At 44.7% G+C, this 108,892-nt stretch overlaps 11 protein-coding genes across 34 annotated transcripts; 6 read left to right on the top strand and 5 right to left on the bottom strand.

Annotated features, from left to right (window-relative positions):
• The first annotated feature begins 1,506 nt into the window (after nucleotides 1-1,506).
• Nucleotides 1,507-10,827, top strand: LOC117902443 (putative metabolite transport protein HI_1104). Its single transcript, XM_034813839.1, has 3 exons — nucleotides 1,507-1,987; nucleotides 8,680-10,040; nucleotides 10,125-10,827. The coding sequence occupies exons 2-3, from the start codon at nucleotides 8,705-8,707 to the stop codon at nucleotides 10,415-10,417; spliced, it is 1,629 nt and encodes a 542-aa protein (XP_034669730.1). The 5' UTR covers nucleotides 1,507-1,987; nucleotides 8,680-8,704; the 3' UTR covers nucleotides 10,418-10,827.
• Nucleotides 10,828-12,795: 1,968 nt separating this feature from the next.
• LOC117902543 lies at nucleotides 12,796-30,139 on the top strand. The gene is made up of 6 exons (XM_034813981.1): nucleotides 12,796-12,944; nucleotides 18,945-19,272; nucleotides 19,337-19,406; nucleotides 19,477-26,569; nucleotides 26,635-27,837; nucleotides 27,914-30,139. The coding sequence occupies exons 2-6, from the start codon at nucleotides 18,968-18,970 to the stop codon at nucleotides 29,998-30,000; spliced, it is 10,758 nt and encodes a 3,585-aa protein (XP_034669872.1). The 5' UTR covers nucleotides 12,796-12,944; nucleotides 18,945-18,967; the 3' UTR covers nucleotides 30,001-30,139.
• A 285-nt stretch (nucleotides 30,140-30,424) lies between these two features.
• On the bottom strand, nucleotides 30,425-31,061 carry LOC117902536. The gene has a single exon (XM_034813968.1). The coding sequence runs from the start codon at nucleotides 30,899-30,901 to the stop codon at nucleotides 30,488-30,490; it is 414 nt and encodes a 137-aa protein (XP_034669859.1). The 5' UTR covers nucleotides 30,902-31,061; the 3' UTR covers nucleotides 30,425-30,487.
• A 128-nt stretch (nucleotides 31,062-31,189) lies between these two features.
• On the bottom strand, nucleotides 31,190-33,132 carry LOC117902452. 3 transcript variants are annotated; one of them, XM_034813860.1, is made up of 4 exons: nucleotides 32,901-33,132; nucleotides 32,408-32,811; nucleotides 31,619-32,351; nucleotides 31,190-31,555 (listed from the first exon to the last, which is right to left on the bottom strand). In XM_034813860.1, exons 2-4 carry the CDS (start codon nucleotides 32,796-32,798, stop codon nucleotides 31,309-31,311), a joined length of 1,371 nt encoding a protein of 456 aa, XP_034669751.1. In that variant the 5' UTR covers nucleotides 32,799-32,811; nucleotides 32,901-33,132; the 3' UTR covers nucleotides 31,190-31,308. The 3 variants fall into 3 exon arrangements, with proteins under 3 accessions (XP_034669751.1, XP_034669759.1, XP_034669742.1); XM_034813868.1 differs by having other exon boundaries at nucleotides 32,907-33,132; XM_034813851.1 differs by having other exon boundaries at nucleotides 32,408-32,808; nucleotides 32,901-33,131.
• Nucleotides 33,133-33,340: 208 nt separating this feature from the next.
• Nucleotides 33,341-35,188, top strand: LOC117902507 (5-demethoxyubiquinone hydroxylase, mitochondrial). Its single transcript, XM_034813934.1, has 3 exons — nucleotides 33,341-33,455; nucleotides 34,316-34,818; nucleotides 34,881-35,188. The coding sequence occupies exons 1-3, from the start codon at nucleotides 33,452-33,454 to the stop codon at nucleotides 35,037-35,039; spliced, it is 666 nt and encodes a 221-aa protein (XP_034669825.1). The 5' UTR covers nucleotides 33,341-33,451; the 3' UTR covers nucleotides 35,040-35,188.
• LOC117902470 (protein shifted) lies at nucleotides 33,633-41,964 on the bottom strand. Of its 5 annotated transcripts, none has more exons than XM_034813889.1 (8): nucleotides 41,771-41,964; nucleotides 36,724-37,117; nucleotides 36,393-36,650; nucleotides 36,107-36,301; nucleotides 35,212-35,412; nucleotides 34,151-34,246; nucleotides 33,876-34,073; nucleotides 33,633-33,788 (listed from the first exon to the last, which is right to left on the bottom strand). In XM_034813889.1, the coding sequence occupies exons 2-8, from the start codon at nucleotides 37,103-37,105 to the stop codon at nucleotides 33,766-33,768; spliced, it is 1,353 nt and encodes a 450-aa protein (XP_034669780.1). In that variant the 5' UTR covers nucleotides 37,106-37,117; nucleotides 41,771-41,964; the 3' UTR covers nucleotides 33,633-33,765. The 5 variants fall into 5 exon arrangements, with proteins under 5 accessions (XP_034669780.1, XP_034669771.1, XP_034669787.1 ...); XM_034813880.1 differs by having other exon boundaries at nucleotides 36,724-37,114; XM_034813896.1 differs by having other exon boundaries at nucleotides 35,212-35,400; nucleotides 36,724-37,114.
• On the bottom strand, nucleotides 36,949-67,246 carry LOC117902322 (guanine nucleotide-releasing factor 2). Of its 10 annotated transcripts, none has more exons than XM_034813648.1 (16): nucleotides 66,692-67,246; nucleotides 53,251-53,820; nucleotides 52,976-53,169; nucleotides 52,201-52,781; nucleotides 51,971-52,137; nucleotides 51,649-51,828; nucleotides 50,278-50,949; nucleotides 49,333-49,356; nucleotides 48,021-48,132; nucleotides 47,286-47,947; nucleotides 46,997-47,165; nucleotides 46,320-46,928; nucleotides 46,134-46,259; nucleotides 45,935-46,066; nucleotides 45,709-45,856; nucleotides 36,949-36,976 (listed from the first exon to the last, which is right to left on the bottom strand). In XM_034813648.1, the coding sequence occupies exons 1-15, from the start codon at nucleotides 66,711-66,713 to the stop codon at nucleotides 45,724-45,726; spliced, it is 4,353 nt and encodes a 1,450-aa protein (XP_034669539.1). In that variant the 5' UTR covers nucleotides 66,714-67,246; the 3' UTR covers nucleotides 36,949-36,976; nucleotides 45,709-45,723. The 10 variants fall into 10 exon arrangements, with proteins under 10 accessions (XP_034669539.1, XP_034669524.1, XP_034669557.1 ...); XM_034813633.1 differs by lacking the exon at nucleotides 66,692-67,246 and adding an exon at nucleotides 64,127-64,755; XM_034813666.1 differs by lacking the exon at nucleotides 66,692-67,246 and adding an exon at nucleotides 59,531-59,547.
• A 1,000-nt stretch (nucleotides 67,247-68,246) lies between these two features.
• On the top strand, nucleotides 68,247-78,926 carry LOC117902378 (coronin-7). 6 transcript variants are annotated; one of them, XM_034813710.1, is made up of 15 exons: nucleotides 68,247-68,357; nucleotides 70,445-70,898; nucleotides 70,967-71,153; nucleotides 71,225-71,781; nucleotides 71,870-72,022; nucleotides 72,161-72,775; nucleotides 73,428-73,650; nucleotides 73,711-73,787; nucleotides 74,108-74,140; nucleotides 74,241-74,413; nucleotides 74,475-75,425; nucleotides 75,487-75,832; nucleotides 75,897-76,035; nucleotides 76,113-76,216; nucleotides 76,274-77,569. In XM_034813710.1, exons 2-15 carry the CDS (start codon nucleotides 70,590-70,592, stop codon nucleotides 76,364-76,366), a joined length of 3,960 nt encoding a protein of 1,319 aa, XP_034669601.1. In that variant the 5' UTR covers nucleotides 68,247-68,357; nucleotides 70,445-70,589; the 3' UTR covers nucleotides 76,367-77,569. The 6 variants fall into 6 exon arrangements, with proteins under 6 accessions (XP_034669601.1, XP_034669635.1, XP_034669593.1 ...); XM_034813702.1 differs by lacking the exon at nucleotides 68,247-68,357 and having other exon boundaries at nucleotides 70,365-70,898; XM_034813717.1 differs by lacking the exons at nucleotides 68,247-68,357; nucleotides 74,108-74,140 and having other exon boundaries at nucleotides 70,366-70,898.
• Nucleotides 78,927-79,374: 448 nt separating this feature from the next.
• On the top strand, nucleotides 79,375-83,342 carry LOC117902428. Its single transcript, XM_034813797.1, has 9 exons — nucleotides 79,375-79,513; nucleotides 79,569-80,486; nucleotides 80,543-80,949; nucleotides 81,008-81,159; nucleotides 81,222-81,438; nucleotides 81,517-81,867; nucleotides 81,936-82,802; nucleotides 82,864-83,084; nucleotides 83,147-83,342. Exons 1-9 carry the CDS (start codon nucleotides 79,375-79,377, stop codon nucleotides 83,301-83,303), a joined length of 3,429 nt encoding a protein of 1,142 aa, XP_034669688.1. The 3' UTR covers nucleotides 83,304-83,342.
• Nucleotide 83,343: 1 nt separating this feature from the next.
• LOC117902438 (nuclear transcription factor Y subunit beta) lies at nucleotides 83,344-86,622 on the bottom strand. The gene is made up of 3 exons (XM_034813824.1): nucleotides 86,441-86,622; nucleotides 84,881-86,312; nucleotides 83,344-84,824 (listed from the first exon to the last, which is right to left on the bottom strand). The coding sequence occupies exons 1-3, from the start codon at nucleotides 86,482-86,484 to the stop codon at nucleotides 84,327-84,329; spliced, it is 1,974 nt and encodes a 657-aa protein (XP_034669715.1). The 5' UTR covers nucleotides 86,485-86,622; the 3' UTR covers nucleotides 83,344-84,326.
• A 1,582-nt stretch (nucleotides 86,623-88,204) lies between these two features.
• Nucleotides 88,205-97,615, top strand: LOC117902410 (B-box type zinc finger protein ncl-1). 4 transcript variants are annotated; one of them, XM_034813766.1, is made up of 8 exons: nucleotides 88,205-88,275; nucleotides 90,906-91,196; nucleotides 91,415-92,554; nucleotides 92,622-94,858; nucleotides 95,386-95,902; nucleotides 95,975-96,138; nucleotides 96,203-96,542; nucleotides 96,959-97,615. In XM_034813766.1, exons 3-7 carry the CDS (start codon nucleotides 92,091-92,093, stop codon nucleotides 96,508-96,510), a joined length of 3,690 nt encoding a protein of 1,229 aa, XP_034669657.1. In that variant the 5' UTR covers nucleotides 88,205-88,275; nucleotides 90,906-91,196; nucleotides 91,415-92,090; the 3' UTR covers nucleotides 96,511-96,542; nucleotides 96,959-97,615. The 4 variants fall into 4 exon arrangements, with proteins under 4 accessions (XP_034669657.1, XP_034669674.1, XP_034669666.1 ...); XM_034813783.1 differs by having other exon boundaries at nucleotides 88,206-88,275; nucleotides 95,449-95,902; nucleotides 96,203-96,435; XM_034813775.1 differs by having other exon boundaries at nucleotides 88,206-88,275; nucleotides 95,434-95,902; nucleotides 96,203-96,435.
• The last annotated feature ends 11,277 nt before the right edge of the window (nucleotides 97,616-108,892 follow it).

The following is a 108,892-nucleotide window of genomic DNA, read 5'->3' as shown; positions in this document are numbered from 1 at the left end:
CTCCACCCTCCCCATCAGAGTGCACAGATTTACGACACGCACATGACTGGCTGCATGACTTTCTTTGATAATAATAGTGTAGCAACTGCAGAAATCAGACTGACAAAAACAAAAAAAATCCCCGTCCAATTGCAGGCTCAGAACCTCCAGACCTGGGCTTGAAACTTGATTTTGCATCTGGTTATACCCTCACAAAAGGTGGTTCATGGTCTACCATACCATACATTTCAGAGACCATTCAAGCTTGATTCGAAAACATAATAATAGGCCAATACTGGCTAACACCGAGAATAAATAAGCTACAAATTATGCTCGGTCCAAATACACTTTAAAAATATAAAATTTGTTGTGAATGTCGTGTTCTTTTAAATATGAAATATGCCTAATTGTTACAGCTACTAGCCCAAATATTTATTTTTGATTATTTTGCATGTCCATCGCTAGATCTCTTCCAATGCACCAGTTAATGTTAATCTTAATGTGAGGCACATGTGTTTCGACTGCACTCGACTTCAGTTTTCATTCAATGTCTTATCGGCCAAGATCTTAAACGCAAAGAAATTAAAATATTATGCAAGTGTATTAAATGCTTCGGTCCCTCGAACTCCCTCAAGCTTCTTGTTTTTTATGAATTCTACGAAAGCATCCGTCCGAGAAGTTGGAGTTCGTTTCGGCTCGCCTGGGATCAAGCAGAACAAGGCACAGACAAACACCGCTCATCATCCACATACCCATCCCCATCCGCATCACCGTCGCCGTCCCCATCATCATCGTCATCATGCCCAACATGATGAGATCTTGGGAGAGCGAAAAAGAGCTGCTAGAGGTGGAGGGGAAAGCCCCACTAGTCTCGAGTCGAGATTATGCGTGGATTTTCCATCGCTGCCAACAGGTTTTCTCTCTCTCGGATGAGTCGCTTGTTTACCACAATTTAAAGAGCCAATAGGCAAAACGAAAATCGATGATTTTTGTTAGTTTTGTGGATGGATGATGGAAGGCGCTCATTCTGCGCACCACAGCACCACGAATCCACCGATGACAAGCAGTGTCAGCTGCATCTGGCACCTGCATGATGCAGACAAAGCAAGCAGTTCAAATGCGCCGCGCCGCCATGAGCAAGCGCACACGTGAAAAAGGAGGCACGGCCCTAACAAATTTCACTCGATTTGTGGCGGATTAATCAGTCCTTTGTTCGATCTGGCCGATCGGAATCCTATTTTTGGCCAGGCCACAAAGCGCGGATGGAGAAAGGTTACAGCAGCATCGATATTCGGATTCTCTAAGCAGAAATAACAAAGAGAGAGCGGGAGAGCGGCGCCCACACGAGACGCGAGGCTGGTGGCTTGCTCTCTCGGCTGCTGCTGCTGCGGCTGCTGCTGCGACTGCGTCTCTGACGGCTCTGCTGCTTGATCACAAAGCGATCGTTTGGTTTCTTCGGGCCTGGCTTTTGTGTTCGTCGTTCGGGCGTTGGGTTTTCCTTTTTAAACCACGCCAATCGGAGCCGTGTTTTAGTTGTGTTTGCAAAACGCAGCCCATTGGACGTGCCCAAAAATAATTTATACCAAACCGAATACGATTCCACTCCGAGTGATCTGCAGAAGCACAACTGTTCTCCTCTCGCCCGGGATCACGACCACACGGAATAGTGTACAATATTTACATATATTTTTTTTCTTTACTGTGGGTGGCTGTGCTTGAGCACATCGCCTCGCCTCGCATCGCATCGGGTGTGTGTGGTTTTTTTTTCCTGTCGCGTTATCTTACATTTGGCTAATTGAAAGAACTGTGAAATCGAAAGATATTGGAATATTACACGCCCCGCTGTCTGTTGCCGTTCAATTGCTAGCCGTCGCGCATGTTTGTTCGCAATTAATTTAAATCCATCGAGTGGTGCACGAGTTCCACAGAATAGTACTCGTGTTTTTTGTGTGTCAGTGTCAAATTGATCGCAGAACAAGAGGGCGAGCAGCCACATCTTTATCCAAGTGTAAGTGTAATTGTATTCTACAAACAGACGTTTGGGTTATTCCTGTGGCATTGGGGAAACCAAGAAAGAGCTGGAAAATATCAGAACATGAACGGTCTTCTGGAGATCAAAGAGTTTAGAGGATTGTGTGCAAGGATTCGAGCTCAAAGTTAAGCTAATTATTGTGCTTACACTGCTTACTTGACTTCCTGATGGCAATATTAGAACTAAACGAAGTAAAAATTGCTCGAAAGGCTCAAGTAAGCAGTCTACAATAGGATCGCCTTAGCTTGCTGCATTTTTCATCGCATAAGCAACCAACGGTAGACTCGATCGACGCACGCCGATTGCTAAATACAAACAATGATGCAGTGATTAGGCATCTGTCCAGATTCCACCCCTCGTTAATAATGGAAAGCTAATAAGCTTCGTTAAATAGTTGGACTTCTGGTTATGCGAGACGTGTTTACACGCTATGTAAATACACACAAACTCACGAGTACATACATATATCCACATATATATGTATGTACATATGTATGTGAAAGGCTTGAAACTCCCCTCTGTGTCCACCCAGTGCAACCTCAAGTCACTTCAACTACAACTTAAACCATTAAAAGTTTGTATTTATATTTGAGTTTTGTGTTCAATATTGACGCAACTCTGTCGCTCCGACAACAAAACACTAATGAGTAATGGCAACGGGAAGAGATGCCTTTGTCGAGTGGCACGTCCACGCCCACGCCCATTGCCCCCAAAGACCTAATGAGTTCTGAAGTCTGGGCAATCTTATCAGAGCGATGCGGTGCAGAGCAAAGAAGCAGGAAGGAAAGCTCCCCCCAAATAGCAAACCGCAGTGAAGCAAATAAAACAAAACAAAACAAAAACAAAAAATATCGAAACAGAAACAGAAATCGATCAGACATCAGGCATCCCAGAAGAGGGTGTGAATTAGAATGAGGGAAGAGAGGTGGAACCTGCCGCGAAGATGTTCGTCGCTAATGAATCTTCTTCGATCGTTTCGAGTTGTAGCAATTTGTTCCTCAAACGTGTTGTATAAATTTGGCATTATCTCAAAATGTTGAAGGCACAATTTAAATAGGAATTTATTAAACAAAGAATCTGGCAGGCATTTAATTTGAGTTTCAATTTCAATTTAGTCGAACGACAACGAATCTGAATCGTGTTCCCACATCCCATCGAGAAACCCAAAGTTCCTCATAATTTGCAGGTGGGCGTCTTTGGGTGCCCCCCCCGCCAAGCAGGGGGTGTGGACGGGACATATTGTTGTGGGGGCAGTCACGAAGATCACAATTCGCGTGGAATTCGAAAATATAGCAATACAATATACATATGTATATTTGTATATATTATGGACAAGTTCAATTTGCTAATGAACGATGAACTGGCAATTGCATAAGTTTGCCTGTGTCTGGATTTGATTAACATTCCCTTTTCTATAATTTATCCGCGAGTGCTTTTTAATTTCAATAATCGAACCGAAGGCCATGCAACGATCACTCCCTCCCTCCCTCTCTACCTCCACCACCCGATGAGGAAATCAACCCAAAACCCGTCTAATAAGAATTTCAACCCGACAATTGTAAGCTAAGTACCCATGCTATGTATCTGTCTCCCACCGGTTCAAATTAAAGCCGAGGATCAGCTGCAGCTGCAAGTCCACAATTTCCATTTTGATCCATGGAATGTCATCTCATCTCAATGATGTTCGATCGGACCCCATTAAGAAGCCCAAGCCAAGCCATAGTTGAGCAATTAGAAAGGTTGGCCAGGTGTCGCAGACTGTTAGAATTACTTTTAATTGATAATCCAGCAAGTTTGAGAGACGTCTAATTGCCAGACCACTCTAATTATGCCGCAAACTAATGGCCAAGATATACATACATAAGGCGGATATATGCACTGACCGATTCGGACAGTACTACATATGAGTATGTACATACATATGTATATTCATGAGTAATTTTGTGCCCAATCTATGAGTAGGTCTTCTGTGATCTGTGCCAAGCACTTAAGCTCTGAACTCTAGACAACAATTAAATATAAATAATTATTTACTCACTCACTTCATGCTCGAATCCCGACTCACCGATACCCAAGTATGAGATGTGTAATAATGAGATCTCATCCTTGCATCGGTTATCTTCATGGTCGAAATTAAAGATACAATCTCCCCCATTCGTCTCGTCTGCTCCGCTCAATTTGCGTTTGTCGAACAAGCGGGAGCGACAGCGACGACGTAATTACCCGTAATTCGGGTTATACAGTCCGACGCTGTCCGGCACCCGGTCGTTTTTCAGAACCCACTCGAATGCTGTGCCGAACAAAAAAACAAAGCAGAATGGCTGAGACACAATAATATATTTGCCAAGATGATGATTAGCGATCATTGTTGTTGCCACTGCACTCAGAGTCGCGTTTATTTCTATGGTCAGCTGGTCTAGCCTGGCCCGTCCACCCGGTTCTATGGCCAATGCGAGTGTATCGATTTATGCAAATGCCGGAATAGTAGTTTCAATAACCAGCAATACCCTTAGTGGGGCAACTGTTGCCACCGGGCACCACGTGGGCACCAGCATCTGATCCGCAATCTTATATTTGCATACGGGACACCCCCCTGACGCCGCTTCTCAACTGTTTGCGGATGACAGGTGCGAAAGCTGCAGCAGCATTTTGTAATTCATTAAAATCTGGTTGGGCGAGACACCTGGACGAGCTGAATCGAAGCACTGATATATTTGAATGTCATTGTTTGCTTAAACTTTGATCATCAATAATCATGAGGGGGCGTGTGTGATCTGCTCTTGTTCAAAGAATCGTACGAAACTATTTTGTTTTATTTTGTGATAGTTAAGATACAATATTCTCATAATCTCATCACTGTTGAGGAAAGATTGTTACCGTTTGGGCTTCTTTTGCTAAACAGCAGAGTCGCTTCACCTTTAAGTACTCTTCATTCAGCCTCAGATGGATGATGGTCCCTTATGTTGCGTTTGCAATTGCCAAAACTTCGATAAAGGGTGTTGGGAGAGGTATTGCATTTATTTTTCGCAGAGATTACTTTCCCCCAATGATGCGCATGATTGATCTCTGGGGTTTCGTTTTTGTTGACCATCTCCCATTCAACAACTCAACTTTAAGTGTGTCTCGATCTCTCTCTCTCTCTTGTCTCGTCTTGTGCAAGCTTGATCTACATATATGTATGTATGTACATAAACAAACATCCGGCACATGTTGGAGCGGCGGCGTTAGCCGTGGTTAACACATGGGCCATAATGGTTGGCCGGGTGGCAGGCACACCATGTGACATGGCCGGCACTTAGCGATGATGGCTTCATCTTCATCCATCTGGAGGTCCAATTAGCCGCTTAACTTTGCTGTGCATTAATCAAAATCCGTTAACAATTCGGAATACAAGTCGAGTGCGTTTCAGCTGAAGAGTGGTGCCACAAGTGCCAGGGTCAGCGACGAGGGGCAGCTGCACCGGCACGCAAGCCTAATTGGCCCTAAAGATATTTGCCACCAGTGCTGGCTAAGTGGCTGCTAATTGCACATGGGAGGAGAATGAGTATCATGAATATTCTGAGACACCTGCCGCCTGGCTTAGACCCGGTCTGGTCTGGGCATTTAATTAAGATTATTTATTCACAGTTTATTAAGAACAGTGTCAAAGAATCTAGCGGCATGCAAAACCACCATCTGGCCAGTGCCAGTGCCAGTGCCAGTGTCAGCGCCAGTGTCTGTCCTCGCCCCTCCCTCTATCTATAAGCCAATCATAAAAGCCAAGTTAACCTTGACTGCGGTTACAGCCGACACAACACCGTGGGCTGGGGGGTGGTGGATGGTGCGAGTGCTGGTGCGGGTGCAAGTGCAAGTGCAAGCGCTGTTAAACCGCATTTTTAGACAAGTTAATAGAATTGTACCGAGCCGTATAATGTGGAAGTAATGGAATGGGCATGCTTGAGTGCCAGCCATTTGTCTTGTCATCTGTTCAAAGTGCCAGTGCCAGTGCCAGTGCCAGAGCTATTCATAGACGATTTAAGCGGCCCATTACAAACTAGACCTTAAGCTGATACCAGGCTGGAAAGACTGCATGGTAGCAAATGATAATTAGGTACTCGTAGGTACTTACATATTTACCGCTTAGTGCAGACCATTTAATGACCATCCAAAAGATTTCTCTTGTATACCGAATGGTGGGGCACCATACCATGGCACGCCCACATCCACATAGATATGCATTTTATTTATGAGCGTTTGACTATCAGATATTCACACATTAGTCACGTCCGTGCCCAGTTTTCGACTTGAGTTGGGCGTCGACTGCAAGCAGCCAAGCCTGACCGCAGTCGCGGCCTGTTCTTGGTCTAATCTTGTCACGAATATAAGCAAACAGGGGTCGATGCTGTAATATCAGCGTTGCAACATTCTCCCAACCAGAGAGGTTCATTTGGCATTGCGTGTGGCATGAGGTGGGGCGTGAGGTCAATGGGAGAGACTTGAGCGCGCGCGCGCTCGCGCTCGCTGCTTTCCATTCGCGGCGGTGCCCTCCAAAGTACAGTAAAACCATTTGAAAATGCATCAATAGCTGGCAAACTGGCACTGAGCACGCGGCGGTTGTGGCACTAATTAAATGCACTTTAGTTTCAGTTTTATGCCTACAACAACTTCAATTCAATTACCAATCGAATGCATTTGTCGATTTCCAACGCCCACACGCAGAGCTGCATTCGATTCGCGAAACGCAACGCTGCTGACCTTGCAGAAGAAAGCGAAAGACACGAAGCGAGGCAACCCGAAGACACGTCTGTGTCTGTGGTCCGATGTCCGGTTTTGATCTGGTTTGGTGTGGTCTCCTCGGTGCGTATGCCGCCTTGACTCTGAACTAGAAATATTTACTCGTAGAAAACGAGATTTACACGCACGCACTGACAGCATGGATGCAATCCAGGGCCAAGGCTTTTCCACAAAATGGCTTGGACGTGCGTTGAACGTGGAGTGTGTGTGTGGTGTGTCCCAACCCCATCCTAAAAATCATGTGTTGACACATTCACATACTCGTAGCGTCTGCTCACGCTCAAATCGTCAAGCGATGTTGACAAAGGTCCAATGCCAAGGCCAGGTCTCGGAATTTGGCTAAGCCGACAACAATCAGTGTGTTTCCTTCCCACATCGCCATCAAAAATCAAATCTGCATGAGAACTGTCGATAGCAGATCAGCGTTGTTTATGGCTCAATAAATGACACTTTGGATCGCTCCAAGCCAAACAAGGTCAGGGTAGCTTTACAATGGCCCAAAGCCCATTGAGGCATATTCCGCCTAATGTATATTATTATGAAAATTTCACTCTAGCCGAAGCAGTTCTAGCCAAAAAAGAAACCAGAACAGCTCGAACGCCGAGTGGGAACTCGGAAATGAAGGCACAAAGGCACATCATTGTAAGCATTTTGAGCATGAATCGATCCCCGCATCACCCCTTGAAATAACCAAACAATGAGCAGACCAGTCAGTCAATGCTTAAATGGTGAATAGAGCAAGCCATGAGCTGTGCATTAACCTGGCCCAGAGCACAGGCCTGGCCAAAGCATCCGCATTCTTGGAACTTTTGTTTGGTCGCATATCCGTTGGACACTATTACCATGGGCACTGGAGTTTGTTCGTTCGCTGGAGCTCCCACTAATGTTCTGAGCGATACAAGAGGGACAGGGGACTGGGGACTGACCCTGGCTCTGGCTCTGACGGTTCTCTGTCTGGCAATTGTAAGACACAAAGAGGAAAGACAGAAACAGCGAAAATAAATTAACTTGATTGATTAAAGGAATTTGTATACGCATGTTGCCATGGCTGGTGGTTGGGTGTTGGTGGCTGGTGGCTGGTGGCTGGTGTCTGGGGGCTGAGGGCGGTCAGTGGCTGTCAAAAGTCAAGATACAGCTCCAAACTCTCAAAGCTTTAGATCGGCACCATACCAATGATTGTTGTGGAGGTTGCTTAATGGCGGTTTGCCAAAAAAAAATTAATTTGCTAGCTGCCCGAATGAGAATAACAAAAACAAGAAAAAAAGAAGGCAAATTGTTAAAGGCACTTTGCTTGCTGACTGGATGGTTGGTTACCCAATACAGAATCGATAGATCGGAAAAGATTAGCAGTTTCCGACAGTGCTTACATCATAACCCCCCACACCCTGAGCGTTCCTCGAGAGGTACACGAATTACCAGTACTTTTCCAATGCAGCAACTGGACACAATGCCCTATTGGATACCTTTGATAATGGGTTTTCGGACTCAACTTTGATCTTCAATGAGTAAAACGAATGTCTGTGTCACCAGAGTCCGGATAAAGTTAGTTAGATATGGCTTATGCCATCACGTACGCGCACTTGCCTTCACTTTCGTTCCAGGGCGATAGATGGCTATATGAATTGTCCAGCAAAACTCCTTTCGAAATTCCAGTCACGACGCTGCGTGCATTAGAGGCAGTGGTGAGGTGACCTGTCGCCATTAATTGAGATCTTTCAAAATGTTTTGTCATTAGGCAGAGACACTTGATGATCATATACCGCCTCGGTACACCAATCTTCATTGTTTGCATACTGTATGCTTTCGAAGCACATCGATTTTGTAATGTGATACTCGATGCACGATTAGAACTGCGACTGATTCGACATTTTCCTTCTGTCTATTTGCTTTTGCAGGTGTATTCTATACAAGGGCCTAAAGATGATACCCATTCTGGAGAAAATGAGCGGCTTCTACAACTCGTATGTACTCGGCATACTCACCGTTGGCTATATCCTGGGCGAGTTGGGACACTATCTCATCGGAGTGACCTCCAAGCAGACGGCCATTGAGCTGGACTACGGCGATCATGCCTGCCAGCAGAACAGTTCCCTATTCAACCGCCACGAGCTGCCGACGCAGTGTTCGGCGGTGGGCAACGAGAGCACCTGCCACGCCCTGGACTTCAACGGCACTGGGTACTGCGAGTGGAACTACAATGGGCTGGGCATCGACTACCAGATCCTTGCCGGACCCACCTTCATTCTGATCTTCACCATAGCAGGTGTCTTCATGGGCTTCGCGGCCGACAAGTACAATCGCGTCAAAATGCTGACCGCGTGCACGGTGGTCTTCGGCATCGCGATCATCCTGCAGGGCACCGTTAAGGAGTACTGGCAGCTGGTGCTGCTGCGCATGGTGATGGCCGCCGGAGAGTCTGGCTGCAATCCACTGGCCACCGGCATCATGTCGGACATCTTTCCCGAGGACAAGCGTGCCCTGGTCATGGCCATATTCAATTGGGGCATTTACGGGGGCTACGGCATTGCCTTCCCCGTCGGCCGCTACATCACCAAGGCGAACTTCTGGAATCTGGGCTGGCGTGTGTGCTACCTGGGCGCAGGAGTGCTGGCTGTCATCGTAGCCGCACTCACTGGCACCACTCTGCGGGAGCCGGAGCGCAAGTCTATTGGCGAAGTCGATCGACAGACGGCCAGCGGCAAGCCGATCAGCCTGTGGCAGGTGATCAAGAATCCCGCTATGATCATGCTGATGATAGCCGCCTCCATTCGTCACTGTGGGGGGATGACATTCGCCTACAACGCCGATCTGTACTACAACACGTACTTCCCCGATGTGGATCTAGGCTGGTGGCTTTTTGGGGTCACCATTGGCATTGGCAGCGTGGGTGTGGTCGTTGGTGGCATTGTTTCCGACAAGATTGTCGCCAAGATGGGAATCCGATCACGCGCCTTTGTGCTGGCTGTTAGCCAGCTGATTGCCACACTGCCGGCCTTCGGATCGGTCTACTTCGATCCGTTGTGGGCCATGATCACCCTCGGCCTGAGCTACTTCTTCGCCGAAATGTGGTTCGGCATTGTGTTTGCCATTGTCGTAGAAATTGTCCCGCTCCGAGTCCGCTCCTCGACCATTGGCGTCTTCCTGTTTGTGATGAACAATATTGGCGGTAATCTGCCCATTCTGGTGGATCCCGTTGCCAAGGTGCTCGGCTATCGGGGCTCGATCATGATTTTCTACGCTGGCTTCTATGGCATCAGTAAGTTGATTTGTTGACTTCTTATCTTACCCGTTAGGGTACCGGTGACTCATCTTTTTTAACACCTACTTCTCTTTTTTGCAGGCTCCATTCTCTTCTTCATCACATGTTTCCTGCTCGAGGGCAAGCCCGAGCCGGCAAGACAAGAGTCCTCGGTCGAGTCGCCATCGAAGATCCATCCAGAGGCTGTCCTCAACGCCCGTCACATGCACGGACACGACAACTCCGTGTTCTCCGTCGATGAATCGACCCTGCCCGCCGCCAACGGACGTCCCACACAGCTGCCGCAGCACTTACAGATGTCCAGCGGCAACGGATACAACAAGTCACAAACGACTCCGGCGCGCCAGAACGGTGCGGAGAGCAGTAGACTGTAGAATAAATACTTACATACATATGTATGAATGTGTGTACTTATAGACGTACGTGCAGATGTAATTCCGGTAGATTCTGGGTTAATGAAAGATCGATAGCGCGTGATTTTTTTTGTATATCTATTACTATTATTATTGATTTTTTATTTCGTTAAAAAAGTATTAGTCTTAAGCCAAAGGTCGAGAGAGAGCGACGACGAGAAAAGCGCAGTGGCATCTGTTTCTGTCATTTTTTCTGCATCGATCTCTCTCACTGCAACACTCAAAAACAAACTCTCTCCCCAGCGCCACTATGTAATAGAGAGCGGCACAAGTGTATTTACTTATGTAGTAATTATGTATGCATGTATGTAACTTGATGGCCACAATGAAGTGTACATGATCAATAAAAATCTGTTTTGTTAAATATGGTAGACTTCTTTGCACTTTCAATGCCACTTGACGGCAAGTACGTTCATTTAAATTATTTGTAACAAGAACGTCTACTAAATTGTTATTACACCGGTACTCGAAGAGTAAATAGATGTATGTATGTATATATAGATGTATGTAACGCACCGAAGGAAACGTTTCCGACCCCATAAAGTATATATATTATAGATCAGCATCAATAGCCGAGTCTATAGAGCCATGTCTGTCTGTCTATCTGTCCGTCCGTCTTAGAGACTATAAAAGCTAGAGCCACCAAATTTTGCATCCAGACTTCTGTATGCTCACACTGTTTCAAGTGTACATATATAAAAAATTAGCTCAGTCCCCTTCCGCCCCCGCAAAAGGGCGAAACCCTCCCAAAGCTACAATTTTGAAGATAAAAGAATATTAAAAACGCCATTCCGTAGGGAATAACCATATCAGATCACCGAATCTGGGATCAGATAGGATCATTAATATAGCCAAAATGAAGAAATTAATTTGCAGGGGCTAAACCCACCCCGTCCCGCAGCTTTTATTTGTTTTTTGCACATTCTCTCATTCACACTCTGCTTCTGCAGTGTGCGGCCTCTGCCTCTGCCGCGTGTGACTCTAGGGAAGGGGGGCGAGCTAAAGGAGCGTGTTGGCATGAGAAGTGTTGTAGATGTACATATATGACAGATGAAGAAAACATGTAAAATTAAAAAAAAAACCGCTAATGTACAGATGTAGTACTGAGTACCGGGTATAAAAGTTGTGACGTCCCTTCTCGATTTTGTTGGGAAGATTATATTAATATCTAACGGTTCAAATATTTCCTTCAAACTTTGTGGTGGTCCGTTATATTGATTATATATATGTACATAAGTGCCTTTGTATGTACATATTCAAGTAACAGTAATTTTTTTTGACTTATTGTAGACTTCGCATAAGCCATATTAAGTTGTCTAAGTTGACTTTGGCATGCAATTATCAAAATTTTGAAATCTTGCCATGGAAATCGAACTCTAGGACCTAGTACCTCGTACATATTTATATATGTATGTACATATGAAAATACATATGTATGTGATATTTTTCACATTGCACGATAAATTCTTGATTTGATTGACATCATTGTCCTCAGTCAACTTGAGGGTTTGCCACGCAACATTATACCGTCAGATATGTACATACATATGTAAATATGTATGTACATACATACATACATATGAAGAAATCAAATCGATTGTTGAAGCTATTTCGCAGAAAACTAGCATTATATTGACCGCGATAATATGCAAGTATCTACAGATGTACAAATGTCCATATGTTAACTTACCTCAGTACCGCGAACTTACTTTCCCAACTACTTACCAATGTATTTTCCTCCTTACATGCATATGTGGGTACATATGAAAATACATACACACATTTATACATACATATGTACATATGTAAATTAAGGTTACTTTTAATGCGCAACATCTCGGAGTTTTGAAATATTCTGGTTTTCGGCGATTTCTTACCGAAGATTATTTCATCCATATTTATGTGCATACATAGATACATATGTACATATGTATGTGTATCTGAATACTTACATTCTCCTTCTCGGCCTCAACGCGGTCTGAGAGTTGTTCTGTTATTTTCACCGTTGCGGCTATATACACGTATTTGCACCCATGGGTATGTGCATGCACACAGACATATACTTACAGTCTCTCGGTGGCGTGAGAGTGTGGCCAGTTTGCACAAAGATCAAAATGCTTTTTTCTTGATGACTAACATATAAATGAGAATACAAAGCAACAAAAATTATCACGTGTCACTCTGCATTGCAGCCGGAGGTCATGAAGGGGGATTGCTTCTCAGCATTAGTAAAAGTATCGGCTACTTTGCCGATATTTGCGGCGAATTCACTTCGCCGTACAGTGTTTGTGTGAATATCACACGGCTCACATATGTGTCTATGTGCAAATGTATGTTGGATGGTAACAACCGGTTGAACGGCGACGAATTTATTTTCGCAGTCTAGTCCATTTGAACGCGTACTTTTGCAGTGTGAGCATCAGCGCGTTTTGTTTTAATTTGTTAGAATAAAATACCCAGGAACGCCCAAATAACGCGGAAAAGTCTGGTAAGTCTTTTTTACTAAACTAACTGAACTCGTACTAAATGCGAACGGTTAGGTAATGTACTTAAAATTGCGCCACATACTTTATGTACGCCATCAAGCAGTTTTATTTTTTCTGTCCACTTTGTTCTCATGTGTACGCGTTCTGCCGAACCACCCTCGTGTGTCGATAGAACCTTCCTTCTGGGCAAGACAATTTCAAGCATTGGTTCAGTTTCTGTGTGCCGCGCATGAAACGAACAATGATCACAGTGGCTCAAGGCCAAAAGTTGCAAATTTTTTTCTGTTCAATTGCCTCATCATACAAAATTGAGAGTGAATAAAGAATATCTGCTTTTCATTCTTCAGATCCTAGCCAGGATATATTTATGTATGTATACATGTTGCGTATCTCTACTCTGTTCGTTTGACTAAACCTTATCAAGAATTGATTGATAATATTTGTCTCACTTTGGAATGGGAAATTAAAGGTCTAATACCATTCAAACACTTCGGTTTTCCCGAGTTCGGCATTCACTCGAGTCGTCACGTTTTAGTTGCGATTGCGACTTCGACGAGAGCGGACGTTCTGCCTATTTTCAGTGCTCGTTTGCTTGTCGACCCGGAAGGTTGGTTGCGGACAAAATTGTTTTTCAAATTTTTTCAAAATGTTTTTTTTTTTCAAAACAAAGACTACTATTATGTAGCAAACTATTAAAAATAAATTATGAAACAATTATTATGTTTAGTATGTTTTTTTTCACATTGCCTTCAAAAGGTTAATCAGTACACTCCATTGTCGTTGCCCTCACCCTTACAGCGAGAGCCCTTTCACTCGCACGTTCTGCTTATTTTTGCCGACGAGACCTCCTTTTATAGTTTCTTTATGGTACCTACGAGACGTTTTGGTGAGAGCGACAGATGGATCTCATTTGTCTCGCCCAAGGCATGAAGAAATTATATAAGGAGGGCCCGTCGTCGGCTGCGTTCGTCGTGTCATTTCCCCATAGAGTTCAGTACTTGGTTTGCTTGTCGACGCGGAAGGTTGGGCGCGGACAAATTTTGTTTCGCATATATTAACCCTTTTCTACGCACAGTATGATATTTTATTTTTTGCAGCAATAAATTTGCAATTTATTTTAGAATTAAGAGCCTAAGAAAACAGGTCTATATATTTAAAAACAATACTAACGACTACTTTCATGTAGTAAATTATTAAAATTCAAAATATAAAAGAAAACTTCAACTCCTTTTCTTGCAATGGGTTAATCATCACACTCCAATGTCGTTTCACTCACACTTTCCCTTATATAGCAAATTCCTGTCTAGAATTTTTCACGGTGCTAAGGCCTTATAATTGAAAACTATATTGTTCTGGCCTGTCCTACCAGCTGTTCTCTCAGTCCAAACACGCACTTCGGATCGATATAACGATAAGAATCTGTGGATTTCGTTAACGTTGCCGGATACTCAACAAACGAAAAGTCAAACGAAAAGTTTCTGGCTCATTTTTTTTTATATGAAGTTTGGCAGGAATTTTTTTTGCGGTGCTGGGTTCCCGCCTTTAAACTAAAATTATTTTGAAAATTCTATATTTTAAAGCTCTGTAAATTGCTCTTTTATATGCGTTGAATTATTATATCCTATAGCTTTTCGACTTTTGCCACTTCTTTTCGGCAGAATCCCCACTGTGCCGCGCCAAAGACATAAGCGCTGGGCGAGGTATTGTCGAAGCGGAGTAGTATTTCAGAGAAGAAGGATAGCCTAAAAGAGTATTGAGCTACTATCCCCGCGTGCCCGCACCAAGAAGCAACAAACGAAAATTATAATAATATTTGCTCCTCATGCAATAACTTGGTATTGTATACTTTTGTTCTATGCACCGTGCGTGCATAGGAAATGGGTTCGGACAGCGAGGTCATCACACCTACACTATAGGAAGTTCATGTGGTTTCAGACTGTGCTCAATCGGCTTCCTTTAGCACTTTTTACCAGCAAAGAAAAGTGTATCAGTTCCAAGCTAAAAGAAATTGCTACAAAATTTGTGTGCGTTTGTTCGGCTCAAGAAATGTTGCTATATCTGAAATGAAAGAACCGCTTTATGTGGAGGAACAGTTGAAGATACATTGTTCCACTCAAAGTTTGGTAAGAAGCAGCAGTCCGTGTAAGTCAAATTATCCAAATCGCGGGATGCGAGCTTCAGTCAATTTTAAATTCCAATGAAAATGAACACTATTTTTTGAATTAAGACACCAAAGACTTCAAATGAAACTGTTGGCATATAACTAACTGTCCTTTGAATTCCTTGACACAGGATTGAAAAATGATCCAACAGAGATAAATATCAGTACAATAAAGCCATGCAGATAAGAAAAACTTATCAGCAAACAAAAATTGTATTCTGAACTTCAATTACCTGCGAAAAAATGATTGGAAGGCATGGCAGAGAACCGCCAGATGTGACACTTAGAAAGCAACCTCACCCAGGAGGAACCCAACAAACCACCTAATCCGAATCCCAGCTTTCGTCGTATTTATGAATGAAATGAGACCCTTAAGTGACTTTGACGAAAAGGACTTTTACAATTTGAGCTTTGACTGTGGAAAATTTGTGATACCGAGCAAATGTTTTTGGCTGCATATTTTTGGGAAAACAAATCGCGAAAACAAATATTCTGAATTCCTGGAAAAATCTTATTGTAATTCAACAAGTCTGAACCGTAAAACGAATATCGTACTGATGGCAACGTGAAACAATACAATGTTTCAGGTACAAAGATTTGAAAAAAAAGTTATAAAAACAGCTCTTTAAAGTGAAGTATTATACCACTAAGCAAACAACACATAGAGGCGTCAAACTGACTTAAAACTGGCTGCATAAAGAGTATAGGGGATTGGCTCCCAGTGCTTTCGGATCTTGGTGCCAATGCCTTCGGCTGAGAGAGTTTGACGTTTGACTTGGCGTCGCAAATATTTTCCATTAGAGTATTTAGCGGACACTGCGTGAATAAACAAAGAGAGACACACACGAGACTACGAAACCGACTTGAAAAGAAAAAACAAATAAATTCTTTTCCGGCACAGCTGCCATGTCTTATAACTATGTTTATTCACACAGTGTACGCTGAATACACTAATGGAAAATATTTGCAATGCCAAGTCAATTTTAAGCCATTCCGTAGGGAATGACCATATCTATCAGATCACAAAATTGGGATCCGATTGGAGCATTCTTATAGTCACAATGAAGAAGTTAATTTTCAGTGTCTAAGCTCACCCTGTCCAGCAGTTTCTGTTGTTTTTTTTTTCACATTCTCTCATCCACACTCTGCTTCTGCAGTGTGCGGCCTCTGCCTCTGCAGTGCCTATAGGGGAGGGGGGCGAGCTAAAAGAGCGTGTTGGCGTTAGAAGTGTTGTAGATGTATATGACAGGTGTAGAAAAAATGTAAAATGTCAATGTAAAATTCGAAAAAAAACCATATGGTACAGGTACACTGACTGAGTAGTACCGGGTATAAAAGATGTGACGCGTAAGATGCGTCTCACACGTCCCTTCTCGTTTTTTAATACCTTTCTCTCACTAATATAAACTAATACCAAAATAGTAAATCAACAAATTTTCTTCGGTTTGGGAGTTATTCATTTATCCCCATGCTGCACTGTGTCTACTGCGGTCATTATAGAGAACAGCGAACACCGCTCTTCTGAGAGAGAAACATCCGGCTATGTGTACATACATGTATGTAAGTATCATAGGAACTCTTATCTTGAGACAATTTAATTCAAATTAGTGAAATGATCGTAAAGGTTATAGAAGATCAAGAGGTCGCAGATAAGTTTGTTCTCCTTTGCTAATCCCTAAACGATACAGCAGAAGTCTCCTTTTGTGTACATATGTATAAAAGCTGCTACATATTTACTGACAGTTTTGATTATTTATAATGAAATATACATACATACGTATTTACCTATATGTATTTATGTATATACGTACATCTACACATTTACTTGTACTACAGTATGTACAGATTTTTTAAGCTGTTGCATCTCTGTGTTATCTTCTTTTTCATAATTGTGTTTAAAATTTGTCGCTTTTATTGCTTACCATTGGAGTCAACTCTCAGAGCTGGATCAGCAATTTTTCGTTTCCTCTTTGTGGTGTCATCAGTTTCAAAAATGTATACATATGTACATTGTATGTACGTACACATGTATAAAAGCGGCAGCTTTGAATATGAATACATAAATATGTACATATGTATGTATGCGCATGAATACACACATGCAGATGTACATATGTAGGTATTTATGTATGCATTTTGTGTAACTGTCCTATCGCTATTTCGATTATATAGCCCACCACCTGGGTTGAATAGTATTCTATTCAGGTAACATTTTCGCATAAGGTTCGAAGAAATGGGCGAAGATGTTGTTGGTTTTTTTTCTTTCATCGTATACACACTCGACCTGGGGGATCGTTCATACTTCTACCCTGTCTACGTACCCAACGCACACATGGAAAGAGAAGTGCGGTTGAGTACACACATACCACCAAGCAGGCATAATGTCGCCAGAGGTTTGCGGCGAATTCAGTTGTACTGAAACGAATCGATATTTGTGTAACCCACCCAGGAGTTGGAATTGTTTAATATAAAGCCTAGTGCTCAGATCGAGATAAAGGGCCGCTAGTATGGAACCGATAAGAAATGTTTTCGCGCATAAACTACTTTCTAGTGGCTGTACGCCGGGCAGTACTCATATCGAAAAAAAAACTGGCCGATTAAATCTAGAAAATTAGCCGATGGTATTTTGTGGGATTCTATGGTATTTTTCTAGTAGCACGAAAAAGATACATTTGTTTTATGTTCTACCTAGCAAACAGAGAGTAAAGCCAAAAATGCCGCTGAAGTGGAAAGATAAAGGAACTCCGTGCCATCAAACGGCAAAAAGAAAAGGAAACAATTGTTATAGATCAATGAGATTGTATTGAATTTATTTGCATTTTTAATTTGTTTAACTTATTTGAGAACCAGTAGCTTCATGTGGCCACGACACAGATCCGAAAGAGCTGTTAACCAAGTGTTTTAAGGTGTTTTCCTTTTGGGATCAAAGACAAGGCGACGATTTGGACTCGAAACTATCCAATTTTTATTATGAAGGGTGCTTGGGGGCGCCGTTTTAAATCTTCGCCACGGTCGCAAATATTCCTTGGCACAGCCTTGCTACTTCACTAATCCAAGAACGCTGCAGATTACTTAGTTGAGTCATTTAAATATATTGCACTGTTCGCTTGCAAACGTGTTTTCGGATCTGACTACTGGTACAGTATGTATATACGTATGTACATATGTATGTATGTACAAGTACAGTACTCAGAACAGCTAAATTTGTTGACGAACGAATATTCGGTTTTTTTTTCGACAAAAAGTTAGCAGCCAGATTTTAGCAAAAGAGTACTCAGATCTGAAAAGAAATATTCACATACATACATATGTATGTATGTATATACTGAAAAGCCACCGATGGTATGAAACCATCTCCAGCGAAAAACTGTACTTTGTATTCAATATTTTGTCGGAAAGAACACATACACCCACTCACACAAAAATATTCAAAAATTGAGGGAAACAAGCGCAAGACGTCTAGGAAAGTGCAAAAATAAAGAAAAGTGTAATCTAATTAAGACGGTCCCATGAGTACCGATTATATGGATACCACAATATGAAATGAAAATCCCGTTCCGATAAATGGTGATGGGAGACAAACATCGTATGACATGCCGATAGGTGGTGCGGTGCCATTCGTTCTTTGTCCGCATTCAACAAAACAACACATTCTAATTCTAGTGTTCGTTCGGCAAACAACTCTTTTTTGAGTTCAAAATTTTCAGTAACTTTTTATAATATTTAACACAAAACTGAAGTACCTGGTCAATGCGGACTCATCTCTGCGACCAGCCAATTTCGCTAATTCTTAGCTGTTTTGTGGCTGTTATGTAGCGGTATAATTGTGTTATTACCACAGGAGAAAAATACTCAAACTGGAACATGGAGCATGCAACCGTCATCGATGTGGCGGTCATCAGTGAGTCTGAGGATGAGGATGCGGTGGAGAAAGTGACTAAATCTTCCAACAAAGCCGGCGATGCTACCCGAAAAGAAAGTGTCTCCCCCAAAGAAATTTCTGACGACGATGTGGTTGCAGTGCCCTTGGACCAAGCGATAGTCGCAAAGCAAAAGGAAATTCTTCGCCTGCTGCCGTTCATCGAAGAAGTGAAGAAAGCGTTTGCGTCCAGCCTATCCACGGGACAAGCCTCACGCCTAGACGCCCTCGTCCGCCTTGTGCAGCGAGAGTAAGTGCCTTAAATCGGAGGTTTTACAATTCAAATTTCTAAACTTTTTTTTCTTTACGTAAAGCAATGTGACCATGTCGACCCTGCAGAAAATCGAGTCTATTATAATGAAGCTTGAAACGAAATTCGGTGAAGTAAGTGGATGCCCGCAGTTTTTCCAGTTTTTTCCAACTAAATAACTAAAAACTAAAAAATGGATTGCAGGTGGTCCGGAGTAAACAGGCCAGTGGTTCCGCATCAGGCAACCTTCAAACATCCCTCGCCCAAAGACGCTTAAACCAGAAGAGTGAAGTGACGGATCGGAAACAGGCCTCAGACAGAGAAAGCACTGCCGCAGCCACGAATCCGATCAACAACCACAAAAAAAAGGATTCTAGACAAAACACAAATAAAGGACCGACAAAGCGCAAACAGAAGCCCAGCAGGGCTGCCCGTGGTGATACAATATCGATAAGCTCGACCGGCAGTGAGAGTGAGGATCCCAAGGAATCGACAAACCGAAAAAGTGATCCTCAGAGCAGGCCTGCAACATCGACCGGGCCTTCGACTGCAGGACGTAAATCTGTCCCACTTGTCCACTCATCGCCATCGAGTAATGTCGCAGAAGAGGCAGCGCGCAGGTCTTTCGCCAGTAGTTCCCCCAGCTTGTCCTCGAACAAGCCAAGCCATAAGAACATAGCAAATGAAGAAAAGACTCAAGGCACAACTTCAGATCACAAGAGACCAGATTCTTGCAAGTCGAATACCAGTCAAAAGACCAAAGAGGACGATAGACCTCCCCTACAAGGAGAAGGTGTACTGGCTGCCATAAGAGCAGCTAGAGAACTGGACAGAGAACAGAAGCAGGCCCGAGAGTTGGCCAATAAAGAGAGGGCCAAAACTAGGAGTTTACAACTCAATGCCGGCGAAAATTTGGGATTCTCGCGCAGATCGAATACTGGTCCAGCAACAGCAAAGGCGGCAATTACCCAGAAATCAGCGCCTCTGTTTACACGTGGCTCATCTGTTCCATGTGATCAGGATTCCACCTCAGTGGTGGCAATGTGTCAGTCAACACCAAACCAGCGGCTTCAACAGCAGCAGCCGTCCACAGAGCCATCAAATGGTAGTCTTTCACTATGTGATAAAGATGCTAACAGAAGTGATACTCCAGCCAGTCCGCTCTCGGAGGCACGCAAGAAGCTGGCAGCCATGCTGCTGGATAAGCTGGATCCCCCCGCGGGTGTGGGAGCGGGTCTAGGCGTACCGTGCACATTGCCGCTAGCATCGAACAGCATGGATCCGCGTGGAAGGAATCTCAATTACAACAGTAATACCTTGTGCACAGCCGGTTCGAATGTTCTTGGCTCCCCGCCACCTCCTCCCCCCAGTGTCACACGCGATACATCGCCAGTGCCGCCAGCGCCGCCAATGAAGGCGGGCTCCGTATGGACACCCATTCCAGTGCCAGGAGCAGGACCAGGAAGAGGAAGCATGGGCTTTGCAAGCCGAGGATCACGTGGAGCGCATGCACGGCCTCCTCACATTCATCATGAGAACCAGCGGCCAGTATTCTCTGGCGGCGAGACACAGTCCTCTGGCCCTGCTCCCCATGTTCCCAATGGCTTTCATGCTGTCGATCCAAGATTGAATCCACATGAAACCACCCGGGATCCACGTGAATCAAGGGATCCTCGGGGTCCACGCTTTCAGAATATGCCACGCCCTAACCATCAGCAGCAGCATCAAAATCAGCAACAACAGCAGCATCATCAGCAACAGCAGGGCTATACTCTGGGTAACCCTACGAACTGGCAATCATCCTCCTGGAATAACAATGAACAAATTGTCTTTAATGGTTTACCTGGATGTGGTCTAGGTCCTGGATCTGTACCTGGACCTAGACCCCATTTAGTGGGAGGCAGCTTTCGGGGCGGACATGAGAGCCGTGGTCGTGGTGGTGGCGTCGGCGTCGGCGGCATTAGCCATCGATACATTCCACCAGCCAGAGGACGAGGCGGAAGTCAATATGATGCACCGCGTACATATCGAGAGCACCGTGAGGCGAAGGCCAGAGAAAAGGCAGCAGCCGCTGCCAAGGTGGCCGAAATGCAGCGTCTGGCGGATATCGAGAAGAAACGCCTGCTGGAGGCGACCGAGAAGCAGCGACAGCAGGAGGAGAGAGATTCTGCGGCCATAACGGTGCCGGTTACGTCATTGCCAGACCTCCAGCTGGACACCTCCTATCGCAACGTCATCGTGAATAATCCGGCCAAGAAGATCGACTTTCGAATACCCAAGAAGACGACGACAGCGGCCGCTACAGCCTCGACCACAGTCCAATCAATGGCCATTGGTACAGGAGGGGAGATCGCCAGCTCAACTACGAGTCCACCAGCAAGCAAATCCTCTAATGATAACGACAAAGATAAGAGTACTGATAATGACAAAGATGCTCCTGCCACAGATAACAATTCACACAATATGGAGAAGGAGAATGAAAAGCAACGGAATAGTCCAAAAGATCTAGAGAAACCTGAAAGAGCGGAGAAAAAGAGCAAATCCAAAGATGCGGAGAGGAACAAAAATATATCCAAGGATGAGGATAAATCAAAAAAGGAAGTGGCTCGAGCCGAAAAGAAGGCAAACAAGAAAAAGAAAAAAAAGTTCCAGAAATTGCAGAAGGAAAATGACAACAATCGAACGGAAAAGAATGAACAAAAAAAAGAAAGCGACAAGAAAGCGACCTCATCGTCCACTCCCGCTTCCACGTCCACCGCTTCATCTGCCTCTACTGCGGAGATTATCGAGCAACAGAAAATCTCAATTAATGAGCCCAATGTCGATGATGTTTCCTCTCATACCTTCTCGGATAATGTGGAGAACGAGCCACCGATGGTGTGCACTTCCCTGGGCAAAGCACCCGAGGGCAAGCCAAAAACGCCAGAGGTACAGTCGGAGGACGCAGCAGCGGAGTCTGACTTAAAGGAAACAAAAACAGAGGTGGGATCGGAAGCAAAGCCGGATGATGCGCCTGCGGCTGCAACTTCGACTGCCAACGACTCTGAGTCGGATGAAAAGGTACGAAAACTTTCCAAAATGAAGATTGTCCTGGGTCCGAATGGCCACAGTACATTCCTGGTGAACGACGACGACTCCATGCTGCTCGACAACTTTGGCCAGAAGTTTAAAGTAAAAAAAAATGGAGATGAAAATGAAAACGGTAGTGGGAAGAAGGAGGGGCCCCCAGTTAATTCACAAATCCATAAGATTATGCGACGCCGCTGTTCAATGGCACCAACGGCCAGCCGTCCGCTGGTGGATAAGGCCTCGATCTTTAATGGCAGCAGCCTCATGTACGAGGACCTCACCGAACAGAAGCGCAAGGAGGAGAAGCAGTCGCTGAGGGCACGCCATCTGGCGAATATATTCGAAAAGACCAGCGATAACTGCCGCGTCTCCACTCAGAATATTATCAGTGGAAAGCGTCGAACACGTTGCATACCCGACTGCTCCTTCAACGAAACGATGTTAAGTCGGAATCGCTTCGGCTTGGGTCAGATAGTCAGAACGGCGAAGGCCACACCCGAAGAAAAGAAGCGTCGAACCACGCCAGTGCCTCCGCCAGTGAAACGCAAACGAGGTAGACCTCCCGCCTCTGTCAAGAAAGATATTGTGCAAGACGCAAAGAGGCCACGTCTGGAAATCGAAGAGGTCAGTACTCCGGTTAAGGCGAAGGACTCCGAAGAGCAGTCTGTTGCCCCAACAATACCCCCGCCCTCACCTCCTCCGACTGCGCCTGCGCCATCGATCAAGACTCGGGCACGCAAGAGGAACGAGCTGGAGAAGCTCACCGAATACATTTCATCGATGTACAACGGTGAGGATGTGACACGGGCCAGTGGCAGAAGAGCATGCACGGTGCCACAGGCGCAACGGCGTTCAGTGACGCCAGCAGAATGCGTAGAGACGACAACCACATCGCCATCGTCATCGAGATCTCCTTCCCGTATTCGTAGGCCCATCCCGAGGGAGATTCGAAATATGGCACGTCGCGGTCGATCCTATGGAACATCTTCCATGGACAGCGGCGGCATTAATCGAGCATCAACAGTCTTGCGAAGAAATCAAATGCGAGTGAGGAAGTGTTGTGTGCGTCTGCGGCGTTTCCCAATGCCACAGAAAAATGCCCCGAATGTCCCGAAACAGCCAACGCCGCAGCGAAAGGAGCAGCAGAGGAAGCGAACCCAAAGATCAGAGCCAAATGTAAATCCCGAATGGCATGCCAACTCCATTGGGGCCGTCGATTGTGTTGTTTGCCACAAGAATATCGGTAAGAATCCCTCTGGCCACTATCTGCAGTGCCACAAGGAGAACTACATCTCCCGGCTGGCACCCGGAATGCTCGACGAACTTCGCGCTGAGCGGTGCAATCAGTTGCGGCCAGCGGCGGGTGACCCTACCAAGAAAAAGTACGATTACAGGTGCCCCTTCTGCTTAAAGGAGCTGCATAACTTCACCTTTAACAACATTGCGTCGCATCTGATTGAGCATACGGGCGAGAGCAAGGCTCAGTGCTCGTCGTGCCGGCAACCGATACGGCGAAAGTGTCTCATAAATCGGCATCGCAGGTACTGTACCCCCGACGCCCAAATAGTTACCGACAAGAGAACCTGCCAGCTGCCCCTCACTCTGCATGTGTGTCCTTTGTGCGATTACGTGCAGACGGGGCAGGAGAGACGAGACGCCCATCTGGTGAAGCAACATCGGCTGAGCGATGAACTGATCGCAGCCATGGAACTTGAGAGGGTCACCCTCTGCTGGCGTTCCACCGATAAAAAGCCTCCTGCAAACGAAACCGAATCTGAAGCGGCCCCGAACATCTCCGTTCCTAAGATGATATCGCGACGCAGCTCGGTGATGTGTCCGAAGACCCACAAGAAAAAGATTCGTTTCAAGAAACAACTACGAAAGCCCGAAAAATCGCCCAAACGGGAGCAGGAGTCCCAAGAGGAGGAGGGGCAGGATGGCATGCCAGCGTCACAGGAGATGGAGGAGATCAAGGTGCCTCCACCTGGAGGCCAGGAGGATGTGGCCGCCGAGTCCATATTGGTCGTCAACGAGTGCCTTATGGACATTGATGCCGATTTGGAATTGGACATAAAGCTTCTGGGTTCCCAGATGGAGGAGGATATTGAGCAGGCGGAGTCCCGGCTACATGAGAAGCTGATGGAGGAAAAGCCAGTTTTGACGGAGATAATTCCAATGGAAACGGAAGAAGACACCGCCACGCAGAAATCGCCAGCCAAACCGTCAGAGGAGGAGGGGGCCTGCTGCTCAAATGAAATCCGAGAGACAGTTGTGCCCGCAGTCCCTGTGGAGGTGGAGATTCGCGGCCTGTCCGTGGATCCCCTCATGGGCATTGGCAGCGATGATTCCGACAGCGGCATGGATGTCGATGTGGATGGGAATGGTTTGAAAACCGCATCTGCATCCACATCCCAAACAGTCACAGGCCCTGGCCTTAAGGATGTCGATGATGATAGAAACAAGAGGGTCCCCGGGGACTGGGAAGATCTCGTGGAAACTGGCTCTCAGGATGAGTCTCGCTCCAAGTCGATATTCCGGAAGTTCAACCGTTTCTATTCTCGCCTCACCAACGGAACGGCTGTTGGCGTCGGAGGAGGAACAGGATCAGGAGGAGTAGGAGGCTCACCACGTCGCTCATTATCCCATTCGACACAATCGACTGCAAGCAACAGCAGCGAATGCGATCCAAGTGAATTGATGCCTGAAATGCGAGCCCTGGAACCAGTACCAACAGCAAAAGCAGCACGAAAGACACCGATAATGGCGTTACCGCCTTTGGTTCCAATTTCCTACCCAAATGCAGCTTTAAAAGCGGCGCCAACTGGTCCCGTAGTAAAAGCAGTACCAGCGAAGATAGCAGATGCAACAGTACCAACCCCAGCAGAAACCACAGCAATGTCGGCGCCCACGCGCGTGGAGAACGTGGCCTATCGCATGAGGAACGTCAAGGTGCCGCAGAGTGCCGTTTACTGCTGCCAGTATCCTGGCTGCTCGTTCCTCTTCTCGAATGAACGCGAGGGCCTAGAGCGACACTTTGCCGTCGAGCATCCGCAGGTGTCCTGGAGCGGCAGCTGTTTCGCCTGCATCACGCAGGACCCGACAAAGGCGCTACTGATGCCACCGAGCTGCATTGGAGATGAGCTGCGTCACCTGGCTGAGGAGCATATGCCGACAGATGCAGCGAATCCACCCGAGAAGCCTCCAAAGCTTCGAGTGCGTCGCTTCAGTGGCGATCTACTCACGAATGATGCAAGGCAACAGCAACGTCAACAGACAAATGTCTCCATCATCCCTGCGGATATGGATGGGGATACATCAACCAATGTGATGCTCAGGGATCTGCTGAAAGCCACGCCACGACCAATCAACCAGCAGGCGGACTTAAATGCCTCCGGACTGGGGGAGTTTCTGTGCGCCAAGTCTGTCACTCCATCATCTGGCGGGGAAACGGAAACTCAAGCTCCAACTGCTACAAGTGGAAATGGGAATGCAAATGAAAATGGTGCAGCTCTGTATAATAATAAGGAAAATACGGGCTTACAAATCGTGACTGTGTGCCATTTGGATGCGTTGCCCAGTTTGCAGCCACTGAATGAATCAGCAGAGCCCGCGCTGGCAACTGTCAGCAATGGGGATTTTGTGTTCACCCAAAGCATCTCTGAGAATCACATTAACATTTGCCTGGAGCCATCAGCAGCGGAAATGGTAGCAACAGAGGCAACAGGATCAACAACCCGCAGCATCATCCAACCGATTGATAGTGACAGTGGCCGCAATTGTATTCATTTAGCGCAGGATCGTTTCCGTTGTATGGCCGTTTCATGTGGTTATTGTGCCCACACAGTGTTGTGCATAAGAGAGCACATGAATTTCCATCGTTTTAGCTTTGGGAGCACCGACTATCTAAAGTGCGGCTACTGCACCCATGTGGCCAGCGATGTGGATGACTATGTGCGACATGGCGTCTATGTGCATGGCCTGGCGCCGCGCCATGAGCTGCATGCAGATAGCACAAGGCCGGCCGGCGAGATGTCTGTTAGCCAGCAGATACGCGAGGCGCTCAGTCAGAGAAGGAATGCATTGCCGACGACGGTACCGACGGTAGGGACAGCGCCAGTGGAACCGTCAAGCAGTTCGGGACAGGCGCAGGGAAATGAAACGACTCCAAGGGGTGGAGTAACCATTTCCAAAGTACTGTACGATTATCTACAGCCCACAGGATACACGGGTGAGTACTGTGGATCCCACATCCTTTAATTTTTAATCTTGAATCTTCTCCATTAATATCCACAGACGACAATCTGTTCGAATGTCCGGAGAAAACCTGTGGGGCCCGACTGACAAGCGAATCGTTTGTCAAACACATCCTCTACCACATACGTAGCTCCAGCTCCCGCAGGGAAACGGAGCTGGTCAAGTGTCGGTTTTGTCGCGCGTTAGAAATGCCGCCAATGCTGAGGCAGCACTTGCTGACGCAGCACGCCCGGCACAGGTACATTTGCAGCCAATGCCTGGAGACGGCCGCCAGCATGGAAATGTTAATGTTCCATGTGAAACAGGTCCATCCGCAGGTGCTTGGCCAACCCAATCACTCTTTCAAGACGATTCAAGTCTTCCTGCAAGAGGGCAACGGCAAGAGGGCCGGCCACAGACCCACGGTCTGTCATGTGCTAGGGCTGCTGATGCCCTTCGAGCACGCACAGTTGCAGACCGTTAAGCACAGAGTCATTCGCGAGCTGAAGCTGCGAGAGGCTCGCACAAAGAATGTGTTTCGCTCGTCGGAGGCGAAGCTGCTGCCCAGCTGCGACACTGTGCTGACTGTAGCGCTGCATTGCGCCGAGTGTCTGTTTGTCAGCAAGGAGGTCGTGGACATGCAGCGACACCTGGCCATGCACAAACTGCAGACGATCAATGCGTTTACAGAATCACAACGCCTTCTGGAGGCACAGCCTAGCTCTGCCGAGAAGCAGCCAACCTCCGAGACTACCCAACCAGCTCCGGTGATAAGAGATGTGGCCGCTGCAGCCACAACCACAAACACTACGACTACCACTACCACAGACACAGCCATTGCCACTGCCACTGCCGCCGCTAAGGGGGGGCTCCATAAGGTGGTCAATCCGTATGTGCTGTACGTACCCTCACAGAGTCGCTTTGTGTGCGGTGCATTGGGCTGCAGCAGACACCTGCCATCGCTAGAGGCCCTCTGTAAGCACATGACGAAGGAGCACATGTACACGGATGTGCTGTGGTGCAGCTTCTGTCGCACTCGTCTGATGCAGCCGCAGCCCAACAAGATGTCCATCGCGAAGTACTTGAGGCATCTATCAACCCACAAGCGTTACATGTACCAGTGCGGAGACTGCGGACGCGCCAATTCCGAGCGCCACTTCATTGAGCGGCACATCATTGACCGTCACCTGAATCTCAATGTGGATGTGGTGATACACAGGCAGATTGCACGGCTACAGACGACGGCACGTTGGATCAAGTTGCGTGAGTACCGAGCACCTCCCCACCCCCACTGATTGAATGCCTCGAATCGAATCTAATCAGATGATTTCCTTTACAGCCAAGCTATCCAGGAACCCCAATCACAATCAATACCTCTGCAACCTGTGCCAACACTTGGACAACTCAATGGAGAAGATAGCCGCACATGCGGAGGCTGTGCATGGCATTAAGAATCCGTGCATTTGCTCTGTGCCGCAGTGTAGTTTTGGGTCAAAGGATCCCATACTTGCCATTCAGCACATGCTGGATGAACATCCGGGTGTGCAGGTGCAGCCGGCGCTTATCTATCAACACACATTGGCGCGGACAAGGCAAACGATGGGCTTCTACTGCTGTAAGTGTCGGCTGGCCTTTCCCAGCTTCCAACGGACCGTGTCCCATCTAAAGGAGAGCCATGAGTGCCTCTGCCAGTACAAGTGTGCGCATTGTGACTTCAATTGCCAGCAGGAGCGCGGCGTTATCGTGCACATGATGGAAAACCATCCGGGCCTCAAGGGGCTGGCCGAGTGCCAGTTTGAGCGCGTGTTGGCCGATCTGCCCGATTATATGGCCTGGGCCGAGGCCCATCCTATTGAGGAGTCACAGCATCAACAGCAGGGCCATCAGCAGCAGCAGCAACAGATGGACGAAGATCAGGAGGATGAGCCACACCAAGACGAGAACGAGGAATCAGAGGAACCAGAAGTTCAGGAAGTGCAGCTTCCACCCGCTGCCAATCCAAAAATTACTGAGGTGATCGACCTCCTCGACTCGGATGATGAAGCGCAGACAGAGACGGCAATAGCGAATCGAGAACCGTTCAGCGAGGGCTTACATGCAACCATTTCAGAGCGGAATAGGATCCCGATCGAATCCCGTTCGGATAATAATTTCTATGTTTTCAGTTGCGGCCATTGTGGGTTCATTGCAGCGAATCTGGCACAACTCAAATCCCAACACTGTGCCCAGACGCATCCGAATCGAGCTTTCATATTCCGAGTGCAGCCATTATTGCTGTGCTGCCTGTGCAAGTCCTTCAAGAGCAATGCCAAGGAGATGCGCGAACATCTGATAACAACGCACCGACGCAGCCGCCAGATCAAGACGGTCGCCTGTGATGTGCGACGGCCGAGGGAGTGCGGTTTCTGCTGTTACCAATACCAGGGCTGGGCGGATCTCATCAGCCACATGGAGCAGGCGGCCCATCAGATAAATGATCTCAAGAACGTGACGGAATCGGGCCTCGAGGTGCTGCTGAAGCTGAACCGGAGCGAAAGCGGTGCCGAGTACTATCAAATATGCAGCCTCTGCAAGAAGGTGCTGCCCGATCAGATAGCGATGTACCATCACGGACAGCAGGAGCACGCCGATCAGGGCTTCAGCTTCACGAATGTCCACCCGCTGGTCTATCACTGTTTCTACTGTGTGTTCACCTCGTTGGAGGAGATGGCCTCGCTGCGACACATGATCACCCACTTTGGGGGCTTCCAAAAGTGCCACTATTGCGCAATGCCCCAGCCAGGTGGCTTCGAGCAGTACATCCAGCACTGCTACACAAGCCACCACGAGGAGGTTGGTCGCTTTCGGCAAGTGTACACGTACCCAATGATATTGCGCTTCCTCCTGCAGACGGCCTACCAATTCCAGAACGGCCTGATCATAAACAAGAGCAGTCTGCTCAACACACGCCACAAGAAGGATACTCTGATTCGCCAGCTGTACGAAGAGCTGATGGCCCGGGCCGAGCGTCCGCCCATTCCCCGGATTCATATAGGTCTCAAAAATGTGGCAACCATTGCTAATGGTATGGAGCCTGTGGCAAAAAAAGCCAAGATCATCAGGCGACGCCAGACCCTGGGTCCCGATGAGCTAATCAGGGCGAGGCTCTTGGATGAACCAAGCTTTAATCAATCGACACCAATAGCAGCAGCCGTACCAGCAGCCCTCGCCCCAAGCTCAACCCCAGGCCACAGCAGCAGACCAGCGAATTATATTTGGTCTACATCGTTCACAGGAGCTAATCCTGCAATTCGACAGCAGCCGCCGCCATCAGCAGCAGCAGCAGCAGTAGTAGCAGAGGTAGCCCCTAGTCGGCAGAATGGAGAGGAGAGCATAATAAGGAACCTTAAGCGACGCAACAGCGTTGTGGTATTTAGTCGTCCCTAGGGATGCAGGACTATTACTTTTAAGATTGCTGTTCGAATTATGTTTCAAAGTTAAGAATATTCATACAGTAAATAGTTAAGATTTGCCATTTCTGAAATGCCTCGAGTCACGCGGTCTCTTTACACTCGAGAGAAGAGATGTTGTGCTAGTTCCAAACTAAAAACAAAACATACAGTTTATAAGTACATAACATATTTGTTTGCTCTTAAGAAAGATGAAGATAATTATTGCTACATTTGTAATCCAAAGTTAAGTTATTTCCAAACGATTATTATGATAAGGCACGATTATTACGATGATTACGGATCCATAATGGGTCCAAGTGAGCTATGGGGGGAGGTGTTTCTCTCTCCCCAGCTACCGCCTTAACCTTAACTAACTCAATATGAACAAGAAAAAACAATACGCATTAAACAGGGATGGTTTTTAAGCGTACTTTTATACCCAACGAAAGAATTAATATCCAGATTATAATTATTATTATTCCTCACTGACGACACGCTCCATTGTATTGAAACTGAAAGGTGGAAACTGCCTGGCCCTGACGCTGGCGGACACTGGCGCATCGCAGTTGATTGTGGTACTCGCAGGGCGTGGCATAGGTCAACAGCTGATGGTTGCGCAGCACACAGACGGGACGATAGTAGCGCGGGCAGCTATACTCGCAGCTATCCTCATCCTCATCCACGGGATTTTCGGCAGCTTTCAGCAACAGCAACTGCTCCTCATCGTCATTGTCATCCTCATCCTCCTCCTCTTGCTCCGGCGAATAATCATCATATCCATCGTTATCCATCCATTCCTCCTCCACTGATGTGTGCCTGGTTTGCACAACTTTGCCCAAGGATATGGATTGCTGGGCGATGACAAAGAGAGCTAACAAGAGTAATAGAAAACGCATGTCTGCGTGTGCTTTTGGTGTGTGCGTCACTCGACTGAAGACTGACTGGCTTCCTGGCGTCGTACGTTCCTAGTCTTAAATGCTTCTTACTCGTAAATGCGACAACACCATTTGCTGTAGCGCCCACAGTTGTGCAAATAGTTGTATACTATGACGAAGTTCGTGATAAAGCTGCCTAAGACTGTATAGAGAACATGAATATTCAGTGTATCAAGGTCAGAGGCACACTGTTGTCTGTCGTCTTAGATTACAACTTGAATATACCTGAAGGAGAACAAACGCTTTGGCTCCACAGAACTCTTGGAATGTATTTTTGCAGACGAAGAGCTTTGAGCTCGTATTCAAAATTAAAATATAAAAATACTAAAAGATAATAATTCAAATGTGTAGTGTGTGCGTGTGCGTATCTATATCTCATCCATGTAGCCATGCTCGTAGGCGTGACGCACTACCTTGAAGATCTCATGGTTGGCCACGTCGCCGCCAATGTCGAGCGACAGCTGATGGAAGGCCGGACTATGCATGTCCGTCTCAAAGAGCCTGGAGAGCTCCGCACAATCGGTTTCATTGCTCAGCAGCCAGGGCAGGAAATGCATGACGACCATTGCCCCATAGAAGGCGTACCGCTTGAAGTGAGCCTCGAAGCGCTCAAAGCTGTGAGTACAATAGATAATTAGTGCCAATGTGAATCCCTCTGGGGTGTTCCATTACACCCACCTGTAGTCGGACAGCAGCTGCTGCACCCGCTCCTCGGTGAGCTCATCCTGGTTACGCTGCAGCACCAGCTCCAGCATTTCGATCATTTTCTTGTGGTACTTCTTCAGGAGATCTGCAAAAATAACCTCACGCTCGTCGGGAGGCGTGTTCATGTACATGAAGAAGCTGAGATCTATGGCCGTGGTGCTGAAGCGCAGCTCCTGGAAATCGATGGCCTTGATGTTGTCCACCGTCCCAGCGTCGTCATAGTGGAAGAGCACATTATTCCGGTTGTAGTCGCCGTGCAGGAACGTGCAGAAGTGGCTGTCCGGCTGTGACTCATCGAAGGACGAGGTGCGTATACGCTCCATGAGCTGCGCTGGCTGGGCAAAGTACTTCTCGCGCAGTCGGTCTAGGGCTGCGGCAAAGCCCTCATCTTTCTGCGGCACCAGTAGCTGCTCCTTCTGGCGATCGTAGAACCCATAGAAGCGGTCAAAGGCTACCCGATAGAGCACTTCAAAGATGCCCTTGCCCGCGCTGGTGACAAATGGCATTGGCACCACACCAGAGCGCAGGCGCTCGTACACTTGTGGCTGCAGGATGCGCGTGGCATAGCCAAGGGCATGGAAGGGGCCTACCAGGCCAACCATGGCCTCCAGTTGATCACGGCGCAGAACGAGGCGAGGACCCAGCTCGTAGCCATCTCCCTTCAGATGCTTCAAAGCCAGCACTGACTCACAGCTGGCGCTCAGGCCTGGGAATTCAGAAAATTTCGATCACATAATACACAATGTTGCGGCCGGACCTTACCATCGATTTGTCCGTATCGGGCGGCATAGGAGCGCGGCACCCAACCGGTGACCAAATCGCTACTGAGGTGGCTGCTGCGCAACAGGTGCTCGTAGGCGGGCAGGATCTCGGCGTAGGCGAACACCTCGTTGGCGAACTGAATGTACGAGTTGCTCGATTCCCGGAACTGTTCCGTGCCCTTCATGAACTTGACCAAAACCACCTCCTTCTGCTTTCTATCGGCTATCTCCAGCTCTAGCTGCACGGTGTACAGGGCGGACATAAACCCGTCCAGGCCAGTGGAGCATTCCACGCTGTGCGAAACCAAGGTCGCACCCGATCCAAAGTACTTGAAGATGTCGTACACCAAGTACCGCTCAATATAGTCCAATTGCTGTTGACTGGTTGACATTTTGACCGTTCTCCTGCAATTGAATAAGTTCAGTGTCCTACTACTTGCCGTCAGTTGTTTGACCCCTCTTGCACTCTCTCTCTCTCTCTCTCTCTCACACACTCTTACGTTGTTGCAGCGATAATGGCGATCAGAAGGCGACTGTTGAAACTAATTGGAGCGCTGGTTTTATATGCGTGTACACATACACAAGTGTCCCACCCCCTTTAGCATTCAATGATGTTGATCTGATGGAATTTAATCAAGATACACGTATCCCTATGCCTCCACGGAGAGCAACAACAATTTGGAGTGTTTGAATATATCACAGCTGTGTGTGGCGTGACTATCGGACTATCGCCTATCGTTTGTCGGCATTGTTGCAATTGTCTGGCTAGTTCGCTTTTACGAAAATTAAGAAGTAAACTTAACCGATATAATACTTAGCTGCATTTTTGGTGGCGGAAATAGCCAATTTTCAAGTAATAGTTGTCATAATTGTTGAGACGCGTGACTGATGCGGCTGTGACTTAAAAATACTCGTGACAGGTAGCAGATGAGCATTGAACTCCCCAGCCCTGGTGCGTGTGCACATAACAATAACACTGTCAGCCGCTTCCAGATAGTTATCTTTATTAATCATATTATCGGGTGCAAAAATCTTAAGTAACACAATGGGTAAGTCATTTATATGGCCCAGGGGAAAACATTACCCAAAACCGACGACTCTTGTCGGTTGCCATCAGCAGCTTGTTCCTCCCCTCCCAATTGGAAGCAATGACGCTCTAAGATTTTGTTTTTATTTAAAAATGTTAAATTACAAAAAAGTTTGTATCACAATTAGTATTATTTTTGTTTCATCCATTTTCGCTGTCGCTGTGGTTTAATAGAAAAGTTGTAAATTCAATGGATCGATTGCGATCGATCGTGTGATGAAATCGGGGGGAATGCAAAGGTGCCATCCAGCCTCCCTGCCGCCCAGAATAATTCAATGGGCATGACGTCGCTTGCCTGTGTTTGTTAATGGGAAGAGTGAATTAGTGAAGCGAAAACGGGATCAAAGGGATCGGGAATGCTGCTGCTGCTGCTGCTACTCACGACCATTACAGTGGCGTCCGTAGAAACCGGGATGGCACTTGCACTTCTTGTTCGTTATGCAGGTGCCGTTGCGGCACTTGCAAATGGAGCGTTGCTTGCGTCCTATCTCGCAGTGCATGCCGCTCAGTCCGGTCGTGCAGCGGCACATGTTGTTGCCGATGCAGCGGCCACCGTTCTGGCAGGGAATCACGCACTTGGCTGTAACACACAGGGCCGCAGAAAGGATGGGACTGTCAGTCACACGCGCACACACACAGATGATAACATTTACTCACAGTACTCGCAGTGCAGGCCATAGTATCCCTTAGAGCACTGGCATTTGTCCTTCTGTATGCACTTGCCGCCATTCAAGCACTTCTCCTTGCAAATACCTGAAGAGAAAACACACAGAGTGACCACCAATGAGTAACACAATTAATTGGAATCTTCTTCATTTGCAGCCCCAATGCTGAGAAGCGTCCTCTTTCGTCCGGAAACTCGTCTACTGTCCGTGCGATGCCTCAGCAGCATAAACGCAGCATCAGCTGCAGCATCATCCTCAGCAGGATCTGAAGATGGAGCTGACAAACCTCTGCGTCCACGTGCCAATGCCCTGACCGATGAGATAATACGCGTCGATCATGCCGGAGAACTGGGCGCCGATCGCATCTACGCCGGACAAATGGCTATACTGGGGAACGGACCTATGGGCAAGACCATTGGACATATGTGGGAGCAGGAGAAGTGCCATCGTGCCCAGTTCGAGCAGCTCATCCAGCAGCATCGAGTCCGTCCCACAGTCATGACGCCCATCTGGAATGTAGCCGGATTTGTTCTGGGCGCCGGGACCGCTTTAATGGGCGAGAAGGCGGCCATGGCCTGCACCGTGGCAGTGGAGACGGTCATTGTGGAGCACTACAATGATCAACTGCGTCAGATTATGGAATCCCCAAATCCCGACAAGGTAGGACATCTTTCTTATTGTTTTTTGTTTTTCGAAATAAATCGATGCTGAATTAACTGCAGGAACTGCTGGAGACAATCACAAAGTTTCGGGACGAGGAGCAGGAGCACCACGACACCGGAATCGATTGCGGAGCAGAGCAAGCGCCCTTCTACCAGGCAATGACCGAAGTCATCAAGTTCGGCTGCAAGACTGCCATTGCCATTTCGAAGAAGATCTAGAATATACGTTTCCGCTTTTTGTAAATACTGTGCTCAGAATAAGGACCGAAAGTTATCTGTCTGTCGTCTACCCTCTACGAAGTACCATGTCTACGTACCCTACGCCCCACGCTCCACGCTAAGCATTAAAGATAGACTGAATCGTTAAATTGTTGCAGCAAAGTGTACTCACCACCTTCGCACTGGGTGCCCTGATAGCCCTCCGGGCAGGTGCAGACGGACGGCGCCGTGCAGTTACCACCGTTGAGGCATTGTGGGAAACAGAAGGCCGTCTCGCAGTACATACCAGTGTAGCCCACATGGCACTTGCAGATGTGATGCTCGTTGCAGTAGCCATTCTTGCCGCACTTCAAACTGCATTCTGGATCGGGAGCTTAAGTTTTTTTAGTTTAGTTCCATCGTTCACATTACAACACTCAACATAACATTCAACATAAATTGCCGAGAGCTAGTCCCTCAAATTAAATAGAGCAGCACTTAAAAAGCAGCCCCACGCACAAAGGACAAAGTAGCGTACGACAGTCAGGAGAGATGAATGTACATGGAAATGGATATGGACATGATGGATGATATATTTAAAAGCGTTCTGGGCATCACAATGTTCGAATGAACCTTTCTAAACGTAAATCTCATTCGAATTTAAAATTGAAAGGATTGATTTTAAAGAGAAAAGTGCAGCGGGAAAGAGATTTCGGCTTTATCTATGTTTATCTTTCCGTCATATAAGTCTCTCTGCTGTCGATTTCTACGAGCACTAACTCTTCAAATTCAAGTACATCTTACTGTGATATCCTTTTAAGAACAAACTTAGGCATATGTAGACTCAGGAAAATGGATGGGGTTGAGTTGCTAGTAGATTGAAGTGGCTTTAAGCTTAAGACATGGCGAAGGCGATAGATATTACAAGGAGCAGAATGGAGAATGGCATTGGAAGTAAATGTGAGATGGTGATGGCATGCATTGGGATCTACATATGTGATGCATGCCAGTGGTGGATAATTGTCTATTCTAGATACTACAATTACACTAGATAAAAAGCATTTTGGTTGATATATCATATACACTACCTTGCAAAGTTGTTAGTGAAGTAGGGTTGGAAGCGTCTATATCATACACACCTCTATGGGCGCATTCCTTTTTGAAGTTGAGGCGAATGGGTGTGCCTGAGAGCGGCTTGTTGTTGCGCGTCTGGATCTTGAGGCCCACATTGAAGGAGGCGGTGCCCGAGCTGTTGCCAGTGCAGGGCAGGAATATGCTAAAATCTAGCTTGGAGTGAGGTTCGTTCGCCGGATCGGATCGGTTTGCATGACCTGGCCCCCGTTGTACGTGAGCCGTGGGACATGAATAACTTACTTTTCTGCTCCTGCGGTATCCGTCCGCTCTTGCGGATCGACAGCGTTGGCGCCTTCAAGATGCTGTCGTCCATCGTCTGCAGCCGATCAAAGTCATAGAAGTACTTGCGTCTGCCCGACTTCCACGTAAAGTTCACGTAGTTCACCTCGGACGGTATCACCAGGAAGTTGTACAGGGTCGTGTCCCGCAGGTCGTTCGTCACCAAGCTGTTGTGTATGGCATAGATGCGATCCGAGTAGCCCTGCGGAAAGTAAAGTGCTGCAAGGGCCAAGGCGGATTCATGGATCCATTTCAGTTTGATCTTTCCTGGGAAGGGGCGGGACATGCTCACCGCTTAGCATCTTTAGCTGCTGCTCATTGATCCACAGCGAGATGCCGTTCTCCTCCATACGATTGTGGCGATTGTTGCCATTCCCATTCCCATTGCCGTTGCCGCCCTGCTGTTTCTTCCTTTGGCCACGGCGCGGTCCATGGCCAATGTTCGCCTCGTTCTCCGTGAAGCTGTCGATGCCGTCACTGGTGTTACTCCCGTGATTCTCCTCCGAACTCGACGAGTCAGCTCTTCTGTTGTTGTTGTTATTGTTGTTGTTGTTGCTGTTGCTGTTGCGATTGTGGTGCTGCCGACACTCGAGTTGTCCGATGCAGAGCAAGGTATGCACAATCAGCACCAGATAAAACCACTTGACCAGGCACCCAAAGCTCTGTTGTGTCATATTTCCCTCCTTCTATGCGAGAGCCAATGAAAACAAACAATTGGAAAATTAATAAGAATGATGAAGCTATCTGGCAAATGGGTTCCCTATCCAGTCACTGCCAGCTCCTACATCCAGTCCGGGCAAGTGTTTGTTTATTTCTCTTTTTGCCATATTTGCAGACCCTCCAGCGAGCTATTTGCGTTTCGGATTCGCTACTTTGGGTTGGGCCAAACATTTACATTTGTCGATGCGGGGCAAGCACTGAATACTGCAATTCCCATAAGAATCATTAAGTCTGTAAAGGATGGAATGATGAGTCACCCAAACATGGTTATATCTACGCGGGCATTTATGCATACATATGTACATGTATTTAATTATGCACAATTTAGACCGGAAACGCATTTTTCTGGATGTTAAACAGATCTACACTAAATCTTGAATATTGAATATGACCTTTGTGTATATTGGCCATATTAATAATATAATTTCTGCCTGTCTAAATATCCTTTAATATTTTAATAGAACAGAGATTAATGTCACTAATTTCTCACACAATGTACGAGTATACGAGGTACTTCAGTGTACGCAATATAATAGCCCCAACTCCAGCTGCAGACTTCAGATGCCGAAGAGCGAGAGATAAGAGCGGAGGGTGAGGTGAGAGTGTTCGAGTGTGAGAGAGCAGGTACAAAGTTGTTAGCACTTTGGCTGGTGTGAAGTTACCCAAGTCAACGACGGGGCCCTTCAGACAGAAGGCCAGACGATGCAACGCACAAACGACAAGTGAGTGGACAGACGGGCGGCCGGACTGAAGGAGGAGGAATAAGCGGGCTGGGGACAGCAGCAGTGCGGACCAAACGATCGATCGAGCAGCCACTAATCGTTGTCTGCCCATCACGTATGAATGGGCTGAGGATGAGGATGAGGATGAAGCGAGAGAGAAACGTTGATGGGCAAGAAACAAGTTAAGCTCTCTTAATAAGATCAAACATGGCGATTATGGGGAATTACTTGGAGATAATGACATCTGTCTGGCCTTAGCCAGTCCCAACAAACTCTACACAGCGGATGGAGAGTGGAGAATGGAGAATGGAGATGGGATCAATCTGTAGGGAGTAAAGAGTAGAGTGTGCGACTGACTTACTCCCAGGGAAATGATTTGATTAAGTGAACTAATTGGTATTTCCCAGACCTCTGGACGGCTCCACCCACGTAATTGAATTGTTGGGTAGTTTCGTCTTGGGGTGGACTCATCCAGTGATTGTACGCGGAAATGCTTGGGCACATACATATGTACATATGTATATACTCACGCATATGTATGTATGTACATCAGTGCATGTGAATGTAATTAATCGTACAACGCAATATACGACTATTGGGATGACACAACCTGAACGGGACCCACGACAGTGGTGCGATCGAGATCTGATTTGGATTCGGCCCCAATTCCATCATTTGTTTTGAAATTATTTTATTTATATTTCTAACTAATTAAAGCTCAAATGATAAGGGGTCAATGGTCACATCTGAATCCAAATTGGAATCAAAGCTACAATAATAATGTGAAGGGAAACAACAACCGCAATGGGAAATCCAACTGTGTTTTGAGAGATGATTGGACTGATCGGTAAAGATATTTCGCATTCCCCAGTCTCGATTGTATATGTCTTTGATCTCTATCCAAGTGAAAAGGAAATTGCACGAAAATATGTACATATGTATGTACATATGTACATACATACGCCTTGAAAGTAACGGTTCTGTATATACCACAGATTTAAGGGAGATATCTTGTATCATGTACCATGTCGGTGTGGCAGCAGCAGATCAGGTGCAAACGCACCTTCAGAGTAGCAGAAGGAGAGGTAGAGGGGGGAAGACTATTATCAAACTCCATATCTGGTCGATGGAATGAAGATCTTCATCTCCCGTGAGACGATGTTTTGTCGTCAACGATGTAATTGCTTCAGGGCAGAGGGGAGCACCCAGTGTCAGTTTGGTCGGACAACAAGACAAAAAGGGACACAGATTAACATTTTAGCGTGAAAGCAACAAAAACAAAAGACACCAACAGAAGCAGCGGGACGGGACCCAGCGACAGCAGTAGCCAAGTAAATGACCAAGGCATTTGAGATGAAAGGTAAGATCTCCTTTACGGCAAAAAGAAAGAGCCAAATAAAATATATGTACATTCAATGCGCTGATGGGGAGAGGCAGAACAGAGGTAAATGGCCGCAAAAAAATCTATGCTAGCCGGAGGGAAGGACCGAATTTGTACCTTCGATTAAATATACCTTGGGCAGCAGTAGCAGCCAAAGCAGTGCAGCAGCAGAGCAGACACAAAAGCAGATGGTGAGAGGGAGAGGCAGAGACAGAGAGCCAGAAGCAGAAGCAGAAGCAGCTACAGCAACAACAATTTGTTAGCTCTTTACGATTATTGCCTTTCTCACACCTTATTACCAGGAAAATAAAGAAGCAGGCAACAACAAATAGGCGACGATGAAATGTGAAAATAAAAAGAAACACAAAACACGGCACAAGATACGTACAACAACAACAACAACAGCAAATAAGTAAATAAATAAAAAACGAGAACAAGAAGCTGCCCTCCTGTCCTTCTGGTCAGTGTGACGTCCAGTAGGAGCAGCAGGAGCGTGCGGGAGTTGGAGAGGAAGGGACACGGGGACCGACAGACACTCCAAATCGAACCATGCCCGACAGGTACATGGCCAGGCACCTTCTTGACAGCGTGAGGGGGCGAAAGGGCAAGGGCTAAAAGGATTTCAAATGCACATCCATACATACAAAGAGGACAGAAGGGGCCACGAGAGACAAACAGGGACAGAGAGTGAGAGAGGACAATCGGCAAGTGCTGATCAACGAGCATGCTGAGCATGGAATGGAGTCGCTTGGACCGGGACGGGTCGGGGCTACGCTACCGATTTAAATGATGTCCGTGCAGAGGCAGCAACAACACTTGCAGCTCTGTTTGCTTAATGAACCAACACACACACACATACATATGTACACAAACACACCAACAGACGCTGAGAAACACCAAGAAAAAACCACCTTCAGCAAATAAGCAGACAGGACGGCAACAGTCGACACATGGATACTCTTGCCAAGTCCAGCAGCAGCCCAATGAGATATATGGGAGATATGAGAACTTGGTTGTCGCTGAGACAACGATAAGATGCTTCAATGATGCATTTGGAACGGCTGGGAACAATAATGATCACCGGATCAGTACCAGTTGAATGGACATGTCCATGTTCTCTGAGATGCCCTCGCATCACATTGCCACCAGAAGAAGGAGAGGCAGACAACAAGCAGATAACAACGACTGTCTCCAAGTGGGCTCAAGTACCGCTGTCGACGATGCAGACGGCAGACGGCAGACACAGACGACCACGACGACGACGACGACGACGATGAGGGCTAAGAAGGGAATGCGAGACACGCAGGCTGGCCAAGACGGACCATCAAGGGGACAGACGATGGGCAGCAGTGGCAGTAGAAGCTACTTCACAGAAACAGAACTCTGATTCTGATGATGCGATCGTGTTTCTTCCCGTTGGTGCAAGTATTTGTATATGTATCCCTCTGTGTGTCCGTGTGTCTCTGGGTGTGTGTGAGGTGAAGAGGAAAGCAAATCCAAGTCCCGTGGTGGCGGAGTGGAGTGGAGCAGAAGGAGAGTTTTGCACACCATTCCATTGGCATCCGCCCGAGCACCGGTTCCCAGTTTCCCCAGTTCTCAATTTCGATTGCATTACATCCAGGAGACCCCCTCCTGCTCCTGCTCCACCGCCTCATAGGCAGCAACTTCAAACGTTGTTGGACAATGACTTTCACGCCTTTTAAGCGCGCCAAAACAGAAAACACCACCAACACCAATGCACGGACTGGCACAACTACTGCAGAAGCAGCAGGCAGCACCAGAAAGAAGTACCAGGCGGCAAAGGCGGCAACCCAGATACACTACTTCACCCAGCATTACCAGCTATGTATGTAAAGTGGAATCCAGCGGAGAGAGAGGGAGGATATGACATCCATTACAAGTATTGATCAGACCGATCACTGATCACTTTCAGGTTTCCATTCACACACGCACACACACTCATACACACAATAATTGATTGCTCTCATTTTCAATATCAATTTCGATCGCCAATCACTTAAGTCTTTGATTTCGGTAAGTGAGGCAATTGGAACAGCCTCCTCATCACTGTTTAAGATGAAGAGTAGGAAGAAGCGGAACAAAAGGAGAGAGAGGATTGAAATTAAACAATCAATCCAACTGCCAATTCTCATGTTCAGATTCCTTTCCCCGCCGCTCATCTTGCCATTCCCGAGAAGTTCTTATCGCTATTTCGCGTGAATTTCAATTTTGAGATTTGCTTAGTTGTGCGCGACTGTCGAGCATGATTAACTGCGGATGTACCACCTCATCCACACATCCAAAGGCCTGTGCGTATGACGGTACATAGTATATGTGGATCCATTATTGTTACACATGCCGTTTATTGAAAACAAAACAAATTTCAACACATCATCCGGGATTGGGATTCGGATTGGGTTCACTAGGAAAGGTTTCGATTTTGGCCAGTCTTCTAGCCTGCACTCGTTTGAAAATTTCGAATTCGTATCAAGGGTTTTTGGGAACATTCTACATACTCGTGGTTGTCTCGGTCCCGAGTAGTAGGCAATAGCGGTAGGTTGCTGCTTACTTAAATAAGCCTCACTTGATCGCTGTTGTGCGGTTAAAACTGACAAAAAAATCCAAGTAGAAAAAAACAAACGTAAACTAAGGAACTACAACAATTAGTGCGGCAATGCAGCCGAGCTTGAGGTGGAGAAACCCGTTGCAAGGTTGCACGGCAGTGAAATTATCGAACTTATCGAAATTATCGATCAAATATACCGTCAGGGCCTCGTAAATATACCAAAATATACCATTGCATCTTCAGAATATACCGTAATCTTAAATCAGATTCCTCGATTTTGATGTTCTATTTAATATAACTAGCTACTTAGGACTCTCAGCGCTAAAACTATAATTTTATTCGATTTATTTATAAATTCTTCACAAGATTGGCTAGTTTTTAAGACCCTTCTTTATTGGATTCATTGCAAAATAAGGTTACAACTTCTTACCAAACTTTTGTGATGGTGTGGCAAGGCCGGCTAGCCAGTCATCCCAGGGCTGGGTATTTCCCAAGCCCTCACGTCGCACAATATAGCTCGTACAAATACTGCAAATAAAACGACAATTCAAAAAAAAAATAACGGACTTTACAAGCTAATGGACTACATCTCTCCGACACAGACGTGGTCCAGGTTAAGGTGTCGATGGTCTACCTCCGACGTATCCACCCTACCGCAGATTGAACCAAGTTCAAGGGCATGGCATGATTCGGGCTGGTTGCCGCTCTCATTCTTTTGGGGGTGTGGGTGAGCTGACTCCTGGGTCAATATCCTTTATACCTTGTGCGCTGCAGAAGAATCGTTTAAAGTCTTGAACCCCATTCAAGCCAGATGGATGTTTTGAAGTTGCCAGCATGTGCTGTGTGCCATCTATGCATCTATGTACACATATGTATGTATATTCACCAAACCAATAAGAAGTCGTTTTTGTGTAAAGGAAAAATACATTGATTGTGTAGCTATTTTCATTTTTCTTACGAATACACGCATAACATTTTAGTTTAATACATTTACAATTGAAAATTTTCTCTACTTTTTGGGAGGAAACGAAAACGACAGTACAATTACACGTGATCCGGCATCATATGAACTAATCAGTTAAATATAACATACATACATATACAAATGAATTAATTCAAGGAACTAAAAAAAAAAGAGAAAAAAAATAATAGTCATAATAATAGTAAAGAAGAAGTTTGTTATCCTTAGGTTCATTAGCTTATTAATCATACATAAATTATGGTTTTCTTTTAATAATATCGTTTTTTTGCAGCTTGCGGATTAGGGCTCACTGTTACATAGATTACATACTCGTAGTACATAAATATACATATATCGTAAAAGTGTAAATGTAAATGTTTAGCTTTAAAACTGATGTTGAAAATACAATATACATACATCAAAAATCGATAATAGGCACATACAAAGCAATGACTAAATCAGAAATATCAGATATATATGTATATGTATATGTGTATATATAAATATATATATATGTATGTATATGTGTTTATATAATTATATATATATACCAAATAATTTCATATCATCATTTTCGTACCGTTATGTTACCAAACCCGCTCTTATCCGCACACTAGCTCCAACTAGTACATTCAGGTGGATCGGTTTTCGGTTTCTGTTTGTGTTCGTGTCGTGTCGTGTTAGTTTCTGTTTCTGTTTCTGTCCGTCTGTGTGTGTGTTCAAGTTTAAAGTTTCATGTTCATGTTTATGTTCATGTTATCCGGTTATAACAATTTCTTCGAGCAGTACATAATGTACAATACAGAGCTCGATTAGATAAATGAAATACAACTACTGTATATGTAAGTATATCCTAAAAGACAGTCTTGTTTCCTATGTGCGTGTTGTTCTGTATGTGTGTGTGTTGAGTTTGTTTGTGTTTATGTATATGGGAAAGTATATATGTATATATATATTTGATGTACGTTGTATTTACTGCAATGGAGAATACATACATACGTCGTTCATCCTTATACACAATCATTAACAAACAGAAACTTAATAAATTAATAAAGAATCCAAAGTTAATTTCATTATATTCTTTTGTACATATTTGTGTATGTGAGGGTAGTATGCGTGTGTGTGTTACGTGTGTGTGTGTTGACTAAGAAACGTACAGTGGTAGTCCATAAAATGTATGCACTGTATTATATATGTACATAATAGAACAGAAAAAGGATCGCGCCAGAAGGAGAAACTAATGCATGCATGAGAGGACAGATTAAATTCTCCATTCCCATTCTCATTTCTGTAGGACATGCACACAGATCCCCTCAGTACATCGATCTTACGGATAGATATGCATGCATACCTATCGATGGCATAGATACGGGGGGGATACGATACGTTTGCGTGTGTGTGTTTCTGTGTACATTAAAGTTTGCTTAGAGTATCTGTAATTTACGCTTTATATGGAGCTACAGATTTAAACTCTTTTTGTTTAACGCAATTAATTTCTCACTTCCTCTCTGCATCTCTCTTACTCGGTTACTCTTTCTCTCTGCATGCATATCGATTTTTATATATGTAAGTGTACATATGTATGTATTTCCTTTTGTTTTTCTTTTTTTTTTTTGGTTGTAAGTCATACATTTAAAAGCAAATTCAAATTGTAAGAATCTGGTTTTGTTTTTTGTTTCATTTTCATTTTTGGTAACTTTAAAAGTTGTTTCGTTAATTGAGTTGCGAAATGAATTTTTGATTGATTTGATTGATAACTCCATATATGTATATATGCCTCTCTCTCTCTCGATCCCTAGATCTCTCTGGGTGGGCTTCCCCAGCCCAAAGTGTATCCCATTTTGTAGTTTGATTCTCGTTCTGCTCCAACACACCACATTTTAAAATGGAAGAGTCTTGCGCATTTTTAGGCTGGCTTTACACAGATTGTACAGATACACAGATAAGTAGTACATATGCTATATTATGTAACTACATACATACGATATATGTGTGTCTGTGTTTGTGTGTACTTTACCGCATTAATCTAATCTGCTTGAATTGGCTTTGTTCTTTGTTGCTTGTTTGCTTGGTGTTTTGTTGCTTCTGGATTGCATCGTTTCCTAGTCGTAGTCATAGTCTATATATCTTCGCTTTCGCTCTTGGTTTCCAAAAAATTCGTTGTGTGGCTGCTCTTATGTAAACAGATATATCTCAAAAGAACAATGAAAGCCCGATCTGTTTCTTCTGTTTGTTGTTTTTGGCTGATTGATGGATCGCTTTGGTGTTTTTCTTTCTTGTTTCCTTTGGTGCAACTCATGGGGGAAAGGGGGAGTGGTTGATTGGTTGATTGGTTGGTGGCGATTCATTTGTAAGATTGGTGGGGAGGTTCATCTTCATAGAGCTTTATATAATTCAGCTACAGATATCGATATTCTGGATATTTAGTTGTGTATCTGCATCCGGTATTTTGTATACATATATATAATATAGTTAACATGTATATATAACTGATCTGATCTGGTTACTTGATATATATGTATATAGATTACATGTGTAATCGTCATATGTATATATATATATTGTGTACATATATATGTGTGTATTGTATAAATAGACAGCGAATAGCGAACGTTATTATTTCTCAGACCCATTCATCCATAATAGTTCCAGCTGATTCTTTTGCTCCTGCTCCACATTCTCTTACACATCCATGTCCATATCCATATCCATATCCATATCCATATCCATATCCACATCCTCAGCCTGATATCCTCCTCATCTCCTGTTGTTCCTGCTGCTCCTCCACGGCCATTGCATTATATTGTATTTGCATATTCTTTTTTGTTTTGTTTGTATTTAATATAACATACATTTATATATTTTGAATATATTTAGTTGGTGTTTTGTAGTTGCAGCTTTCTTTCTTGCACATCTCCTGTTGTTGTTTTGTGTGTGTTTTTTTAGTAGTTTTGAGGCCGACGTCCGCGTGGCTTGATCTTCTCCGATATTTGCCACATCTCCTCCTCGCCCATAAAGTCCTTGAAGTTCTCAAAGAACCGTATGATCCGCTCGTTTCGTCTAAACGGATACGCACTGCAAGGGGGCAGAAAGCGAAAAAAGTTAGTTAGTTGTGGGACAATGGGCTTCAAGTACTTGTAATCGGCCTCCTACCACTTCTTGAAACGCTTCATGTTCACAATGATGTTGTACTGCTGCCAGCGTTTGGAGAAATTGATGACACCCTTGGACAGATAGTCCTGGTTGCCCACATGCACAAACGTCAGATCCTGCAGGACCAGACCGCTACAAAGAACACACAAATGAGCACATTTCACAGCTGCAAGGAAGAACAGGTGGGGGTGGGACTCACATATAGGGTATGCAGGGCGGATTGGTTTCGGCCAGGGCCTGGCGATAGGCTCGAAAACTGGAACTGGAATCGATGAGGGCGCAAAAGGAGCGCACCTCCTCTGTGATACTCTTCTGCCACTCCAATCTGTAACAGAAACGGAATTCATACATTCGGTCTCAAATGATGGACAAATGATTGATTTACCTTCGAATGGGACCCGAATCGAGGGCCGAGAGCAGCGCCAGATACGAATTATAGTTGTTCATCTTACGCAGATGCTTCATGATTTTAATAAACTTATTCACATGCTTCTCCCGCTCCTTGGCGTCGTGCAGTCGCAGGATCTTGGAGCGAGCCCAGTAGGACATCTTGTTAAAGTGCTCGGTGAACTTGTTGAGATTGGGCGACTTCTCCTCGCACTGATCTTTGGCAAATAGTAATACTTCGGGTATCTCGATCTTCTGGAACAGCTCCGCATCCAGCAGCGTCATCTGCTCGGCAATGTCCAGGGACTTGAGGTCCAGCAGGCTGGGATGATTGCTGCTGCCGCTGCTCATGCTGCTGCTGCTATTACCGGACAGACCGCCACCGACGCTTCCACCGATGCCGCCGCCAGCGGCTCCGCTGCTGGTTATGGTCCCGACCATCTCCAGATCGTTGACAAAGCCATACACCTTGGGCTCCTTGTAGAGCGTCACCTTCTCCACGAACTTGTTGCGCAGCAACTTGGCCAGATACAGCTGTCCGGAGCAGACCAGCTGGTAGACAAACTCCACCAGCAGGCTAAGCAGTTGGCTGGTGAGATCCGTAGATCTGCAATGGATAGATGGGCCTTGAGTGAATGCTTGAGGAGAAGATAACTGCGGCAGTCGGATACTCACGTTAAATCATTGACAACCCGCACCAGCAGCGAGAAGGTCTCTTTGGCGGCCTTCTGCTTGTTATCCTGCACCTGGCAGAAGAAGTATGTGTAGCGATGGGTGAGCTTCTCGATCACATCGATCGGCTGGATGAAGGTGCGGAAGGTGGTGATGAACGCCTCGCTGAATGCTGCACGTGTGGAATGGACAGAGACAGAATGACAGACAAATGATGAGTTGGGGGGAGTTCGATGGTAACGAGGGTGCTTGACATGCTTCCGCTTGGCTTGCTGCGGATGTGGATGCCTACCATTGTCGGCGACCTTCTGGACTCGGCTCGCGTGCACAATGAGCGCGTCAATGTAGCCGCCCTTGACCTCTGGCCCGTCCTCCTCCTTTTTCTTGAGTATTAGATAGCGCGTTATATTGACCTCCTCCAGCATATTGATCACCGTCTCCACCTCGCCAGCATCCTGCTGCTTCTGCTGCTCCTGCTGCTTCTCGGCCTCTGACTCTGGGGTGACTCTCGACTCTTGTTCGTCTTCGATCAGCTTGGGCGTATTTATGGGCTGCTGCTGTTGATGCTGGTCATTGTCCGCCGATGTTGTCGCTGCCACCGGCTCATCCGGCAGCTGATGCGAGTGGCAATAGAAGGTCTGACTCTCGCCTTCGCCCTCGCCATCGGCATCGCCATCGCCAGAGCTGACATTCACATTCTCATTGCTGTCGAGAACGAGGGAATCGTTATGCTCTTCACAGACAGTGGCCATACGGCTGTCTGGCCTCCCGCCGCCGCCGCCGCCTCCACCGCTCGATCCATTCTCGCCCAGTGTCGGCTTTGGACTGGGCGGCGGTGTGGTGACAATTATCGGCTGCAAAGAGGCCGCCGGCTTGCGCTGCTTGTAGTTCTTTGGCGGCAAGGCTGGTGGCGTCTCTAGCTCGGGCGACAGTTCCTTGCTCATCGGCATAATACTGCAAAGAACGAAAGAAGAACAAAGAATTGCTAAAGCTCCAATCTCTCAATGGACGCTGATCCACTACTCACTTCATAGTCTGGCTGTGGGAGATATTCCGGCTGATGTTGCACGCATGCATCGTGTGTCGGTGCTGCTCGATGGAGCGGGTCGAGGCCGAGCAGATCTCCATGTAGGCCAGAACTGTGTGTGCGGTACGGAAGGAGTGTGAATGGAAAACGGAATTAGTATTGAGTTGTGCCAGTAAAATTCCATGTCAAAAGTCGAACCAACAAAGCCGATCGATCGATCCCTGACGTTAGGTACACAAGGGAATCTATCTCACTTTTAAGGTCTCTGCGGATAGCTTAAATGTAGATCAAATTCGCATTCTGGCGCATGGAGAGGCAAAAGATCGCTTGGACGTATTTCTGGCATTTTTACAGCGAGTCTTTACTGCTGAGACTGTTCAAGTTTCCCATAAACGAATAGGAACACATTTGATTTGATCAGAACACATACATAAGTTTATAAACGAAAGACCAAGGGCTTATTTTTCGAGTATTTACATATATAAATGTACTTTTAAGTATTTGTACAGGGTTTTTAGAGGATTACCACTCAGGTGGTTCAACGGTTAGGGACGGTGGGTGGGCTGTCTATGTACATCTAAAACATCAAGGGATCGCAACATCACAACAAACAATAAAACAATTCAAATACAGAGCACAGAAGCACAGAACATATGGGAAGCACAAAACAGTGGGGTAGACAGAGTATAAGCAAAACGAAACGAAAGCAAATATGGAACGGAAACAGAACACAGTAACTTTAACTTCATGGGGGACCAATACGAAACACATGGAATTGAAACCAAAATCATCATCCCCAGCGGCAGCAGAAGCAGTGTTGGGCAACAGCAGAAGTGTTGAGCAACAGCAGCTGTTTTGAGTAGCAAGAAGCCAGTAACGAACTCGAAATGCTCTTTGCGAATTCCTTCCACTTTCTGGATCCAATTATTCATTTTATAAACCGCCATTAAACCCACCACACATACAAATCCCGTGTGAGTATTAATAGTTGTAATTTGTAGGCATTCTTAGCCCTTTTAGGTTCATTTTAGCTTCACCTTTCTGCGATCATTATCTGCGACATCGTTAATTGGTTTGATTTGCCAGGAATTCGCGCGTAACAAGCTTAGGCTGGGAGTCGATTGGATCACTTAATAGTGGAAAATCGTATCTTATCATTTACTTTCTTATTCGCTCAGCAGAAGCATTGAAAGCAATGAAAAAGCATTGCGAGTTCTGGTTTTGTTTTTGTTCGTTTCTCAATTTTTTTTTTGGGGTGTTTCTTTTGTTTGTTTTTTGTGTTTTGGTCCTCTAATAGCACACACAGACTTACCCGAGAATGCCACACTTTGAAACACTAGATGTTGGTTGGAACGATAATTTAGATGGGTTAGACTCTTACGTACAACAATTTGGCAAATTTTCGTATCGTTTGCCTTACGTTTTGCGGTTACGTTAGCGCTAACGGGCTTACGTTTAAATGTGCTATAAATAAAAGTGTCTTGAAAATCAAAAAACAAATCTCTCAACTCTCAACCACGACCCTGTTTTTACTTTTCTTTCATGCTCTACGCGAAATGATATATGTTGTGGTATTGATTGACTGATTGATTGACTGATGGCCTAATAGTTGTCTTTTTTGTTATGCAGTTCTGATTGTTGGCTTTTGATGTGGATGTATGATTTGTATGATCGATACCTAATCCGATTTTGATAATTTCTGGGAGTTATGCATGTACATCCATAAAAATGTTCCAATTGATCATTGAGGGACTTCTTTTTAGAATATCGATCGATAATCGCTTTGATGATAATTTAAACATCGACAATGGTTGTTTTCTTGGAGGTATATGAGTATGGGTAAAGGCGTTTGTGTGTGTATGATTAACAAAACCCACAAGAAGAGACGAAACATAAATTTTCAAAACTCTTTTCCGTAACAAAAATACAAATTTTAAAAAAAATTTAACTATTTAATGGAATTTCCCCCTTCATAAGGATGATGCTGATGATGAACCGTTAGACTAAGCTCACACGCACACGCACAGCAACAACTGTACTACACTTACCGCTCGGCAAAGCCTGTGGAATGGCATTTACCCAGCGGCCGGTCAAAGGTCATGCGCACACGCACACAAAAAATACACAAACACACACACACGCACAAAGAGATGCAGAACCAAAGAAAAAGGAAAAGAAGAGGAAAACAATAATGATAAATAATCGAATGGTACATTTAATCGAGAATGTGCAATCGGTTCTGGCAACCGATACTTACTGTGCTTCTTCTTAATGGGCAACGGCGGCGGCTCATCGAGTTGCCTCTGATCGAAGGCGCTGCAACTGCCAGCCAAGTGGTGGGGAGCACTGCGCGGCGGCTCAATCAGGCTGTGGTGCTTCGAGTGCCACTGGTGCAGCTGTTGCTGGTGGTGATGGTGCGGCGACAGTTGCCTCAGTTCTGCCACCTCTGCGGCACTGCTGCTGCTGCTGCTCGCTGCACCCTGACTCCAGTCCAGCTCGTCTAGGGCGCTTGATTCGTGACGCGTCAACGTGCGCTGATGCGAACTTGTTGTTGCCGTTCCGGTTGCCGTCGCTACCGGTGTTGTCGTCTTGGGTGGCAGGGCGGGTGCTGCAGCCCCTGTTGTTGCTGCCTGCTCCTGCTGCTCGCCACTGCTGTAGCTGCTCAGGGTGGTGGTGGTCATGCTACTGCTGCTGCTGCTGGAGATGTGCTGCTGCTGCTGCTGCCGCTGGCTGCTGTGGCTAACCGATTGGCTGATCTGCTGGTACTCGCTGCTGGACGCACTCGCTGTCGCAGACGCCGACTCGCTGATACTGATCGCAATCTCCGAATTGCTGCTCGACGATTTAGCTGACGATTGCACGCTGTAGTCCGAGGAGCGTTTGGAGACGCTCTGCGTGGATGTGCGAAACGACTTCATTGACACGAAACCTGCCGCAGAAAATAGGACGAAAGCGAGAGGGAAGCGAGTTAAAAACACGTGCATAGTGGCGTATTGAATAAAGCAATAAAAACCAAGCAGGTAAGCAAATATCAACGAATAAGTAAATAAACAGTTAAGACAAAATAGGAAGCAGAGAAAGAGTATAAGGACCTTCTGTTCAACGAATAAAAAAACAAAAAGCCGGATGTCTAGGTAAACTCGTCATAAAGTTTGTATGGATTGTACACTTAATATTACTTTGACTCTACCTAATTTCAGGAACTGGTCGATTTCTTAAAACTTAAACGATATGCACAATTTCCTTCGAATTTCGACGTTGCCACCTGATTTCTGTACGTCGTTAAGTTGGTTGCGCCTCAATATTTGGGGAAATGGGACCGTTACTTATAATATTTACACACATGACATTTTTAACAGATTTGTATGAAATGATTTGGCAAAATGGATCACATAAGTACCAAAAAGCACTGGGAAAGCCTTAAAGCATGGCAAAAGGAAAACGAAATATCTGAAGCAATTGCAGTAGCAGTTTCACTATAAATTATAAATAGGATAAATTATAATATTCAGACTGTTACAGAGATAGGCATAGACATATGTACAAAAGCATATAGAAGAGAGAAAAACGCCAGCAGAAGTAGCAGTTGCTTAGGGGCTTTAGAGAGCTAAAGAGATGGTGCCAGTACCCGATTCGTTCGAATGACGATTGTTGGTGAGGGCTGCCGCCGCTGTGCGCAGTTCCGTGTTAGTTTCACCTCCACCTCCTGCACTTGGGCCTCCGGTTCCTGACAGCTGAGTCTGCGCATTGGCTGGAGCCATGGCCATGGTCATTTCCTGTGCAGCAGCGCTTGCGGACCCGGCGGCTTCTGTTTGTGGAATATGTGGGATGTGGTTAAGGGGGGTTGTTGGGATGAAGACAGGAGAGAGAGAGGAGTAGAGGCCACCACTTGAGTTGAGAAGACTGTGTTTATGGATCAAGGGGGATCATCGATGGGATCCAATACTCACTGTAGCTTATCATCTTGTCTGCATCCTCTTCCATCAGCTTCAAGGGCTGCTTCAAATGCTGTTGCTGTTGGTGTTGTTGCGGATCCTCCTCCTCGCGAGAGTGATTCAAAGCCGAGTCAAAGGAGCACTGGCTATTCTCATCCGGTGAACGAGAACGCACCGAGAGGCTATAAGATGGAAGCCAACAATCAATCAGCAATCATAGGTCTGGTCTGGGCTGGTCTACTCACCGATCCACCCCGTAGTTTAGCAGCGAGATGTTGGAGCTGCAGTCCAGGTCCGAGTTGAGGCTGATGTTGTGCGACTGCGCATAGGGCAGCGGACTGGCCTGGTTCGATGTCGACGTGGATGAGGAGGAGCCACCGGGTGGCGCTTGCGGCTGGCTGCGTCGCTTGGGTGGCAATGGTGGGGGATTGCTGGCCCGATTAGGTAGCGGCGGCTTTGGCGGCGGACTCGTGTCGCGGAGTATGCTCTCGGTGCTGTGGGATCCCCGCATGGGATTCACATTCCGATGCTCCAGGCTAGCCCGCTCCTTCGGCGACAGGGCGATGTCCGGCAGGGAGGTGCGCTGTGCCACGGCCGCGTTCTCGACAGCGGAGATCCGCATGCTGGCCACGCCCGAGATCCCGGTGCCGGGTACACCACCAACCGGTAGTATGCCGCCCCCGCCGCCTGCGTTCGTACTGGATGCTGTGACAGCGCCCATAATCTCGGCTGCGGCTCCAATGCCACCCAGGCCCGAAGAGCCGCTGTAGCGAAAGGTGCACTGATCCTGTTCCTTCAACTTACCCTGGGCCAGGGTAACGAGATTCTAAAGGGAATAAGCGAATGAACGAGAGGTTTAAATGTGAGCAATTTATGTGAGATGTTTGGTTCACATTTTCCCCCCTTAAGCCCCACAAGGAATGTTTCTGCATCGCTTTAAAAATTTCCCCTAAGCGAACAGACACAAATTCGAATAAAAACTAATTTATAAATTTGTATTAAATCGATTACGCCTCTTACCCTCACTGCATCCTCGAGTAGATCGATAACCTCGCGCACATTCTCGTTGCTGAGGGAGGGGCACTCTCCGCTCTCATCGGAGAGCATTACCTCGTCGCAGAGTTTGATGAGTTTGCCCAGGGATTGATAAACCTGCTGCGTGGCGGAGCTCATGATGGCACTGTTTTCATTCAGTGGGGTATACGTTTGAATAACTAAAGAAACAGAGATTGAAGAAGCGAAAGATCATAGATGTTACGGGATGTCCTGCATGGATAAGGGCGTTTGATGCCTACCGGAATACATGCTGGCAATGGTCTCCAAGATGACCGTACCATTGCCGGGCAGCACCTCGAGCTTCTTCTTCAGAATAACGTCCCGAAAGTGCTTGAGGGCATTCGATATATCCTTGACGTGCGTCTCCAGCGTCTGTGTGGAGCGCTGCACCTCCTCATTGGAGGGTGGCGGCTTGACGCCAACGCCATGCTTTGTGCGCGGACTGTGCGGTGAGTGGGAGCGACCCAGCGTGTTGTTGGTGGTGCGCATTAGGGATATCTTTTCGATCAGGTCGTCTTTAAAGGAGCGCGCCCGTCGTGCCAGCTTCGTTCCCTTGAGGCTGTTCTTATGACCCGATGATCCGGTCTGATTGCCGTGAGCGGCGCTCGGCGGTGCCGGTGGCACTCCGCCTCCGGCTCTCCCTCCTCCCTGATGCTGGTGGTGGTGCGTCGGCGGCGGCGGTGTGCATGCGACGGGCACTGAGGAGACACTCGCGTAGCTGCCGCTATTGATGCTGTTGTTGCTGCTGCTGCTGCACCCACCACCAATGCCACCACCGCCCGGCGTGTTCGGAGAGCTGATGCTGCCGTCTGCAAAGAAGCATTAACAAATAAATCAAAAAAAAGTTTTGGGTTGTGGAGATGCGAATAAAGCGTTTGGAATAAGTTTTAATTTTGGATTGATTTGCCATTAACTCCCATTCATGCCGCATCTTTCATTCGCTTTTAGCTTAAATTCGGCAATAGCAATAGAAAAACTTCTACAAACTCAACTCCTTTCCGACCACAGCAAGAGCAGCAGCTGTGCACCGAGATGGCATTCAGGGACATTTGTTTCCTACCCAACTGATTCAAATCATACTGCTTTCGTTTTCATCTTCATTCACATTTCCCCTATTGACTTCACGTCAAAGTTGGAGAACTTTCTTTGTGGGAGAACACCCCATCCCACTACTCCCATCCTTCAATTGCGCAGAATCCTTTACGGGAGGGGCCCTCTGTGGACCTACTACCATATAATATACAATCTACTTTTGCAAGTTGGATGGTTTTACTGAATTACTTCCTATAGAAATCGACTTTAAGAAATATGCATAAGTAGTTTTCGAAGTAAAAATCACTTTTGAAAGTTTTGACGGAAAAAAAGTTAGGCAAAATCGGCAATTTGTACCCCAGGACTACCTCTAAATCCGGCCCTGCAGCTCTCACTATTCTTGTTTGGATAATATTTAAATGCATTAGCATGAACGTCCTTTCCTTACTATCTGCAGATCCTAATACTGCATTTTGCTCACTTACGTTCTCCCGCAGCAGCGTTAGGGGTAGCACTATTCTGGTACATGGGCATCACTGGCATCGATAGCGATGCTGCCAGACGTGGCAACTTTTTGTGTTTGCAACGTCTCTGGAATTTGATGTTATGCAGAGTGTGGCCGCTGTTGTTGTTGTTATCTCGCGGCATCCGTGATGCCCGCTGCTGATCATTATCATCGTGATCATAATTATGATGATGATGCGGCGTCTGCTTAAGCGTGTACGAATAGAAATGCCAGCTATCGGCGACCGCACAATCGCTCAAAAAAGATTCATCAAACTGTGGCATTGCATAACCGCAAATAACAATGGCACAAAAAATGGCAAATAACTAAATCAACACAAAAACCAACAGTCGCCCTGGACCCAACTGAAACACAGCCACTAATCAAAACTAGACAACACTGAAACACAGCTGGGATCAACACTGAAACAAACAATATTAAGTTTGTTATTGCACAGGCAAATTCCACCGCCAATTCTATGACTTTCTTCCCGATCTTTTTTCGTTCACTTTCAGGAGCAATTGCCTGTCTGGTGTGTTTGTCTCTTTTTCGATTGAATTAATCACAGAATAAAAATAAATGATTATAAAATGATTATATTTAGAGTCTAAATTTTAGACGCTGTCGATTTCGCGTTTGCTGTCGCGTCTCGTGCTGCTGTCGACGACTGGAAAGCGCTATGAACTATGAAAATCCGCAAAAACGGCAAAACGCGCCTCCCCAAACGCGGAGGTGTCCAACGGAGAATCGGCCAACAAACAACAACAGCAACAACTCTGGGGAGATCAATCGGACAGACCAAGCGAACGAACCGCTAGGCCAGCAGCAGCAAACAACAACAACAACAAAACCAGTGTCAAAAAGAGCATCAAATGGTACTTGCGCCCAGGCTCCCCCTGCCCAACAGACACACACTCACTCACTCTCATCTAGCCATGCTCTCTCTATCTCTCTCTCTCTCTCTCTCTGCCAATATCCATCGAGCAGAAGCAGCAGCAGCGACTGAGCTGCGGGCAGCAACAGCCAAAACGACAATCAGCCAAAAAAATGCCCTCTGCCAATGGGGAAGAGTTTTATACCCTTTTTATTTTGCATTTATCATGGTGCATGTTTATTTAGATTTAGATTTTTTGAAATTGTGTACAAAAGTAGACGCAAAGCAGAAAATTTAGAAATAAAATTATTTGTTTGCAATCTCAGCCCGTTTTTATTTGAAAATCAAATATTCCGAGTGTTTATTTTACAATACCATGTGCCCGACTGGTTTTGGAAAATAGCCATACTCTTTTCGGGTAAAGGGTATTGCTTAGCAAAACCCAACGGTTTGTCGCCGCTCTCTTGCTCTTTGCATGGATGGTTGATGCTGTTGCTACTGCTGCTGCACTCAATGTTCTCCTACTTTTTCTTCCTCTCCCACTGTCTTCGGCTCGCTCTCTCTCTCACTCTCTCTCTCTCTCTCTCTCTCTGTCTTGCTCTCTGTATTATCAATCAGCTGTGGGACGACACCTGAATGAGCTTAGAGGTGGAAGGGAGACTACCGCTGAGTGAGGGGCAGGTCGTGGCTGTTGGTTGTTGGATGGTGGCCTTTGGGCGGATTTCTTCAATTTGCAAGTGCCGCTCGTGACTTGCCTTGGAAATGAGGGGCACCAACTGAGTGCCGCAATTCGAAGGCGTCGCCAAAAACTAAAGCAAAAACCGTATAGACACCCACAACACACAAAAAACACCACAGACTAGATAAAAGATAAAAGTTAGAAATATAGAAAATATATCGGCCTCTCACTCAGTGACAAGGTTAAGGCATCTCCATTGGTTCGTGACCTTGGAATTGGGCTTAATGTTAAGGTAAAGGGTAACTCCTTGGCATTCACAAAGCTCTCTTATGGGGGAAAAAAAACGTTTAAGAGTTGGAAGACCCCTCAAAAACCAAGTGATTTACAACATAGCAGAGATCCGAACCCCATGAAGGTTGAGGATTGCTTTGGGATGCATTTGCTTATCGGGGCTGGGCCTATCGGTACTCGGCAATCGAGGAGGCGGCAGGCTTATTCCCGCTATTCAGATATGGCTCGAATCGAGTTGACATTTCCTGCTTGAATGCCATATAAACATCCATGTGCACATACTCGTCTGTAAGTCCCTGGTATGTCTCTGGCTGTGTCGACCGCCACACTTTTGGTTCTGATGATAGTTTCCGGAATTGCATATACATACCCCTGTATAATGCCTGAATAAATACCGCTTTACATTTCATGTCCGAGGGATACTGCCTACCTACGATTACAGATGTGTATAACTATTTCCGTAAGCATACATTTAATGCAGATCCGAAAACGACAGAACGGCAACAGTCACGTTCACCCAATTAATTTTTGGCACACGACAAGAAATGGGGAAACGGGGAGAGAAATCAGAAATCCAAAAGCCCCAAATCCGAAATGAGCCAAACACGAACCCGATATGCCTGCTGGCAGTGCCATTGGCACTTCGGCATCGCTGCAATCGAGTCTCGCGAGTCGAGGAAATTGGATCAGGCAACGGGCCACGGAGAGTCCGCCCCGCGCTAGAGGAGCGGGTTGGACAAGTCGAACGAGAGGTGATTTCAATTCTGGTTATGGCCAAAAAGAAAACAAAAACAAAAATGAGACACCAACAAATTAATAGATAAAAGAATGCAGAAACCCCAGGTAGCTGGGTGCGGAAGTTTTAAATACCCTATTGAGGCTATTCAAACTTGAATCAAAATCAAATTCAATAAATGAAAGATTCGTTTCATGATTTTTTTGGAAATGGAGACATTATTTTGCTTAAAATGATTTTAGATAGATAGATAACAGATTTGGAATCATAATAAAAAAAAAACAAAAGCTAAGTTTAAAACAATCTTATTTTCAATAATTATATATTAATGTGTTCTTTAAATAACTCTCTGGTACGAAATAGTTATCTCTTCACATCAGGTGAGGAATCAATCAATAGAACTAAATCACCTTTCAGGTACCCGTGGTTAGGGTATGCAAAGCCACGATCTGGGCTAGGCGGATTTAAAGCGACTGTCAAAAATGGAGTAAGGCATGGCACAGTCATATGGTCAACAGCGAGACAGAGAGAGAGAGAGAGATGGAAAGGAGGGGAGGCAATCGGTGATGACACCAAATTGGTAATTGGCACAGCCGAAGACGACGACGACGATAATGAAGATCATTCAAAACAACTCAGCTTCATTATCCCCCCCGTATGCAAAGTCCTCCGGCGCTCTCTCTCTCTCTATCTCTCTCAAAGCTTAACCAATATTTGTCTATCTCTCTTTCTGTTGCCTTTTCTCCTCTTCCCAAAAGAGAGTAAAGCTTCAACCTGTTTAATTAGTGAGAGAGAGAGAGAGAGATCGTAGGCACCACAAGAGCGTAGGCTTATGAAAGGGAGAGCGAGGGAAAGAAAGGCATTGCAAGGGCACACGCAAGTTGTACTTGTTTAAAGGCTAGGCATTATGTTTATAACTCTGGCTATCAAAAGCCCTTCCAATAAATATATTTTTTTAACCTCATTCGTGGCACCGTTCGTTAAAAGAGTAAAGCAGCTCAAGACAGCTCATAAGAGAGAGTCACGAGAGAGCCAAATAGAGAGAGAGTTCGCGCATTTACGAAATCATCGCGAAATGTAAAACGAAAACAAAACAGAGACGGCAGAACGCGCAAAAATGTGAAAATGTTGAATGAATGAATGAATGAGCGAACAACAAACACCAAAAGCTACACACATACTCGTTTGTATATATGAATGTATTGTGGAATGTTGTGTGTTGATTGCTGCATGGAATGCCATGCTTTCTAACCGCCAGCCACGGCACGCCACTCCATGTTACAATTGCGATCGCAATAGTTCCTGGGCACCTACCCCAGAAGGCGGCAGCAGATGTACCCCCAATGCGTACGTACATATGTACAGTACGCGTAACTACACATTTTGGTAAGGAGGGAGTGGAGGTGGGGAAGAGGCAATAAAAATAAAACAAAACAGTAAAACGACATGACATAATCTGTTGTCGACGCTAAAGAGCAACAAAAGCACACACACAACTGCGAGAGAAGAGTGACGATTCATTCAAATTTCTGTCATTAACAGAAGGAGTAGAGCCCGGGAAATGATAGAAAGAAACTGTCAATTACTTTCCACCTATCCTAATGGTGACCTTAAAACTAGATCGAATCGATTGATTTGTACAAATAATTATCAACTTTTGGGGATTATATTGGTTAATTTTAATGCTTATTTATTTCATATTTCAATGTACAATGATTTTCTGGAGCCATTACACGCGCATGGAACGAAACTCGTGAGGGAATGAGTAAAATTTAACATTCTCAATATTTTAGAACCCCCACGCGTTTATACATATGTATGTAGATATTCTTGGGAACGCAGAAACATTCCTTGGAACTAATATAACAGGACAAGCTGGTAAGATTTGCCGCAAACAGCGCTAAAGAAACGAAACACACTCCTCAACGAGAAGTGCAACGCCGAAAAATACAAGCGTAACAAACAGAACCGTACACGTTTTCGGAATCAGTGCGATTGGGGGAGGGGAACGGCGGATTCTGTGTCCCCCATGGTTGTGTGACCGTGTGTGTGCGTGGGATGACTGACTGTGCATTCATCGGAGAGTTGTCTGCCCCGGTGTGCCCTTGCCCTTGCGGCATGCCGGGCAGGAGGCGACGAGGCATGATGACGTCACACAGCACAGGTGCTGTCATCGGGCAAGCATTTTGACCGCCCTTGGCACAAACCCCTCCCCAATTCCTCATACAACATTGAAAACAAACATGAAATAAATAAAATTTAAATACAATTTGAACATACATATGTACATACATCTTTATGCATGTATATGTATGTATGTATGCACTGAATTGTTGAATTATACATCATCATATTTATATTATTGCTTATTTTGGCTATTTGGTTGCCTGTCGATTACTCACACGAGAATCGTTTGTTGTTCGTTCGGCGTTTCGTTTTTCTTTCTTCTTTTCTGGTTGGTACTCTCTCCCCCTCTCTCTCTTTCTTGGTTTGTTGTTCTTTCACTTTTTCTTTTCAGTTCTTTCACTTTTGATGCTCCTCGATTTTTCTTAATCTTTTTTCTTTTGTTCATTCACCTTTTCTTATGTTTTCTTTGCTTTGTTCAAGTTTGTTTTTGTTGTTCTCTCCCTAACACTTAAAAAAAATTATTTTTTCTAATTTTCCTTTTTTTATTGCACTTCCACGTTCCACGGCAGCGACTGGAGAATGGAGGCTGGTCTTGTTCCGAATCTCAATGTTCATAACCCTTTTCTTTTCTGTTTTTTGGTTGATTTGAATTTATTTTCAGTCGTTCCCACAGAGAGGTTGCCCGTGCAAGCAAAGTGCTTCCTTCCTTCCGTCCGTGTGTGCGCCCGGCAACGGTTAGATAACTTTTGAGGCAGCAGCAGCAGCAGCAGCTAGTCGTCATAATTAATAATGCGCTATAAACAACAGACAGAACAACAGCAACAAAAGAAGGAGAAAACACAACTCAACTCTTGTCGCAACGAAAACGAAAATGAAACTACATTTTGGGCATGAGGCATATTTTATGCCTCCTCATCAACGCCTCCTAGCCTCCTCCTTCTCCTCCACCATCGTGACAGCGGCTCTGGCGGAGAAGTGAAGTGAAGTGAAGAGAAGCCACCAAGTCCATTGAGAATGGGAAGCGATGGGCGATGACGGTGGCGATGGGCGACGATGACGACCATCGTGACTCCCGATGCGTGCGTCTATCTCTGTTTGTGTGGGTGTGTAAGCTTCTACAGAGAGAGCGGGAGAGAGAGAAGTGGTGCGTGGGTTTGCGAGGGGAGTGGTATATACGTCATCCACTATTCTGCAAAGCACCAGATGTACGTTCGTGCGACCACAAATGTAGATAACAATGGAGCATTGGAGCACTGCAGAGCTCCCATGATGAAAAGGAATTGGAAATAGAAGAGCAAATTAAATGCTCCAAAATTCTAATTCATCGATATTTATATTTATCTAAAACCTCATCTTTCCATCTCTACTGCGATTTTTCGTGGGGAGACTAGGGAGAATCCGTTTCTTAAAGATTATCCAGGTTGTGTTCAATGCATTCAGAGCATTATCACTGGCCAAAGGGTTATTCCTATCTTTACTCATTTATGGCTGAACTTTTCATTGGGCATACGCGCATCAAACCAATTCACTTTCTCGTCGTTTACTGGAATGTAATCATTTCACCCAACTGCTGTCAGAGAATCCTAGATCGTAATACATGGCGTGTGCACAATGAGAGGACATTGATGCTGTAAGGATGCTCCAAGTTCAAAACGGTTTAACAGCAGGGTTTCCCCTTTTAATCAAATATTTCTGATGCACCATGTACGAGTATTTACCATGAATTCCATTCAATAAACTCTTCTACACTCTCTTTCACTTTCAGCCCATCTAAACTAGATACGAATGAATACCTGCCCAACGAACGAGATATCTTTTGAATCAGTCAGGTGGTCGGTAGGTTGGTCGTTGGGCGGTGGGGGGCTATAAAATGCCATACAATACGAGGCATAACTGTCCAAAAGACACGCTTCAGATGGCGGCAGACGGCAAGAAAGAAGAGACAACACACAGAGTGAAAGAATGAATGAATGAAAGTCTTGCACCAAAAGTAAACTCCAGTAAATTCCACTGCCCGTATAGAAGAAAGACCCCCCACCCCACATTACATTAACCAACCCACGGGGCGGAGGCACAAGAGGCAGAGCCACAGATAGGGTCATGTCCGCGGGGAGGTATACAGTTATGACATATGAAAATGAAATGAAATGAAATCTATGTACATATAGGAAAGCAAGAGTGCAGAATGTGGCAATTGTGTAAGTGAAAATCACAAAGAGGTTTAAAGAAGCCCACAATCGAGGCGACACAACACACAACACACATCACACACACTCCACGCACACTCTCCAACGGAGCGAGAGAGGGAAAGCGCCGCCATGTCATACGTGACCACAGAGCGCACAGAGCGACGACTACGACAATGGCTAGAGGTGGAGCGCAACCGCACAGACATTCAGATTTCACTTGGGCGCCACTCCAATATCTCTGCATGACCTGCAAGCGTAACAGGAAGCACCAGTAGGCGGTACGGCACGGCACGGCATACACCAACAATAACAACAACAACTATTAACCGCAGTACTTAAATATTTATCAAATATTGAACTCTTATAACCCCCGGTGTTCCACCAAAAACGCAAAACGCGAATTTCCTGTACAAATTATCCATAAACGCAAGAAACATAATGGAACTTTTTAAAGATATTCTCTTCTCGTAGCTAATCTAATTCGACTTCATACATTTCTCTTATGCGATAGGAACTGAGAATTGGGATTCCCGTGGTACCGTGAATGTTCCTCTGGGCATGGAATTCCTATTCATATGGAGACTGTGGTGCCTAACAGTTCATCTATTCGGTTTCATTTATTTATTATTTCATCTTCTTGGTCTGGAAAATACATATATTCTCTGATATTCTAAGGTTCAGTTTCTCTGTTTAAACTTTAAAGTGTCATCCCGCGAGAGACACTTGAAAGGAGCGATTAATTTTCGTGGAAAAATGCGGCACACGACAATGATGTCCATGGTATCCCCTGGCAAGGTAAAAGTGTAATTTTTGTTCTAATTATGCTTTTCAGGAATTGGGTTCACCTCTGCCCCCACCAATCACTCACACACACACACAGAGAGAGAGAAAAGGTCGAAGGTGTCTTGGGGGTTTGAGTGGGGGCAAAGGTTACGGTCGGAAGGAAGCGAAACGATTGCCAATGAAATGGAGCCAATTCCCAGAACTCTTGACACACGACCACACCCCCAAGAGAGACAGAGGGAGAGAGATGGAGGCGGGGTGGGGACATTTGAGTTGGACATTGGACATTTGAGTATCCTCGAAAATGGAAATGTGTGCCGTTCATTCATATTCTCGTGATAGGCCACACAATTGAGTGCATTGCTGCTGCTGCTGCTACTTCCAAATCTAGTTTCGTATTTTGCGTTTTGTTCATTCATTCATGTGAAAGGGAAAGACAGGACAGACAGAAAGGACTGTCCTTGTTTCCGATTGTGTGGCAAATTGTCTGATGGTCTGCCTCCGCTCATCCTCTACCTCCATCAATCGCATTTGACAAAAGCTCGATATTTGAATGCTATTCCGTGGAGCGGTGGTCGCACAAAAGGTATAGAAGATGAGAGATGGACGAGGCGGACATTTAATATTCATTTACATCCGAAAGTGGCGACAGGCGACTGGCAACAGGTGACTCGACAGGTAGACAGACAGACGGACAGACCGTGTTAGAAAGTGCAGTGAAAGCCAAGGCAAAAATTGTTCAATCAACAACAATTAAACAAAACCCTTTTCATGTCCACACACAGAAACACACGACACAATGCCATGGCATGCCCCTCTGCCCAACCTTTCCCCATTTACATTTACATTTCCATCTGCTTTTTAAAGAGCACGGAGAACAGAGAAGAGAAGGGGCCAAAATGGAGAGGAGAGAACAATTAGAGATGGAGCGAGGGAACGAGGGAACACGAAACACTGATCGGATCCCACATTTATTGTAAATGATTATGACGATGTGTCCACACGTCCATCTGGTTCATAGAGTAATCCCAGAAATTCCAACAATGTACGTTGCTGGGCATGACATGTGTATGTTGACATTAGACATGAAGCAGAGCGATTAGATTAGATACGAGATGGGAAAAGGAAGATAAAATGCGAACATGAGCGCTTTTTTCGCAGACGCATGTTATCGATAGCACCAACACGTCCGTCCGGTCCGGCAGGGGAATCCTCTCATCCCTCAAGCGTAGAGCTGTTTTTGGCAGTTTTAATCGTTTCAATTATAAATATTCGAGAATCATTGAACCCGCGGTACAACACCTCTGCTACAAACAACATTTTGCAATAAATGCAATTGCATTTGCCTCCTCACTGCATTTATTTTTTACTGTATCACTCTGCTGGAACGTCAGTCCTTGAATTTGGGAATGAATTTGTGAGCCGTAAAAGCTTATCGCAGAGTGTCGCAGATGGTACATTCATATGTGCTCACGTAGAAACTCATTTATTAGATTTATCGTTGCTTACATACAAGTAAACCCTTGCCGATCAATATTAATAATATTTCCCAATAATTAGCAAGCTTAAATTTGGGGGAACGAATACTAATAATATGCCCCGATCATTATCAATCTTATGTGTAGGGAAGCAGTCGGGAATAGACATCGCGTAATCGAATGGTAATCATTGCATTCCACAATCTAAACACTTCTTATCTTATTCTGATTTTCCCGCCTTATCACACCTCAAGGTCATTCAAAAATCTAGACTTTTGTGCTTATGTTTTCTCAGTAGATATGGGGTCGAACTCTTGCACTTTTGCACACTTATAAATAGGTTGATATTATCTACTAAGTAAAATAGCATTCCACCTGCATACATACATACATACATATATACATATGTAAATGTACATACTCATACTGATGGTTCCTCCTCCGCCACCATGTATACTCTGATCGGTGGGGGTGGTGGCGGGTGTACCGGGATTAGATGTATCCATCATGGCAGCATCATCGGCACTCGCTGCCCGATTGAAGGGCCTCGGCCTGCGGTTTTTGAAGCGCAAACGAAGCTCTGTATTGAGAACACGCATTGCGGTAAACGATATTCCTTCCACTCTTCTTCCGTTTATTCCTTCTCTCTCTGAATCCCTTGGTTTTGTTGTTGTTGTTTTATTTGTATTTTGTTGTGCAACCAATTTGTGGGTCGGGAAACTGGAGCAAACGCTTCAACGATTCTCCCGCTGTTCGGGAATCTGTATCTGTATCGATATCATTGATCTATTGCACACACACACAAAAACGCGCCACAAAAAAACAAATGAACCGCACACTCCCTTTTTATTGGCAGGGGAAGCAGGAAAAGGGAGACGGTGATCCCCAGAGAGAGAGAGAGAGAGATATTGCTTTTATGATATCACTTTTTGGGGCGGGTCACGAGCGTGCGATACGAGCGGGGGGCTGCTTCGTTTGGGTTACGGCTGTTCGGTGTGGGGAGCGGAACGTACGGAACAGAACGGAGCAGAGCGGAGCGTACCGTTGATGAGAAAATTTCGCGTGCGACTGAATCAACCAGCGGCCACAGACCAGACCCCAGCTCCGACTCGTCAAACGGTAAGCGATGAGCGCTTACTGCGCTACAATAGCGTGAGCGCCATCGTCAGGGGTAAGGGGGAGAGCGGCATAACTTTTACAAATCTAATTGGGCTGAGGCAGGGCAGCAGCAGCAGCAGCTGGGACCACCCGATGAGCACAAAGTGCTCCAAATGAGGTGTGGAGCTGTCCCACTCTTGGAGTCAAACTTTGCGACTATCATGAGAGCACCTTCACCTTACTATTAATAAACCTTGGGACTGCCCAACATTTGCACTTTCAAATGAACTTTTGCTTAATAAATACATACAAATGTACAGATGTGTTTGTGGAGAGAGCAGCGAGAGAGAGAGAGGGAGAGAGCTTCGGCTCTGCGCCATTATCTATCAAAAGCGCTGACCGCTTATCAAATTAACGCGCAAAAATATCACTCAAGTCCGTGTTTTCTTGTCTAAGATCTAGAATTCACACAAAAACAGAGACAAAGAAATGTTCACAGACTTTTGCAAGTGCAGAAAATGACATAAATAATTAAACGAATCATTTATTGATCACCCAAAATATTGACGACTACCAGACACTCTCCGCGCTTCCTGCGGCACTTATTGGAAGGAAAAAACGATTTTTTTGGAAATTCAATAGGGTTAAATTCTCCGAAAATACACAATTTTTGTTTACTGAACATATGTATTTAATTTCATTTTATTTTAGAGTTCGAAAATGAATTATACAACAAATTCAGTTGTTCTCGCTGCCAAAAAATATTTGATGAATGGCAGTACACATGAACATGAATGGACATTTCTTATATTTGAGTTTAGACAGACAATTTGATTCAGGAATAGATGGGCTACCGTATACAATACAATGCATGTAAATATTTAATTATTGTTCTGGAAAATACTAAAATATTTCTTTAGTTACCAGAGAAGAACCAAAATATGCATAAAACCAGCATACCCTTTTGCCTTCCTCGAGCAATAGGTGTAATGATGCAACAGGATTAAACCGCTGGGCAACTGTTAAAGGTGGAACAAATACATATGCATATGCACAATTGTATGTATGCACATAATTGTGCTGTATATCCATCGCACTTGCACCCACACATTTGCAATGCAGTTGGAAATCACTTTTCACTTTATATTTGAATTCCACATCCATCTGCTGGAGTAGGAGCAGGAGGGGAATGCATTTAGAATAAAAACGGAATGGTGGGTGGAATGGAACAGAACGGAGTGGGAGGGCAGGGCAGGTCGAAAGGAAGTGGAGAGAAATCTCAAATTCGTTGTTGTTGTTGTTGCTCTCCAATTTTCAACACTTCTTTGGAGAGGGAAAGAGGCGGAAGAAGCCTTCCCATGGGGAGCAAGTAGCAGTAACACAGCAGCAACAGCAGAGGCAGCGACTGCGACTGCAGCGCCGATGTTGACGTTGGTGGATGCTAAAAATAGACTTGTTGACAGCTCCCGAAACGCACACCAGCCGTGGGAGTAGCTGCAGAAAGGGAATATGGATGCGTTCCTTGGGATTAGCTTGGACCATGCATACCATCGATGGATTTTACTATAGGGATACTATACGGATTGGGATAACTCTGAGCGCACCCATATATACACACACACACACACACGCACACACACAGAGAGTAAAAAGAGAGTGAGAGCGAGCTAAGAAAAACAGCAAATCCCTTAAAACCGCCTCTAACCATCCCTCTTCCACCCACACACACACACATGCACACACCATTCAATTGTTTTCTCGATTTCATTTAAGGTTATAACAATTGTTTCTATCATTGTCGGCAAAAGGGCAGAAGGGGGATGCGGTCAGGGGAAGGGGTAGCGGGCTTTTGCGGAGGCGGGGCTGTTAGAAAGACAATTGTACTCACCAATTTTTTGCAGTAAATTCATTTTATCCGATTTGGTGTTTTTGGTGTTGGTTCTTGCCTTTGCATTGAATAGGTTTGGCCAGGGCCAGGGGCCCGCGCCCGAGCCAGTTCCTCCTCTCCTCCACTGGAGCTGGGGATTGCAGTTGCAGCTGTAGCCGGAGATGTAGTTGCACTTTTAATGTTACGGCGGAGACCGGAGGCTGGATGAGCCTTACCGTTTCCGTGTCCGTTCTTCTTCTGCTTCTCTGCAGCCGCCGCACACGAAATTTGTACCCACACATACACATTCACATGGAGGCACACGCGAACTGGCCTGGCACTGGCATACGCTTGCTCGCTCTCACTCTCTCTCTCTCTGTCCCGTAGCCGCGACGCTCTTCTGTTTACGATCCTATCTATATCTGCGTAATATAATCAACGTTATCAAAGTGCGAGGTGCTGCACAGATGTCTTCTCGTTGTTTCTCGCGCACAGCGTTAACATTGCAATCAAGTTAATTCAATTTGATTTAATCAAAAAAATATACAAAAAAAATAACAATACAGCTCTGAAGAGAGAAAATAATACGCACCAGTGTGGCCGCGGATTTATCGATAAGATATACCGAAATATGCCTTCTCATTTTCAAAATACACACTCCGTAAATATACCGATACAAATCATTTCGCCGAATTTTGATATTCGATTTAATATTACAAGATACTTAGATCTCTCAGCATCTAAAATTCGATTTTATCCGATTGGTGAATCAATTTTCTACAAGATTGGCTAAGTTTGAAGACTCGGTTTGATAAGATTGTACATAAAACAAGGTTTAGACAAGAAAGTTCAACAAAAACGTTAATTTTGGTTCAACATATGGTTGCTTTATAATTTTGGTACTGTTTTTGCACAAAATACTAAAAATACGAAATAAAAAGTTCATAAAACCGGTCATTGGAGATTTGATGAAAAAAATGTCTGGTATTTATTATTGTGGCCCATTCGAAAACCAATTTGCTATTTCCCTACTCATTTTTTCGTTTCTAATTTGCAACATTATACTACAGTTATCCAGCAACATTCTCGCGAAACCAGGGCTGGATTTGGTTTTAAATACCGAAATATACCTCAATATTTAGAGCACATTTCAGATACACAACAAGCGCGCAATGAAAATTCAAATTTCATTTTGCTTATGTATTTCATTTAAACTAATAATAATACATATTTCCCTAACTATACCACACACGGGATGCGAATCTATTTTCCATTTCAATTTATTCCATTATTTTGGAAAAATGTCAGCATCATGGGCTGTTTCGCAACCTAAATAATAGATTAACCCATTGCCATGCAGTGGGTATCAAAAGGTAACACTGAAATGAGGCATCGTAAACCAGTTTTCATATTCTCTTTTGTTTTGTTGCTAAAGTGAAAGAACAGTGACAAACTTAAGGTGTTCATTTTACGGGCCAACGTGGGTTAGGTTCCCCTTCTTCCTTAGTATAACTATGGTATATTTTGAAAATGAGAAGGAATATTTTGGTATATTTTTGTGGGTCAGACTGTATATGCCACTTATAAATCCGCGGTCACACTGGAGCAAACGAAAATATTACCGGCCCCGCCACAATTCCATTCCGCGGTGTGATATATTTTTATTTGGCAAAGTGAAAAGTTTTTGGTAATTAATGTGTTACAGATTCTGTTTTTTGTTATTGTTATATACTTCTGGTGTGTGTTGCACCATGGGAGTGTGTGGTTTATATGTTCGTGCGTGCTTGTGTATGTGTGTGTGTGTGCAAAACTGCTCCTTTGTTTGCTCATCAAAAAAAACGGCGTCGGCTTCGCGCAGTTCTTGTTGTTTTTTGTAGTTTTTGTCATTGTCATTGCCGCTGCCGGCGCCAGGGTGTGTGCCGCCGCAAAGAGGAAAAACAAAGGCCTCCTTTACATCCGTTTTTTTTCGTGCGTGTGTGTGTGTCGATAATTAATTGCACGCAAGTTGCAGCAACTAGAAAGTTGCATTATTTTCAAAGCCTGTCACGGAAAATGTCAATAAATGCAAGATGCAAGAACAACAAAAATCAACCACCAGTAGAGAGAGGGTGTGCGTGTGAGAAGAGAAGAGCAAAAAAGAACAGAAAAACAGTAGCAAAAAAGCTAGCGCTTGCCGGTTTATGCCCATTAGCCCAGCCCCAGCCCGGCAGCCACCCCCAGCCAAGCAGCAGAAGCAGCAGCAGCAGCACACACCCACAGCGAGAAAGAGAGAAAGACATTGTCACGTGAGAGTAGGGGAGACACCCATATTCCTTGCACCCTTTGCACACGCTGCACAGCATAGCACAGCGCACACAAGATGCCGCTCCCTCTCTCCCTTTTAATGCTCTCTTCTCTTATGCATGCTCTCCCACGCCGGACAGACCGGATCCCGTTAATATTGAGCTGTAATGGTGGAGAGTAGAGATGGCAGCAGCACTAGCAGCAGGAGGCTCTCCTCCTGATTGCACTTGTCGTCTCGGTCATGGTATATCTACAACCCGCTGGTTGGCGCATTTCATTTTTCTTTCGTTTTTCTAAATCACTTGACCCCATTACCTGGTAGCAAACCCAATACCTGATACACTTGGCTGTTGCTGCTGGTGCTTCCAGTCGCCGCTGCTGCTTCTGCGGCTGCGACTGAGGCTGCCTGGCTAGCCTGGTGGTCATTTGTTTTGCCGCTTTCTAACGGACCAGTTGAATTGGCGCACGCGTCGTTTGCCTTCCGTTTGTTAGTCTCCTCTCTCTCTATCTCTTAGTCTCTGTGTTGGCCACCTCCCAACCCCCCCTGGATGACTGGCTGCACTTGGGAAATTAACCATCCACTGACGCTGCGACGCTGCTGCTGAAAGAAGAGGAGAAAAAGTGGTTTGCTCTCCTGTGCGCGCGTGTGTGTGTGTATGTGAGCAAGTGTGACAAACTCTCCAATTCTCCAACCCCCTGTCGTCAAGGGTCCATCAACTGTGCGTAGAATGCTGGCTGTCTGTCGAGGAAATTTCCATGACAACCGTAGATCGGTGATATATGCATGTATGCTATATCTGCGCTCTCATATGTAGGTGTGGCTCCTGTTAATGCAACATTTATGTCTGTGCAATTTGAGGGAGTAGGGTATACAAGTGTCGATTTTACCCCTCACATTTCCTCTTATACGAACAAATATAGCATCCAGCAAAAAGTGTACATGTGTGTGGTTGTGTGGTGTTGCTTATCCGGCTTTTTGTGGAACATCTTTGGATATTGTCGAATGGATGGATGGATATATTGGCTGGCATTGAAGCCATTCTTCTGCTCTTCGCACTTGCTGCAATCGCAGTTGCATTTAGCTTGCTTTCTCTTTTCAATTGGCAGCAGAAGCAGCAGCAGGCGGAGTGGGTGTGGGGGAAGAATTTGCAACGGACACCGTTCCAATTTCATTCCAATGTATATTCCAGTATGTGTGTGTGAGTTTTTGATGGCAGTGCAAGTGCCGTTCCGTGCTGCGCCGTGCCTCGCTCTGCCGGGAATTGCCTTATCAAAAAGCTGGTTTGTTTCTTTTTCTGTTTGTGGCCTTATCGAGTGACTCATGGCGGTGGCGACGACGACAACAGCAGGCATTTGTTTCAACACCAGGAACTACTAGCCATAGAAATATTTGATATGTTATTATTATTAAAAAAGTGCCCGAAAACAGATGTGTGACTGTGACTCAAGCTCAAACTCTTTATATTCCTGCACTTTTCCTGACACTCACAGAGCCAGCGACAGACGGGAGCTGAACAGACCACAGACCTGAACCCACCCCAAATCTAGCGATTCAGCGAAAAAGACTCTACATTCAGGCACATCGGATTGCTTTCCATTCGAGCAACAGTCACATCCTCAGCCTAAAAGAAACAGCATGGCCTGGCGCTTCAAGGCTTCCAAATATAAAAATGCCGCGCCTATTGTCCCCAAAGCGGAGGCATGCGTCCGCGAAATCTGTGTGGGTAGCTATCAGACTTATGGCAACAATATCGCCGCCTCGGCCGCCTTCATGGCCTTCAATTGGGAGCACACCGGATCGAGTGTGGCCGTCCTGCCGCTGGACGATTGCGGGCGCAAGAGCAAGACAATGCCGCTGCTGCATGGCCACACGGACACAGTGACAGACCTGAAGTTTTCGCCATTCCATGACGGCCTGTTGGCTACCGCATCGCAGGATTGCCTGGTACGAACTCCATTATCCATTCTTTCGTCCATCCCCTCATATTTATGATTTTGTCTTTTGTTTGGCAGGTGAAAATCTGGCATATACCAGAAAAGGGCCTGGAGCAGTCGCTCTCCGATCCGGAGGCCGTCTTCTCACACAAACAGCGTCGCGTGGAGACGGTGGGCTTCCATCCGACGGCCGATGGTATGATGTACTCGACAGCGGCCGGCTGTGTGGCCCTGTTCGATCTGAGGAGCCAGAAGGAGATATTCTGTGAGTGCCTTTGTCAAACCCAGTGCTGGACGAACGACGTCTAATCGGGTTCACCTTTTCCACTCACACAGCCAACAACGAGCATCCCGAGGTGATACAGTCGGCCAGTTGGCGCGAGGATGGCACCGTCCTGGCCACCAGCTGCAAGGACAAGTGTGTGCGAATCTTCGATCCACGCGCCGCCGGCTCACCCATCCAAATGTTGGCTGAATCGCATCAGAGCATCAAGGATTCGCGAGTCGTCTGGCTGGGTGGCCAGTCGCGCATCCTTACCACCGGCTTTGATGCCGCTCGCTTGCGGCAGGTGATCATCCGGGATATCCGTAACTTTGGCACACCCGAAAAGACCCTCGAGCTGGACTGCTCGACGGGCATACTGATGCCACTGTTTGATCCCGACACGAACATGCTCTTCCTTGCCGGTAAGGGGGACACGACCATTAACTATCTGGAGATCACCGACAAGGATCCATATCTGATCGAGGGACTGCGTCACACTGGCGAACAGACAAAGGGCGCCTGCCTGGTCCCCAAGCGGGCATTGAAGGTGATGGAGGCGGAGGTGAATCGCGTTCTCCAACTCACATCCAACATGGTCATTCCCATCATGTACCAAGTGCCCAGAAAGGTATGCGATGCCCACATACCCAATTCACCGAATGAAATCGATTCAAACTTTGGGTGTTCTGTCCTCTCCTCTCTCCTCTCTCCTCTAGACCTATCGCGATTTCCATGCCGATCTCTATCCGGAGACCACGGGCTACAAAACAGAACTGATTGCCAGCGAGTGGCTGAATGGTAGCAATCAGGCGGTGCCCAAAATGAATCTGGATCCAGCAAAGCGGGAACTTGGCGACGAACCGATAATCGTAAGTGCGGGTCAGGTCAGGACGGGAGCCGGTACTGAGGAATAGGGAATTTCTGTACAGAGGGGGCAGGGGGCTGTCTGTTGGTGGTTCTATTCGATCTTTGATCTCTAATTCCCGTTTTCCTGGCCATCAATTCAGATTCATCGGGGCAATTTAAGCGATTTTGTCAAGAATCTGGAGAACCAGCGGACCAATGGCCAAGGCAAGGGCACGGCCGCCGGCCAGAAGATCCAGACACAGACCCCAAACCAGAATCAGTTGTCGTCGGCCAAGCGCAACGACAACGAGCACTTTGTGATGCTGAGCAAGGGCAACAATTTCGAGGAGAAGAACGGCAACGACAACAGCAACAGCACCCAGAACGGAGCCGGTCAGAAGAAGAGCTGCGCCCAGTCGCAGTCGCAGTCGCAGTCACAGCCGGACGGGGAATGTAGCGAGCTGATACGCAAATTTGAGGCCAAGTACAAGATCGATTCCGAGAAGGATGTACGTACTGCGGGCGGCGGTGCCCATGATGATGAAAAGGAATCGCCCACCGAACATTCGGCGGGCAGCAGCGAAGAGGCATCCGCCAGCTCGTCGGGTGCTCTGGACACGCATTCAGCCAGCGGCAGCAACTCCCCGCCCAAGCCAATGCCGCGAACATCGCGCAACAACTCGCTGCCAGAGGCCAGCGATTCAGCGGGCGAGAGTAGCAGCACCACAACCACACCACGGCCCAGGCCACGTACAACGGCAGCGACTGCCTATAAGGTGCCACATCCTGTTCATCCATCCACAGATAGAAATCTGCCGATCATCGTTTTTGGTTGTTGTCTTTAGATTTTGTTTTGTAGCGTTGCTTTTGATATTTCTTTTCACCATTGATTTTTGTTCGATTTTGTTTGTTTTCGATCATTTGATTGATTTTTTTCATTGATCTTAATGATTATTTCTCTTTCAATCGACTGGATTTAATGATTACTTTTCATCTGTATCATTATATTTAACAATGATTATATTAATTGATTAATGTTTTCATTGTTATTTATTGAGATATCGATAGCGTTTGATATCGATTTTATTTACGTTTCGTTTCGTTTGTAGAGATTTATTTTTGGCCTGTAGACCACCAAATCCAAGGCTTTTTTTTGTTGTTTTTATTGCCTCAGAATATTATGATTTTTGTCACCATTTTGCAGACATTTTGCACAATTTTCAGTTGTTGCCAATGTCGCGATCAGTTTCAGATGTTTATTTTTTATACAAGTCAAACTTTTGTTGCTTCCGAAAGCGTCTTCGGTGCATTCCACATTTTTCAGTGCACTTTTTGTTGTTATTTTTGATGATTTGATTTTTGAGCGGCACCCATTTGCTTAGATTTGTTTTTGATGAACTTGAACTATTTTTTTGCACACTCACACAGCCTCGTTTGGGACCGAAGCCCTTCTCGAGCACCACAGGCGATGTGTCCTTTGACAAGGTGTTTGCCGTGCCCCTTGCACCCGGCTCACATGAGAACATCTCGAGCGTTGGCCAGGAGAGCAGCGTAGGCAGCGCAGGCGGAGAGCCAGCACCAGCACCAGCCATAGCTGCTCACGTACAGCCGTCAGCCAAGCCGGATCTCATTGTCGAAATTGAAATCAAAAGTGAGTGGAAGCCAACGTCATCATAACAACACGTTTCTGTATCCCCGATGTACTTTACAGAGAAGAACGAGCGGGAGACGATTGCAACCGCTGGAAATGGAGTGCAAAAGTCACTGACCACATCGGAGCGACGCAAGGTAAGCATCTCTCTCTCTGTCTCTCTCTGAGGTTAGTCTGCTGTAGTCCTTCTACTACTACATATGTGTGTGTGTGTGTGCGTGTAACATGTTTAATCCTTTCTGTAATCGTTATCTGTAATCTGCTCTCTTCTGACATCTCTTACATGCCTGTGCCTGTGCCTGTGCCACAACAAAATTCGCCTTATCTCGTGCCTAACTTTCTTTGATACGCATCCTGACTACTTACTAACTACCCAAACCAAACAATCTCCTCTGTCTACTACAACTTCCAACTACTACAACAACCACAACAACAACCACTACTGGAACCACTGTAGTCTTCGGCTGACGATGATGAATCATCCGATAAGGTCTGCTAGGGGGATCACCACCCGATTGCCATCGATTGCGATAGCCAGCGTTAATCACACTTTATTTTCTTTTCTTTATCCCGTTTCGCCCGCCACTTAGATTTTCGAACAAAACTCCGAATCGTCGGAGAACTCAACGGAGGGCGAAGATCGCACCGATGCCGATCTTCGACGCTTCTCCTCGGCCCGAAGCAGCATTGCCGAGCGTCGACGTCTCTACGAGAATCGCTCCAAGAGTCAGGTGGACGAGAAGGCCCAGTCGCCAGTGCCATTGTAAGTGTCTGGTGGCAGGAAGAAGCCTGTGAAATGTTTTCTCAATGCTGTCCTCTTGCAGGCGTCGCGAACCCTCCAAGGTGGAGCCGCTAAAGCCCAACCAACAGCAGCCGCAGCAACAGAGCAACGTTATTGGTGGCACCTGCGTGGACGGCAAGCGCATCTCGGTGCCGGAGGGAAAGCTCCTCGAAGAACATCGTCAGCAGCGGGGCAACAATGGAGCCGCCAATGCTGCTGGACTCAAGAAATCCGCCACGGAGGCCGCCTTCAGTGCCGCCTCGACCAAACGCACCTCGACCGTTTTCGGCAAGGTCTCCAAATTCCGACACCTGAAGGGCACGCCCGGCCACAAGTCCACACACATTGAGAACTTGCGCAACTTGAGCCGTCAGATACCGGGCGAATGCAATGGCTTCCATGCCAATCACGAGCGTGTGGCGGTCCCGCTTTCGGGGCCAGGCGGCAAGATAGCCATCTTTGAGCTGAGTCGCCCGGGCCGTCTGCCCGATGGTGTCATTCCCTCGCTGGTGAATGGCAGCAACATCATGGACTTCCAGTGGGATCCGTTCGATGCCCAGCGCCTGGCCGTTGCCTGTGACGATGGCATTGTCAAGCTCTGGCACATAGCCGAGGGCGGCCTCAGTGAGCCAACAAACACGCCCGCCGGCGAACTGACAGCCCACCTTGACAAAATCTACTTCATCCGCTTCCACCCGTTGGCCGCCGACGTTCTGCTCACAGCCAGCTACGACATGACCATTAAGCTCTGGGACTTGCGCACCATGACCGAGAAGTGCTCGCTCACGGGCCACTCGGACCAGATATTCGACTTTGCCTGGAGCCCATGCGGCCGTCTGGGTGCCACCGTCTGCAAGGATGGCAAAATACGCGTCTACAATCCACGCAAATCGGAGATGCCCATACGCGAGGGCAACGGACCCGTGGGCACCCGAGGAGCACGCATCACCTGGGCCGTCGAGGGACAATATATTGTCTGCACTGGATTCGATAAGTACGATATTTTCTGCCACGCTTTTCCTCTGTTTCTATATTATTTTCATAATACTTTGCAGGGTCTCGGAGCGACAGATCAGCGTTTACAATGCCCAAAAATTGTCGGCACCGCTGAACACGGCCAGTCTGGATGTGTCGCCATCGATACTGATACCCTACTATGACGAGGACAGCTCCACACTGTTTGTCACAGGCAAGGGCGATTCGACCATCTATTGCTATGAGATCACCGACGAGGAGCCGTACATCTGCCCGCTGTCGCATCATCGTTGCACATCGCTGCACCAGGGCCTGAGCTTCCTCACCAAGAACCACTGCGATGTGGCCAGCGTGGAGTTCTCCAAGGCCTATAGGCTGACCAACACGACCATCGAGCCGCTCAGCTTCACAGTGCCACGCATCAAGGTGTGTGCAGAGTGCGTCCTGCCTGTGTCCAACCTGAGTATTCATTCTCGTAATCATTTTTCAGAGCGAACTGTTCCAAGACGACCTCTTTCCACCCACGCGCATCACCTGGAGCGCCACGCTCAGTGCCGACGATTGGTTTGCCAGCAACAATGACAAGGCGGCACCCAAGATCAGTCTCAAGCCCGAGGGCATGGAGACCCGTAAGTAGTCCGTGCTGCGTCGTGCTCTTGACTGCATCACCTTCACCTCCTATCTTTGTTCTGTTTTGTGTTTGCAGTTTCTTCCATACAACAAGTGCCAGTGCAGCATGTTAAGAAATCGTTAGAGCAGCCCGCTCAATTCGGCCAAAAGTCAGAGTACGAAATAAACAAACAGCAAGAGGTATGGCAGCCCCCACGATAACACATTAACTCAATTAAATCAAAATTTATAATGCAGATACAGAAATCGGTGAGTGCGCGCATGGAGTACACCACAAAGCTGGAGCAGGACGATATGGAGGGTGTGGACGAGAACGAGTGGCAGGAGTAGCAGCAAAAAAATCATCAACAGCAACAGACACAAAATTGGGTGTAACTTTTACTATAAATATTGACAGGACACAGCATCAGCAACAGCAAAACATTACATACATATATGTATATGTATAATAATAGTAGTAATATATATATATTTATATAGAACTCTCTCTCGTAGACATGCCGCAAGCAAAAGAAAAAACTAATCCACAAACATGGCCATAAGAAGGTCCTCCAATCCGTGCAGTATACACATTTGTATGTTGTAAAAAAAAAGGGGGAGGAAAGGTTAGACTGTTCCGTACCCTTGGGTTTTTCATTCCCTATCAGCCGTATTCCCCTACCCTCCTTCTCCTTCAACTCACACTGCAGTTGCTCAAGAATTGCCAAATTACCGATCGTAAGCAATAATTTTGTTCGTTTCGTTTCGTTTCGCTTCGTTTTTTACATTTGTTTAAACTACACAGCGTTTTAATGTGTAATTATGGATGTTTATTTGTTTGAATGTGTAAACGTGTGCTACAATATTTAAGTAGTTAGTCCAAAATTAGTTTAGGCCTGACTTGTATAATTGATAATCATTTACACTTAATGGAATCCCTCCTGAGTTCTCGCGTCCTTAAGTTTGTGTATTTGTTTTGTTTTTTTTTTTTGGTTTTGTTTCTTTGTATGTGGCCATATAATAATATATTTTTATAAGGATATATTTACACCCCTCTCTCTCTCTCTCTCTCTCTATCCCTCTCTCTCATTTTGTCATTTGTATGTGTGGTGTGCGTGCGAGCGAGAGGGTCAACTGTCTGTCTCCTTCTTTGTCATTTTCTTTCTAGTCTTTGCTCCATCGATCCTTTATCCTCCTTCAACCATGCCCTAACAAAAATACAACATATAGACTGTAACTGTAACTGTAATAATTGCTGATAAAAAATATAATAATAATTGGATACGTTTCATAGGCGTAAAGACAATTAATTAAGAACATACAAACAAAAAACAAAACAAAAACCGAGAGCAAGCGAAAGCGAAACTAAAATGACAAAATCAAACATTGTAAACAGAGAATCAAAGAAAATGCTGAGAGAAACAAACTCGAAAATTGTACGATTCCAAAATGTATTCATAACGAAAAGACTTGAACCAGAGATGAGCCAGAGCCAGATATTGGCTGGCGAATCTCCCTCCCAATAACTTCACAAGAGAGAAACGAACAAAAAAAACAACAAACGAGTTGCCATAAACATTTGTAATGTGTGTAATATCCTTCGGAGGAGTAGTAGGAAGGGCAATAGACATTTTTGTACTTGCAATAGAATATACATATATACTTATATACAAGCATATACATATATATATATTATAAATACATGACATATATTGATATATATATATTTTGTATACCAATCGTAACTAAAAGGCCAACAACTTCCAATCCACGCCCCCCTCCCCATGGCTGAAACAACGACTGAAAAAACAATAGACAGACAGCAGACAACAGCAAACAGAAAACAGCAGAGATGAGAAGTGAAGATCTGAGCAGAGACATGCAGCAGACCAACATACAAAGTTCTCGGGTAATGGGCAATACTGTGCTAGCCGCCTAGTGTGCTAACTGATAAAGGTTCTATTCCACAGAAAGAATTATACATACAATAGCTATAGGCATACCATATATATGTATACTAAACTATATACAATGCGTCGCAAAAAGAGATAAAGTAAACCCCAATCAATCCCCAATCAATGCTGAAACAATTGCAAATCGAAAGTCCAAGTTGCATTTAAATCGTATAAACCTTATGGAACGACTGAACAAATGACTCACAAAGTATTCAGACAAACTGAACGAACATTCTGATCTCCGGCGGCGCCCCTCCCCCAGCACCAGATGATGTTAAAGAACCAATAACTCTGGATTGGGTTTTACAGGAGGGGTGCGAAGCGGAGAGAACCATTTGATATGATTATAATTGATATTTTATATTGAATAACTGGATGGGGAAACCTAAACCTAAGCCTAGACACCCGTCTACCCCATGCAAGCATTTTGTATTTATTAGCCATATTCGATTACGATAAACACACACAAACACACACACACACATATTTACAAGCGTATATAAATATATGATAATATATTTAGGAAACTTCTTTCGATTCTCTACGTCTCTCTCTCTCGTAACTCTCTCATTTCCATTATTACTATTTATATCTATACAAAAAACATAACAAATATATAAAACTAAAAGCGATAAATGTATGCCTCAAATGAGAGTGAATAGATGTCGGTATGTCGGTAGAAGACGCCTCGAGAGCAGTGATTTTGGCAGGTAGAAGAAGATATGGCAGTAAGCAGCAGCAGCAGAAGGGAATCAGAATGAGAATTGCTTAAGGCAAAAATGCAAAATGCGAATAAAAAGCATACACATTATTTATACAATTTATTTTACAGTATGATTATATATATACATATATCCGCTAAAGCCCCGCCCCCCCATTAAAATCCAATACTCTAGCCCCTAAGCAATAATTATAATATTATTAATAATAATAATAATGAAAGCAAAAATATATTTATATACATAATTCAATAAAAAAAAGAGAAAATATACAAAAAAAAAAACAAGAACAAATTGTATTTCGAGAGGCATGAAAATCCCCCAAGCAGTTGAAAAACAAAGTGCAACCCTTTGCAGCTAATCACGCACACGACATGCATGTTGTTTTGGACTTTTCTTCACTTGAACTCAACGAAATAATAATATCCCAATATATGTATGATGTCAATCTATGTTAAATAAATTCCCTATCGAATGTGGAAAGCTCTGAACCTCACGAAGGTTCCGCTTGGCTTGGCGGGGGGGGGGAAGCGTTGGTGTTGCCAGGGACAACGTTGCTCGTCTCTCGCTGCGCCCGAAAGGACATCGAACAAACAACAGTTTTTCGCACAAATTGGAGGACACCAATGAAGCAGCGACAGTGAAGAACATTTAATGCCAAGCCATATCCAATTCGGTGGCAACGATGAAGTTCCTGCTGAAGAAATGCCTGAGGAAGAAGGCGCCGGAGATGAAGCCAGGTGCCATCCTGGATGCGGTCATCTCACAGTCCTCGGCGACGGCCTGCAAGTGCCTTCTGTACAAGCTGGCGGACTACAAGCGAGGTAAGTGGAAGAGCACTCCATGCCCAATCCGAATCCATGCTCTGCCCGGTTTTAGGCGGCGATCTGATTGATGCCATCAACTCGGGCGGCCTCATTGCCGTGGAGCAGCTGATCCGCGAACAGTTCGGAGTGTTCATGTACAACGATGGCAAGGGGCAGGTGATCAATCGGGCCGAGTTCCTGCGCTGGAAGTATCGCGACCACACGGAGGTGACCATACCCATTGAGGCATCGCTCTCGATTCACGATCCGCTGGGCAAGTGGGAGGACCACAAGGCCTGCTGGCAGATGCAGTACCGCGGCGCCCTTGGCGAGAGTCTGCTCCACGTGCTGATCATCTGCGACTCGAAGATCCACACCAAGTTGGCCCGTGTCCTGCTGCGCGTCTTCCCCAATCTGGCGCTGGACGTGATGGAGGGTGAGGAGTATCTGGGTGCCAGCGCCCTTCATCTCTCGATTGCCTACAGCAACAACGAGCTCGTGGCGGACCTCATCGAGGCGGGTGCGGACATAAACCAGCGGGCCATCGGCAGCTTCTTTCTGCCGCGCGACCAGCAGCGGGCGAATCCCGCCAAGAGCACCGACTACGAGGGATTGGCCTACATGGGTGAATATCCGCTGGCATGGGCCGCCTGCTGTGCCAACGAGAGTGTCTACAATCTGCTGGTGGACTGCGGTGCCGATCCGGATGCCCAGGACTCCTTCGGCAACATGATACTGCACATGGTCGTGGTCTGCGACAAGCTGGACATGTTCGGCTATGCCCTGCGCCATCCGAAGACCCCAGCCAAGAATGGCATCGTCAATCAGACGGGTCTCACGCCCCTCACACTCGCCTGCAAGCTGGGCCGTGCCGAGGTCTTTCGCGAAATGTTGGAGCTCTCAGCGCGCGAGTTTTGGCGCTACAGCAACATCACCTGCTCGGGCTATCCCCTAAATGCGCTGGACACACTCCTGCCCGATGGCAGGACGAGTAAGTGGGGAGATAAAAAAGGATTTAACTTTATTAATGACGCCATGCCCCTGTAGATTGGAACTCTGCTTTGTTCATCATTCTGAATGGCACGAAACCAGAGCATTTGGACATGCTGGACGGTGGCATCATTCAGCGTTTGCTTGAGGAGAAATGGAAGACATTTGCCCAGAATCAGTTCCTCAAGCGTCTCCTCATCCTCTCCACGCATCTGCTCTGCCTGTCCGTCTCTGTTTATCTGCGTCCCGCCCACGAGGGTGAGCCCGAGCCAGAGGCGGACGCTGCGACAGCCGCTCTGCAGGAACGAGAGGAGCCAGCGGATGCCAGCGATGACTATAATGCACAGACAGTGGCCAGATATTGTGCCGAATTGGCCACCATTGCGGGCGTTCTCAGCTACGTGGTGTTCCAGCAGGGCGATGAGATCAAGAATCAGGGTTTATCGGCCTTCCTCAAGCAACTGGTAGGTGCTCCCCCACTTGGCTTTGTTCGTTATCATTGATTTAGCCTACTCCTGACAGTCGCATGCGCCGGCCAAGGCCATCTTTTTGTTCTCGAATCTGCTGATACTGGCTTGCATACCCTTCCGCCTGATTGGCGACACCGACACCGAGGAGGCCATTCTGATCTTTGCAGTGCCTGGCTCTTGGTTTTTGCTCATGTTTTTTGCCGGGTAAGCGTGCCAGTTAGACACAGGTTGGATGATCTCTAAGCTGCAAATCCCTCTCCTCTTAGTGCCATTCGTTTGACTGGTCCCTTTGTGACAATGATTTATTCTATGATCACCGGCGACATGTTCACCTTTGGCATCATCTACTGCATCGTTTTGTGTGGCTTCTCGCAGGCCTTTTACTTCCTCTACAAGGGACATCCGCAGGTGCAGTCGACAATGTTTAACACCTACACCAGCACCTGGATGGCCCTCTTCCAAACCACATTGGGTGACTACAATGTGAGTCTCATTCGCACATGCCAAAGAACCCTCATTTAGGCTTCCTTTCTTGCTCTCCAACCCTCCATATCCATCCAGTATCCAGATCTCAATCAGACCACATATCCGAATCTCTCGAAGACGGTGTTTGTGATCTTCATGATATTTGTGCCCATTCTGTTGCTCAACATGCTGATCGCCATGATGGGCAACACCTACGTGACGGTGATCGAGCAGTCCGAGAAGGAGTGGATGAAGCAATGGGCCAAGATCGTTGTCACCCTGGAGCGCGCCGTGCCGCAGTCGGATGCCAAGGGCTACCTGGAGGCCTATTCCATACCGCTGGGCCCATCGGATGACTCTGGCTTCGAGGTGCGCGGCGTTATGGTCATCAAGAGCAAGAGCAAGACACGGGCCAAGCAGCGCAAGGGAGCCGTCTCCAATTGGAAGGTGAGTGCATGGGGCGGGTACGAAGCCCCTCAATTCCTTGAACTGCATTCTTATGCGTCTCACTGCAGCGTGTGGGACGTGTCACGTTGACCGCTTTGAAGAAGCGCGGCATGACCGGGGAGGAGATGCGTCGCCTCATGTGGGGACGCGCCTCCATCTCCAGCCCCGTCAAGGTGACCAAGCAGAAGCTCAAGGATCCCTACAACACCATGCACACGGACACGGACTTCACCAATGCCATGGACATGCTCACCTTTGCCAACAATCCGGCATCCAGCAACGGCGTACAGCTGCGCTCAGCGGCCACCCTGGGCGGCGGCGGCGGCGGCGGTGGTGGTGGAAAGGAGACGGCGCCCACGGTCCCAGATCCCTTTCGGGAGCTGATCATGATGTCGGACGAGCGGCCAGAGACCCACGATCCCCACTACTTTGCCGGACTGCAGCAGTTGGCCAACAAGGCCTTCGATTTGGTTGAGCAGACAATGAAGACACAGCCGACACAGCAGACGGTCAAGATCGTTCCCAGTGTGGCACCAGCACCCATGGCCAGCACTCCGCTTCCAGTCGGCCAGTCAGTCACATCTTTGCCTCCTGCTGCCGCTGCCGCTGCTGCTGCTGCTCCTGCAGCTCCTGCTTTGGCCATACCGTTGCCCATGACGACACTGGGCAATCTGTTCCAGGATCCCAAGGATGTTGTCGATCCCAAGAAGCTGGAGGAATTCATGGCCATGCTGGCCGAGGTGGAGACGGAGGAGAGCGACAGTGGTGGGCCCATTCTGGGCAAGTTATCGCTGGCCAAGCGTACCCACAATGCCCTATCCAAGGCGGACATACGGCGGGAGCACGACCCATCGATGGGTTTCGATGGGCATGGCCATGGCCAGTTTCAGGCCATGTCCTCGGTGTGGGCACCGCCCGGACTGGACGTCAGCACGGTGGGGAATCAATCAATCCAAATGGTCAACGAAGTTTTCATCGGTTTTGTTTTTTTGGCAGGGCTTTCACTTTGATGAGGCCGTCGCCGAGGAGGTGCTGACCATTGAGCAGGAGGCCGAGGTGGAGACCGAGGACGGCAATGGGGGACAGGATAGTGAGGACTTGCCCACCACTGATGAGGTGCATGCCACCATGAAGCAGTTCCATTTGCGCAAGTGCCAGCCACCGCAGGATGAGGCCGCTCGTCGGGCCAAGAGTGCGCGCGTTCGTCGCAGGAACAAGTAAGTGATGGCCCCGGCATCCAGGCATTCCTGCAGCCAAAGCGCTTTATTCCCTTTTGCAGAGTCTCGCCGGAACAGAGCGAGGAGGAGGAGCAGCGGCAGCGGCAGCAGCGTGGACGCACGGCGCACGGTCGCAAGATGCCGTCACCGCCCGATCCCCTGGAGCCATGGAGCACCCGTGAGCTGCAGGACATCAACAAGATACTGGCTAGAAAGTAAACGAATTAGAGACAAAGCACACAGGAGTACAGGAGTACAGAGTCGCATCTGGCACATAGTCCTTGTGGCTTATAATTGATTTCAGATCTTATCCTAGTTACACATACAAATACATAATAGACCCCCGAGGATGCACAGCCCCACATATGCGGGAGGGATGCGTGGTGCGTGCATCCTCGGCTGTGTAATCTCTAAGTGCTAGCTTTAAAATGTGGATGGTGGATGTGGATGTGTGTTTGTGTGTGTTTTGGTGGTTGGAGGAGTGGTGAAACCTGCAGGCCCCGAAGCAGTCCACAATAACTCATCCGTTTTGGCATACTGCTTGAGACTTGGAACTCTCGCGCGTCTCCGGGTGTCTATATTAACAAGAAAGGAAGGAAGGAAGGAAGGTGCTACCTTCGGTTGCCCCGAAGCATGTGCGATACCCTTGCAGATCGATCGTCTGTCCGCTCATCCAACTACAAGTTTTATTCTCGTAAATTGGGGGATGCTAGCAGGCAAAACATACACCACTGCCGTTGTATTTTGGCAACTCAAATGTCTATTGCCTATGCCTCAGTTTTGGTTGCCAAAGTCTTACAGCTGCAAAGCCGAATGACAGACGGACAGACAGCAGACGGACAGACGGCTGGCTACATATGCTGCTTCGAGTGTAGGAATCTGCAAGGATATTTTGCATATAAATTCAAATCTGAAATCATTTCTACACTGAAGAGAATCTCATCTAAAACTTAGAAACTATCTATGTATAATCCATCTTCTAGGCTCTATTATCCGATATAAACTAAATATTTATAATATACATTGTGCTGGATGACAGGGGAATGGCGCAATCAATGCCATTGCCATTGCCAATGCCAATGCCAATGCCAATGCCAATGCCTCCCGATGCTTCGATATGATTGCTAGTTGTCCACAAATCTGTCCAAAAACTAAGCCTCTCCTCTAAAATTCTTTCTCTTTGGAGCGGTATGCGCTGGGTGGGGAGGGAGGTGGAGACATAGATCTCAGCACTCTGAGCTTTTACCGAAACCCTCCAGTCAGCGTCCGATCCGTGGACATTGTGGTGATCGTTTGCGCCTGCGTTTGCTGCTGCTGCTGCTGCTGTTGCGATTGCGTGGCCGTCTGCGCACTCGATACCGTCGAATTGATGTATATGGGCGTGGCATTGGTGACGGTGCTCGAGTTGCTCTGGCTGAGATTTACATGCTGCTGCTGTTGCACCTGAACCTGAATCTGATGCTGCTGCTGGTGGTGGTGCTGCTGCTGCTGCTGCTGATGATGCTGCTGCTGCTGCTGGTGGGTGGCTGTGCCCGCGGGCGTCGCACCCAGCTGTATGAGCTGCTGTGCCGTCAGCAGATTTGTGGGTATGATCACCTGCTGCTGTTGCCCATGCTGCTGCCCAGCCAATTGTGCAGCTGCTGCGACTTGTTGCTGTTGCTGCTGTTGTTGCTGCTGCTGTTGTTGCTGTTGCTGCATCTGCAGTCGCAGCAGCTGCAAGTGGCTCGCAGTGATGGCAATCTAAAAGGGATACGGTCAGAATTCTGCATATTTATGTTCGACTTGCGACAACTTACGGGTACATTGGTTATCTCTCCCGTTGGTCCCACCACCTGCTGAATTATCTGGATTTGTTGCTGTTGCTGCTGCTGCTGTTGTTGCTGTTGCTGCTGCTGCTGGTGATGCTGCTGGGCGAGATTCTGGAGCAGTGCCGTTTGCTGCTGGGCCGCCGTTGTCGGCGCCGGAGTGGCGGTTAGCTGCCCGTTGGGGCCGGTGGTGAGAATCAGCTGCTGTGTGGGCTGCTGTGCGGCCACAATATTGAGGCCGAGACTCTGGGACAAGTGATTCTGAGCTGGCTGCTGCTGCACCTGCTGCACTTGCTGCACCAGCTGCGTGCCCTGCTGCCCCGGCAGCGCAATGAAGTACTGCAGCTGCTGGCCGCCCGCATGGCCACCGGCCTGCTGGATTATCTGCACATGCTGGGGCTGATGTTGCTGCTGCTGCTGCTGCTGCTGCTGCTGCTGCTGGTGCTGATGCTGCTGCAGTTGGGCGGTGAAAATGTCCTGATTGACGGTGCTGAAGCCGAGTACCTCGGCTGCGGTCGCAGCGCTGCTGGTGTCCATCTTGAGGGTGGCCGTGGCAGAAGGTACAGTGGTGCCGCCCAAGCTAAAGTTGCTAGTGGCGGTTGCTGTGGCGGCGGAGGAGGCGGAGCTGTGGCCAACAGAGCTGCCGGCAACGGACCCGGCCATCCCAGTGGTCGAGCACGCTCCCATGGAATCTTTGCCCTTTTGCGCCGACGATGGCTTGATCTCCTCCCGCGGCACTATGTCGATGAGGAAATCGAACTGATCGTAGTTGGCTATGGCCTGGGCGATGTCCGAGCGCTGCAGCGTGCGCCGGCGACTCTCCTCGGTGTGCACCCAGGCGTGCATGGTCAGCTCCTGAATGAAGTATTCGCAGGCCTTGGCAAACAGCAGCGGTGCCTCGCCCGCTATCATTTTGGCGTTCTCGTCCAGCTTCATGATCTTCTTGATGCGCGCCAGGGGCAGTACCTGATGCTTGGCATCAACCTGGCCGATCCCGTGCACCTCGCTCACGATATTCGGCCAGAAGTTGTCGATGGTCGGCGGCGGCTTCCGGGCCACTTGCGTCCGTGTCGCCTTCGTGGGCTTCTCCTTGGGCGTGCTGGGACTGGGACTGGCATTCACCGTCATCGTCATTCCGGGATTCACAATGGTGCAGGCATTATTAGACACCAGCGTCGCCTGCATGGGCATCGTCAGTGTGGCCGTGGCAGACTGTGGAAGCTGCTGCTGTTGTTGTTGTTGCTGTTGTTGCTGCTGGGGAATCTGATGTTGGGATGTGAGGACCACAGCGTTGGGCGTTCGTCGCTGAACAGCAGTCGTTGTTACCTTGCCAGCTGCGTAGGCCTGCGCCATGGGCCCGCTCAGATCCACCTTGATCGGTGTCACGGTGATTGTGTTGTCGAACAGCGTTGTGGCGGCATTGCTGCTAGCATGAAGGGAGCACATCACAACACAACACAAAACATAGAACAAAAACAAGGCACATCAATTTTATTAGTTGTACAGTGTCCGAAAGTGGGGAGGGGTTTTGGGGGTGTGCATGAAACATACCTGTTTGGCGCCTTATTCGTGCCGCCATTGTTGGTCGCGTACATGGCCAATGTAGCTCACGTGCTCTGCTGTGCGGCGGCGGCAATTGGTCGGTTTCAGCGACCGGCTCAAGCTAAGATTATTTGTTTAATTTGTTTTTTATGCTATTATCGCTACAGCGAATTGGGTGGTGGTGGTGGACGATGAACGATGAATTCGCATTTACTAGGAACTAAAGTCTGTCGATATTTTCATGTAGAGGGTGAGCTTGGAGTTGCTATCGATGTTTGTTGATGAGGGCATGCAAGGTGTGCATTGGAAAGGTGTTCTCATAATTAAGCAATATCAGTATGATGCTTGGTTGAAAAATGTGGTCGGGTTTACGAGCTTAAAAAATTATTTGATGTAAGGAGACGTAATTTCTTGGATCGATGTGTAAGTGTACGTGCAAAGTCAACACAAGGATGACCCTAAAAGTAGGAACAACAGAAAGCTGCTCAAGGCCATGAATTGACAGGAATCTCGTTATAAATTTAAGCAAAATAACCTCCGATGGTTTTTTATATTTCCTTATACTCATTATTCCAGTCCGTTTGAACTTGTATCTTTACATATCCAATTACTTCGTCGAAGAGGTAAATTAACTATTCTGCCTTTCATTCTATTCTTCTATTCTTCTGTTAGGTTTGCATTTTTTTTGAGCTTTTTGATCCCTTGTACAAAGTAAAAATGACTTTTGGCCGTTTTTTCCTCATGAAAATTTGAATTCATTTTAGAAAGGAGCCTATACAAGAGAATATCAATTCAAAAACATAAACAATGACTACTCTCCGCTGTTAATTTCTAAAAATTAAATTATGAAAAAATGGCTAAAGGGTTTTCAACGCATTCTATTGTCGTTTCACTTGCACTAACTACGTAAAACCCTAGCACTCAGACAACGGAATACTTTTCCCGACGAGTCCACCTTATATAAATCAACATGGCTCCCCGCTTAGCGATAGTTTGTAATGATGTACTTAAACTATTACTTTCTTCACTGTATACATCGGTCTGCTGGTAGATACCAATGCGCGCAGCAACTTATTTGAATGATAATTTCTTATTTTCTACTGTTTGATTCATTATACGCTGCACCTGCTAACTTACAATTAGTAACGTCTTCCTTTTTAGCGTGCTGGGTTCCTGGTTCCCTGGGTCAATAGGATTTCTAATCATCGATGGAAAGGGTTTTCTTTGTGTATGTGTTTTATTTTATTTTTATCTATTCTCTATACTATTATTTGTACATATTTTATATTTAGCTGCTGTTACTATTTGAATTTTTTGATATTAGCGAGATTTTAAAATTTGTGTGAAAAATAAGGTATCGAAAACAGATACAACGACCCATCAAATTCCAGGGGTGCAAGGTAAATAACACAGCGTTGCCAGTCCTTGCTGCCTTGCTTCCTGAAAGGGTGATTTGTATGAAACATTCAAAAACAATTTGTAAAATATAAGGTCATAAAATATACAATCCAATAAAAAGGAGTGTTTGTAATAAGCCAAATTGATTTTTCAATCGGATTAAATTATTGTTTCAATGTTAAAAGTCCTTGCCAGATAGTAATATCAAATAGAACATCAAAATCGAGGAATGGCATTTAAGACTACGGTATATTTACAGTGTATTTTGAAAATGCAAGAGTATTTTTCGGTATCTCTGTATCCAGGGGTCTGCCGGTATACCTTATCGATAAACCCGCGGTCACACTGCACTGTTCACTGTTGTGTGTGTGCGTTCGTGTGCGCGACGAAAAAAAATATAAATCGTAACGAGCAGAGGAAAAAACGTGTGAAAAATACATAAAAAGGTACCGCCAGATGAAGAGTAATTGGCAAATAGTTTAAGACAGTAAACGCATAGCCTGCTGTCTGGCTATATCGTGTTTAAATTTTTCTGATGTTTAGGACCTGTTTCAAGGACCTTCTTTGCCTACTTCTCCCCCGGCTGGCTCCCCTTTTTAGTCAGTGTTATGCTATATACAGTGGATTCGGTGTGTGCGCGCTTGTGTCGCGTGTGCCTTCTGACCACGACCACCTGGGCGGTAGTCAAGTGGAAATTTTGCGTTCAAGGACAACGCTAGTGACACCCTCTCCATCCCATCCTCTGTCTAGTCCATAGGCTCCTTGCATTTTCTGCGGGAGGGGCTCCTGAAGAAGCAACCAAATAGTATATTTCCCTGTTATAGTTTATACGAAAGAAGAGAGTGGTGGAGCAGAACGGCGACAACTAGTCTGGTATTTGTACAGTTAAATATTGAGGGGTTCCCCCTCTCAGAAACAGTGATGTGGTCGTTTGCATAGAGAGTATAAGGATTGATTATTCGAAAATAGAATCGGATTCTCATATTTTGAAATAAAATTCAATTTTCATACAAATAGTCTAGTACATAGTACAAATACATAGGTAAAGATATGTATTTTCGCATGTGTTCGAATGTGTGTGTGGCGGGGTGCCGTTGCTTTTTTGTTCTCTTATTTTGTGCCTCCGCGTTTGAGCGAGCTTGCGCACACCAATGCAAATGTACATGCATATGCCGCTCTTTCGGTCGCGCGCTCTTTCCAGAAACACATGGGACCGACCCCTGCCAGGCCCCAGCATTGCACTCGAAAATAACTGCTCGCAACTGTGAGAGCTAGAGAGCAAAACAAGCGTTTAGAAGAAAAAAGTTCGGAAAATATGCGAACCAAATAAGAAAAAAAATCAGCTGCGACGTAAATCTCACACAAAAAAACCGTTAGGTAGGATGAAGTGAAGATGGGAAGGGAGATGAGGCATGACAACCATTGAAATAGTAAAATAAGCCTAGTAAATGGATAAAACAAAAAACCGCCACATTTCATTCCACGTGTGTGCCTGGCATGTGTACATACATACAAATGTATGTACATACATAGATACATATGTGCGTGTGCAATTGTTTTCTGCAGCTGATTTACTTGAGTTTGCTAGTGTGCGCTTGTTGGTTAAGCGGTTGTAGAGGGGTGACCAGCAGCTAATCAAGTTTTAAATCTGTCACACATCCGCTGCCCAAAAAAATTATTCAAACTGCGAACGGTGATAGTTATTGAGTTTTTATGTGTGTGAGTGTGTGTGTGAACCCATGTACAGATGAATATTCTTTATTCAATTGCAAACGCAGCTTTTCTCAGGTCAAGGACTCGTTTTATTTTTTTTACTTGGTTGAAGCCTGTATACTGCTAGGAACGAACTAGAATATTCCACAGATTGTTTTCCATCTATTCCCCCAATCATACTCACTGTCAATTCAAATTCGTTCGACAGCTAATTAACTTATTGGGCCAATTAGCCGAAAACTGGTTTTAGTCCGTTACGTGCCTTTGCTTGCCCCCACAACCCTGGCTGCATCGAAAAGGTGATGATTAGTAGGTGGGAATAAATGAGCGACAGCACTTCTGCTGCTTTCAGGTACCGTTCGACGCAGACGCAGGCGCCTGCGTGTAGCCCTCCTCCCCCCAAATGCCAAAAAAATGGCCAAAGGCTAAAGAGCAAAGAAGAGCTCAGCTGCTAACGATTCGCGCTAATGTTGTTTGTGTGTGTGTGTTTTTGTACGGCTGTTACTAGACATTGCTATACATATAAAAGAAGAAATCGTAACGTAAACGTAACGTAAACTATAACTCCCCTACCTGCTCACCCAACCCACTGCTGCGCTCCATTCCATCCCGCTCCCAGCTTCCCATGAAACGTGTATCCTATGGTGTATGGTGTAGGTTGGATACACTTGGTGTGTGGGGCGGTGTAAATTAAGCAAATTGATATGTTGTGTGGCATGATCTGCCGCCGTTTTTCTTATATTTATTCGTAATAAGAAACGATTGTTTTCTATGAATTGGGGCTTGGGTTTCGTTATTTCCAGCTAACAGCGACGCCGTTTCTCAAACGGTATCGGATACCAATTTTATTTATATTTCTGATTCGATTTGAGCCGTAAAATATGCATCATAATGTGTGTGTGTGTATATGAGCTCTTGCATAAGAACTTCAGGCGTTGTCTGCCTGTCTGAGAAAGGGGTGAGAGGAGGTGTACTGTTATGAACGGATTTAAAGAAGTCCTGAATAAACTAGACATCAGCTTATTTTCATCTTACGCATCCTCTAATTCAAAGGTCGTACCATCGAAAAATGTACATACATATGCACATACGAGTATGTACTGTATGTAGATCAAATGTCAAATCAGAACTGATAATGATGGATTTATCTGGTTGGAAACCTTATTTCTCACTTTCGCTTATTCGTTCGGTAGAGGCAGGCCGTTCCTTTTGAATGTGTTGTTAGGATTTGTTTTGTTGTGTTTGCTTTATTGTTGAGTTTAGTTATTTTTTTTATTTTGTGTTCTTTTATTTGTTTATTTGTTGGTTGTTTTTTCGTCTTGGGTTGCATTAGTTTACTTACACCAAATTTATCAAATTGCAGCGCGGCGCTGTCGTCCATTATCTTTCTTCTTCGTCAGTGTTCGTTATCGTCGTAGTCTCGTCGTCCTTTTTTTCGTACTCGTCGTCGTTCCGATCGAAGAAAGAAGAACCGCATCAACAAGAACAGGATACCCAGAAACCAACACCCACGCAATGCAAAGGCTTTAACCGTTGACCTCAAAGGATCAAAACGACGACAGACAACCGCGCAACAAACACAAAACCGGAGGAGCAGTCTCGCCGCCTAGGATGTCCACAAATTGGCAATAAATGATATTCGTGTGTATGTATGGTATGTATTGCCTGATATCCGAATAAGCATATGTCGTTGCAACAATAACAACAACACGTTATCGAAGAACAAACAACGGCAACAATCAGTAAAAACTCGAGCCGGCTTTTTAAACTGTGTGCCGTGCGTGTGTGTGCATGCGTGAAAATGGATATCTGAGAGACGCCAACTCATTTTACTCTCTTCCACTCTCTCGCGGAATCACTCCCACTCAATAGCGTTACTCTGACGACTCAACCTCTCAGTCGTCTCTCTCTCACGCCAACTGCTCTTTGGCTGTGCCTGCGTCTTCGCCGCTGCTCGTTCTGGTGTTCGTGTGACAACAAATCTCACATTTTGCTTCGTGACTAGTGTGTGTGTGTGTGTGTTTGGAGTACCGTTTTCTGGATCATTTCTATACCGAGGCTTGGCATGGCCGCTCGTGGAGAGATCAAGAATATCAGGGAGAGCCAGCAACAGCACCAGAATCAACAGTAAATATAAGGCTCAAAAGTATTTAAAAACGAAAAACCTAGAAAGAACTAAGTGGAAAAAGTGCAACTCTTATACAACAACAAAACAAAGCCAAAGCCAAAGTTTCAGGATCTATACAAATAACATAACAAAAAAGGAAGAAGTTAAGGCTCCACAACGTAGAAGTGGAAAAAAACCATCTAAGAATAAGCACATACCACAATCTCTCTCCTTTACGTAATTATTCAACCATCCACCAACACCACCACACCCCACAAAAAGGAAGAAGAGAAACCACAAAAGAACCAACACACCCAACACCCAACCACAGAGTGGGTGGCAAAGGGGGGAATATCTATATTCGATTAAATAAATCACACAACACACACCAAACAACAAAAAAAAATAAACAAAACGACGAACAACCTGTTGCTGGCAACAATGACAACCCTCGAGGAGCATATCGTCTTAACTCCCGTAGATGCGGTGGAGTCGTCTCACGTGTCGCTGTGCGACGATGTTACCAATCTATCGGTCCTCGACACGGACACGGATGTGAGCAACACGAGCAGCAGCTCGAGCAGTTCCAGCAGCTCGAGCAGCTCTAGCTCCAGCACGGACACGGACACCGGCAAGGGCAGTAGCACCGTGGGCAGCTTAGATGTGACGAGCGTGAGCTCGTCCAGCATTGGGTCGGCCGCTGGTTCGATTGCATCGCCGGCCCCATCAACGGCTAATTCGAATACATCGTCGGGACTGGGCCTGGGCATGGGCCTGGTGGTGGACATAGATAGCACGGCGAGCAGTCAGGAGCTGAGCAGCCATGGCGTCAACGAGCTAGACTCGCTGGAGGACTCGTGCGGTGGCATGCTTAAGGATGGGGATAAGCTCTGCAAGTTGTGCAGGTGAGTCGATTTCTAGATCTTCATTTACATACATATGTCATGTACATGTCTCTCTAATATTTGATAGCACACGCCTGGTTATGCCCCGCATCTTGACCTGTCTGCATGTCTTTTGCGAGGATTGTCTGCAGGCCCTGGTGGCCACGGATTCGGTGTCGGCCAGTTCGCCCAATAGTTGTTCCTCATCCTCCTTCGATGGCAGCGAGAATCAGCATTCGCATCGTTTGCCCTCGCTGTTGGAGTGTCCCGTTTGCAAGGATGTCACCCGACTGGGTCCTAAGGGGGTGAAGGGTCTCACATGCGATTACATTGTGACCAATATACTTGATCTATCGAACCTCGAATCGGAGCAGATACCCTGCACCTCGTGCAAAAGCAAGGAGGAGGCCATGTCCCGATGCAATGATTGTGCAAACTTTTTGTGCAACGGCTGCGACAATGCCCACAAGTATATGCGATGCTTCGAGAACCATCAGGTGGTGCGCATCGAGGATTTACAGAAGAATGTCCAGGACAAGCTGTTCATCCACAAGCCCGTGTGCTGTGGCCAGCATGTAAGCGAGAATCTCAAATACTATTGCTTCACCTGCCAAGTGCCCACCTGCAATGATTGTCTGCTGGGCGATCACAAGGGCAGCGACCATCACTATGAAACGGCCGTCGTTGCTGAGCAGGCAGTGCGCGCCGATCTGGAGGACATCATTAGCGATACTCTAAAGAAAGCCGACTATTGCAATGACGCCACCGGGAATCTAAGCAGCGCTCTCACCGAACTACAAGCCCAAAACGACTTGGTCCATCAGCAGATCGAGGAGGGCTACAAGCTGTACAAGCGTATTCTCGAGAAGATCAGAGACGATATGATCAATGAACTGGGTCGCCTGCACTCGGATCGTGAGCTCAAAATAATGGATCTAATGCAAAGTCTAGAGAACAACTCCGGGCGATTGCAGCAGGCGGCGCAGTTTGGCCAGCGGGCCCTTGACAAGGCCAATGCAGTGGAGTTTCTGCTGCTCAAGCCCCTCGTCACATCCCAGTGCAAGAAACTGATGGAGCAGACCCCTAAATGTGACATCAACTACCAGCTACAGTTTGAGACAAAGCCGGAGAGATTCGAGCAGTTTGCCCGAAATATGTTTGGTAAATTTGCCACCGAATCCAGCTGCAGTCCCGTGGATACACCCAAGCCATTGTCACCGGTTCCGTCGTCACACCAGCATCAGCAGCAGCAGCATCAGCAGTTGCAGCAGTCGCAGTTGCCATTGCAATCACTGCATCATTCGTCGCCACTGATTGTGGGTCATGGCCATGCCCAAGGTGGGAGCTCATCGACGCGCGGCAGCTCCTCGGTGCAAGGACGCCTCAGCTCGGCCGTGTTTAGTCCAAATTCGTTGCCATCCTCATTGCAAAGCTCGTTCGATGGGGATAACTCGGCCATGACTAGCTTCTCGTTGATGAGCACTTTGCCACCGGACTCGCCGTCACAGCTGCAGCAGCCGACACCGTTGCCGCAGTTACCACAAATGCCGCAGATGCCACAGATGCCCGTCTTGCCCGTGATGCCTCAGCAGCAACAGCAACAGCAACAGGCACAGCAGCAGCAGACACAACAGCAGGTGCAGGTGCAGCAGCAGCAGCAGCAACAGCAGCTTCAGCAGAAGCAACACCAACACCAACAACAGCAGGCGCAACAACACCAGCACCAACAGCAGCAGCAGCAACACCAACAGCAGCAGCAACAACAACAAGTAGTACTCCATCAGCCGCAGGCACAGCAGCAGCCGCCTATGCCACCGCAGATTGCCCAACTTGTGACACCCCAGGGCATTGTTCAAGTGCAGCAGCAGCAGCAGGCTCCTCATGTAAATCTGAATGCCGGACCCGGACCAAACATGGCCGCACTCAATGGCATAGCCGGAGGCGGCGGCGGAGGTCCACCCTCGTCCTTCAGCATGCTGGAGTACAATATCTCAAGGCTGGCCAGTCTCACCGACACAATGTCAGATTCCCTAACCGAGGCATTGGCCGTGGGCGGTGCCACCGCCGGACCGAATGTGTCTCAGGTAACCGCTGGCTCAGCTGTATCCGGCGGCCCTGGAGCTCCCCACCATCAACAGCAGCAGCAACAACAACAACAGCAACAACAACAGCAACAACAACAACAGCAGCAGCAGCAGCAGGCGGTTATGCCCGCCTCGGCGGTGACGCCCAGTCAACCAATCACTTTGGCGGACATTCTTTCCGGCGATCAGCGGGCGCTCAACAATCTTCAGGCCCTGGCCAAATTGGGACTCAATAATAATGGTGAGTGGAGTCGAATTTACCATTTTTACACTGTACCTGTATTAATAGTTTTCTAAACCATTGCAAAGTCTTGAAACAAAAAAATCATAATTGATCCATAGTTGTAAGTTCTCTTAAAGTTAATTTTATATGATTTCCGTCTGTAAAAAATAGGAGTGAATATATCTTAGGATATTACCCACCTCCCAGTTCCTGGCGTTGCTGCTGTTGCTGTTTCATGGCAGGCAGTTTTCTTAATTTCATAGCAGACGACAAGTTTGATGTTTTATACCGAGCATTATAATATTAGAATGAAAGATTTTCGTTTCCAGACCTTGCAATGGTGTCCTTCCTTTTATTTCTTGTAATGCCTTCAGTTCTTATGCTTTTGAGTTTATTTTTCTTTCCTTTCCTTCCAAAAACACCACACATATACACAACACACAACAAACACCCCAACTTCTACCACTGTCCAACTCCAACCCACACACACACACACACCAACACACCAACACACCAACACACAACCATTGCGACACTGCACACAGATGATCTGTTGTCGAGCGAAAGCTCATCGGGAATTGATTTTTTATCAGATTTCTGCCTGCCAGCTGCCACCTCGCCCAATCTCCAGGCCCTCAATCCGATTGTCGGCGGCGTCGAGGATATTGGCCTCAACAATTTCCATGCCGTTGCCCCGCCCGGCACCACCAGTGTGGTGACCGGCCGCAATAAGGCCACACCCATGCAGATCAGATGCAAATTCGGTTCACTGGGCACGGCCAAGGGACAGTTTAATTCTCCGCATGGCTTTTGCCTGGGCGTTGACGAGGAGATCATTGTTGCCGATACAAACAATCATCGGATCGAGGTCTTTGACAAAATGGGTGCCCTTAAATTCCAATTTGGGGTCGCTGGCAAGGAGGAGGGACAACTCTGGTATCCCCGAAAAGTGGCGGTCATGCATAATAATGGAAAATTTGTGGTCTGCGATCGCGGTAATGAGCGCTCACGCATGCAGATCTTTTCAAAATGTGGACATTTTATGAGAAAAATAGCCATCAGGTAAGGGCCTACACATATTTCTTTATAGTATTTGTGTAAAATACATAATTAATATGTGTTAATCCCTAACAGATATATTGATATTGTGGCCGGACTGGCTGTCACAGCCAAGGGTCACATTGTGGCCGTCGATAGTGTGTCGCCCACCGTTTTTGTAATATCTGAGGAGGGGGAGCTGGTGCGCTGGTTCGATTGCAGTGACTATATGCGAGAACCCTCGGATATTGCCATAAGAGGTGAGATTCCATATTTCTTTTATTTCCAAAATATTATAATCAGATGTAACTCTTTGTTTTCTAGACAACGATTTCTACGTTTGCGATTTCAAGGGCCATTGTGTGGCCGTTTTCCAGGACGATGGCACATTCCTCTACCGCATTGGCAACGAGAAGGTCACCTGCTTCCCCAATGGCATTGATATATCGAATGCTGGTGATGTACTCATTGGTGATTCACATGGAAATCGCTTCCATGTGGCCTGCTATTCGCGCGAGGGCGCCCTCCAATCGGAGTTTGAGTGTCCCCATGTCAAGGTTCGTTGTGTGCCCACCTACACTTACAATCACAATTCAGACCAAACTAAACGAGAGTCTACATCGCACATCTGAACTCTCAAAAGATACTCACTTGTAATTTACATGTAAGCTTTTTTATTTTCCTCACTATCATTTCATTTTTTTGAGCCAGCTTCAATTTAGGTATGCATTTCGTAAACTTTTTTGTGTACTCAATTCGTTTCATATACTTTCATGTTGCCAAACAATTATACCATGCTAGTACCATCAAATACTTATCAAACACGCAACATATTCCCGTATCACTCCAGGCTACTTTGAGCAATTATATCAACGAATATTTCAGTATGTAAGGTAGAAGTAGTGGTAATGGTAGTACATATTATATTCTTATTAGGTGCTTTGGTATTCGTTGAAATAGTGCCACATAAATTATAATTTGTTCATTGAACTTATGGCATACTAGTAACTCGCGCTCGTTTATCAGTTAGTTGAAATGATTATCAAGTGGGACGGTGATTAATATGAAAATTATTCACAGGTTTCACGATGCTGCGGCCTGAAGATCACATCCGAGGGATATGTGGTCACTCTGGCCAAGAACAATCACCACGTTCTCGTGCTGAATACGCTCTATGTTCACTGATTGCAAATTAAAGCCCGCAACAATCGTCCGTCAGTCGACTTGATCAAATACAATTATAAATACTCTTCAGGAAAGATATACGGCTGTCGTCGTCACCTGATGCCCGGCCATACCCACAATGCTATCTGTCATATATTGGCCAGAAAGCAACAGAAGTACGAAAACAGGATGAACAACGCCAGCGCCAGCGCCAATGCCATCGCCAATGCCAATGTCAATGCTAACACCAACACAAGCGGCGGCCAAAACAGTCAGCAACATCAACAGCAGCAGCAGCAGCAGCCGCCGCCACCACCGCCACCGCAGCCCCCGCCGCCGCTGCAGCCGCATTCGGTTATGGACCATCTACCAAATAGTCGCAATCCAATCGAAACCAACAGCTACATCTTCAACCACAACTACAAAAGCATCAATTGCGACAAAAATAACGTCAATGTCACTAGCAATGTCAGCACCAACACTAACAATTGCCAACAATAAGGTGTATATAATCGATAATACAAATATATATATACACAGTATATATGTTCTAGTTGGAGAAATACAAGGACGTAAAAAAACAACACAATCTCGAAAACCAAAAAATCCTTTTAAATAATAGTAAAACAACAAAAAAGCGTGCAACAACGGCTAAAAATAACAAAATGAAAATGATACAACAAATACTATTTTTGATCTCTAATTAACAAAAAACAATTAGCGCTACTATTAAGATATAAAAACAAAAACAAAAACCATCAAACAAATCTAACAAACGAAAAACCAACAACAAATATTTTACTTAGTCTAAACACAAAAACAAAAAAGAACGATAAACTAAAACAACAAAAAGGAAGATCCGATATTTCAAAATGTTTTTTAAAAACTTTTTTTAATCTGTTTTTCATTATTATACTTTTTGTCCTAAGATTTTGTTCTTGTTGAAATTGTCACATAATACACTATCACACACATACACACGCACACACACGCGCACACAAACACACATACAAAGACACACACACCCACACACCCAACACCACACGTGTAAACAAACACCTACTATACATGTTACTTATTATCTATATAGACATATATATTGTTATATCGACCGATTAGCTTTTTTGTGCATATACCCTTCCAGAATCTTTTTCTATAAACCAAACGAAACAAAACACGCATATATACAATACATATATGTGTATATATATATACCTAAAACTATACATATATATATATATGTATATATAAAGTTCTACACCTATGTAGATCTAGCAAAATGTGCAACTTTTTGTGCACATCTTTTTTTTGCTAACAAGTAAAATTAAACGAAAAAGAGAGAGAGACGAGAAGAGAAGAGAAGTGTAGAAAAAGGATTCAAACATTTGTTGAGGGCGCCATCAAAGGACGCGTACAGGCAATAATTATAGAGGATGGATGGTAGGATGGAGTGGAGAAGATGAAATCTAAGTAGTTTTATTTTGTGTTTCGTGTAAAACAAACTGAAACCAAACTATTAAAAAAACAAAACAAAACCACAAGAAATTTAAACAAAACAAATTGAAATTGTTTAGGTTTTTCCTTACGCTGCTTATATAAGGTGATATCTATTTATATATAAATATATATATGAATACATGGAAAAAAAACTACAAAACTATATATATGCATATATATATATATATCTTAAACATATATGTGAAATCCTATGACTATATGACTTTGCCATATATATACAAAAAACCAGAAGAGAGAGAAAGCGAACGAGAGAGAGTGGGCGGGAGAAGAAGTTAGCGATAAATAGAGAAAACACACACGGTACACCACAAGCAGAGGCAAATACCATGAATGGGGGGGTTGAATGTGTCGGGGCAATATACATTTATCTATTGAAACACGTAAAACTAACTAAATAGCAGGACCGGGCTCAGGCAGGCACTCGCCCTGAACCCATGAATAAACCCACACATTCTCGATAGGTTCTTGACGCTTATGCGTTCTGTCACTACAAAAGTAAACAAACTCAACATACAAATTAATCTGTAAGCTAACAAACCAAACAAAAAAAAAACCACACGACACAGTGCGAATCCGCGCTTATGGCCAACAACTATAACATCAATTGCAATATAAAATCGAAACAGAAACAATACAAACAACAGACAAAACAGAATGTGAAAAGCGTGAAAAAAACCTACAAAGAAAACAAAACTTATTTGTTAAGTTCTTATATAAATTGTTAACAAAAAAAAAAACAAAAAACGATATTCCTTTTGCTTATATACAACAAACAAAAAACCATATATACAACTCATGTGAATGGTATCCACAGGTACACCACACCATACCACACACACACACACACACACACAAAAACACAAACTGAACCATATATACATATACATCTAGAGATCTATAGACCTAGAGATCTAGGGAAACATTTACGATGATATACTATGTATGGATACATGCAACATTTCTTTCCCGTTGTAATACAATATAAGGCTGGTTTACTCCCAAGACATTATTATTTTACAAAAAAAAAATTAAATTTAAAACTATAAAAACAAAAGAAAAAATAGCACAGATATATATCTACCATATATCGTAAGTTTTATGTTATGATTTATTAATTTTGCGTTCTCTTATACGTATAAGTAAAATAGTTGTGAACTCTATTTGTGTTTTTTAGTTTTGTGTAACATTTTTATTACTAAAGCGTTAAAGCGTTGAAGCGAAACAAGAAATGCAATTCAAAATGCAATTTATTTCGATGGAAGTTGAGCGAGAAAGCAAAGCGAAGCAAGCAACTTATTTTTTATAGGCTGTAACCACATTTATTATATACACACCACCATCCCCAAAAATCACAAAAAAATCCACTCACTCAACAAAAAAAAAAAACAACAAAAAACATCAAAAAAACTTTTACATATACATACAAACAACGAAACGAATCTATTTTTATTTTAAACACTTGTTCGTTTTGTCTTAATGTGGCTTTTATTCCGCGATTCCTTTTCGGAGTTGTAAACAGCAAAAAAAACCTTTCATTTTAATTGAAATTCCCACGAGAGTGGGAACAAATGTTTTTAAATCTTGTCATTTTTTTAATTCCTAAACTATAGTTTTAATCTGTATACAAACACACACATATACCGTAAACTATATAAATATTTTAAATGTTAAGTTGTTTTAAAAAACGAATACATTAATTATTTTAATAACGTATCATACGTACATAATTTTAAACGATTTGTGTTTTTAGTTTTTCTGTTGTTACGTGTGAGGCTACACATATAATTTTATACTTAATCAATAACTAGACGAACAATTTGTGAAACTATTCTTTTTATGTTAATCATTGAAATTATAAAACAATATCAAAGAAGCTGTTGATGGATAGATAAAGACCCGGGTCTAAAGAGAGAGAAAGGGAGGGAGAGAAATCGTAGGAGGGAGGTTTAAAAAGAAATGCAATTTTTTGTGAAACAATTTGGCTGTTGAAACTCTAATTTTTAATTTAAATATTTTTATGATTTTTCGTTTATTACATTAAGAACAAAATGTTATATAAACCAAGTACAATACAAACATAAAGTCGTTTTGTTGTTGTCATTTGAATTTAATTCTTCCTCTAATTATTCACTTGTTCCCCACCCGAACTCCCCATTTGTTTCCCCTTTCCTGTTGTATTCTCTAACTTGTATATCTGCAATTAACTTTAATTGCAAAGTATTAAGACGAAACGTTTTTCGGAAACACTCAAATGCAATGCAAATTATATACCAAAATTGTTGTTTTCTTTGCCGTTCTTAATTTTGATTTTATTTAATACTAATTTTATTCAACAAAGGAAAACTCAAAAACTGTTATACAAAAACCAATTTACATTTGTTTCCTGTTTTTATGAAAAGCCTTCAAATGAAATTGTAATTCCACACGCTTTTATTTTATAAAACATCATAACCACAAAAATATCTATTTCTCAAGTTTGTTTTTAGTTTTATTTTCTCTCTTTGTTGAGAAACAAAACAGCACAGAAAGGATAATATCAAGCATTGTTTTAATGGAAATGTTACATTTTACAGTTGAAGTTGACAACAACAACAGTTATTACTGAATTTTTAAGCGATGCTTATTTTTTATAATTTTTCCATACCAAACAAAAACATAAAACCAACCTACAAATTTATTTCCTATGGCATAACAATTTGTGTGTAAAAATAAACAAAAATGTGCTTATGTTTAAATCAAATTTACAATTTAGTTGAGATTTTGCAACTTGACGACGGGGGAACCATTTATACCTATTATGTGTAAACTAAACTATAGAATTTCTAGCGAAAATATATTTATATTTGTAGATCTTGTTCTACGTGAAGAGGGGAGGGGTATTTGGTGTAGGCGGGTGACGTGTGATGGAGACGTAGGTGTGTGAGAACTAGTCAAAGTTTTTGTGGTGGGTTTTGGTAAGGGGACGTAGACGACGCAATCGAAAACGAATTTTAAACCAAACGAAGCTCTTGTAACATAACGAAAGCCTAACGAAACACTTTAACGTATTGAAAAACTTACTGATGCTTTGTAACGTAAAGTAAAACGATAACCATTATCGTTTCGGAAATACATTGCGTACTACATCACGGTAGAAGTCAAGTTAAATTAATGCAATCCGTAAACAATTATAAAATATGCCAAGATAAACTGCAGGAGAGGTTATCCATCTACCCTTCCCACACCATCCAAACCGAACACGTGACCCCTGGAAAAACACACGTACCACTCCTCAATCGCTTTTTTGCCTCTAGGTGCCCTACAACTCTAAACTTATTGAAGGACGGGTGAATAAATAAAGAAATGGGGCAAAGGAAAATGAGATATACTATGAAGAGATATTTTTTATTTGCTTTCTGTGTATATTCTGACAAAATGAAAGCTTTACACCTAAACTTTTTACATCTTCCTTATCTACATACAATATACTGTCTACATATGCATACGTTAAATCTTCTGTTTCGTATTCCTTTTACTTTATCGTTTTTATTTTTCAATTTTACTTTGATGTACTCCAAAAGAAACTGCAAAAAAATTTGTCTAAGCTTATTAGAAAATATTCAAATTTAGTCTTAATCCGTAACAGACACACACACATGTTTCTCAAAACACTTGATATACAATATAGCTATATTAATTCATACCTATTAAAATATAATTAAAAGTATGGAGTCAGTAATATGGCAAAGAAAGGGAAATGAAACCTTTTATAAAGATGCTGCCAAAGATTTTTTATACAATCGAAAAGAAATTGTTTCGAGAAAACCAATTAAGAATTATTACCGTGTAAATTATTAACTATTGTCACCTCCATTATTATGATTATGTTAATTGTTATTATTATGATTATTACCATTATTATTGTGAAGCGTATTACTATTGTTTTCTTTTTTTGTGTTTTTGTATAAGGTCGAAAATAAATGGAAAAGGATAAGGAATGAAAGTCGAAAGCAAAAAACACGCCAAAAAAAACGAGAAAAACTTTTTGAGAATTTTGCTCAGTAGAATTGCAAGTGACAAAGAAATTATACCAATTGATACCAGCGCTAATGCTAGAACTTACTAAAACTCTAACTAACGATTAACGATCAATGATAAACGATTATTGATTCGAGTAACGAAGTACGATTAACGATAAATCGTGTGGGGGGAGGGGGGAAGAATTTCTTACAGAACTTGTTAAATAATTTGTTCCTCGATGCGACGCTTACGAAATGCAAAACAATGTTCTTGTTGGGAAGAGGAGAGTGCAGAGTGCAGATATAGGACATATAACACTATACATATACGAGATATACATATTGAATGTGAATATATATTTAGAGGGAGTTACTCTTGGATGGAGGCCCTTTGCTTCGATTGGGGTATCTCTCTTTGGGCTCAGGCAATCAGTCAGTCAAGGGTTTAGTTAGCTACTAACACATACACTTACACACACAGACATACACCATCAAAGGCCTCTACCAACACCCCACCATAACCCACCACCCCAAAAACAAGCCCTTTTTCTCAATTTTGTTTCCCCGCTCCCATTAAAGCCTTGTCTTGTATCATATTTGCATTTAGTTAAATTTTTAAACAAAAGAATACAACAAAAAAAAAACGCTTTATACATCAAATTATTTTAATATCAATGTATAAAAAAACCATACATCTAAATATATATATATATATATATACATATATATAAATATACAAGCAGATATATACAAAAAAAAAACAACAAATATATATTATGTATTTTAATTTATTTAAATGAAATGAAAGAAACCAAACAACATTTTTAAATGTATTAGCCATGAAAGGAAGCGTTGAAGCTCCAACTCTACTCTAAAAAAAAGCAAGAAAAAAAATACAAAAAAAGAAAAAGGAGTAACAAGTAACGAAACTTATTTGGAGACAGTCCCCCACTAAAAAGGTGTCTGAATAATTAAGAAATCGGAAAACAAAACAAACAAATTTACTAAATCGATATATACACATGGCATTAGCGTACATTTACTTATATACATGCATACATATACTTACATATATGTAAAACAATAATTGATAGAAACCAACAACAAAAAGAAAAACAAAAATGCAGAAACAAGAAACAAGAAAAACCAATAGAAATACAATCTAGTGTACGTCAATTTTTTGATGATATTTTTCGCCTTATTATAGACAAAAAAAAACAACAAAAACAAATTAAAACAACAGACGGAAAACCAGATTTGAAGTAAAACTAGTTTAGATCAAAAAGTTGAACAAATTGGAAAACGAACAGAATGAACACAGTTTCAAGAATGATAAGTTAGGATGCATTTTGGGACTAAGTATTTGCAGGCAGGTGGATAGGAAAGGACAGGAAGGAGACATTTTGATAAAGGGATGATAAAAAAAAACCATTTAACGACAAGCAATCAATTACTGAACAATGCTAAAGAATATATATTGTATACTTAGATCATTAATTACACATTAAGCGGTGCAAGCTGAAACAAAACAAAATAATAGGAAAAAATATGTAATCAAAAACAAGTTTACAGTACACACACCCGATAAAACAACAAACATTATCAAAACTCAAAGCAAGCAAATCAATTAAAAAATTAAACAAAACAACAACTACACTAAGGCCAGAACCCCAAGGAAGGAAACTGAACATGAAATTAGGCTAAACAACAAGAACATTTTAATATCGAAACACCGAAAGTGAGCAAAACCATTTGTCAAGTTAAAATTCGAAGAAAGGAAAAATACAAAAACACTAAGTAATAGAGCAAATAATGAACTAACGAAATTCAAATAATAACGAAAATATGTATGTATCTTCAAAGTTCAGTTCCCTTAATGAACAAAAGTATGAAATCAGCAATATACTCGTATGATTTGCCTTCAATGATAAATTAATAAAGTAAAGAAGTTCCTCAGGTCAACACCACATAGAAATATTCAATTTAAATAAATGAAAAATAATGTGTGTATTAAGTTCTTAATTTTAATTTGCCTTATTTTAACAATTTTTGTGTAAAAGTTTTAATCACGAAATGAAAAAAAAAGATTTGAAATGAAAGAATATTACTTATGTTGAGAGTTGTGTTCAGCTTTTGTGAATTTTTGTGTGTATGTATGATCAAATATGATATTTATTTAGATGTATAGGTAAATCAATATAGGGAAACCAGGGATTAAAATGTAGTAATTAAAAAACTTACAAATGTATCCCAATTTGTTCGACTACTTTGTATATTCTATGTTCTCTTTTTATGCTTTGATGAAATATACAAGTATGAAGCAATTTTTGTTTGAAATAATCACACATGATTTTTTAAATGTATTTTCGATTTTATTTAAATTCTACTCCATTCATTCAGGTTTAATTTAGTCCAAGTTGCATCGTTCGCAAGAGTTTCTATTCATTGTATGCACTTAAAAAATTTACCAATAAAAATACGCTTCAATCAACGCTTTTAGCTTGAGACCCAATCACCGCCCTAAAGTAAAGTAAAACATAAGATTGAAACCAAAATTGAGAGATAAACTTAAAAACTCCCTCGGAAGAGTTTTTGCATTAAAAATTTGCGTACATATCAGTGAAAATTATTTACACTTACCAAAAAAAAACGAATCAAAACAAAACCGAATTGAATGAAATCTTTTTTTGTTGAAACAGTGTTTACACTCTGTTAATATACATACATACATACATATGTAGTACTTATACACCATATAGTCTTTGGTTTTCTAAAATTCTTTTACATTTATGTATGGTTTTTTTCTTCGATTGGTTGATTGATTGATTGTTGCTCACTTTTTCGTTTTGTCAGTGTGCGTGTGCTTGTGCAGGATTTTTTTGACATACATACATATATATATATGTATGTATATATAAGTATATATGTGTTATAGAGGAAACCATACAGTAAACTAATAACTATAGTGCCATGATTCATGATAGAAAACAAAATAGATGAACTCCCGCAACAAAAACACGGGGGAACAATTTAGTGTCCTTTTTTGACAAACCAACAACAAATTGAATAAAACAAAAAGAAACCAAATATACTTATAGATAAAGTACAGACATACAATATATACATATTTACTAGAATATAGCAATGCAAGGATCAGAAGTAGTAACAAAATATAGAAACAAAAATTTGCAATACAAAGTAAAAGAAAGCAAACAAAACAAAACTAAACACAAATAGAATACAAGTTTTTTCGTGCTTAGGCCAGATCGATCGATCGACGGGTATATACATACATAAATACATATATGCTATATGTAACGGGAGACGACAAAAGCATATGAAAACAGAAGCAATAAGAAAGCTTTTATTTTTCTAGAATTTTCATACAAGCAGAAAACGAAAATAAACAGAAACTAAAGCAACAAACAAAACAAAACAAAAATGAGACACTTCCTAATTTCTCTCAGTGTATTACCAAAAGCTAAAGCAGAAAACATAAAAAATAACAAAGTACGTGCAAGTACGACTACATACAACTAGTAGCATATACAAACCTATATACATACATTCATACTATGAAAGATACAAACGTGTATAAAGACACACACACATATATTATGATATGCAAGAAATGTCTAAAACTATAGAGCAATAATTATATAGCAAGGATCCGCAAACAAACCATTATAAAAGAAATAAAACAAACCCAAAAACAATGTTTTTGGGGCTTGTTCAGCAAATCCAGAAAAAAACCAAATATAGAATCTTTTTATGTGTAAAACAAGAGCGTAGAAAATATTATTAAAAATAAAACAAAATTTACACAACCAACAACCAAAAAAAAAAAACAATTTATGCATATAAATCGATAAAAGTTAAAACAATTTTAAAAAATAATAATAAATATTTAATTTAAGATTTGACCAAAAACAAAAACAAATAGAAAACGTAAAGAATTGTGCGCGCCTTGGCAAATTTTTATATTTTAGTATGTATAATGGATACTAAAGTGGATATATGTATGTATGTAAGTGGGATAAACACTGAAACAGAAACAGACAAAGAAGCAAAAATGTTTGGCCATGCGAATGTCAAAGATCTGAAACGCCAACCGCTAAACAATTTGTCAAGTAACTAAAGCTACGACTTTTTTAATTGAGCGTACAAGAAACACGTAAATACACAAACACATACAAATATCGAAGGACATGGCAGGAGTACTCCTGTTTCGAGCATTTTCACATTATTCATAGACTACTACATAGAGGAAAGAGAAGAAAATAATCAACATTTCAAACACAAGAAGATACCGGACAGCGAGAGAGAGAGAAGGAAAAACCGAGCAGATCAGAGATAAACCGAATAAGATAAATGAACAAATTCCCTGTGTTGTCAAAAGGCTTTAAATAAAAATAGGATACCCAAAAGAATACGATTTGTAATTTAGCATAAAACAACAAGAGAAAAAAAAAACAGCAGATGTATTTTATAGACCGCAAATTACAGTTTTTGTGGTATCGCATCACGTCGGATGGGGCAGGAAAAAAAAACACAGTCAACCAAGACAGCAACAATATTTTTGGGCACCAAATATACAGTCAACTAATTGTATTACATTATGATAAATATACATAATATAAATACTATATTAATGAAATGTGTGGTTATAATGGATGAGATTTACATATAGTGTGTACGTGTGCGCAGGAGCGAAGGTTGCCAGAACAAAACCGATAACAAAACCAAACAAACATATTACAATTAGAGTGTTTTATGAATTATATACACCATATATACATAATATATATATACAGAAATACATATACATGTGTACTTTAGCCTAAACGATAAGATGTTGAATGAATTTTATGTGAGTTATTTTTGATGTTGTATAGTTAAAGAGAAAAACTCAAAAACAAAAACAAAAAACAATTAACACACCAAAACAATCTCCCCGAAGCAAAAACAAAGAAAAAGAACAAATTGTTGGGCATTTTAATGAAACAAAACAAAAAAGAAGAAAATTCAAAGTGCAATACAATAACAAAAAATCAATTAATAAAAGAATGGCACAAAAGACATTTTTTCGAATGTTACATACATATACATACATATACCGATATACATATACATATATGTATACAGCTGTGAAAAAAATAATAGCACCACCACCACAAGCAATTTTCAAATAGTTGCCCAACTCACATTTTTAACTTTAAGGAAACTTTAAGCACATTTTTAGAAAGGGAAGACTCTTACAAATCTGGGAACAACAAAAAAAATCACCTTTTTTGTAAGGCTTTTAAGTTATTTAAGGAACTTTAGTGAAACTCGTAAAATTAGGCGAAAAAAATAATAGCACCACTTTTGAAAAATGGATTTAAAATTTAAAAAATGACCAACAACTAACGAATTTCTTAGTTTTCACTTTTGAACTATTAATTCTAAATCTATATTTATCATTCAAGATTTAGTTCAGTGTCCTATTTTGGCAACATCAGCTGCGCAGCGTCTTGGCATGGAATCGACTAAGTCCAGGCATAGCTTTTGGGGAGCTTTGGACCAGGACTCTTAAATTTGTTCTCAAAGGGATCCGACAGTGGTTGGTTTGGAATCAGCAACTTCCTTCTGGACGTCGGACCACAGATTTTCGATGGGTTTTATGTCAGGCGACTATGCAGGCCACTTTAACACGTTCAGTGTTGGCCCCGAACCATTCCTTTACTTTCATGCTGGGGCTATTTTCCGTTTGAAAGACCCATACGAGTGGAATTTCGTATTCTGCAAAGGGTAGCATTACTGTCTCCATGAAATTCAAGGACACGTGCTGATCCATGATGGTTTATAGTCAATGTATTGGCCCTACTTCATAGTAAGAGAAGCAGGCCCGTACCATTAAATTCAACCTTTTAATTTTAATGGTTTCCTTTGGTGTACTGGTGTTCCTTGAACGTCTTAAGTATGATCGAGATCCCTTTTCAGTAAATAAAACACTTTTTACTCATCTGACATTAAAATTTATGCTCCATTATAGGGATGTCCAATTGGCATGCTCCCTTGCAAACATCATTTGCTTAGTAATTTGTCTGGCGTTTAAAAGTGCGATTTTTTTTTGGGCATCAGGCTTTTAGGCTATGTTGTCTAAGATATTTCCAAACTTTTTACCCCGTCGCTTTTATTTTAACCTTTTTTTTTAAGCTCGATAGCAGGCTTGAAGGGAACCTTCTTGCTCTCGCGAATCAGCCTTTTGACCCTAAAAGGGGTCATAGATCGTTTTCATCCACGTGTTTTACACTTTTCTTCATAGTTTAAGGCGTTTTTAATCATTTTTTTA

Source organism: Drosophila subobscura, chromosome A (assembly GCF_008121235.1).
Source record: "Drosophila subobscura isolate 14011-0131.10 chromosome A, UCBerk_Dsub_1.0, whole genome shotgun sequence".
Taxonomy (NCBI): Eukaryota; Metazoa; Arthropoda; class Insecta; order Diptera; family Drosophilidae; genus Drosophila; species Drosophila subobscura.
The sequence above is the reverse complement of the archived record's forward strand: the minus strand, read 5'-3'. Positions and strand labels throughout refer to the sequence as shown.

What these genes read in the sequence shown, in the direction of transcription:
- LOC117902443 (XM_034813839.1), top strand. Translation starts at nt 8,705, where the DNA reads ATGATACCCATTCTGGAGAAAATGAGCGGCTTCTACAACTCGTATGTA. An exon ending in CGCTGGCTTCTATGGCATCA is followed by an intron (nt 10,041 to 10,124) that starts GTAAGTTGATTT and finishes TCTTTTTTGCAG; the next exon opens with GCTCCATTCTCTTCTTCATC.
- LOC117902543 (XM_034813981.1), top strand. Translation starts at nt 18,968, where the DNA reads ATGGAGCATGCAACCGTCATCGATGTGGCGGTCATCAGTGAGTCTGAG. An exon ending in GTCCGCCTTGTGCAGCGAGA is followed by an intron (nt 19,273 to 19,336) that starts GTAAGTGCCTTA and finishes CTTTACGTAAAG; the next exon opens with CAATGTGACCATGTCGACCC. An exon ending in ACAGCCCACAGGATACACGG is followed by an intron (nt 26,570 to 26,634) that starts GTGAGTACTGTG and finishes TAATATCCACAG; the next exon opens with ACGACAATCTGTTCGAATGT.
- LOC117902536 (XM_034813968.1), bottom strand. Translation starts at nt 30,901, where the DNA reads ATGCGTTTTCTATTACTCTTGTTAGCTCTCTTTGTCATCGCCCAGCAA.
- LOC117902452 (XM_034813860.1), bottom strand. Translation starts at nt 32,798, where the DNA reads ATGTCAACCAGTCAACAGCAATTGGACTATATTGAGCGGTACTTGGTG. An exon ending in CCGATACGGACAAATCGATG is followed by an intron (nt 32,352 to 32,407) that starts GTAAGGTCCGGC and finishes CTGAATTCCCAG; the next exon opens with GCCTGAGCGCCAGCTGTGAG. An exon ending in CAGCTGCTGTCCGACTACAG is followed by an intron (nt 31,556 to 31,618) that starts GTGGGTGTAATG and finishes TTGTACTCACAG; the next exon opens with CTTTGAGCGCTTCGAGGCTC.
- LOC117902507 (XM_034813934.1), top strand. An exon ending in AATCCCCAAATCCCGACAAG is followed by an intron (nt 34,819 to 34,880) that starts GTAGGACATCTT and finishes AATTAACTGCAG; the next exon opens with GAACTGCTGGAGACAATCAC.
- LOC117902470 (XM_034813889.1), bottom strand. Translation starts at nt 37,105, where the DNA reads ATGACACAACAGAGCTTTGGGTGCCTGGTCAAGTGGTTTTATCTGGTG. An exon ending in TTCACTAACAACTTTGCAAG is followed by an intron (nt 35,413 to 36,106) that starts GTAGTGTATATG and finishes AAAAAACTTAAG; the next exon opens with CTCCCGATCCAGAATGCAGT. An exon ending in GGGCACCCAGTGCGAAGGTG is followed by an intron (nt 34,247 to 35,211) that starts GTGAGTACACTT and finishes TTTTCTCTTCAG; the next exon opens with GTATTTGCAAGGAGAAGTGC.
- LOC117902322 (XM_034813615.1), bottom strand. Translation starts at nt 54,832, where the DNA reads ATGCCACAGTTTGATGAATCTTTTTTGAGCGATTGTGCGGTCGCCGAT. An exon ending in CTAAACTACGGGGTGGATCG is followed by an intron (nt 52,138 to 52,200) that starts GTGAGTAGACCA and finishes TCCATCTTATAG; the next exon opens with CCTCTCGGTGCGTTCTCGTT. An exon ending in TCCCACAGCCAGACTATGAA is followed by an intron (nt 47,948 to 48,020) that starts GTGAGTAGTGGA and finishes CGTTCTTTGCAG; the next exon opens with TATTATGCCGATGAGCAAGG.
- LOC117902378 (XM_034813710.1), top strand. Translation starts at nt 70,590, where the DNA reads ATGGCCTGGCGCTTCAAGGCTTCCAAATATAAAAATGCCGCGCCTATT. An exon ending in GAGCCAGAAGGAGATATTCT is followed by an intron (nt 71,154 to 71,224) that starts GTGAGTGCCTTT and finishes CCACTCACACAG; the next exon opens with CCAACAACGAGCATCCCGAG. An exon ending in TCACAGTGCCACGCATCAAG is followed by an intron (nt 75,833 to 75,896) that starts GTGTGTGCAGAG and finishes ATCATTTTTCAG; the next exon opens with AGCGAACTGTTCCAAGACGA.
- LOC117902428 (XM_034813797.1), top strand. Translation starts at nt 79,375, where the DNA reads ATGAAGTTCCTGCTGAAGAAATGCCTGAGGAAGAAGGCGCCGGAGATG. An exon ending in TTGCTCATGTTTTTTGCCGG is followed by an intron (nt 81,160 to 81,221) that starts GTAAGCGTGCCA and finishes CTCTCCTCTTAG; the next exon opens with TGCCATTCGTTTGACTGGTC. An exon ending in CGCGTTCGTCGCAGGAACAA is followed by an intron (nt 83,085 to 83,146) that starts GTAAGTGATGGC and finishes TCCCTTTTGCAG; the next exon opens with AGTCTCGCCGGAACAGAGCG.
- LOC117902438 (XM_034813824.1), bottom strand. Translation starts at nt 86,484, where the DNA reads ATGTACGCGACCAACAATGGCGGCACGAATAAGGCGCCAAACAG. An exon ending in ACGAATAAGGCGCCAAACAG is followed by an intron (nt 86,313 to 86,440) that starts GTATGTTTCATG and finishes TCATGCTAGCAG; the next exon opens with CAATGCCGCCACAACGCTGT. An exon ending in GAGAGATAACCAATGTACCC is followed by an intron (nt 84,825 to 84,880) that starts GTAAGTTGTCGC and finishes TATCCCTTTTAG; the next exon opens with ATTGCCATCACTGCGAGCCA.
- LOC117902410 (XM_034813756.1), top strand. Translation starts at nt 92,091, where the DNA reads ATGACAACCCTCGAGGAGCATATCGTCTTAACTCCCGTAGATGCGGTG. An exon ending in AAGCTCTGCAAGTTGTGCAG is followed by an intron (nt 92,555 to 92,621) that starts GTGAGTCGATTT and finishes AATATTTGATAG; the next exon opens with CACACGCCTGGTTATGCCCC. An exon ending in ATGAGAAAAATAGCCATCAG is followed by an intron (nt 95,903 to 95,974) that starts GTAAGGGCCTAC and finishes AATCCCTAACAG; the next exon opens with ATATATTGATATTGTGGCCG.